The 144,179-nt window shown below is 40.7% G+C and overlaps 1 protein-coding gene across 16 annotated transcripts; it reads right to left on the bottom strand.

Annotated features, from left to right (window-relative positions):
- Positions 1-53,448: 53,448 nt before the first annotated feature.
- On the bottom strand, positions 53,449-143,118 carry EMSY (EMSY transcriptional repressor, BRCA2 interacting). 16 transcript variants are annotated; one of them, XM_081062546.1, is made up of 22 exons: positions 143,004-143,118; positions 141,264-141,372; positions 135,316-135,415; positions 133,796-133,870; positions 132,588-132,629; positions 128,978-129,153; positions 127,212-127,364; positions 125,031-125,290; positions 116,631-116,907; positions 106,811-107,065; positions 89,197-89,346; positions 86,475-86,645; positions 80,664-80,800; positions 78,053-78,226; positions 76,220-76,418; positions 68,560-68,724; positions 66,695-66,850; positions 65,729-65,770; positions 63,315-63,466; positions 60,867-61,430; positions 59,401-59,901; positions 53,449-55,471 (listed from the first exon to the last, which is right to left on the bottom strand). In XM_081062546.1, exons 2-22 carry the CDS (start codon positions 141,331-141,333, stop codon positions 55,277-55,279), a joined length of 4,014 nt encoding a protein of 1,337 aa, XP_080918672.1. In that variant the 5' UTR covers positions 141,334-141,372; positions 143,004-143,118; the 3' UTR covers positions 53,449-55,276. The 16 variants fall into 16 exon arrangements, with proteins under 16 accessions (XP_080918672.1, XP_080918681.1, XP_080918680.1 ...); XM_081062555.1 differs by having other exon boundaries at positions 127,212-127,361; XM_081062554.1 differs by lacking the exon at positions 143,004-143,118 and adding an exon at positions 142,584-142,599.
- Between the last annotated feature and the right edge of the window lie 1,061 nt (positions 143,119-144,179).

Below are 144,179 nucleotides of genomic sequence, written 5' to 3'. Positions count from 1 at the left end.
CACATTTTATTTATCCATTCATCAGTTAATGGACACTTGGGTTGTGTTCACTTTTTTAGCTAGTATAAATAATGCTACTATGAACATTCATGTACAAATTTTTGTGTGGACATATGTTTTCTTTTCTCTTGCATGTATTCCTAGGATTGGAATTGCTAGATCATACAGTAACTCTATGGTTCACCTTTTAAGGAACTACCAGACTATTTTGCACAGAAGCTGCATCATTTTTTCACTGCAACTAGTAGTGTTTTAGGGTTCCAGTTTCTCCACATCCTTATCAGTGCTTTTTATTGTCCGTCTTTTTTTATATCCATTGTGTAGTGAGTGTGAAGTGGTATCTCACTGCGGCTTTGTGTTGCGTTTCTCTGATGGTTAAAATGTCAGAGCACCTTTTCATGGGCTAGTTGGCCATTTGTATATCTTCCCTGGACAAATGCCTATCCAGATCCTTTGCCCATTGTTTTTAATTGGGTTATTTGTTTTTTTATTATTGATTTGTAAGAATTCTTTACATATTCTAGATACAAGTCCTTTATTAAATATATGATTTGAACATTTTTTTTCCAATTTTTCATTGTATTCTTTGAAACATTAAAGGTTTTCATTTTCATGATATCTATTGTTTCTAATTTTCTTTTTGTTACTCATGCTTTTGGTGTCATTTCCAAGAAATCATTGCTTAATCCAAGGTCAAAAAGATTTACAACTCTGTTTTCTTCTAAGAGTTTTATAGCTTTACCTTTTACATGGAGGTCTTTGATCCGTTTTGAGTTCATTTTTGTATATGGTGTGAGGTAGAGGATTAACTTCATCCTCTTGCATCCTTCCGTCCCAGCACCATTTGTTGAAAAGACTGTTCTTTTTCTCATGGTGTGGCCTTGGCACCATTGTCAAAAACTGACAGCTTGTAAATGTCATCCTTCCATCTGAAGTCATGCATCACTTCCTCAGGGAAGCCTTTGCTAACACCCCTCCCTACCCAACCTCAGCTTAGCCAGGTTCCCCTGTGCGCGCGCACACACACACACAGCAACAACGTAGATTATAAAGTATATTTATCTGCATGATGTAGTGGTCATGAACACACATTCTGCAGCCAGATAGCTGAGGTACAAAGCTTAGCTCTCCCACTTCCTAGCTGCCTCGTATATTGTTTCACTTCTCTGTATCTCAATTTCCTCATCTCTAAATAAGGGACTTACTCATAGAGAGTTGATAATATGTGAAAGTACATGGCAGGTGGTAATAAGGCTGAATGCAGGGGCTCTTATCAATCAGTGTCCTCTCCTTAGACTTTCACCTCCATGACGACAGGAATCCTGTGTATTTTGACTTCCGTAGCGTCCTCATGAGCAGCACCAAGCCTGGCACCGGGAGGGCATTCAGTACTTGCTTTTGCTGAATCAATTCATGAATGAAGGCATGCGTGCATGAATGAATGAGCCTGGCAGACGGGGTGCTAATCCCACCCTCACACCGTCTGGCTGTGTGACCTCTCCAGAACTCTAAAACCAGGTCATTGGATATATGAGTGGTTTATTCCCTTTCTCTATCTGGATACAGAGCTCCCTTCCCTTGAAATAAGAGGAACCCAAGAGGCATGACAGATAGAGGGAGCTGCTGTGAGAAAAGCCTGGGTGGGGCCCAGAGCCCCCCAAGGTCCCCAGAGCCTGCTGGACAGATGCAGTGTTAAAATCACCATCTGGGATGGGATCCTACATGCTCCCCGTGGCTCCAAACAGCCCATGATTCAGAGGCAGCTGACGTCTGAGGCTCTTAATTCAGCCCAAATGCTGGAGGTCTGTGTCTTGTGGCGTGGGGGAGGGGGAAGAGCACATTCCAAAGGGGAAAGCTCTTTTTTCCTTCTACCCATGGGAGGAACAAGATGCACCCTGAAGTTGCACAACTACAGACGAGCACGTCCTTGTTCTCATGCCCTCCGTTCCTCTCTCCTCAGCTTCCTGACCCAGATCTAGAATGACCTGGCCTCCTGGGTCAAGAGTCCTCCTGTCTGCCCCTCCACCCTGATCTTAGATACAGCTCACTTCCAAGGAGGCCCACTCTGCTCCTGCCCCAGTCACCTCCACACCCTCATTTCACCCGGGAGATAATCCCTCAGAGGCTTAGAGAGATGGGTGACAGCAAATAAGTGGCCAAGTAAAGATTCGAACCCCAGGCTCTTGACTTCAAGTTCAGACTCTCTCTTCAATAGCTGTCTCCAATAATGGGACACCACCGTCCCTGTGACCACAGTGGTAGGACCAGACCAGGAGGGGTGCACCAGGCCACAGGGACAGGCCCAGACCAGCAGGTGCTGGGGGTCAGCCAAGCTCTGTGGCCTTTGGAAGGAAGGAAAGCCCGGAGTGAGGACCCCCCAGGCAGGTCCCCTGGCAAGAGACCTAATCCTTCCGCTTCCACCAGGCAGAGGGCCCTTTCTACAGTGGGCAGTGCTGCCCTGGGAAAGGAGGGTAGAGGAGGTCCTCGTTTGGCAGGTTATGAACATGAACTTCGGGGCCATGCACATCTGTTGGGGTTACCATAAACCTCTGGGAGCCTCAGTGTCCTCAGGGTAAGAACAATAGTACCCACATAGCTAGGTTGTTGTGAGGATGGCAGGAGGCAAAGACCAGAAGCCTCTTAGCCTGGCTTGAACATAACTATTATCAGTGCCCTCTGTGCTGGGGACGCTCTCAGCTGGGCCACGTAGGAGTTGCGGAGCGTCCCTGTGAGGAGGCAAATTAGGCTCATAAAGGAGACGACTGACTTCATAAATCTCCCCATCTTTGAGTTCGTTCAGAATGTTTTGTTCTAGGAACTATATTTCTACCAGAAAAAGAGGTTTATAATGCTAGTAGTTTAAAGGAAAGAACTTGAGAGTCACTGGTTAGTTAGAGAGTCGCCTTGGGTTAATTTTTCACTATTTTAAGCTCAGATTTCCTTCAGGACATTACCTTTATTTGTCTAGTAAAGACAAGTAGAGTGTAGACATGGGACTGTGGGAGGGTGGGCTGGGGTGGGAGGGGGAAGTGCAGGGACCGCTGTGTCACCTTGTTTAGAATCCTAGCTCGGTAAATTATCCAAGGCAAGTTACTCAACCTTTCTGAGCCTCGGTTTCCTCATTTGTAAAATGGAGGAAGGTGAACAGCTGCAGGTGAAAGGCCAAGCCCTTGCTTCAGCTGTATGTGCTAAGTTAGGGCTCCTATTTGGGGCCTTTAAGGTGCTGAGGAAAGGGTCCCTTCCAGGCAGGGGAACCTGGGAGCACTTCCTAGAGGCAGTGGCTGGCCCCAGAAGTACAGAGAAGGCATTCCAGGTAAAGGGAACAGCTTGACCAAGAGTGTGGCAGCGGGAAACCACAGGGTCCACGAGATGGTTGCAATAGAGACAGTGAGGCTTCCTAGAGGGCAAAGCAGGAAGAAGGTGGGAATGGGGAAGAGGATGCTGTGGGTAGCTCAGGTGACCTGCTCTGAGTCATCTATAGAGACGGGCTTCTAACTGGGGCCTGTCTGCCTTTCCTGTGCTTTGGCTGCTTTTGGGAAGGGCTCCTGGATTTATTCTCAGAGCTCCCAAGGGATGGGGAAGGCCGAGTGATTCAGGTCTGCTGTGTGTTGACACAGCTTCCTGATCCACACGCTAAGAGGCAGGTTCCGGGAGGGCGTGGCCTCCCCTTCCCTCCTCCAGCCCCTCGACCCCCAGGAGGGTCAAGGGAAGTAAGGTCCGACCCACGCCTGAATTATTCATCCAACAGCCAAAAAAAGCCAACAGGAGACACCCACGTTAATAATAAAAATAACAATTCCTTAAATGTGATCAGAAGCATGGGAAGTAATTGCCAAGGCATGCCTCCCTGTGAGGTCACTCTCATCACCCTCCTTACACAGATGAGAAAACTGAGACTCAGGGAGGGAAGTGGCTCCACTGAGGCCACTCATTCAGATCCTGTGCCCCTGTGTGTGGGTGGGGGCATTTGTGTATGCCTTGTGAGGGGTGGGGGAGTGGGCACAGCAATAAAAGGACCACTGCCTGAGGACCTTAATCCAGTGAGTTACCTAGTCTTGGGAGGGATGAGAGGGGGGTGGGGACGGGACCCAGGGCCCTTCATTGCTTTTAGCGCAGGCGCCACCGCAGAAGCAACAAATTGGAACAGCATGCACAGTAATGTGGAAGTGAGACCCGGATGGCTTGGGCAAAGCTTCACGTGGATGGAGTGGGGCTTTGTAAGGGCCAGATAAGGAGGTGGGCTCTAAGGGAGAGATGGGGACAATCTCTTGGACAATCTGCTGACATACCATGGGGAGACTAAGGCCCAGGAAAAGGGGGATTGTCTCTCCGAGGCTATACTAGCATATTCCAGCCCAGTCTGAAGCGAGTTGTCTGTCCCCTGGGGCTCTGAAGCAGTCCCCACATGGAGTCCTAAAATATGGGCACCCCACTCACATCACTGGCATAAACACAGCAACCTCCCAAGGGGAACTGCTTTGAGGGGTGAGGCATATTTGATGGGGTGCCTCCTAACTATTCTGGTGAGACCTCTGATATCCCATCTCATGTGGGATATCATGGGGCCCTTCCTCCCCCAACCAACGGTAGGGCCTGATTTGCTTGCTATCAGAGTCCAGTTTGTTAATGGACAGTAAATTGATTTTTGAACCCTGATCCCTGCTGGACCCAGCTGTTCTTCCCCTGACCTGGCAGCCAAGGCCAGGCCAGACAATGGTCAGTCCTTGGACCGCTCCCAGGCATGTCCAGATTTGGCCCGCCAGGCCTTCCAGGGCCAGAGGGAACCTTCCTGAGTGGCTCTGACTAACAGGCCTCTGACTCTGTGTAGCTTCACAACAGAGCCTGTTGCCAGGGCGACCTCCAGACCCGGTGGTCTGAGACCTAAGGCTTCCAACCCCACCCCGCAACCCCCACTGGCTGCTGACAGGAGCATTTACTGAGCAGCCCTCCCTGCTTCAGGGGGGCTGTGGGGGAGAATAAGGCCATATCTGGGCCTTTGGGGCTACTCAGCCTGGAGGAGACCAGAGAGGAAGTAGAGTCCTTGGCTTCTCTCTCTCCCTGGGTCCTGGTCTCTTGATTTCTCCAGCAGGGAGCCCACATGGCCACCTCATCACATGGACCAGGGTCCCGGGCAGCAGCATGGATGCCTCCTGAGCTCTCTCAGACCCCTCATCCCATCGATCACCATAGCCTGCTCTTTCTGTCTCTCCAAAACCTCTGGCTTTCTCCCCTGAGCTGTCCCCCAGGTCCAGTTCAGGTTCCCTCCTGAACCTGGTCTTTGTCACAGCCCAGCCTCCCTTCTAGAAACTTCAGGACTCCAATTTTGAAAGTGGCGTCAAATGGATCCAGTCCTTTCCTCCGGAATCCCTCCTTAACTTCCCCGTCACTCTCAGCCATGAATGAATCTCACCTTCCCACCAGTGAAAGCAAAGTTCATGCCATCTAACCAAAATATGACTTTATTTATTTATATATAAATTACATACATTTGCCATCATACAAATATTTTGGATAAGTTATAAAATATATTTTAAAAGTAGAAACTAAAAAAAAAATGAAAGAATAAATAAATAATATTATTTTTAAACTTTTGTTTTCATTTTATTTGATGATCTAAAAAAGTTTCTTGCTCCGACTGAATATATTATTACTAAAAATTGTGATTAAGTATATCTCATTTTTAAGTAAAACCTTGGTTTAGTGGTGTGGTACATTTATTTGAGAATCTGGTAACTAAATTCCATTTATCTTTTCCCTTGATTTAATGCCTGTTTTCCTCAGGAGACCTGGGATATGGAACATACAGCCTACCATGTGTGTGGGGTGAGGGCACTGATGTCAGTCTATTTATTAAATATAAGTAGAGCTTAATTTTTTCTTCCTTTTAAAAAGACAAGTAAAAATAAATATAAATTAAAGTTCTAGAATGTTCTTTCTACATGAACAAATCCCCTTGTGTACTCCATTTTGGACACTTCTGGAATTACACAGGGTCCTGGGCCATGTTCACAGACCCTCAGGATCTGTTCTCGTCACCCTCGCACCTTGGCTCCCACATAAAACTGGATCCAAGATTCCTGAGTATATCACACCTTTTTGTGTCTTTTTAATACAAGTCTTTCTGCTTGATATGCCCATCCCCTATGGACTGGTTCAAAAATCTATTCTTTCTTCAAACGCCAACCCTAAGCCACCCCTCCATAAAGTCTGTTCTGATTCTTTGGGCAGCGTCATTTATTCAGCTATTCAACACCTATTTCTTCATCATCCGCTATACGCCAGGCACTGATCTGGCTGCCGGGAACACAGCAGTGAACCAAACAGACAAGTCTCCTTCCCTCTGGAAGCTCGCATCCTAGTGGGATAGACGTTGATGTTTTAGAGTCAGTCCTTATTCCATTTATCCACAAGGTGGTTGGCCATTTACACATTTGTCTCCCCAGGAAAGCATATGCTCCTATTAGAGTAGGGTCTCTGAGCCTGAGCTCCAAGCACCAGTTCAAGCCCAGAAGAGGAGCCCGATGGATAATGGAATTAAAAGAATACTAATACAGGGGGTAACCCATGCCATGATGCCAGCCGTGGGCGAGGAGCTGACACCAAATCCAGACTGACATGCTCCGAGTGCCTGAGTCCACCGCAGGCTGGCTCAGTACTCAGAGCTCCGTTCTCGAGAACCTCATCCCTGCTCCTATGAGAAGGAACTGGACAGCCCCCTGCGGCAGGCAGGAACCACTTCCACCTCCGAGTGTCCCTATATTTAGCCATCTGCTGTGACCCTGCAGCCCTCTCTTCTCCACTGCAGGAGGGAATTGCTCAGGCAGCTTTGATGGCATGTTTTCCCAGGCCCTGCTCCTGCTTCCCAGACCCTCAGCCTCCCTGCAGGAGGTAGGGCCCAAGACCAGGGCCCTGTCCACTGGCAGGTTCCGCATTCTAAAATAGCATCAGCACTTGGCAAGTAGAGCCGGCCACCTGTAGGGACAGTGCTGGGGGTGGGGTGGAAGCTCGGGAGTGAGAGGCGGGTTGGCCTGGACAGAAACCCCCCAGGTAGCACACTCTGTGTTCTCTGATCCCTCCCAAGCAGGAAGTCCTTGGCCCCTGACTCTTCCACTATACACGGTCTAACTGCTGATTGACAAACATGGCCTCGAACCTCAGCTCCCACGACCCCCCCCCCACACACACACACACATACAGTCTGGACACAAGTTACTTGGTTCCACATGGGTCCCACATGAGCTTCCAACCTCTGAAACTTGGCTTAACGGGGCCTCCCCTATGGCACCCACCCCCAAGGAATGCCTTTATTATCTGTTGAAATTCAGTCATTATATAAAGAGTCTGGCCCTCAGTTTTCCTGCCCATGAAATGGAGAAGTTGTGTTACCTGATCTGGATGTCCCCCGTCTGCGTTCTGAGCCTATGATTCACCATCTGGGACAATAAGGTCATTTTGGTAGAAAGAACTCCCTCTGACCCTCAAGCTACTAGAGGTGTGGTCTCCTCCTCTCCGACCAACTTTCCCCACAAAGCCAGTCTCCCTGAGGCAGGTGTGGTCTCCTGAGGGGGTTCTCTGGCTGTGGCCAGAGGGCACTGTGGCCAGGCTGGCTTCCAAACCAGCGAGGCAGCCTCCCATGCGAAGAGGCCTCCCTCTCACCATCCATCTGGTTCAGGTTTCTCTGTTTTGTCTCAGCTGGAGCACTCAGCCCACAAGTCTTGTCAACTGGAATGAAACCTCCCATCCACAGCATTTCCATGTTGTTGATTTCAGCAGGGCAAAGGCCCAGGGGTTTTATACAGACCAGTGGGATCTCAGCAGGATGATAGGGAATCCCAGCAGAGGTGCTGTGGAACTTGGAGAGGGCACCAGTTCTCAATGAGATCCCAACGAGGCAATAAAGATCCCAAAGGACACGTCAGTCTCGCCAGGCCTAAATTCTAATGAGTTCTCAGGTACGCACTCTCTCCTTTTAGTTGAAACCGCAGGCAGCTTCCAGGAAGTTCACCATTTAAAGAGAACTGTAAGAGGCCGTCTAAACCAGACTCTATGTTCCTTCAGGGCAAAGGTAGTAACTATTTAGTGGTAATTTATTCAATAAATGTCTACTGTATGCAAAGCAGTATACTGAGCACTGGGGTACAACAGGGAGTAAAAGTGATACAGTTCCTGCCCTCATGGAACTGACATTCTAGGGGAGGGAAGTGGACAAATAAATATATAATGTTCCAGGTAGTCATAGAAGCTATTAAGGAAAATAAAGTGAGGCAAAAGGACAACAAGGAAACTGAAATGAGGTCTATTTTAAGCAGGCCTGCCTGCAAGGCCTCTCTCTCTGGAGGTTGACATTGGAGTCGAGATCTGGAGGAAGTGAAAGAGGGAGCTATGGGACTATCTGAAGGAGGAATGTTCCACACATAGGAAACAGCTAGTGCAAAGGCCCTGAGCGAGGATTGTGCCAGGAGTGATACAGGAACAGCGAGAAAGTCAGTGAGGCTGCAGCAGGGTGAGGAAGGGAGAGAGGGAAGAGATAAAGTAAGGGGGTGTCAGGGGCTAGGGAACAGACTATGCTGAGCAGTGTCTTTTAGTTTTGTGGATTTCAATCCACAGTAAGAAATAAATTTTATATTGCAATTCAGTACAAACATACATATACAAAAATAAAACCAAAATAAACATTTAAAGATACATACCTTTACTATATGTGTACACATTCACATATTTTATTTTATTCTATGTAATCTAAAAAAATAAAGCTGGTCATGATCCTTAAATTGATTTTCTGACCTATTAAAACATCGTGGCCCCCAGTCTGTAAAACACTGATCATTATAACGAGTGAGCTGGGAGCCATTGGACAGGTTTGTACAGAGGAGTGATGTGATCCATTTGCTTTTTTGTTACCTTTTTTTTTACATTAACATACAATTTACATACCGTAAAATACACCCTTTCTAGTCTACAATTCTGTATACTAGAATGAGTTTTGACACGTGTAAAACGTGTATAAACATCATGTTTTGCTTTTGAAAGGGCTCAAGCAGGTTGCTGAGTCGAGATACCCTGGAGGGGACAAGAGTGGCCTCAGGGGAGGCCAGCTAGAGGCTGTTGAAATAGCCCAGGTGAGAGATGGTGGTGGCCCAGAGAGGGGGTCTTGGCTCAGACCAAAGTGTATTTCTGAAGGCTGAGCGGATGGGACTTGCTGCTGTTTGAATGTGGCATGTGAGAGAAAGAGGGGACTCAAGCATGACTGCGAGATTTCTGGCCTGAACAACGGGAAGTGGGAGACAGAGAAAGGTTTGGGAAGAGAATCACCCGTTCTGGTTCTGACAAGCTAAGTGTGAAAGTCAAGATGATAAGAGTGGGAATAGCGCCCCAGGAGAGGCCCAGCCTGGACGTGGGAGTGTTTGGTATCTGGAGACACTGAAAACCATGGGTCTGCCTGAGATGGCCAGTGAGTTGGTGCATGGAAAGAGCCCTGGAGCAAGGCCATATTAGAGGGATGGACGGTAATGGTTGGTCAGTTCTCAGCAGGAGACGGAGCAGAAGTTGCCAGTGATGTGGGCAGAGGCGCAGGAGCCAGTGAGGGAAATGCCTCCATATCCAGGAGGGAGAGACCGGCTGACTAAGCTAAACACAATGAGGGCAGAAGTGAGCAGCCGGAGGTTGGCGTGAGCTGCCTTGAGCTGCTGTGTGCTGCCATGAGTGGCCGGTGGCCAGCATGAGTGGCCGGCAACCATCATGAGCGGCCAGCAGCCGGCGACAGCTGCCATGAGCTGCTGTGAGTGGCAGACGGAAGACCGGCGACCGACTGCTTCAGCTGGAGGGAAACACAAGGCTCCTAATCCCAGCATGGGCCAGGGAGCTGTGTCCTACACAACTAGACTGAGAAACAGCGGCTGGAACCGGAGTGGGGTGGGGGAGGTGAAAGAAGGGGGAAAAAAAATGAGGGCAGAAAATTGTAGCTAGTGTGGACCTATATAGTTGACACTGGGGGACATGGTAGGATTCCGAACAGGGAGTGGCTTGAGCTGAGCTGTGCGTTAGGAAAATTAATAGTTATTATTTATCATTATATTATTTATTATCATCAATTAAATCCTTGCTGTGGCCACACCCCGTGCTAGTGCTTTATACATATTAACTCATGAATCTTCCTGTCAACCGTTGTGACAGGTACTACTATTTCTGATTTACAGGCAAAGACACTGAGAGGTTCAGTGACTTGCCCAAGGTCACACAGCCAGGAAGAGGTGGCGCTAGACCTAGGACTCAGACAGTCTGGCTCCAGAGTAAGAATTCACTTGGGGGAGCAGAGTTTGCATTCAGACTCAGGTTTTTGGTCTATCGCCCACATGCTGGTGACTTTGAGAAGGTCTCTAACAGGGTCTGATTTCTGGCTTGTGAAATTGCAGGCAGGACCCTTGATTTCCAGTGATCCTGCTTCTCTGCCTTTGGCTGTTCTTGGTGTCCATACCCTGGGCACCTGGCACCACCCCCTGTACCTCCCAGCTTGGCGGCCAGAACAGCCCAAAAGGCTCCTGGGTAGGGTTTGGTAACACAGGACTGTGGGTCTTTGCTTTTTGGCTGGCTGAGCCTCCTCTGGGCACCGGCTTCCTTTCCCAAAGTGGTTAGTTTCTTGAGGAATCTGTCGCCATCTGGTCCCCATGTGCTGCCTGTGGGTCTGTCTGAGGCACTGAAGAACTCCATTCCAAGCCCAGAGTAATTGCTACCAGAGGTGGGAAAGACTGGGGTGGGAGGAGAGGGGAAGGGGTAGGGTACGGCCCAGAGCAGCCAGCAGGGCTGAGGGCGTGTCAGACAAAGGCAGAGAGGGAGTCAGAGACAGAAGGTGACAGAGCCAGAGGGAGACCTGAGACAGAGCAGAGCAAGACAGAGCAGGCAGATGTGATGGCACGAGGCAGTCAGATGAGTGACACCAACAGAGAGCAAGACAGGGAGAAAAGGGCATTGAGAGATGGACCCTCAGAGAGGGGCAGAGACAACTGGGGAGACTTAGCAAAGGAAGGAGAGACAGCCAGTGAGAAAAAGAGAAGGACAAAGGAGGTTAGAAGGGGAGGAGACAGAGAGCCTCAAAAGGCGAAAGAACGAAGCTGAGAAAATGTCAGGACAGTGGGAGCTGGCGAGACTGGCAGACCGTGGGAAGTCTCAGAGCAGCCGGAGCCCCCAAGCCCATTGCGCACCCACTGAAGCCAGTCCTGGGGCAGCCATGGCCCCACCAGGAGAGGTCAGCTCTTGCCCACTGACCTGTCAGAGCCCAGGATACCCAAGGACACCCTCCCTCTTGGAACCAGAGGTCTTAGAGCTCCTGGTCCCCTCTTTCCCAAGGCCCTGTTCTCCAAATCACCTTCCCACTGGCTTTAGGAAACCATTTCTCTGACAGTGGTCTTGGGGGGTGGCAAGAGCCCTGGACCATGAGCTTTGGTCTGGTCCCTGCCTCTATTCACCTCACAACCTCATGCAGCTTTCCTCCTGTCCCTGCACCTCAGTTTCTTCTTCTGTGGAAAGAACTGGTCTTGCCCATCCAGCTCTGCATTCTGAGCCAGCAGCAAGACTGGGCTACATAAGCGATGGACTGCTCACAGCACAGCCTCTGCTGTCACCCACTAGGTCACTCATTCACTTACTCTCATTCACTCATCTTCTCCGTCAGTCCCTCTCCTTTTTCCCTCATCTTTTCCTTCCCTCCTTCCTCCCTCCCTCCCTCCCTCCCTCCCTCCCTCTCTCCCTCCCTCCCTCCTTCCCTCCTTTCCTTCCTCCCTTCCTTCCTCCCTCCATCCCTTCCTTTCCCTCTCTTTCTTCCCTATTCAATGAGTGGTTTGTCTTCTGTGCCAACCTTGAGTTGGGCACTGATGCCTCAGAGATGGATCCTATGGGGTCCTTGGGTCTGTTGAGCTCAGCCTAGGATGAGGCACAAGGTGTGGGACCAGTAAAGACAGATCAGACTCCAGGCATAAATGTCCCCGCCCCAGGCCAGCTGGCCCCAGCTCACGTCACTCGGCCCAACTCCCATGTCTGCACAGCCTGCGTTGGGCAGTTCAGCTCTGGACACTGACCCTAAGAGACATAGAGGCTAACACTGGCATAATCACACGTTTCCCATGTTAGACGTAGGGATGGCCAGAGAGCCCAGAGAGGATCAGGGACTTGCCCAAGGCAACACAAGCAATCATAGCCTGACTCACTTTCTACTAGGCCTTGGTCCGTCCTAGCGGACTGGAGGCTGTACGAATCCTATTCTTGGGGTGAGGGCAGCTTGAGCCAGACTTTTGTCAGGCCAGGGAAAGTCTAGTGAAGGCTAGTCAGAGTGAGGTCACTGATGGGATCCACGTGTTCGGGTCTTATCTCCCCTTCAGCCCTCCCCACCCAGCCCCAGGAGGCCAGGGAGGTAAGCAGGGAGAGGACTGTGGTGTGTCCATCCAGGCAGCATGCCCAGAGGTGATGAACGCTGAGGCTGAGGCTGAGAAAAAGTAGAGAAAGTGGCTCCTACCCTGGCCACCTTATTTCTGCTGTTGAGGGAGGTGCAGGAGGGGGGAAACTCTGGAAGGATCAAGCCTCAGGCTGGCGTGGTACCAACTTGATGCAGCTGCATGGCCTCTAGCAAGCCTAGACTCATGTCCCACACTGAGTCCTTCAGACTTGCTTAGCCAGCCCCACACTCTATACACGAATTCCTGGCAGTAAGTCTCTGCATGCACATCCCCTGTGGCTCTGCTTCTCTGAGGGGGACCTGACTGATGCACCATCCACGTGGGGATCATGTGTGCATATGCCACTTGTTACACACCATTCCTTCCAAAACACTTTTCCATGTTGGCTGCAGAATGTTCTATCTTGTGGATGCATTACAATTTACTAGGCCAATCCCCTCTTGCTGGATATTCAGGTTACTTCTAAATATCCACTATTACATATATACTTTTGAAACTGTCATGAGCGTCATCACAGAGTTGGAAAGTTTTTCCAGGAGCCCTCTCCAGCTGTGGGGCTGAGGTCGACCCAGTGGACACTCTGGCCTCAGCACCGCAGCTTCAGCTTGTTTCTCTCCTCCTCTCACTCTATCCAAGAGCTTCCTCCACTACCAAAGGAGCTTGTGCAGCCTGTGCAGGGAAGTGACAGAGATCCCAGATTCCCAGGGGCAAACCTCAGTCACCAGGGTGGAAGCTGGACAAATACGCCAGCCTCCAGCTCCCCAGTTTGAAAAACCTGGTGTATGTTCCATTTGCCAGCTCATAGGGTACCTAGTGGGCTTGAGCCCAGGTGCCCACAGTGGTGACCTGTTCATCAAAACACTCTTTCTTGGGTTCTCTCCCTCCCTGTCTTGCTTCTCCATCCTCACTGTGTTTCCTGTGTCACTTCCTGAATGAACTACCTTCACTGGAGTCGTTGGCTCAGGGTCTGCTTTGGGGAACACACTTTAGGACAGGCGTTGTATACACTTTCTTTCAAAGGCTCAATACCACCAATGGGAAAGGGGCCGTATTAGCTCAGTTCTTCTCAAACTCTCTTAAGTCCACTTACTCAGAGACTGTTCTCAGACTTCACGATGCAGTGTGATAGAGAGAGCACAGGCTTTGGAGAAAGGCAGCTCCTGTCGTTTCACCTCATCAGCCTCGATTTCTTCATCTGAATATGGGCCAGCTGAGCTGTCTGTTGGGCTACATAGAGCCCAAGTTCTAAAGGGAGCTACAGTCCTACCACCTCCTTCCCATCTTGGGGCCCTGCCCGCTGCCTCCTCTCCGTGACTGGCTGAGTAAAGCTATGGCCAAAAGCCACATCCTTAACTCTTTCCTGTTCTTTAACAACTATAAACCAGGCGTTGTGCTGGGGATCATCCATTGATGATGCCATTTATTCCCCAACAAGTCTATGAGGCAGGTATAGTGATTATGCCCGTTTTATAAATGAGGAAACTGAAGTGTAGGAAGAGGTAACTCGCCTGTGTGGCTGGTGTGAGGCAGAACCTGGTGTCGCGATCAGATCTCTCTGGTTTTTAAAAACATGCTCTTGAGCATCACATGGGCTTTCCTCCTCCCCGCAGAATGCTCCCAGAGAAGAGGGGATTCCTTAGAGCTGACTCAGTGCCTGGAGCAAGGAAAAGCCACATCCCTGGGGTCTGCGGGAAGGGAGAAAGCGACGCCGGGAGGTTCTCACACAGCTTTGAGGTTCTAACCAGATGAGCAGCTGGGGTTGGAGAAAGCAACTGCAGCGTCGTTGGCTACACTGTCCTGGGGACACAGGTCTCCCCGTTGGCTGGGACAGCTTCCTGGGAGGCTCCAGGACTCTGGGGAATTGGGGAGAAGTGAGTGAGGCCACCCGAGTGGGTTCCGGAAACCAGGGGCTGTCTGGAGAGTAGACACTCTTTAGTGGCTGAGGTTGAGTGGAATGCAGTGGGAATTCCCAAGCTGCTTTTCCTGGGAACCACCAGGAAGATGCCCTGGAAATGGCCTTTCCGAAGAGTTCCAGAGCAGCCTTATCCAATGGGAGCCACATATGTCATTAAATTTCTCCGGTAGCCACATTATGAAAGTAAAAAGAAACAGGTGAACTTGATTTTAATCATATATTTCATTTAACCTAATATATCAGCAATGTTACCATTTCAACATGTAGTTAATATTTTTAAATTATGGATATATTTTACATTCTCTTTGTATTAAGTCTTTGAAATCCAGTGTGTGTTTTATACTTACAGCACTTCTCAATTCAGAGAAGCCACCATTTCCAATGCTTGATAGCTACCTGTGGCTCGTGGCCACTGAATCGGAAAGCAGGGTTGTGGAGGCCCAGAGTTGACCTGAAGATGCTGGCTTTCCAAGTAGGAGTGACGAAGGGGAACCACAGTGCCAGGTGCCATCCAGGCTGCGCAGCCAGAGACGACAATGGGCTCTAGTTACTGGTCCTATATCATGCAATCCCCTCAACAACCCTAAACAGTAAGTATTATTACTTCTGGTAAGTTAGACGAGGAATCCCACTCAGAGAAGTCAAGCGACTCATACAGGGTCACACAACAGGATGGGAGTTTAGTCACCCCCCAGCACTGAGGGGATATTGCAGCCCACCCCATCCCAGGGGCACAGATGAACAAAGCGGACATTCCACCCCAGGATCACTAAAGTCACTGACCTGGCTCACCAAGAGAGGGACAGTCACGTACAGGGACAGTCCATGTACCCTTCCTTCATGTGGAAGTGAGGAAACCAGGAAGTGAATAGGCAACGAAAGCTTTTTTCTCCTTAATCTTGTCAAAGGCTGGTATGGGTGGTGCCAGGTGGGCCCACCTAGGATGCAAGTTTTCTCCTCCCTTCCCCCTTTCCTATGTGCGTGTGTGCACACACACTCACACACATACACACACACACAGAGCAGAGCAGAGGGTGCCATGTAACCTGAATAGGGGACTAAGTCAGCAGCTCCATTCAGCAGATGGAGAAACTAAGGCACACGGGGAGAGAAAAAGTGCATCGACCATCACCCAACCTCAGATACATCGTTTCTGTGTCCTGAGTATCCACTCTGCTTCAAGCCCTGTGCCAGCACCCAGTGCGGTCATCAGCGAGAGACTGCCCTTCCACTCCCGTCCGCCCAGGAGCTGTGCTACTGCGGCCTGGAGTGTCTCAGAGACATGAGAATAGGAAGACTTGGTCAATGTTTCAGTTCGGAGAACATGTCTCAGTCTACTTTCCGCTCCCACCAAACCTGCAACATCCCTGGAAAGTCCATGAAAACGCTACGATCCCAGAGATCAGTCAATCCCACCCCATTTTGTGATTCAGCTGGGGGAAGAAAGCTCCCTGCTGCACAGTGCGTCCCCTAGAGGCAAGGGGTGCCTGGGCCAGAGCCTCCTGCAGAAGACAACAGGAAGAGAGGCCCGTGGAGGAACCGAGGATGGGAGAAAGTATCTTGTGAGGACTGGGTTAGCCCTGGTCACTCTGGCCCCTTCCAGGGCCATAGCAACTGCCTTCTAGCTGGTTCACATCAACACGTACGGCATCAATACATGGAGCTTCCCACCCTGCTTTCCCCTTACCTCAGTCCGTCCCTGTGTACACACCATTCAGAGCAATGCCTTTCACATCCATTGGCTCAGCCAAGATTATCTAAGAGTTTAGCCGTGCCCAGGGATTTGTGCCCATTACACAGATGTGAAGACCAAGACCCAGAAAGGGACGGGACTTGGTTCCCTGACTGCTGCAGGGTGTTGGTCCTGGGAGTCTGCCCACAGCCTTGTGTTGGCTCTCACTGGACAAGCCATGAAAGCCCCACCCACCCAGGAAGGGTGTTGCATTTGTTAGGCACAGAAGAGAAGGTGGATTTGCAGAGCTCAGGGCCCCAGCATGGGCTCTAAAGTTGGAGCCAGCAGTGGTGGTGGACAGTGTCTGCACAGTAATTAGCATGGCGCTGGTTCCACCATTACCAGAAACAGCCCTCTTCCCCAAGCTGGCGCGCTGTCCCCAAGCTGAGAGGGAGCTGAGTCAGTGACTTCAGCACTTGTGGAGGGAGCACCTCCAGCTCCAGCGTCGAATGGGGTGAGGGGCAGGGGTGGGCGGAGATCTAGTTGGTGTCCAGGTTTCTGGTTTGAGCGCTGAGTGTGGACGGTGGTACCATTTGTGGGATGGATATCCAGCGGTGGAGCACATGATGGGGTAGGCTGAGCTCTGGTTGGGCAGGATGAGCCCTGGGGAGATGCACTGTAAGGAGCATGAGCTGGGGAGGATCTGGGAGGCATCTCTTTGGAGGGGGCTGCAGCTTGGGTGGGTGCAATGGTCCTGGGAGTGTCACCTTCGTGGTGAGCCTTCCCCAACCACCCAGTTCAAACCCTACCCCTCTACACTTCCTATGCCCCTTCCCTGCCTCATTGTTCCCCGTGGCACTTAGACCATGCAATATGCTATTAACCTATTTCACTTATCTTGCTTATTGTCTGTACCCCATGGGTGAGGTGTCTATTGTTTGTTTTTCTGCTGGGCTATGTGCTTAGAACAATGCCTTCCTTGAGGATGGGTGGCTGAACACCCGGAAGAGCAGAGGGCTCAGGATTGGGGGTGCGGGGGTGCCATGCGGGGTCTCTGCTCCCGCTCCCCACATAAGAATGCAGGACATGGTGAGGCCAAAAAGGAACACCTACGGAGCCATAAGTAGGGGAGTCATACCACTATAGTCTCGCTGGCGGCATCCGCCTCTCTGCAATCCGCTCTTGCTAGCCCCCATTCTCTTCTGCTAGCGTAGCCACAGCCGTTATATTAGTGGCCAGTGGCTTAAGGGTTACAGCTGATGGCCAACTAGCCACAGCTAATGGTCATCTGATCACATTTGATGGCCATTTACTACCCGAGCCAGCACCTTTCTATGTGAGGCCGAGAGCCTAGAAACTGTTTTTTGGGGCTTTGTCCCCACACTCCACCCCTACAGGGTCTCGCCTCACAATCTACGCGACAAGTGTCTTCCACGAGGGTCCCTGTGCGAGGAACCTGGAGGTGAATGCAATATCCTGGACACAGCCAGGCTCTCTGAGCACAGCCAGGGTTTCTCAGGGCACCACCAGTACTTCTGGGCACAGCCAGACTTCCTGGGCTTCTTAGGGTACCACCTGTCTCCCCGGGCACAGCCAGGGCTCTCAGGGCACTGCCACTCTCTCTGGACACAGCCAGACTTCCTGGACACAGCCAGGGTTCACAGGGCACTGCCACTCTCTCTGGGCACAGCCAGACTTCCTGGACTCAGCCAGAGCTTTCAGGGCACTGCCACTCTCTCTGGGCACAGCCAGACTTCCTGGGCTCAGCCAGAGCTTTCAGGGCACTGCCACTCTCTCTGGGCACAGCCAGACTTCCTGGACACAGCCAGGGCCTCTCCGGGCACTGCCATTCTCTTTCTGGACCTCTCGGGGTACCGTGCTGGAATAACAGCGGCTCACATCTAGGTGCTTACATATTATCAATGGCGGCCAGTCAAGACACAAAAGCAAACATTCGCCAGTCCCACTACATGGTGGTATGTTCCCAAACAGTCAAGCGTCCATTAAATTAGGGATGTAAGGCAATTTCTCATAGTCCATAGTCATTCACCAGGGCTGTCCTGGGGGTGAGGGATGACCTTGACCTCACCCTCATCTCCCAAGGAGGACTCAGCAAGCGTTTTCTCCTGGGACTAAAAGTCCTGCATCCGGGCTGCCTCAGCAAGCAGTTCCCAGCCCACAGGGCAGCAACAACCTCCGCTTTCTCCAGCCTCTGCTGGTTGGGGAACCGTCCACGTCTTCCCACCCCTCCACGGGGATCGAGCTCTCTGGCAGCTGCTCCTCCTGGTCTTCCTCAGACTGAGCTTTCATACGCACAAACTGCTCCGCTGCCCTTCGGAAAGCTTTGGCCAGCACCGTATCGTGCCGACTACACCATGTGTCGTGCGGAGCGGCCTGCAGGGGACCCTGCTCGCTGCGCCATTTGTCATGCGGGGTGTCCGGCGGGGTCTCAGCTCCTGCTCCCCACATAAGAACGCAGGACACGGTGAGGCCAAAAAGGAACACCCACGGAGCCATAGGCAGGGGAATCATATCACTATATTCTCACCAGCGGCATCCACCTCTCTGCAATCCACTCTTGCTAGCCCCCATTCTTTCTGCTAGCGTAGCCACAGCCGTTATATTAGTGGCCAGTGGCTTATGGGTTACAGCTGACGGCCAACTAGCCACAGCTGATGGCCATCTGATCACAGTTGATGGCCATTTACTACCCGAGCCAGCACCTTTCTATATGAGGCCGAGAGCCTAGAAACTGTTTTTTGGGGCTTTGTCCCACATTCCACCCCTACAGGGTCTCGCCTCACAATCTACGCGACAAGTGTCTTCCGCGAGGGTCCCTGTGCGAGGAACCTGGAGGTGAATGCAATATCCTGGACACAGCCAGGCTCTCTGAGCACAGTCAGGGTTTCTCAGGGCACCACCAGTGCTTCTGGGCACAGCCAGGATTTCTCAGGGCACCACTCTAGTACTTCTGGGCACAGCCAGACTTCCTGGGCTTCTTAGGGTACCACCTGTCTCCCCGGGCACAGCCAGGGCCTCTCAGGGCACTGCCACTCTCTCTGGACACAGCCAGACTTCCTGGACACAGCCAGGGCTCTCAGGGCACTGCCACTCTCTCTGGACACAGCCAGACTTCCTGGACACAGCCAGGGCCTCTCAGGGCACTGCCACTCTCTCTCTGGGCCTCTCGGGGTACCGTGCTGGAACAACAGCGGCTCACATCTAGGTGCTTACATATTATCAATGGCGGCCAGTCAAGACGCAAAAGCAAACATTCGCCAGTCCCACTACATGGTGGTATGTTCCCAAACAGTCAAGCGTCCATTAAATCAGGGATAGAAGGCAATTCCCCATAGTCCATAGTCATTCACCAGGGCTGTCCTGGGGGTGAGGGATGACCTTGACCTCACCCTCATCTCCCACGGAGGACTCAGCAAGCGTTTCCTCCTGGGACTAAAAGTCCTGCATCCGGGCTGCCTCAGCAAGCAGTTCCCAGCCCACAGGGCGGCAACAACTTCCTCTTTCTCCGGCCTCTGCTGGTTGGGGAACCATCCACGTCTTCCCACCCCTCCACGGGGATCGAGCTCTCGGGCGGCTGCTCCTCCTGGTCTTCCTCACACTGAGCTTTCATACGCACAAACTGCTCCGCTGCCCTTCGGAAAACTTTGGCCAGCACCGTATCCTGCCAACTTCGCCATGTGTCGTGCGGGGGACCCTGCTCGCTGCGCCATGTGTCGTGCAGGGCGTCCGGCGGGGTCTCAGCTCCCGCTCCCCACATAAGAACGCAGGACATGGTGAGGCCAAAAAGGAACACCCACGGAGCCATAGGCAGGGGACTCATATCACTATATTCTCACCAGCGGCATCCACCTCACTGCAATCCGCTCTTGCTAGGCCCCATTCTTTCTGCTAGCGTAGCCACAGCCGTTATATTAGTGGCCAGTGGCTTACGGGTTACAGCTGACGGCCAACTAGCCACAGCTGATGGCCATCTACTACCCGAGCCAGCACCTTTCCACGTGAGGCCGAGAGCCTGGAAGCTGCTTTCTGGGACTCTGTCCCCACAGGTGGGTATCAGCATTTAAGAGGTGGCAGAGAAATAAACACCAGTCAATGAAGTCCACCATGCTCAGGCAACCTCAGGAAAGTCACTTCGTAATCTTGGTTTTGTTCACCTGTAAAAAGGAGATAGATTTATTGAGTAGGATTGTTGTAACAAAGTACCAAAAACTGAGTGGCTTAAACAACAGAAATTTATTTTCCTCCAGGAGGCCAGGAGACCAAGATCAAGGGCTGGCTTCCTTCTGAAGGCTTTGAGGGAGAATCTGTTCCATTCCTCTCCCTTAGTTTCTGGTGGTTTGCTGGTAATCTTTGGCGTTCCTTGGCATGTAGAAACATCATCTTAATCTCTGCCTCCATCTTCACATGGTATTTCCCTGTGCAAGTGTATATCCAAAATTCCCTTTTACATAAGGACACTAGTCATACTGGATTAGGGCCCACCCTAATGACTTCATTTTACCTTGACTACCTCCGTAAAATCTGGACTTCATAAGAATTTGGGGCGGGGACAAGGGGGACAAAAGCATCTCATAACATGAGATAATATAAAACTAGTTTGGTGGGAATTTTGAGGATCAATGCAAATTTCTGTCCAGCCTTTGCACCCCTCCCCCACCAGGACCATTAGGACCAAAGCACAGCTCACTTAGCTGGACCTGGCTGCACACGGAATCCTACAAGGAGCGTCCATAAAATGCTGAATGCTGATGCCTGGGCCCCACCCAGACATTCTGGTTTAATTGGTTTGGGGTGGAGCCCTGGCTCGGGGATTTTTTATAAGCTCCCAGGCGACTCAGCTGCGCAGACGGGGATGAGAGCCTGTGTACTACATCTGTGGATACGCAGACTCACTGCCTCATCAGCAAACCCACACGTGGTTGGCACAGCTGCCCAGGCCGTCCTCAAATCCAGGCTGGTCAGGGTGGGGCCCCATGGGGGTAAACAATGGAACAAAGAGGCTTTGTCCCCAGCTCCACACCCCGGGGTGGAGCCTGTGTACCTGGGCTGTACCTGAGCAGGAGGACATTCCCAGGCTGTGGCTGTGGGAGGAGTGGGGATTACAAAGTTACCACCTTCCTGGGGATTGCATCCAAGAAGTCCCTGCCTGAAGGCCTGTGACAGGGAAAGGGAGGGAGCCTTCTGGCCAAGCCTGGAGGAGGTCAGAGAACAAGCTGGGGAAAGGGAAGGAGGGGAGGATAGGTACCCGGACAGGTAGAAAGACTGGTGAGACAGTGGAGTGGAATGTGGCAGCCTCTGATGTCACACGTGCAGGCATTCAAATCCCGACCTTGCCACCTGCCAGCAGTGTGATCTTCAGCAAGCGGAGAGCTTTATTAAGTCTCAGCTGTAAAGTGGGAATTGTAGATATAATACCTAAATCGTGTGTGTGTGTGTGTATGTGTGTGTGTGTGTGTGTGTGTGTGTGTGTGTGTGTGTGGTGATGGCGGTGGTATTGTGAGAATAAATATCCAAACTGGCCCAAACAGTCCCTTTACCTCAGTTTCAATCCCATCCTCCATCCATGAATTGAGTCACTCTTGCTCCGCACCTCCCACCCTTGCTGGGGGCGTGGTCCTGGGGTCCCACTGTCCACCCCATACAGAGTAGGCCACTTGCAGTTTCACACCTATCTCCACCCCATGAGACCAAGGATCTGGAGGGAGGGGCCTGGGTCTTGCCCTTCTGTGCCCGGACCCAAGGTTTATGCACAACCACCAGGAGGTCCCTTCTGAGAACAGTAGCTCCGTGGAGATAAGCATCTCTACAGGTTCTCAAGAAATGCCTCACAGCCCTGAGCAGCAGTTCGGGCTGTTTGTGCAATGCTGCACCTGAAATATGTTTGCACCTGAAAGGTGCTGGAAAGTGTTTGGCTGAGGGATGGACTGACAGAGTGCAGCATTTCCCAGCGGGGTCCACCCCGCCCGTGGGACATTCACAAGAGACCAAGCGTTTGCCGAGCAGCTGCACTCTGCTCTTTACGTGCACCCCCTTATTTGCTCCTCACACTAGCCTTATGGGGATGGGGTGGCTGCTGTGATTCACACCAGCTTTGCAGATGAGGAGACAGCTTAAAGGAGAAGGCGCAGCTTGTCCACACAGCAGGCCACTCCCCACCCCACCCCTCTGCAAGGCAGAAGGCACCAGAATCTCATCTCGTCCTTGTAGGACCAGCGTAGTACCACCACAGGTACCTGGCTCTGGCCTCCCACCAGACCAGTAGCCCCTGGAACCGGGTCCCCCACAGCCAGCCCAGCATGAGGCCTGGCACAGACTAGGGCTCATTCAGTACACGAGTGAATGAATGAATGAATGAATGAATGAATGAATGGCAGAAAGCCAGGACCCCCGTCCTTGAGGGACTGGTGAACAAGCAGACAAAATGTTCAGGGAGCAGAGGTTCTTGGGAAACACGGCTTGTGTTGGGAAACACACAGGCAACTGCTCACTCAGCCTCCTGGCCTAGGGGAGGTGAGGACTGAGGTTGATAAGCAAGGAGAAGGGGCCTTGGGCACTGCAAGAGAAAGTGCCCCCTGGTGCACACCCTCTTTGTACAAGCAGGAAGCTGAGGCCAGGAGGGGCAGGGACGTGGCCAAGGTCACACCGCTGGTTCACAGCAGAGCAGGTTTAGGGGCCGGGTCTCCCATCTTCTCTCCTCCAAACCTCACCGCTAAGGTTGTGCCATAATTATAGCTATCATTACATACAATCTTGTTCTTTAGGAAGTGTCCTTGAGGGGTTGACCTGTGTCAACGCGGGGACAATACCACATACTCTGGAGTGCACTCCACTTGGCCCGGGACACAAAAATGAACTGAACAGGAATGAATAAGATGTTCAAAACTGCAGCTGCATGTGGCCAGGGCAGGGAGGACCGGCCCCAGGGCCACGATTGAGAAAGGAAGTGAGGGCTGTGATGAGGCCCCAACCTCAGTGCACACCCAGGGGCATGAAGTAGGGTTCCTGCACACCTGGACCTGAGCCCAACTCTGCAATTTCCCTGTGGCAGGTCCTTCCTCTCTGAGCCCCAGTTGCCTCGGGGTGAGACAAGCTGTACCTTAGGCTTGTGAGGGTTTTCTTCATGCACACACATTGCCCAGCTCAAAACTGAATCTTTCCTCCCACTTCTGCCCCTCACCCTAACCTAATCCTCTTGAGCTCCTGCCCCTCCACCTGGGCCCTGTCTTAGCTTCAAGGCCCCCTTGGGGAGAGGAGGACAGGAAAGCCACGCTCCAGGGCTGACGGTGGGTCCTGGCTGGAGCCCCACATGAGTGCCAGGAGCTTTGCTACACACCTTTCCTGACGTGCATTTGTTCCACCTCTCTGAGGTGGGGCTTGTTAACATCCATGCAACAGGAAAGGTAAGTGGGGCTCAGAGAGCAACCTCCACAGTGCGTCAGGGCTGCCTGACTCCGAAACCATGACCTTCCCACTCCACCACCTGTTTGGGTTGCCTGCAGTGGACCCCAGCCCCCAAGGGCCATTGCCTTCCAGCCTCCCACCACACTCCATTCCAGGAACTGGACTCAGCACTGCCCCTGGGCCTGCTGTCCCTGTGTCACCTGCACAAGCTTTCCAGGGCCCTGCTGTCCTGTTATGGCAATTCTATAGCCACCATCACACCTGCAGGTGCCTCACTTCACCTGGACACCACTAGTAACTGGGTGCTACTGGGTCCTCTGCCCCCTACTCTGATGAGTAAGCCTCAAGGCAGGAGGGACCTTGTCCATCTTTGTCATGCTGTATCCCCAGGGCATGGCAGATACTCCGGGCTCTATGTATGTTTGAGTGAAGAAAGAATGAACGACCCGGTAAAACAGCCCTTGAACCGAGAGCCAACACTATCTGTGCAGGACCGTGCCACCTCCAGGGCAATGACCAGGTGTGCAACAGGGTTCCGCACGTGGGGAGAAAGTGGGGGCCTGCAGCAGGTTCAGAGGAAGGGGCAGAAGGCAGAGGCTTCTGGAAACCACAACCAGGGAGGATGGTTGGGGGAGGTGGAATAACAGGGTGTTTTCCTGGAGAAGACTCCAGAGGCGGCTGCTCATTCATTCATTCATTCATTCATTCAACAAGTTTCCTGAGCAGTCTTTCCACCCCACACTGTGCTAGATGCTAGAGAAGAATCCACGCGACCCCTGCCCTGGAGAACTCCCAGGGAATGGGAGACACAGCTGGGCCAGACAAGAACCCTCCTACACTGCTGTGAACTGCACGGGAGCCCAGACCAAGACAGCTGCCTGGGGGCACAGGGATGCCCTTACCTCCGCCTGAGCAACCAGGTGGCTCGTGACAGCACCACAGAGATGGGGAACATGAGGAACACCCAGAAGAACATAAACGAGCCAAGAGAGGGTCTGTGTCGGACATGTGGGGTTTCAGGTGCTGGTCACACATCCAAGGGGACTTTTGAGAGGACCAGAGAGATGGGTCAGGCAATCCACAGAGGTGTCCAGGCTGGGGACAGAGCCTTGGAGACGGTCAGGACAGAAGTGGTTCTGTTACCACCTCAAAGCACGTGAGGGGAGAAGAGTTGACAACCCTGACCGAGAGGAAGCCCTCCCCAGGGAGCCCAGGCCACTTCCTCCCTCTGCTTGGAGCCTGGTGGTGGATAATAACTGGCCTCAAGACTTCAGGCAGTGGGGCCTTCCTGCTCAGCATTGCAGCCTACGAAGGAAATAACTTTATTGGCTACTGGATGAAAAACAGGAAACGAATGCTGTGACTCGGGCACCGGACGAGTTTCACTCACATCTAGTTTCTAGGAAACAGTTATGTGGCCTCAGACTAGGTTGGGGTTTTCTCAGCCAAGTCTTTCTGGAAACGCCATGCTTTTCTCAGGAAAAACCATGTCCCGTTGCCCCCCATCTCCACCCCCCCAGACTAAGGGGTAATAATGAGAACAGTCCCCATTTCCCTACCCTGCCCCCAATCCCCAGCAGGCATCTAAGAGACCTGCGGTTAACAATAGCTGATTCCCTGAGCACCTACTATGTGCTATAGGTAGAAATAAATTAAATACATCTGTAATTATAATAACAAGATGAAGATGATTGAAGTAAAAAATTTTAGCTCTAAGAACTAAAGTTGAAAAGTCAAAGGATGGAACAGATCAATATTAACCAAAAGAAATCTGGGCAGCCAGAGATTAATATCAGACAAAACAGACTGGAAAACAGAAGCATTACTAGACATAAAGTGAGCCATTACAAAATGATTAAAGATTCAATCAACCAGGAAAATATAAAACTTTAATTCATACACACACAACATAATATATATAATATGTATATACAGAACATGCCAAAAAATTGTATACACATTTTAAGAAAGGAAAAAACTGTATTAAAATTGTAATACTCAGTATATACCGATAACACACGATTAGTACCAGTCATGTGTATATATTTTTGGGCACCATGTATATATACATATATATATACACACACACACACACACACACACATATATATATATATATATATGTTATAATGGGAGACCTATCAGGATTTGATAGATCATGTTAAAAAAAAAAAGCCATCAGTAAGACTTTAGTGCCCTAATGAGTTCATATAAAACCCTGCATCCAATAACGAGAGAATAAACCAAATATAAAGTGTGTATGGACCATCTTTGCACACTGATAATACACTGGGCTATAAACCCAGTATCAGCAAATTCCAAAGAGTCAGTTTCATAACACACCATGTTCTCTGACCACAGGGATCAACATTAGACAAATCTACAAATGAATTGCTCTTTATTAACAGATTAAAGGGGAAAATTAGAATTATTTCAACACATACATAGAAAACATTTATAAAATTCAACATCCATTCATAGTTAAAAATAAAATTAGCAAATTAGTAATATAAATAAACTTTTTAAACCTCATAGCTACAAAACAAAATAAAAAAACATACAGAAATCATCTTACTAAATTCTGAAACGTTAAAATATTCCTTTTAAAAACAGAAATAAGATAAGGATGCCTACTATTGCTATTTTATTTCTACATTGCTCTAGAAGCTTCAGAAAACACAATTAAGACAAAAGAGAAAATTACAAGGATTGAAAAGGAAGAAACAAAACTCTGTATTGATCTGTGTTATGATTTAATATGATTGTCTACACAGACAAGCAAAATTATCTACAGTCAAATTATTAGACTTCATAAGAGAGTTTTGCAATTTGTCTGATGGAAAATCAATATACAAAAAAGCCGACTGCTCTCCTATATATCACCATTTTTCTATTTTTTCAGTTAGAAAATGCGCTTTTAAAAGGATACGATTTGTACCAGTAATAAAAATATGCATGCAATATATTTGAATAAATCTAACAAAAGATGTACAAAATCATTACTCAAACTTCACTGAAAGACATTAGAGGAGACGTAAACGAACAGAGAAGTACACTGCGTTCATCGTCAGGAAGGCTCTCTGTCTTGAAGATGTCAGTTCTCTCCAAATTGATCTATAGATTCAATGCAATCCCGCACAAAATTCTCAATGATCTTATTCATTGGGAAAAAACTCAGTTTGGGTTTGTTTCTCCTATTTGCTCATGATTAGATTCATATGGAAGAAAAGGTCCAAGGCAGGCTCCCACTGACCAAAGTTGGGCTCATATGAACATCAATAACAATAATGACAAATAGACTGAAAAATGCATAAAAATAAGTTCATAATAATATTTTTTAAAACTCTAACCGATCACCTCTGGAGGATGCTAGAAAACTAACTCATGGTTATACAAACTGGTAAGTAAAGGAAGAGACTCAAACATTAATCCTTTCTACTTAAACTGTACCTCAAGGAAATGAACCAGTGTAGTTGATAAAAGGGAAGTTTTTGTTTTTGAATAAAGGAATTCTAGCTAATAAACAAAAATAGAATAATAGAGTTAGAATAGCACCATTTTACATTTCCTTAGAGAATGCCTGATTACAGGATAGGGACAGGAAAAGTACAAGATGCACCTGGAACATCTTGTTATGCCAGAGAATAAGGAAGTAGTCAAAGAATGATGGAGAGTTTTCAAAAGGATACAGGAGCCAGCTGGAAGGGACTCCCACTGGCAAAACTAGGGGCAATTTGAACATGACAATAAATAATGATAGTAACAGATTACAACACATTGAATAAAACACAAAACCATCAGCTCATACTGACAGAAACAAATGAATAAATAGAAAGTTTGATGAGGAATGGGATATTTGCCTAGTTTCAAAGCATCTATTAAAATCACAAAGGAGAAAAGAGTAACTTCACCGTGAAGACTGGCAGACTTCACCTTAATCATCATCAGTAATGGGACTGATCAAAATTGCACGCCACCTAAAGGTGCAATGAGAAAAACGGGGTCACTTCTGTGATATGCCTGCTAAAGTTGCTTAATCGTGAGGAAACGTCGGACAAACTCAAACTAAGGGAGAGCTACCCAATAACTTTCAAAATGTCAAGGTCTTAGTCAGGTAAAAGTTGAGGAACTTTTCCAGACTAAGGGAGACTAAAGAGACATGGCAACTCAATGCAGAGCACGTGTGTGAACTGGATTTTTCAGCTACGAAAGACATTATTGGGGTCCAAGAAGGAAATGCTAGCGATGGCTCCATGTTAACTTCCTGGTTTTGACGGCGGTACTGTACTTATAGAGAAGACAGCCCTTGTTTGTAGGAAACATTACAGATTTTGGCGAGGTGGGGGGTGATAGGAAGTCAGGTCCACAACTCAGTCTCAAAAGGTTTGCGGGAAAGAAACTTTTTCGTAACATGCTTGCAATTGTGTGTGTGTGTGTGTGTGTGTATTTGTGATTGTTTCAAAATTAAACAAAAATAAAACTCAAGAGACACAGTCAAAGGCAATCGCTGGATCTTATTTTGGATCCTTATTCAAGCAAATGTTTTATATATATATATGTGAAAGACAATCAGGGAAATTTAATACATTGCATATTTGATTATACTAGTAGAAAATCATTAATTTTTTTTGAGGCATGAAAGTCTTTATCTTTTGGAGAGTGATAATATAAACCTCAAAGACTTGTTGTGAGGGTCAAATGGGATGATGTTTGTGAAAGAGCCTGGAATGTACCAGGCAAAGAGTTGGCTCTCAGTAAATATCAGTGTTCTCTCCTCCAGTTTCCAACAGCTCCTCAAGGAGAGAAGAAGCCCAACCCCGCTCCTGAGGGGCTTGGAAACCTCTTGAGGGCAGAGTTGTGTCACAGGCTCCTTCACTCCCCCATGGTGGTCCCTGCAGCTGTCCCATTAGAGTCACTATGTCCGAGATGAGCGACCGCAGGGAAAGGGCAGCCTGACACCAAAGCAATCCAGTCACCACTGGGAAAACCGTGGGAGCCTCCTCACTCATATTATAAAGCAGAGTCTTGACACTGAAGAAAGGAACTAAAAGGACAGAAACCGGACTTCCCAGTGGGCGGCCGGGCATGCTCTCGTTCCCTTTCCCCCTCTTTGGAGTCTGGCCCCATTGAGAGTTGGAAATGTTTATTTATTTTTTGGTGGGAAAACAGAGTAGAATAAAATATTTCCTTGAGTCTGGAGAGCTATTTTGAGCCAAGCGAGCCGGGTGATGGTCCTGGTGATGGACGCTGGCTGACCCGGGCTGGGCCCTGGCCTTCCGGCCTCTCCCCCAGACCCCAGCGTCCTGGCAGCAGCACAGCCTATGAGAGTCTGGGTTCCAAACCCAGCCCGATGACTCATCCGGGGTGAACTTGGGGAAGCCTTTGGGGCTCCTGAGACCTTCTCTGCTGAAGGGGACGTTGAGGCCTGTGCCGTCCTCTTCTAGGGATTTTCACAGGGGACTCCGGTTGTGGATGTGTGCATGCTGTAGAGACATTGAAGGTGGAGCAAACAACGGGACTGCCACACAGCCTGTCCAGCTTAAGATCCCAGAGGTGGAAGGGGCCTCCCTGGAGGCTCCTCGGGATCCGCCAGCCTCTGCACATGAAGCAGAGCTCCTTCCGGTCCATCTCCACTTAGTGGCCACACTGTACTTCTGGAGAGCCGATGGGATTTGGCCCCACACTTGCCTAATCCTTTTGCAGTCTCTCACTGCTCCTCGAAAGAGGTCCACCTGAGGTCTGCAGGCTGGGTGCCCTCTCGGTGCCCGCCCCAGCCTCCTCTTTCTTTATGTTCTGAAGCCAGGCTGGCCTCCGTCTGCTCCCTAAACTGCTGACGAGCCACCCAGGAGTTTCACATGCTTCGCCTTATTTCACTCTCACCAAGACCTTCAAGGCAAGTGTTCCTTCCAGGGCCAAGTGCTGGCCGGAAGTGATGTTTGCAAATGTGCCTGCCAGCACAATAGAACCTTAATAAATGTTGGTTTTCTTCCTTCCTTATGGACACACACCCTCTTTTCTTTACAAAACCCCAATGGCATCCACATAAATCTCACTGCAGCAGCTGCTGCTGTTGGGCAGGTGGGGGTGGGGGGAAGGACAGGAAAGCCCCAGGGGGCTCCACACCAGCCTGTGGGCCAGGCCTCTGGGATGGGAGGCTCTTAGGAGCCCTGCTCTCTCCGCTTCCTCAGGGAAGAGGGGGTTCTGTCTCCTACGAAAGGCACCCTCCTACAAGGGTGCTTCTGAGGCAAGTCCAGACTAGAGGAAACTGCAACTTGGGACTTCTCTGTCCTGAAGATGAAGCAGGAGCAGATGGAGGGGAGAGTCCCACACGAGGAGGACGTGCTGCCACGGAGGAGTTCTGGGAACTTCTGGACAGCCCTGGGAATGGGTAGCTGGGATGAGGAGAAGGAGGAATCTCCGAAGGCCAGACCTGTAAGCCCTTAGGGGTCTTCCAGGCCCTTGCTTTTAAAATGTGGCCCAAGGACCAGTGGCATTAGCACATTCTGGAAGCTTGTTAGAAACGCAGACTCTCAAGCCCTGCCCCAGACCTGCTAAATCAGAACCTGCCCTTTAACAGGGTCCCAGTGATTTATGAGCTCAGGAAAGTCTGAGAAATGTTGTTCGAGGAGATGTCAGGAACGGAGGCCCTGAGAGGAGAAGCTCTCTCCTCAGTTTTTCCACACTGAGCCCAGCACTCCTGGCCCCATCCAGGGTCCAAGGATTAGTTCTGCCTTATCCTGGACCCCCACTCAGGAAGCTATCCTCCCTCCCTGGGTGTGTGCGGGACAGAAAGGGATGGAACTGGGGTAGAAGTGCCCTGATTGGGGAGGCAGGGGACCTGCAGTCTGGTCCTGGTTCTGTTACCTGCTGAAGGTGGAAGCTGTGCTCTTGGGGCCTCAGTTTCCCCTGTGGTTCTCTGAGACAGGCTGGAGTAGGCAATATAATCAGGCAGTACAATTAACCACATTCATTTTCTCACAGCTGCCTGGTGAGGCAGGCAGGCCAAGAAATATCATCCCTATTCTACAGATGGGGAAACTGAGGCCTGTTAGGCAGTGGCTCACTCGAGGCTGCCATCCCCAGCTGCCCTGCATTCTTCTGCACAGCCCAGGCGACTCTGAAATGTGCTCCCTCGACCCAGCCTTCCTCATTAATGGTTCTTTGAGCTCCTGTCAGTTATCAGGGGCCCTGGCTCGGCTGACAGCCAGCGTGTCTGCTGCTGATGCATGGATACCCACATTCCTGGGCTGTGACAGGGAGCACACCCGGAACCCAGGCTGGGGGCGCGCGAAGGGGTTCCACTTGGCTGCAACCCCTGGGGCCTAGCTGTCTGGGGAGTGTCAGGAAGCAAAGAACTTTCTCTCCTCATTGTGGACGGGGGCAAGGAGTGTGAGAGGGGCAGGAATGAGCTAAGGGTCAGTGGCTGATCAGGGGAAAGCTATCTGAGCAGCAAGACTGAAAGACCTCAGGCTAGAAATTCAGACCTGGCTGGATCTTTGTCCAAGCTCTGAAATTTCTTAGCTGTGTATGTGGGGATAAGTCATCCGCCACCTCGGACTCTCGGTTTCTTCATCTGTAAAGTACTTAAAACAGCCTGGTACGTACACAATGAGCCTGCAGTGTAACCCTCATGAAGCCAGGGACACTCATGGTTCAGCCTCAGCGTGGCGTTGCATGTAAGAAGTGTACCTAAACAGATAAAACCACAGAATAATCCATTCTTTACTTGATGCTCTTGAAAAGAAAAGTGAATCTAAATAGAGTCAGTGCAATCCTCTCAGAAGCCACTTTTTTTTGGTCCTGTCCCCTGCGATCCTGTGCCTGGTTTGGCCCCGCTCTCCTCAAACACCCTGAAAACTCCAACCGCAAACTACTCAGCTCGTTCTCACCTTCCCTCCTCTCTCCCCTAAACCCCAATTATGTGGATCAGCTTGGCCTCCGTCCAGCGATAGGGAAAGTAAAGGGGGAACTGCAGGGTCCCTCGTAGGATTCCCTTTGTCAGGTGGAGATCCTGTGCAGTGACCTGTGTCCGTGCCAATTCCTACTATTATTTAAAGCTGTGACAGGACAAAAATGATTAAAATATGATTTATTCAAGGGCTTCTCCTAAGCCCCGCCCACTAATACGACTGTCTTTCTCCTTCAGTTTCTTCTCATCCTCACCCTCCACGGTGGGTCTGGCACTGCCAGGTAGAATCTTTTACTTTGGGAATGGGGGATGGGGTTGGAGGGTAAGCAGAGAAAAACCTGGTCAGAGGGCAGTAGGGAGGGGGAAGGATATGGCAAACGAGACTAAGCCTGTACTTTGTTAAGAACACAGGAGGGAGGTTGCACTGCCGCCCAAGATGTAGAAAGCTGGAAAGAGGTGTTGCTCCCATCTTCACAAGAAAAAGCCAGATAACCTACAAAATCAGAATGTCTCCTGAACCCATCAGAGATCTGAGGTTGGAGGACAATTAAGTACCCTGAAACCCCAGGAGGGACAGTACTTCCAAGGAGAGACTGGCTCGCCTGTGACAGAGCCCAGGAGGAAGAGGCACTGCCACCACACAAGCAGATAAGACACAAACAGCTAGACATTTAATCACTGCTAACAGCCAGGTATTGGCTAGCATGACAGTATAGAGCCACAGACTCGGCAGAGTTTCAACATACTTTTAGCCTCCTTTCATGGACCTTACCAGGCATTCACGAGAAAGATTAAAGGAGGGCTGAGAGAGTGTAGGGAGCCACCTTTGGGAGTGCAGGTGTGCAGGAGGGGTCCAGTAACTACATGAGGAAAGGTACACAGTTGTTGTCACCCTGCCAAGACCCTCTCTCATATGGAACAAAACACTTAAGTTACTTGAGCAGAGGCAGCAAACCTTGCTGTCCCCAAGGGCACAGCACAAAATCCCATTGCTGATAAATCTCTATCCAGTAGAGGGCAGGAAACTGTCCCAGGCCTAGAATCCTAAACTAACCCCACTAGAAGTCTCTTACTACTGGAGGAAGGCAGGACATCCCATCCGGTATAAGACTCACCACATGACAGAAGGCAGAGATTGGCTTCCATGGGGAGGAGGGGCAGGAATGCTGAGAAATTCCCAGCTCTGAGGCCCTGGTACACAGTACTTGCTGAAAACGAAGGGTGGAATGCAACAAAAAGAACATTCTCCCTGCACCTACAATGAGCCTCACAAACACTGAGTAACAAAGCAATGTCACTCTACTACTGGGGGAGGAGCCAAAATGTGGACAGTGAGTCCTTTTGTGGTGAAGGAGCGCAGGGCTGGCTGAAGCCAGAGGAGGGATCACTGAGAAAAATCACCCAGCACCCTAGTTCTAATCCTAAGTACAAGGCAATTCTAGAGGAACTTGAAACTTGTGATGCACTAAAGATAACCATCAGTTACAACAAAATCCCAAACCCAGTCAACTCCAAATCAACTAGATCAACTCAATTCCACATACTAATGGTCTAACAGAATAGGAGCTATGCCTTTTTGCAGGTGAAAATTCTATTTGTCTCAGCCTCTACTATTCTACATATGATGTCTGACATTCAACCAAAAATACGAGAGACATCAAAAAAGCAACAAACAAATGACCCATTGCCGGAGAAAAAGCAATCAAACTGGATTCAGAAATGATCCAGATGTTGGAACTATTAGAAGGGGACTATAAAACAACTAAAAGAGATGGTTATAACATCTAGTAGAAAAGGTGGACAACATGAAAAATGGATGGAGTTTCAGAAAAGAGATGAAAACTATAAGACTGAGTGTAATGGAAATCCTAGAAATTAAAATCACAGTACCCGAGATGAAGAATTCCTTCGGTGGCTCATTAGTAGACTGAAAATGGTTGAGGAATGAATCAGTGAAGATAGCCCAATAGAAAATACCCAAACTAAAATACAAAGAAAACAAAAGGGACAAAAACAAACAAATAAAAATGAACAGCGAATTCAAGAGCTATGAGACAATATCGAACAGTCTAACAGAAGTGTAATTGGAGCCCCAGAAAGGAGAGAGAGCAAAAGAGAGGTTGAGAGAGAGAGAGAGAGAGAGAGAGTAGAAATATTAAAGAGATAATGGTTAAGAATTTTCCAAAAATAATAATAATAAAATCTACACATGAATCCACATATTGAAGAAGTTAGGAAACCATCAGGAAGAATAAACATCAAAAAAACAAACAAAAAGACCCTGGATAACTCATATTCAAAACTAAATATAAAGATAAAATTTTGAAGGCCACCAAAAGGGATGAAAAAAACAAACTACTTAGAGGCACAAAGGTAAAAACTACAGACAACTTCTTGTGTGGAACAATGCAATCCAGAAGGCAATTAAGACATACCTTTAAAGTACTGAAAGAGAAAACAACTGTTATCCAGAAGTCTTCCCAGTAAATAAACAATCTTTCAAAAATGAAGGCAAAATAAAGACTTTTACAGACCAACAAAAACTGACACACACTATTTCCAGAAGACCTGAGCTATAAGAAACATTAAAAGGAGTTCAGGCGGAAAGAATATGATACCAGACAAAAATTTAGATATACACAAAGAAATGAGTAGATCTAGGATTTTTATAAAGGAAGATAAGGATAGACTTTTTTTCTTGAATTACCCTAAAAGATAATTGACGAGGTGGCGGGTTAGCTCAGTTGGTTAGAGCGTGGTGCTGGTAGCACCACGGTTGCCGGTTTGATCCCTGCGTGGGCCACTGTGAGCTGCACCCTCCTTGATAATTGACTACAGCAAAAATCATAATAATGGGTTGTGGGGTTTGTAGTTTACATAAAAGCAAAATGTATGACAATAGTACAAAGGACAGTAAGGAGAAACTGAAAGTATACCATTAGGAAGTTTTTACAATTTAGGTGAAGTCACATAATATTATCTGAGGATAGACTGTGACAAATTAAGGGCACATCTTTTAAATCCTAGGTAAACCACTAAAGGTTTAAATTGTAAAAACAGATGTAATAATAAGGCAATAGTGGAGTTAAAATTGAATTTAAAGGACACTCAATCCAAATGAAGGCAGAAAAAGGAAAAGTGAAACAAAGAGAAGATGGGAGAAACAGAAAACAACTAGCAAGGTGATAGATTTAAATTCAACTATATCATTTTATATATGTGTGTGTATATATATACATATATATGTATACACACACACACACACACACACACACACACACACATATATATATACATATATGTATGTATATATATATTTGTGGGGACAGAGCCAGAAATGCAGTTTCCAGGCTCTTGGCCTCACGTGGAAAGGTGCTGACTCAGGTAGTAAGTGGCCATCAACTGTGATTGGATGGCCATCAGCTGTGGCTAGTTGGCCGTCAGCTGTAACCAGTAAGCCACTGGCCACTAATATAGCTGCCATGGCTACGCTAGCAAGGAATGGGGGCTAGCAAGAAGATGGTGGCTGAGCTAGCAAGAGCAGATTGCAGTTAGCATGGTGGATTGCAGCTAGCAAGTGAGGTTGGTTGACTGGCAGAGAAAAGTGGACGGCAGGTTGCAGATAGTGTGGCTCCTGCTTCCTGTCTCTTCAACCTAGCAGCCAGCGAGAATATAGTGATATGACTGCCCTATCTCTGGCTCCGTGGGTGTTCCTTTTTGGCCTCACCATGTTCTTATGCGGGGAGCGGGACCAGAGACCCCGTGTGACACCCTGCATGACAGATATATTACATTAAATGTTGGTGGCCTAAATACACCAATTAAAAGACAGAAATTGTCATATTGCATAGACAACCATATGTTGTCTACAAGAAACCCACTTTAAATGTATAGATATTTACAGGTTAAAAGTAAAACAATGGAAAAGAGTATATCATGAAAGCATTAATCAAAACAAAGATGGAGCGGCCATATTAATATCAGATAAAGTAGATTTCAGGTCAAGGCATCAACTGCATCAACAATTTTCATGAATATCACAACATAATGTTTAGCAAAAGAAGGCAGGTGGTACAAAGAAGTACATACTACATGATTCCATTATTATAAGGTACAACAGTGAGTAAACTATGTTAGAAGTCAAGATAGTGGTTACTTTTTGGCAGAGGATGGTAATGACTAGAAAGGAGCACAGCGGGATTTCAGGGTGCTGATAATCTTAGCTTTCTTGATCTGAGTTCTGCTTACATGTAGGGGTGTAGTTTGTGAAAATTCATTGAGTCATAACATGCTTGCTATGTTCTGTGTCCTGCATTATATTTTACTGCAAGAACAAGGTTTTTCAAAATAAAGATAGCATTAAGATACACAATAACAATAGCATGTAAGTCAGGAGTGGAAGGTACATGTTTTCTAATAATGTCTTTTTGTTATTCAAGAGGAGGGTAAAGAAATTAACTGATTTTGGTAAATTCTGGGTGATCTTTTAATTTCTAAAGAAACCACTGAGAAGATGAAAAGAGAGTGTATGTCTTTCCGATTAGTGCAGGGGAAATAGAATGGTAACAAATAATCGATCCAAATGAAGGTGAGAAAGGGGAGAAAAATAAATTTAAAAAATAGAATAAACAGAAAGCACAAATAAATGATAAATATATACCCAACATATCTGTGTTTCAATGTAGAGTAAATGCGCTAGTTCAAATACAGAGGTTTTCTGTTCATCAAAAGGCATTTTAAAGAATGAAAAGCAGGCCATAAAGGAAAAAACATGAGCAATACATTCCACCAGAAAAGAACTTATACCCAGAATATATAAAGAAATTCTACGAAATGATAAGAAAAAGATAAGAATCAAATAGACAAATGGGCAAAAAACTTGAACAGGCACTTCATAAAGAGAAAAATCATATGGCCAACAAATATATGAAAATAAACTCCACCTTAATAATAATCAGAAAAATAAAAATTAAAAATATGATTACACTCAAAATCATTTGTCATGTGGGAAAAACAAACCCAAACAATTAGCTTCCACTACACAGTCATTAGAATGGCTAAAATCCAAAACTTAACAATACCAAATGCATACAAGGACGTGGAGCAAGCTCACTGGTTGGGAATGCAAAATGGTCCAGCTGCTTCGGAAAACAATTTGGCAGTTTCTAATAAAGTTTAATATAGGAATTGGCTTATGCAATTGTTCTGTTTGAAGAGTTGGAAGAAAGGCCTTCTAAGTAAAAGTCATAGCAAATCCAAAGGTCCTGAGAGATGACTCAGCTTGCTATGTCCAGGAACAGAGAGAAAGCCACCTGTGGTTGAAGCGTGGTAAATGAAGAGAATGGAGAAGTTGAGCTGGCCTTGCATTTCCCTAATGGCTAATGATGTTGAGTATCCTTTCATGTGCTTATTGGCTATCTGTACTGTCTTTGGAAAAATGTTTATCTAGATTATTTGCCCATTTTAAAATTTAGTTATCTTTTTATTGCTGAGTTCTAAGAGCTATTTCTGTATCTCTATATTTCTATATTTTGGATATTATGCCCTTATCAGATAGATGAATTGCAAATATTTTCTCCCATTCTGTGAGTTGTCTTTTCACTTTCTTGCTAGTGTCTTTTGAAGCACACAATTTCTCAATTTTGATGAAGTCCAATTTATCAAATTCTTTCTTTTGTATTGTGTTTTTGCTGTCATATCTCAGAAACCATTGCCTAATCCAAAGTCACAAAGATTTATATCTATGTTTTCAAGAGTTTTATAGTTTTTCTTTTACTTTTATCCATTTTGAGTCAACTTTTGTATATGGTGTGAGGTACAGGTCAAAATTCATTCTTTTTCATGTTGATATCTAGTTGTCCCAGCACCATTTGTTGAAAATAACAATTGATTTTTGTATGTTGGTCTTGTATCCTGCTACCTTGATAAATTCATAAATTAGGTCTAGATTCTTTCTTGTGGTTTCAATTGGATTTTCTACATAGATGGTTATGTCATCTACAAATTAAGACAGTTTCACTTCTTCCTTTTCTATCTGAATGCATTTTATTTCTTTTTCTTGCCTTATTGCACTGACTAGAATCTCCAGCACAATTTTGAACAGAAGTGGCAAGAGCAAACATCCATGACTTGTTCCTGATCTTAGGGGGAAAACATTTAATCTTTCATCATTAAGTATGATGTTAGCTATGAGTTTTTTGTAGATGCCCTTTATCAGGTATAGGAAGTTCCTTTTCATTTGTAGTCTGCTTGGAGCTATCTGCTCGGGAATGCATGTTGAATTTTGTCAATATTTTTTCTGCATCTATTCAGGTAATCATGTTTTTAAAAATATATATATTAATGTGGTTAATTGCATTGATTGGTTTTCATCTGTTAAGCCAACCTTACATTCTTGGGATGATGCTTTCCAAGATCATGATGTAGTATTGTTAGATTTGGTTTGTTAAAATTTTGCTTAGAATATTTGCATCTACATTAATGAGAGATATTAGACTGTAACTTTCTTTTCCTATAATGTTTTTGTCTGGTTTGGGTATCAAAGAAGTGCTGTCTTCATAGAATTAACCAGAAACTATTTCCTTCTCTTCCATTTTCTGCAAGAGTTTGTATAGAATTTGCGTTGTTTCTTTCTCAAAGATTGATAACATTCAGCACTGAATCTATCTTGGCCTGGAGTAATCTGTACAGGAATGCTTTTACTACAAATTCAAGTTCTTTGATAGATACGGAGCTACTCGTATTATTTCTCTTCTTGAGTGAGACATGGTAGTGTTTCAAGTAACTTGTCCAATTCATCTCAGTTGTTGGTTTATTTACATAAATTCATTCATAATATTCTCTTATTATCCTTTTAATATCTTTGGAATCTGTAGTGATGTCAACTCTTTGATTCCTAATATGGGTAGTTGTGTCTTTCCCCCTTTTTCCTAGTTTGACTAGGGATTTATCAATTTTAATGCATTTCAAAGAACTAGCTTTTTCATTTATTTTCTCTATTATTTTTCTGTTTTCTATTTCGCTGATTTCTGCTCTGATCTTTGTTATTTCATTTCTTCTACTTACTTTGGGTTTAATTTGTTCCTTTTTTTTTTCTTCTAGTTTCCTAAAGTGGAAACTTAAGTCATTGATTTGAGACCTTTTTTCTTCTATAATATAGGTTTTTAGTGTCATAAATTTCCCTGAAGCACTGTTTTAGTGGTATCCCACAAATTAATTTTGATATGCTGTTTTTATTTTTATTCAGTTGAAAATACTTTCTATATTTTAATTTATTATTTGATCCTCGGATTATTTAGAAGTGTGCTAGTTTCTAAATATTTAGAGATTTTTAAGAACTGTTTCTGCTATTGATTTCTAATTAAATCCATTGTCATCAGAGAACATACTTTGTATGACTTGAATCCTTTTAAATTAATCAAGAATTATTTTACAGCCCAGAATACGGTCTTTATTGGTAAATATCTCATGTGCACTTGAAAACAATGTGTATTCTGCTGCTGCTGGGTGGAGAGTTTTAAAGCGTCAGTTAGATTTCCTTCTCTTCAGAGCTGTATCCGGGTCGTTGCTTTCCCCGTTGTCTCAGGGGATCGGCCTCGGACTGTGCAAATTCTGGGGATTTTGTTGCTTCTGGTTCAGGCTAATAAAGTTTTCTTTCTTTCTTTTTCTTTTTTTCTAATAGTTTTAACGGGGGAAATTAACTCCCCAGGGCTGCGGGGCTGCCTGGGCCGAGGGCGCCTCTGCCCGGGGAGCGCGGTGGGGAGGGCGCGAGCGGCTGGGGTCCGTTCTGCGAGGACTAAGAGGCGGGGCAGGGGGGCGGGTAGGGGGCCGCGGGGCTGCACCTGGGACGACCGGGTCCGATCGGCTGCATCCCCGATTTTAAATAGCCTCTTTACGACTCGTTTCCGCGGTCTCAAATAATAATAATAATAATAATAATAATAATAATAATAATAATAATAATAATAATAAATATCAGTTAGATCAAGTTGGCTGATAGCATTGTTCAAGTCTTCAATATCTTTACTTACTTTCTGTTTGTTTTAGTAATTAATAAGAAAGAGATGTTCAAGTCTCTGGACAGAATTGTGAATTTGCCTATTTCTCCTTGCAGTTCTATCAGTTTTTCTCTACTGTAGTTTGAAATTTTGTTATTAGGTGTATATGATTTTAGGATTGAAATCCTCTTGATGATTTGACCCCTTTCTCATTAGGAAATTATATTCTTTATCCTTGATATCTTTTGTTCTGAAATCTACTTTGACATCAACGTAGTTAATCCAACTTTCTTTGTTACTGATATCATGGTATAAATTTTTCAATCTATTTATGACTTTATTTTTAAAGTATATTTCTTGCAGGCAGCACATAGTTGGGTCTTGCTTTTATATTTAATTGAATGATCTATACCTTTTAGTTAAGGGTAGATTGTTTACTTTCAATGCGATTGTATGGCTAGGTTTAAATCTATCATCTTGCTATTTGATATATCTCTTCTTTGTTCCCACGTGTGCTCACCTAGCTTCCCTTATTGACAACATCCCACATAACCAAGAATCACTGTCCTTTGTTGCTTGATGCCCAGTGTCTTGAAAACCATTGTTTCATATATTTTGTTTGTAAGAGAAAATCCAGTCCCTGTTATTCCATATTGGCCAGAATCAGAAGGCCATGGCCTGAAGGGTCATATTGAGGTGTGGCAGGTTGGAATGATCTGAGAGAGAGAGGAAGAGGAGGAGGAAGGGCAAAGGGAATAATTGCAGGAGGCAAATCCTTGGGAAGCAGGAAGGATATAATCCAGATCCCTGGTAGAGGGTTACTAAGGAACTGGAATACTTTCTCCATTATGACTAGAGGAAAGTCAGGCATGTGGGTCCAGATGTGAGTAGATTAGTAGAAATAGTGGTTGGGAGAAGTGTCTTGGGTTCCCCTAGCAGGCCCCCCCAGACAGGAGTTGCGTGTAAGTTATTCACTGAAGAGGGGATCCCAGGAAACACTATTACAGGAGTGGGGAAGTAAAACAGGAAGGGGAAAGCAGCAAATAAAGGCAACATTATCAAGCAAGTTACTACTGTGGGTAACTGGGCCTTCATGTGGGGAAAAGACCTGAGTTATCCGAAATAATGAGACAAGAGAGCTAGGCTATTTTCACATCAACTCCCATCCGTTCTTGGTTGATTGAGGGGTGTAAATTTTCCAGCAGTCAGTGCCTGCACAGGACACAGCAGACCAGAGAAAGATGTTAAGCAGATCAAGTGTGGCCAGCCTGCCCCGGAATGGAAAGGTTTATAGGGGCACGAACAGCATCTCAGCAAGTCATCTTAGCATCTCATCTTGCTGCTTGTGGATTCGGTATTTAGTCTATACAATATAAGGTAAGGTCATCACCTAAGGGTGGAGATTCGAGGAGAGAGAAAATGGCATCCTCAATCGGGGTGTCCTAAGTGAGACCCCATGGCCCCCATGTGCTACAGCTGTTGATCAGCCTTTCATTGTAGCACAGGCACACATGTGCCTGCACACGCAACCATCTCCCACAGCATTCTCCCAGCAAGAGTCCACAGGGCTGTGTATGGCACACAGATATGGAGAAGACAATAAGAAACAGTGAAAAGAGCGCGACATGTGGAGCCACGGGCCCTTGCTTTGGCCCCTTTGTGAGCTGTGGGATGTCAAGAATTGATTTTCCAGTCCATAAAATGGTGCTAACTTACCTCCTAGGACGATTGTGTGAATGAAGAGAAACAGGGAATGTGAAACCACTATAAACTTTACAGCACTGTGCACCTGGAGGAATTGTTACTACTAGAGGCCACCTGGCACTTGTAAGATGCCCCAGAGAAAGAGTCGCTAAAGATAAGCTTCCCAATAAAACTGATGCAAGACCACAAGGTAACCCTGGGGAGGTCAACTAAAGACGTGATATTGAAAGTGTGCTCTGTGGCTCAGCGGCATCAGCACCATCCGGGATCTTGTTAAAAATGCAAAATTCAGATCCCAGCTCAGTTGAATTCGAATCTATGGAATCAGAATCTGCATTATAACAAGATCCCCAGGTGGAGCAAATGCACATTGAAGCCGAGGCGCAGCGGTCCTGTCTTGGGCTCAGGGCTCTTCTCCCCCACTGACCCTCTGATTTCTGGGGCAGCTCAGCTGCCTCCACCTTAGATTTCGGGCTCTAGTTGGGATCTGCTCCAGGCAGACACTGAGTCTGAATTACCCCTTCTCTTACTCTTTTACCAAGGCTCTGTAGTCTCATTGCTGAGCTGGAAAATTATTATAACTATATTTGTAATAAGGATTCTGAAGAAATAAGAAACGGTAGAATCATATTCAGAAAAGTATGATAATGCATTTCTGGAATTTACGAACTAAAAGGATTAAAATTAACAACGTCCTGTTGCTTAATTTATTTGAACTGTGGCAATTCGGAAAAGTCGTCAGTACAAATGACTCATTCCCTGAGGGTTTTAAATAAGATTTTAAAATCACCACCCATGGTCTTCCTGCACTTTGAAGTGACAGAACAAATGACAGCAGAGATGGACACTGTCCCCTAAGCCCAGCATGGCTGATATACAAATCTTTCACAATAACATCCTCATCCACAAACAACCCGTGATAAGGATGTTACCTGTGGCATTTGCTTGTGCATTGTAGTTAGTAAGCATTTGTGTGCCTGTGGGCAGATCCCAGGATAGTGGGGGGGGGTTGTACAGTCAATCAACAAACGTGTTGATGTCTCTTCCATAGGAGGTCATGTTCTAAGGACATTAAGATGAATCCAACTCTAAAAGCAAATCTCTCATGGAACAAAAACTGGGAGCCATACAGGAGAAGGCTAAGGAGGAAAAGAGTCTGGGAAAGCATCCCAGGAGGTGACCTTGGAGATGAAGGGTGAGGAGGTTTGGTCAATAATCAGAGGTAAGTATTTTATGAGGAGGGGACAGCCTGCGAAAGTCCTAGAGAAGGCCTGTGAGAGTTCTTCCAGCGGGACAACAATCTAATGCTACGAAAGAAAAACTCAAGATAAGTAGCCCCTTGAAGCTTGTAACAAAACTATGGATAACTCCACCGAACCTGACACAATGCTTTGTTGGCCTCTGGATGTGTACCAGTCTCCAGGTGACCGCCTCCTAGCCACCCCACATCCAAGCCCCGTTTCCTACCTCATCTTTTGGTGCTGTGCCTATTTCATTCTTCCAGCCCCTTGCCCTACTGATCTTTCAGCTTCGGCTCTGAGATTGTGTCTTTTTTCTTTTTTAGGTTTCCACCCACCCAGAAACCTGACCCTTCCTCTCCTCGGCATGGACGGGGGTGCCATAGACAGGGAGTAACACAACAGAAAGCATGAATTAGAAGGAAAGGAGTTGATCTTCGTTTGGGACAATTTGAGCCTGAGGTCCTTGTAGGAAATCCAGCTAGCAATGCCTCACGGCAGTGCGTTTTGGATCAGGGAAGAGATAATGATTGTAGATATGGATTTGAGACACATCATAAAATTATAGCACATGTATCTACCCACCTACCTGCTTCTGCCCCCGCACGTCTTTCTCTCCTGCTGTAATGGATGATGAACGCAGAGCCTCCACAAATCCCATCCCCTCCCACGACTCAAGAACAGTGCACCAGCATTGGCTTCTCTTCTGCGTTAGAAACGTTCTCCTGTCCCATGGATCAATCCCACCAGGAATCCCGTTTCCTTAAATTATGGAAAAGCAAAAATCTCTTCCCCACTTGCCTTTGCAGCAATGCTCCGTATCTCTGCTCCTGGCAGCTCCTCATTGAATTACCTGTATTCTCAGTCTCCAGTTCTCTCCTCACACATTCCTCTAGCTTTTCTCCCACCTCCCCCAGAACTGCTCTTCCCAAGGTCAACAGTGATGGCACATGGCTCACTCCACAGTCCTCATCTTATTTGACTCAGCAGTTTTCTCCATCTGTTTCCAAGACTACCATCTCAATCTCCGCTTCATCTCCCATCCTTCTGGCCACTCCCTCTCCGTCTCTTCTGTAGTTCTGCGTCATCTTCCTGACCCCTATGTGCTGGGCTGCCTAGGGAGCAGCCCTTGGGACTCTCTTCTTTTTTACCTAGCTACGTGACGTCTCCACTCGACATCTCATAGGCACGTTCAATTCAATTTATCCTACACTGAGCCCTGGATAGTCTCTTTTGAAATGAGATCTTCCCACAGTCTTTTCCGCCTCAAGGATTGGCCATTCTACTCTTCCGAGTTGCTCAGGACAAAACCTTGGTGTTGAGAGTGATGTCAGCAACATTGCAGAGTAGGTAGCTCTAAGTTCCCATCGGTCCACACCAAAAACAGCGACAAACAGGCACAGACGCTTAGAGCCAACTTTGTCAGAACTCTGAAAGGTAGTCAAAGGTTTACAGTCACAACCAAATGCTGAATCAAGAAAATGGCAACTTCAAAAGTGTACGATAGTTAATAGGAGCGGTGGAGGTGGGAATGGGAAGTTATTTATAATAGGTACAGAGTTTCAGTTTGGGATGATGAAAAGTATTGAAGACGCACAGTGGTGTTGGTTGTGCAGTATGAATGTACATAATGCCACTGAACTGTACACTTACAAATGGTTAAAACGGTACATTTTATGTTATGTATATTTTGTCACAATTTAAAAAAATGAGACAAAAAAAAAACAACTGTAGGAAACCTTTATGGCATTTTTACTAACCTTTGCCCGACCCTCTCCCTGGCTCGGCAGCAGTCTTGAAACTGTCAGCCCATGTTACCAGTGTGAGGCCCTGGTTCTGGAAACACAGCACTTATTCGCAAATTATTGTGTACATCTGTTCTAACCTGTTTCAGGGCTATCCGAAGAACCAATGCAAAGCACTTGTCTCTGTTTCACATAAATCAGAACTTACCTAGGCTGGAAAAGCAGCAGACATTGCTTGAAAACATGGTAAGGCTGACAACCTGCAGATACCTGAGGCAAAAGATTATGGTTAAGACATAAAATAGACCACCTAAGGCCTGGGAGGAAAATCCGGGGACATAATTTCTTTGGGAAAGTAGAGCATTGAAAAGCACCTGTATATAAGGAGGGATTTAGAAAGCCACACATTTGCTTAGAAAAAAACGGAGAAGTCTTCAAGTTTTCACCTCAGGCTGGTGCCTAGACTCAGTGGAAGTCTGGGTAATGCTGAAGAAGAACCACAGCACAAAGTCAATCTGCAAATACCAGAAGTGTGTTTGCTTATTCATTCGTTTGCTTAGCTTCTAGGGTTCAAGAAAATCTCTGTCAAAACCCTAGTTAAACACATGCTGAGGTAAAGGAATACAACCTCTGGGGAAAAAAGTTAGAAGTCACTAATGAACCACTACAGCCTCGAAAAATCAAAAAATCAAACCAAAACCAACACCCCCAACCTCAGCAAACCCTGAGGGAAAGGGAAAAATCTAATCTCCACATCATAATATTCAAATGTTCACTTTTCAACAATAAATCACAAATATACAAATAAACAGGAAAGCATGGCTCATTCAAAGGAACAAAATTAATTGACTGAAATGGTCTCCAAGAAAACCCAGACACAGGACTTATTATACAAATACTTTAACTCTTAAAGATGCTCAAAGAACTAAAAGATAACATGGATAAAGAACTAAAGGAATAAGGAAAGTGATGTATAAGTGATGTATGAACAAAATGAGAATATCAATAAAGAGAAATTATAGAAAGGAACCAAATGGCAATTCTGGAGATGAAAAGTATAATTACTGAAATAAAAATTTCATGGAAAACAGTATAACAATTTCTTTAAAAATTTTTAAAAAATGGAACTACCATAGGATGCAGCAATCCCACTGCTAGGTATATCCAAAGAAAATGAGATCAGTATCTTGAAGAGATATCTGCACTCCCACGTTCATTGCAGCATTATTCACAGAAGTCAGGATATGGAAACTTGTCTATAAATAAACAAATGGATAAAGTGTAAAACACACACACACACACACACACACACACACACCACACACGGAATATTATTCAGCCTTTAAAAAGAAGGAAACCCTGTCATTTGCAACAACATGGATGAACTTGGAGAACACCATGAGAAGTAAAATAAGATAGACACAGAAAGACAAATACTGCATGACATCATCTATATGTGAAATCTTTAAAAAGTCCAACTCATAGAAGCAGAGAATAGAATAATGCTTGCCAGGGGCTGGGGAAATGGGAAATATTGGTAAATAAAAATTTTAAAAACCTTCACTAGAGGGGTTCAACATAAACTTTGAGCATGCATGTAACAGAATCAGTGATCTTAAAAATAGGACAACTGAAAATTTCCAGTCCGAGGAACAGAAAAAAAAGAGAATGAAGAAAAGTGAACAAAGCCTATATGACCTGTGAGACACCATCAAAAGGATCAATACATTCATTTTGGAAGTTCCAGAAAGAAAAGCAAGAGGAAACAGGGCAGAAAGAATATTTGAAGAAATAATAACTGAAAACGTCCCAAGTTTGATGAAAGACCCAAATCTACATATTCAAGTTCAATGAATTCCAAATAGGATAAACTCAAAGATCTATACTAAGACACATTATAATCAAACTGTCAAGAGACAAAGACAAAGAGAGAATCTGAAAGAAGCATGAGGGCAGAAACTTGTCACAGATAGGACTCCTCAAAAAGATTACGAGCCCATTTCTCACCAGAAACCATGAAGACCAAAAGGCAGTGGGATAATATACTTAAAGTGCTGGGGGGAAAAAAGAAAAACAACGATCAAACAAGAATCTAAAATCTGGCAAAATTGCCCCTCAAAAATGAGGGAGAAATTAAGACATTCCCAGATAAACAAGAGCTCAGGGAGTTAATTATCACTAGATATTTCCTAAAATAAATGCTAAAGGGAGTCCTTTAAGTTGAAATTAAAGGCCATTTGAGTGGCCTTTATGAAGCCATGTGAAGAAATAAAGATCTCCAGTAAAGGGAACTACATGAGCAAATATAAAAGTCAGTATTATTGTATTTTTGGTTTGTAACTCCACTTTTTATTTCCTACCTAATTTAAAAGACAAATGCATAAAATAATTATATGTCTATGTTTTGGATACACAATCTATAAAGATGTAATTTGTGGTGACAACACATAAAGGCAGGACAAAGCTGTACAGGGGCCGAGTTTTACATGCTATTGAAATTAAGTTGATATCAATTCAAACTAGATTGCTATAAATTTAGGATGTTCAGTGTAATCTCCATGGTAACCACAAAGCAAATATTTAAGTATCTAAAAAATGTACACAAACGAAATGAGAAGGGAATCCAACCATTTTACTAAAATCAACTAAACACAAAAGAAGGCTGTAATGGTAAACATGAGGAATTTAAAAAGGGCATAAGACACATGGAAAACAAGTAACAAATAGCATAAGTAAATCCTTCCTTATAGGTAATTACATTAAATGTAAATGGGTTAAACTCTCCAATCAAAAAGCAGATTGGCGGATTGTATTTTTTTTTTTTTTAAATCTTGATCTACTATCCTATTCATGAGACTTTAGATCCAAAGACACAAATAGGTTGCAAGTGAAAAGATGAAAAAATGTATTCCAGGCAAACAGTGACCAAAAGACAGCTGAGGTGACTATATTAATAGGAGACAAAATAGACTTTAAGTCAAAAACTGTTACAAGACACAAAGAAGGACAATAAATAAAGGGGTTGAGTCATTGAGAAGACATAACAATCATATGCACCAAACAGAGTGCCAAAATATCTGAGGCAAATATTAACAGAATTGAAGGGAGAAATAGACAGTACCACAGTAATGGAGACTTGTGGAGACTTCAGCACACAACTTTCAATCATGGATAAAACATCCACAATGGAATGAAGATAGAAATCAGTAACAGAAGGAAAACTGGAAAATTCATAAATATGTGGAAATTAAACAATGCACTCCTAAACAACTAATGATTAAAGAAACTAGAAAATACCTTGAGATAAAAACAAAAAAATCCACAACATAGCAAAATCTATGGAATGCAGCAAAAGCAGTGCTTAAAGGGAAACTTACAGCGGTACCTGCCTACATTAAGAAAGATCTCAAATCAATAGCATAACTTTACACCTTGAGGAACCAGAAGAAAAACTAAACCCAAAGCTAGCAAAAGGAAGAAAATAATAAATAACAGAATGGAGATAAATTAAATAGAGAATAGAACTATAGAGGGTATCGATGAAACCAAAAGTCAGTTCTTGGAAAAGATCAATAAAATTGACAACCCTTTAATTACTGACAAAGAAGAGAGAGAAGACGCAAATAACTAAAATCAGAAATGAAAGTGGGGACAGATTGCTGTCCTTACAGAAATAAAATGATTATAAGAATACTATGAACAATTAGACACCAACAAATCAGATCACCTAGACAAAATGGGCAGATTCCTAGAAATATATACACAAATTACCTAAAAAGACTTAAGAATAAACAGAAAATTTCAATACACCTATAACAAGAAAAGGGATTGAATCGCTAATCAAAAACCTCCCAACAAAGAAAATTCCAGGACCAGATGGCTTTACTGATGAATTCTACCAAACATTTAAAGAATTAACACCAATCGTCTCAAAGTCTTTCAAAAAAGAAAAGAAGTGGGAACACTTCCTAACTCATTCTATGAAGCCAGCATTACCCTGATACGTACCAAAACCAGCTAAAGACATAACAAGAAAATTACCGTATAGGTCAATATCCCTTATGAATATAGATAACAAGCATACTCAACAAAATACTAGTAAATTAAATCCAACAGCATATTAAAAGGATTATATACCATAACCCAGTGGGGTTTATCGTAGGAATGCAAAAATAGTTCAACATAAGAAAATCAATTCATTTACATTCATAGAATGAAAAAATCCACATGATCATCTCAATTGATGCAAACACTCAATTGAGTGTGTGTTTTTAGTAATAAAAACACTCAGAAAATCAGGAATAGCTTCCAGTTCTCTCTCCAACCTTATATTCTACTGCTGTCTTCCTCCCTCTCCATTCACTCTGGTCCTATGTCATTATTCTCCTTACTGTTCTTTGAACATGCCAGATACATCCCAGGGCCTTTGCACTTGCTGCTCCCTCCACCTTGAGCATTCTTCCTACAGATAGCAGCCTGGCTGACTCCCTCACTTCCTTCAGGGTTTTTTTCAAGTCGCGTTCTCAGTGACAACTTCCCTGTCTATCCTGTCTAAAATTTCACACCCATAGACTGGAATTTCATATTCTCCTTCTCTGTATTTCCTCCTTATCATAACTAAGATACTATGTGTTTTTAAATTTATATTTATAGCCCATTTAGAATATAAGCTACATAGGGGGACAGAGTATTGACCCATCCCCCACTATTTTGTTCATGGCTAGAACTGTACCTGGGACATAACTGCTCAGCAAATATACATTCAATGATTTAATTAATAAGTCATATATAGGTGGAGTATAGAGCATAGACTCAGGAAGACTGTGCAGAGTGACAAAGGATGTGGATTGAGCATAGACCCAGGGGAACCGCACCACGCAAGGAAAAAGCAGTTGATCCCACGGAGAACCAAGTAGGATGTTATTGACTCAATATGAGAGTGAATGTTATCAGGATTACTGGTGGTCTCACTAAATTCTAACAAACTTGAATATTAAGCCTTGAGAGTCAATTCAAGGGTGTAAGAGAAAAAGAATGGTGAAAGTGTAGCACCTCTCACTTTAGGCTGAAAGAAATGTTTTAGAATAACTCTCTAGAATATTGAATTTCAAGGACTCACTGAGAGGCACATTGGGAGGGATTGCAAAGGAACCCTCACACTGTGTAATGGAGCACATCTGGAATTCCTATTACGTGTTATACAAGAAATTGGGTAACTTCAGAGACATGTGAATCCTTGCCTAGAGGATCCTTATGCAATGCAAGTAATTTATAGTAGATAACTCATGATAAGTGTTAAGTAAACATGTTTCTCCCTCAAATGTTAGCAGAACCCAGCAGTGGGGATGGGATGAGTCCTCATTGAAGAGATCTGGGCAGTCTTGGTGGAGGACTTCAAGCTGGGCTTAGAGGAATGAGTGAGACTTTCAAATGCAGAGCATAAAATGTGTGTGTGGTGGGGGAGACAGGCAGTAAGTCGGGATAGTGAAATGGATTATGAATCTAGAAATAAAGATTGACGCTTTGGCTAGGACCCTGGTATGCCAGATTCACAGTACAGTATTGGGGAACCACTGAAGATGTTGGAGAAAGGGACAGAAGGAGATAAGACTGGCATCAAAAAAGAAATAAATATTTTTCTGTTCTGATAGACCAACATAACTCCAAGTATTTTGTAAATGTAGTAATTCATTTTGCCAGCTCCAATGCCCGAAAACTTCTCCATTAACGTCTCATTGTTTTTAGAATAAAGACCCAAACGTTTATCACAACCCACAAGACCCACACGTCAGTCTCTACTTTCTGCTCCTGCCACATCGGCTGCCTTTGCTTTCCAAGCTGCTGCCACACTGGCCTACTCCAAATTCCCCTCCCACGTCACTCCTACCACAGGGCTTTTGTACCCACTGTCCACCTGCCTGGACAGCTGTCCCCCGCCTCTTTGCCTAGTTAAGTCTTCCTTCAGATTACAGCCTAAGCATTCCTTCCTGAGGGAAGCCCCCATCTCTATGCTATCGTGGCACCACATATTTCTCCATCACAGCACTTAGCACTGTACATTTAGTTGTGATCTTTGATTAACATATCTGCCTTACTAGGCCGAAGCTCAGTTAGGGTAGGGGCTTTTTCCCCTGGTTGTCAACTATGTCCCCAGCGTCTACACATGGAAAGTACCCAACAACTATTTGTTAGAAGAACGTCAAGCCGCCAGAAAAAACCATTTGCGGGAAGATTGCTTACCTATCAGTCTTTTTTAAAGTGGTAATTAGATAATGTGGCATTATAATTCATTCTATCTTCTGCTGCTTTAAGCCTTTTAGAGCTCACATGACTTGTCAGGATTCAAACCCAGGCTTGTCCGGTTAGAAACAAAACAACAAAAAAAGCAAGCATGTTTTTTTCAGTTACAGTATGCATGTGTGAGCAAGGAAGAGGGAAGAAGGCGGAGCAAGTCTTCTCGCAAGTAAAATCTGATCCTTTCTTCTTTTTCCAATATGTAGGTCATCAAGCCTCACTTACAGGCTTACAAACCTGCAAGCAGAGGCAGCAGACTGTTTTTTCACTGTCCTTTCTTGGAAAGGCCTTGCTTATATGGTGCTTTTTCACTCTACTTCCTCTTACCTGGCATTTGTGACACGTAAGTAAACTCAAAAAACAAACTTGAATTGAGCACCGCTGTGAGAATGCATCTAAGGCTGGTGAAGAGATGCCGTTATAGACCAACACCAAGTTCCTCTGTCCTTCCAAAGGCCAGTCCTGTGTTTGGTGCCGCAAATACACTCCTTTCTAGAAAGCAGCAACTTGTGGCTCAGCAGGATGCCGATTAGCATTTCATCTGTGAGCTCTGGCACATCCTTTATCTCTCAGTTTTCTATCTATACAGTGGGAGTGCAATCAATGCTAGACTTCAAAACTAGTGCACCCAACTCTGTGCCTGGCATTTTACATGCACCCTGTCATCTAGTCTCCGTAATAATCCTGCGAGGTCAGAAATGCTCAGGCTGTATTACCGGGAACGTGCTTGCTCAAGTTCATACAATCAACCTGTTTATTGCCTGGCACTCAAATCCAGTCCACCTAGCTCCTTTGTATGTTGCTTAACATACAACAACATATAACAAAGGTATATGTTTCTTATCCTAGCAGGCTATTGAGAGAGCCACCTCTTAAAGAAATGTATTTAAAAGTGTTTTCAACTCTAAAGTTCTATACAGTTTCAAGAACGTGAAGCAATTTGTTACAGTAGAGAAGAACTAGAACCTGCTTAAGATTTTACGGGTGATGAATTAATTACCAGAGAAGAGCTTACTTTTCTGTTAAGAGTCATATTTTCTGTATTTCAAAAGTTCTCAACTTAAATAATACAACAGAAAATAATTCAACTGAAAAATGGGCAAAGGGTCTGAACAAACATTTCTCCAAAGATATATGAATGGCCAATAAGCAAATGAAAAGATGCTCATCGTTAGCCATCAGGGAAATGTAAATCAGAACCACAATGAGGTACCACTTCACACACTTGGGTGGCTATAATTAAAAAGACAGTATCGAGTGTTGGCAAGGATGTAGAGAAATTGGAACTCTCCTGCTGTTAAGGGTGTAAAGGTGCAGCTGCCGTGGGAAACAGCATGGCAGTTCTTCAAATCATTAAACCGGCGGTACTGAAGGGTAGGTAGAAAGGTAGAAATGAGCAGGAGAGAACTAGCCCCGGTTAGGAGGCCCCTTGCAGCTGCTCCTACTTATCAAGACACATATGTTGTTAGAAAAAGGGGGAAAATGTCAAAAAGGGAGGGAAAACATCCCACTTATCAAAATGTACATCCTGCTTCTCAGGACCATACAATTATAATTTGCCCCTTTTTAATGAATTTCTCAAATAAATTACAGGAAATTGACTGGTTCATGTTTGTACCATGGGAAACAACCTTGAGAACAAGAAGGGAGGACGGGACATGCCAGTAGAAAGAGAGAAAGCTACTACACGAGGAGATGGGGAGACAACTGTACCCACAGAAATAAAAACCCTCACACCATGTAAGGAGGCCATTTCTCTCTCTTGGGTCAGCCCGTGCCAGGTCTCGGTGCACTCGCTTACTAATAAACCTTGCTGTTTCTGTGTAACTCGCTTAATTCTGTCTCTTGACTGAATTCTTTCCTTCAAGAAGACAAGAACTGAGGAAAAACGTCACTAACATCAAGACACAGCAATTGCACTCCTAGATATATACGCCAGAGAACTGAAAACATAGGTAAAACTTGTACACACGTTTTCACAGCAGCATTATTCGTAATAGTCAAAAAGTGGAAACCACCCAAATGTCCATCAATTGATGAATGGATAAATAAAATATGGTATATCCATGTAATGGAATATTACTGAGCCATAAAAAGGAACAGAGCACTGACACGTGCTACAGCATGGATGTACCTTGAAAATATTATGTTAAGTGAAAAGAGTCAGTCACAAAGACCACGTATTGTGTGATTCCATTTATATGACATGTCCAGAACAGGCAAATCCATGGAGACAGAAGGTAGTTTAGTGGTTGCCTAGGGATAGGGTGGTGGTAGTGGGGTTTCAGGGCTGATGGTTGAGGGGTACAGGGTTTCTTTTGGGGGTTATGCAAATGTTCTAAAATCGATCGGAGTGATGCTTGCCCAACTCTGTGCCTGTAATAAAAACACTGAACTGTACCCTTTAAATGGGTAAATTCTATGGCATGCGAATTAATCTCAATAAAGCTAGTTTTTAAAGTTTCTAAGTTCACCACAAACTGCATCTGTAATATGAAGTATTTATCAAAGTTCACCTTAAACCAAATGCATTTTCCTCATCAATGCCTGTAACTGTTGTTAAGAATAATTTTGTAGCATTTGCTTCACGATCTCTGCGTATCTTTCACAGGGATGACTTAAAATTACATTTAATTCATGGACTTAAACATGAAATACTAATGCTAAGACCTCAAGTGAAAGGATACCTGGAGATCCACGTATGGTATCACCATGTACTTAATCAAGAAACCTAAGAGTCACTCTTGTTTCCTCTTTCCTTTAATCCTCACATCCACGTCATCAGCAGGAAGCCCTGTTTGTAAACTCCCTCAGGGTGGGTAGGATTTTCTCTTTATTCACTATAGTATCCCTGGTGCTTAGAACAGTACCTGGCACACAGAAGATGCTTAATTAATATTTGTTGAATAAAAGAATTCATGCTGTCCTTGAAATTAATACCTTTAAGAGAAAAAAATTTAAATCCCTTATTTGATTTGTTAATATACATAAGTACTACTTTTTTTAAATGTAGGCTATGGAAGTTTCATTTGTCATTCCAGTTGCTGAAACATATTAAGGCTAAATTGTCAAAGGGACACAGGTATGCTATGCTGCCAGAATATGTCGAAGTAGAACATAATTATTTTATTCAAGTTTGCTCATTACCTGATCCACAAATATTTAAAAGATTTTATTTCATAAAAACTTACATCTGTAAGTAATGGATTGACCATAACAGAGGGCTTACCCTGCAATACATGGATAGGCTGAAGGGTCCATGGACCCCCGAAATTGTATGGAAAATCTAACATGTGTATCATTTTGAGGAGTTCGTATTGTGATCAGATTTTCAATGAAGTCTATGACCCGAGAGGTTAAAAAATTACATAACTAGAAACAGTCACAAAGTCTTTTAAACATGAATTTGTACAATAAAATAATATCCAACAGCTCCACCTATGGGTGAGCCATCATCGCCTAACAGAAATAATGACAACTACCAGAGATCAGTGCATCTTATGAATGCTTGGGTTTAAATCTTCAGTGTCACTCTAGTGGGAATTTATTAACTATAGTATCCCAGTTTTTTTTCCAGATATAGATGCAAAAATTGGGAGACTGTTGATGAATTCTACTTACAGTACTTCAGCACCAAAAAACTGGGCAGTTATGCTGATATATGTATGTACAGTTCAACATTTGTCAGTCTTAAAATGCTTATTTATAGTGAAATCTATATAAAACCGTTAAAAACTTTTCTATTTACAATTTTTTAAAAATGAAAAGTATAGTTTCCTTTGCCACAACTTGTCAAAACTGACCCTTACCCTCCCACCCTCTTACCCCTCAGTCTATTTGGGACAGTGATCACAAGACCCAAACATATTGCTTAAACAAACTGTCCTAAAAAGGTAGAATGGTTAAAAACATTACATTTAGAAACTGTAAATGAACTTTTTTATACATTTCAAAGGGGTTAAACAAAAGTATGCGAAAGTTTTTTTCAAAGTCTCAGTCCAACATGTATGTGCAATTTCAATGTGAAGATAGTATCATATGAATAATTTGTTTTCCTGAACAGAACTGAACAGTTCCTTTGAGCCAGAAAATGTTTCTTTTTCCTCTGCTTCACAATGAAACATTTTCTCAGAAGTTTTCGTAAGGGGGAGGGTAGGAGGTGAAAAGGTAAGCAATCCTGGTTTATAAGAAATTTGTCAGAAGTAATGTGGCCTGCTTTGAAAAAAGTTTACATTTAAATAAATAGAAGGCAAGTGTGCCACCTAGAGCACAAAATAACAACACAATAAATTAGCATACAATTAGTAAGAATGTACAAGCCACCCAAAAAGCACTTCCCACTGGTTAAGGATCAGATTTCCACCATCCAACAAGGATTCTTCAATGCCAATATTTTTCTAGTGATTTTATAAACTATGAACCGAGCAAATGTAAAAATGTTAAACCCATTCAATACTTCCATGGATTTGCAAAAACATACAAGATTTTTAAAAAACTGTTCCTGACACACTGTTTCAAAATACAAACTATTCACATTCTGCTTTTTCGATGGTGTTTTGCTCAGTAGAAACCAGTTGAGGAGCATTCACAGGAAAAGTCTCTTTCCACTGCAAGACAAACCTTTCCATCAGCCAGGGTCCAACAGAGGAAGAATACTCGGTCTTATGTCACTGTTGATGTGCATCTTTTTTTTCCTTTTTTTCTTTTTCCTGTTTTTTTTATTTTTTTTTTAAAAAAAGTACATTCCCTTGTGAGTTTTATCTTGTTTTAAAATGCTGCTCCCACAGCAATTCTTGTTGAAACACTGCTGTTTCAGGGTCTATAGCCTAAAACAAGCATGGGCAAAGTGCTCTTTTCAGACATCAAAATACAAGGGCTTCCCTGGACACTTGGTAACCAAGTAGGTTTTAAAGTGCACTCCTGTGTCCAAAACACTAGGACCGCTCAGCAGAACTCTGCGAGGGGCTGGGCTCAGTTCCATCCTCTGTGCTACTGTCTACGTCCTGCTCCATTGCTGTCTCATCGTCATCCAACTGCTGACTGGTGAAGTTGTTTAGCTCAAGGAGCCCACTGGGCTCTACTACCACATTGGAGCTGGAGTGACAAGGAATAGCATACTGGGGAATGGCCTGGAAGAGAAGACACGGAACAGAAGCTTTACGGCAAGAAAAGGTAACAGAAGAATTTATTTCCCCAACAACACTAAAGAAGGAAAAAAGGATTCTGACATTTATCAGACAACTACTATATGCCAGGCACTGTGCTAAGTGATTTCACATATGATGTTCTACTAAATCCCCATAATAAGACTATAAGGAAAATGTTCTTCCAGTTTTACAAATGAGGAAACTAAGAGGGTGAGTGATGTAATCAAGGGCATACAGTTGGTCAGGGTTAATGTCAAGATTCAAATTCAAGCACCATAAAACTCAAAGTGATCTTTCCGCTCCTTGATGTCTCCTGACAAAGGAGACTACCAGTGCCTAATTCGAGACAGAATTTGAAGGTCATTTTCATTTGATCAGTAAGCAAATTTCAAATGTAATTCTGCTCATTACTATCAGTAAAATGAACGATTAATTTGCTGATACTATAATAGTATTTTAAGCCCTTTGGTAACCCTTTGGTAGTTCAAGGGGGAATTATCTGATTGGGTAACCTTGTGACAATCTTTGTGGAAAATGGGCATAGAGAGGACAAAACTATCTTTTTAATAATAAAAATAACAGTGGATAAACACATATTATGACCATACTGCCTTGTCATATTCTTTCTCATCTTTATTAGACATCTTTTTAAAAGGACTCAGTTCATGTCATACCTTTCTTAAAACTCTACAATTGTTTCCTATTGTACTTCCTTTAATAAAAACCGAACTCCTCACCATGGCTCCAGCCTTATGCCAAACTCACTTGTACTAGTTCTTCCCCTCTTCCTCCAGATGGCTGGTTTCCTGACATCTGCATTTTAACTCAAACGCTTTCTTAAAGAAAGAAACTTTGCGATGCCTTCTTTCTATGACCATGAAACCAGATTTCTGGGTTGGTCAGTCCCCTACCTCACCCCCCAACTTTTATTACGTTCTTTTACATTTTCTTCATTACATTTATTATCTTTGTTAAATTTTGTTCTCACTCTTAGAATGTAACATGAGAATATGGACCAGAACACATATCTTAACTACCTTTTTCTGTGTTTTGTTTTTTTCTTTATAATTAAAGTTTACTGGGGGACAACTGTTAGTAAAGTTACATAGGTTTCAAGTGTATAATTCTTAACACATCATCTAAATATTGCATTGTGTGTTCACCACCCAGAGTCAGTTCTCTTTCCATCACCATATATTTGATCCCTTTTTGACTCTCTTTATCATTGCTAAAGTCCCAGAGCTTTGAATAGGGCGTGGCACACATCAGATGCTCAATAAAGATTGGCCAAATGAATAACGTACCTTTAACATTAAAATCCTAGAGCAAAGTTGACTATAAACACTTTGCAAATATAACGGACCAAAACAACCCTCTACTGGGGGGGAGATGTGAAATTAATTTTAATGCCATCAAGAAAATATTGTAAGATGCCTAGAAATCGATTCTAGGGTGGTGGTGTTTTTTTGGTTGCCCCCATCCCCATTTTATATAGCTAATCATTGTGAAAAAGTCTCAGTCAGGAGACTAGGATTTTTGTTCAGCTCTGGCTCTGACTCGTGGACCACAGAGCAAGTCACTTCACTTCCTTGAACTTCAGTTTAATCTCGTGTAAAATAAGACAGTTGGAGAAGATATGCTCCCAAGATCCTTGTAGCTCTAAAACTCTATGAATTCCATAAATATAGCCTCCTTCAGGATAGAAAGTATATTCACCTTGTTTACTACTCTAACCTCAGCACCTAGTACAATGCCTGGAACACAGAGGTTAAATAATACATGTGAAATGAATAAATGACCAAATGAATGAACAAATGAATAAAACACACATCTGTCTACAAATAATGATTTTTCATTTAAAGTATTTAATATCAAACATACTGACTTTTTATAGACTATTTCTCAAGTAATCAAAGCACTTCTGTGTATTTCCTTCACTAGTCCCTATAGGTATTTTACTGAATCAGTAAAATCAGTACTGCAGGTCAGAGCTAAGTATAACTAATAAGATCTGAAAATGTTCTAGCAATATATTAATAATGATTATAATTACACGGGCTATCTTTGTTGAGTATTACTCTATATCAGACACTTGACCAGTGGCTTTATATACAGCTTCTCACCTAATCCTCAGAACAACCCTGTGAAGTAAATGTTATTGTTTCCGTTTCATAGATCATGAAACTGAAGTATAAGTTAACTCTGTTCCTCAAAGCCAAAATTCTGGGAAGGAGTACAGGTAAGATTCAAATCTAGGCACTTCTGACTCCAAAAGCTTTGTTTTTAATCACTATGCTGACCTTCCATGACATAGCCATCTAAAATGTGGTAGATGTTTAAAGTTGAGGATTCTGTAGAGAAACTGTTCATTAGCTATTAAGTTTGATACGTGAAACAAACTATATTTTCACTCCTGTTCATAAAGTGCAGAAAATAACTTTCAAATAAGCTATTCAAAATTATTTTCAATTTAGTGAGTATACCAATTAAAACCCCCAGAAGCCAATAAATTTCAGTAAAAATAGTAATAGCTACCATTTATTGGGCAATCACTATGAGCCAGGTACTGTGCTAGGTGCTTCATCTCAATTTTGTGAAATCCTTACATCCATCTCATGTAAAGGTGGCATCTGTTATTCCCATTTTACTGAGGAAACTAAGGCACAGTGAAGTTAAGAAGCCTTGCCACAAGTCACACAATGGCAAAGCCAGGAAGCCATTCCTTTTTCACTATACCATACTTCTTCAGGGGGGAAAAAATCCCTTTGTCAAGGGTTATTTAATTCATTAGCATTTGTTTTTACAGGGAGGAAAAAATTATTTGAATAATTCAATGGCCGGTTCTATTTGCCTTTAAGCATTTGCCCCATATTTAATTGTATTGTATTTCGAATAATATTGGTCAATTTGCATTCTCTCATCGCTTGGCATCATGGGAAAAGGAAAGTTTACCACAGGAACTTCCAAGTCACACAATAGTGAATCTATGGTGAATCCTAGACTATCCATATTTCAGTAATCCAAATTCTCAATTAACTAAAATGTGCTACTCTGATATCTTCTAAGCCATGTTATTAGTTTATCAAAAAGTGACAACTGTCAAGAAAATAACCTGATATCCTGCAAGGAAAAAGGGAAATAAAAACATAACTTTTAAGGGGTAGTCTGGACTAGGTAATTCTTCACTTTTGCTCTAGTATGCATGATGAAAGATGCGTTTTAGGATGACGGGAATGTGAGACATTTTGTTCACTAGCCTGTACTTACCAAGGCAGGACAGTAACCATAACAAAATTTTTAATAATAATGATTAAAATAAAAAGCAAAGCTTTATGGTTAATCCCAAGTTAGATATAAAATTAAATTACTTAGAAATATTCTCTTAAAACGTTTCTCCAGACATTTCAGTTAATTAAGGTTTTATTGTCCTGAAAACCGTAAATTTGGATCAAGATCAAGAACTGTGTTTTTCTAAGGAAAGGGTGCCTGAAGTGTACTTGAAATAGAAGTACAACCCAGTTATATCCCAGCAGTTCTTGAGCAAAGATTGGGGAGGCCAAAGTTTGACCCCAGGAAGTAACTGATCTTCAGGGATGACTTGCGAAATTAACACTGGAAAGTGTGGCTTGGATCTATAAATCACGCTGCCATCGAGGCTCAGGGCCCTTGATTGCCTCTAAGACGTGCTATACAACAACACCCATCAATTTTCTAGGACTCTCTTCCAGAAAATAAATATAAAATTGTGTATTTGTAATAAGTGTCAATAAAATTTGTCAAATGCCATCTCAAAGACGATCTCTATGCCTTTTTCCCACCTTGACTTGACTCTTCCTGTGACATCCCCAAACACACCAAACCCACCACCCACCAAGATGCCCAATATTTCTCATTTTCTTTCCGATTCTTACCTGGATGATAATTTCTGCTGGGCTCTCTTCAGCTTTCTTCTGGCCTACATTCTGAATACGCATGAACTGGCCTGTCGTAGGCACGCCTGGTGCGTCGATTTTTCTTGTCGTTAGGGGAGGGCCAACAGCAGATGGACTTGAACAGGCCTCTCTACACTTCTGTTGCTGGGGAGTAGAATTCGCCATCCCAGCCACCAGCACGTGGGTGGAGGACACTGATCCTGCTTCACCAGTGAGCATACTAGTGGCAAGAGCCTTCTTTGGGGGATCCACTACCATATGCTCTACATTTGTATCAATCTGAGCTTCCATCAAAGACATTTTCAAAATGTCTGACACTGCTGTCTTCTCAGAGGCCTGAATGGGAGATATGCTTGTAACTGGTGATGTCAGCTTAGGTACAGAACTGCCACCAGTTATCTTTGTAACTGTGGGTGGCTGGCGCCCCTCAAAAGTTATCTTTGTAACAGAGGATCCTTGGGTTATAATTGGCTGCTCCACCTGAAAACAAATTGGGGTTGTGTGTGTTACAGCTACATCTCTTTGAGAAAACCTATCCAACACCCCAGACAATATGGCAAAAGGAACATTCGTGCGGTATACTAGGAAGACATTTCGAAGCTTGGGGTTTCGACAAGAGGGCTGGGTGGGAAAGTATATCTATCTGGTTACTTTTAAGGAACCTAGGGAAAGAGGAGGGGTTGCAAGAACCTTTGTTCAGCCAGCCAAGGTTCATGGCAGTCAAGGAAAAAAAGTCACAGCAGCCTTGTTTTCCTTTGGGATTTATATTCCCCACACAGTATACCTTCAACCTGTCTCAAATTATTTTATAATTTTTGACTTCTTAAAATAAAAAGTAGGGTTCTTTTTAAATCTTTTGCTTCAAAATACATTTAATACAAACGTGTTCTATGTATATGTATTTATAATACACACAGGTTACTACAAAGCCACTGATTTTCCCTAACATAATTTTTCTTTTGAATATCCACAGAAAATGCCTCTGCAATCCAGAAGATAAATCTAAAAGATAATTTATTAACTAAATGGTGATGATATAAACTACGAAGGAAGACATTCAATAAAACTACTTAAAAGACTGTAGTTTACTTAGCATTACTGCCACAGAAATAAGAGTTTACAGGCATGGAAATAAATAATTTATATCTAAAAAATAAATTTAAGGATATCGCTTCTATGCACTGTTGATCAATGCTGAAGTGATTTCATTAAAAACTGCCTGGAAAATCAAGTTCTGAGGGCCATGCTTTTTTTCCTCTTCCTATAATAATGCGTGTATTTCTTCCCTAAAGTCAGCCTTCTGATGGGGCAAATTAACACCAGCGTAATGAGGCTTTCAGTTTCCTCTTGCCCGGAGAAAGCACTGCTAATCACAATAGGGTCGTGATGGTCTCATTTTTTCCGTGAACAGAGTTTAATTTTGCATGCTATCAATATTCCGTTACCTGGCTTGCCGGCTGTTTCTCTGACGAGGCTGGGAGCGGCATTTGGCTCTGGGGGGTTTGGGGTTGCACGTAGATTTTTGGTTGGTTCGGAGCCTGCTGCAGTTTAGGGAGCTGCTGCGTGGTTTTCACTGCAAGCACCTGTACTACAGTTTGCGGGGACTGTGCCATTAAGGTAGGAAGCTGCCTGTCTTTGGCCACCATGGGATGCTGTGTGTGCTGTACATCTGGTTTGGGCTGTGCTTGTTCTTGCTGGAGAGGGGTGAGTTTCTGATGCCTGATGGAAAGCTGGGGCATTTGCGGGAGTTTGTGCTGGAGCTGGTCTGCCTGTAGGTGGATGGTCTGCTTCTGTTTAGTCTGGAAGCACTGCAGAGTTTTCACTTGCAGCTGAGTCTGTTCCAGCTGGGGCTGGCTAAGTTTCTGCTGTTTAGCTGACTGTGCCTGAGTCAGGGCAGATCGGTAAAACAGACCTGTCTGAGGGTCTAAAGTGTCCATCTCTTCAACCTCGCCCTCCTCAGTTCCAAGTTCCTCGCTGTGTTTGGTGAAAGCAGTGTGACTGCTTAATGCCTAAGTGAAAAAGGCACAAAGTAAGAATGAAGTAAGGAAAACAGCTACATTGCTACATTTTTCTTAAACTGGAAAAGACTTGGTTACGAGAGTCATGTGAAAATTTTCAGAAGAAAGAGCTTATAAAGACCAAGAAACTTCAGGTTTCTAAATCTAACGGGGGCTTTAGATTAAGATTCTTGTAATTTCAACTCTGCTGGTCTTCTCACTTCTATAAGTAAAGTCCTAGAGGGCCCAGAACTTCCAGGTAAGAGGAATTAGGTTGCTCTGCAAGCACAGTCCAACACAGAAAAAGATGAAAAGGCTCCCTGGCTCAGGACACAGCTCTCTGGCCTGGTCATCACAGGTGTTAACCATCCAAAGAAAGACTCAGCAACCCAGAAGTGAGGCCAAGAAAAGCCGAGGTTCAGAGAAGCCCACTTGGCCGTGTGCATGGCCAGCGCTGCCCAGAAGGTAAGAACTGACGTCTGAGGGACGAGCCCCTCCCAGTCACCCCAGAGGGCCTCTCTGCTCCGAGTGGAGATGGTTCACGTGCTTCACAAAGGTCTGCATCCACACCCTCTGCACTAGCCTCCTCGCCCCTCCGCTCAGGTTCCAGGCCCAACAGACAACAGCTTCCCAGAGACTCGGCTCCCGGGAGGGAAGGAGAGAGGGGAGGGGACAACAGCCCTCCTGTCAGTGGAAAGGGAGACTGCCTGGTATCGGTTATAACAATGTTGGGAGGAGGCCTCGATCTTGAGTGACAGGGTTGGACCCAGCCTGTCTGACCTCTCTGGGTGTCTTGAGAAAGGTCAATGTCAGAACCGGCCAGATGAGGGCCAGGCTGCAGACTGAGATCTGACACCCAGAAAAACCTCTGCCCAACTGGTTTCCCTAGGTGACATGAGAACCACCCCAAGCCCATCCTTCCTGGTGCCTTGTCTCTGTTGCACCTCCACTCTAAACTTTAATACTCTGAGATTCAGTTGAAACCCTTCCCTATCTCACAATGAACTTACACATACAGGTTTTTAATTCAACAATTTCTTCATTGGTTTTTAGGTAGTTTGCCTCCTATTAGAGTCAACTACTAGTAGTTAAGTGATGGTGATTTACATGAATACTAATGATAAGTCATGCTTCAATCTGATATCTATGATATCACTTTGTAATGAAAGCAGGCTGCTCTGGGTTTAAATCCTGGCTCTGTCACGCAGGATAAGTTACTTAACTTATGAGCATGAGTTTCTTCATTTGTAAGAAGGATAGTGCACCCATCTTGCAGGGTCATAGTGAGAATTAAACAAGTTAATGTATTTAAAGCTCAAAGCACAGTATCTGAAACAAAATCACTTATCAATATGCTTCCTTTTCCCCGTTAAACCCTGGTACGAGATTTTCTGTTCTACATTAATTCATTTCCCTTACTATTGAGTCTTTTCCTCCTTAATTGGTTACATATAGTAAAAAAAAAAAGTCAAATATTTATTTACCTACTTATTCTTAATGTTCCCATGAGGATTCATTATAAAGGCAAAAAGTAAAACAAAAAACCCAGCCAACAAACAGCGAACCAAGCCAACTTCTACTTCATTTGAAAACCTTACCTTAGTGATAAATTCTTCTATAACAATAAGCTACACAGAAACAGTGACTAATTCTAATGCCATAGATTCATGTAGATAGCCCCATCCTTTTGAAATGTTAAGAGCTCACAGAGGATCCAAGAACACTAATTACTTTCCTTTGTTAAGACTCTCAATTCGTTTCCTCCACTCACTCCTCACAGATGAAACAACTACACACTCTTTGATTCAGTTATTTCTTCTCTTATGAGATGAAACTGAACCTTATTTCAGGAAAAAGATAGTTACAGAAGGTAGGAAGAAAAAGAAGAGATACAACCTGCTGCATAATGTGAGTGATTGCTCCAGGGGAAGATGCCGGGATGGACTTCACCACCACCGAAGTCTGGGTTGCGGTCTGTGACTGCGCCACGTGCTGCAGCAGGGTCCGCTGGGGCTGGGAAGGCTGCTGGGGCTGGGAGCGATGGCTGACTGAAAATAGAGGAGGTGATGATATTTTCTCCAGAAATCACCACAGCATCTGTAACCAGTAGGCATTTTAAACAAAAGTCTGTGATACTGCACCACAGAGAAAGTGTGGTACTGTGAACTAGGAGGCAGAAGACCAGAGCCTGCCCATCTATGAGCTGTGTGACTCTGAGAAAGTCACTTATCTTCTCTGAGACTCTGTGTCCTCATCTGTAAAATGGGAATAAGAGCTATTATAAGGATGAGATGAGAAATGTATGTGGAAGCACTGTGAAAACTATTACCACAAAAGAGGAACAAACCCCTTAGAGTTACATCCTCCTGTGAGCTGTACTCACTTTCTCCAATGACCTTTATCCCATTAAGGTAACAAAACAATAATCAGTTTCTTGTAATCTGTTCCCAGACTGATATCTTTAAGAATAGTAAGACAATACAAATTCTTTAATCTCTCAGTCCCAGTTCCAAATGCAATACAAAACCCAGAAGCATTCAGTCCTTTATATGAAGTGACACTGTCTCACAGCCTTACAGTTCCTAAAGCTGTAAGAGGTCAAGATGATACCGCAGAAAGAGAACTGGACCAAGAGTCATATCTGAATTCTGTCACACTCTGCTACCAACCAGATAATGTAAATTTGAAGAGGCCACTTAAACTTTACTTAACCTCTAAAACTTATTAGTTTTGTTTTGTTTGATTTTTGTTTTTTAATGGGATAATAATTTGTTTCTACCTAGAAGAGGGTCAAATGAAGTAATGGATTGAAAATGGTCCTTAAATTGTTAAATACTAAAATATAAAGTTAATAAAATAATAGAAAAATAGAGTTCTCTCATTTTCCCAAAGTTAGCTCATCTGACAAATGGTAAGAGTACATACAGATTACAACCACCCCACTTCTTATTCTCTTGCTACAAAGGTCCCATGGAGTAATCTACATCTACATTGATGTCAACTCATCATCTTTCATCAGCCTCAATTTCAGTGATTTACACAGTATAAACATTCACCACTTCTTATTCCACAGAGCTTCAAAAATGCTTATGGTTACTGGGAAACCAACTTTTTGAATCAGAGAGAGAGTAAAAACAAATCTGTAAAATTGGCTAAGGATTTTGAGAATGTCAAAGTCAAAACTCCCTCTACAATCCATGATTCTAATGCTCATATATCTTGATCTACAATTTCAAGTAGTAGAGCTTCCATACTTGGAAAAGTTACTAGTGGGGTATAGAAGGGTAAGATGACCACTACAAAAATCAATGTAAAAGTGCTGTTTATGTGTTATTAAGTACAGAACTTTAAAACTATTGAAATATAAACAAGTGTTGTTTGTTTCTACAACACATTCTGTCTATACTCAGAAATGCAGTTTTTCTATTGTTGCTGTACATGTCTACATGTGATATAAGAGACTATAGATGGCACCATCAACATTCTTTTATAAATATACTGTGGTATCTCACTGTATTTCACATGCGTTATATGTACATTTTAAACGATGAGTTAAAATTTTCCATATGTGCTTAACCAAACTGAAAAAAAGGGAGTTAAGGTTTATATCAAAACAACTATTGAAATCATTCACGATATGACTGAATAGGAGAAAAAAAATATCATACTAATATAAAATTAAGCAAGCAAATTAATGAAATTTTTATTGATGAAGCATCATCAGAAATGAATGACATTTGAAAAATAAAGATAATTTCTGATGAAATTATCAGATCACTTCTGCTGTCCATACTAATCTTCATAATTACATTAATTTTTTTTTATTAAGAAATAATCCTCATTCGAGATACTATAAACCTCTTCCCCAGAGTAATTACCCAGAATGCAGGAAAGTCAGAGAAAACGAGCACCCACTGCAGGATAATACAAGAGGCTGGGGCCAGACAGCTGGCTATGAAGTCAAAGAAAATGCTCCATGTGGCTGAGGCTATGATGGGAGGAGATTATGGGAGGCAGTCACAGAGTGAACATTTGGTAAACAGCTGAAGTGACCTTAACGAAGCCGTATAAACACCATAAAAGAGTAACTTACTTCTTTAAACAACTCTTACTTTTTCCAATGTCAAACTGCTCATTTCTGAGAAAGAATCCCACTATTCTGCAACAAGAAAATTTCTCTCCCTCTTTCACTGAGTGGAGCTTCCCTTTCCTCTACCAGATCAGAGTAGAGCGCATCCATTTAGGTGGTTCCCCCAAAAACAATCATCTTTTACCTTTGGTTACACTACAAATGGATGCACACCACTTACCTAGAAGGGGAAAAGCAATCTCTGTCCCCTCATCAGTGCGTTCTGAAAAGGATAAGTAAGGGAAGAAATCATAGGTCTTTTCATCTAATTATATCCAGTCTATTCCCAGAGGTTAATACTAATTTCCCCAACATACTGCCCTTGGCTTCATGTAGCTTTCTGCTAAGTATCTCAAAAGAAAGACGCTAGATAGATGGCTTTCAATAATCTTTAACTGGATTTTCCCTTTTTGGCAATTTTAACCCATTAGTTTTAGTACCTACTAAAATGATGCCAAAGAATTCCTTTTCTGCTTTGGTATTTACAGCCTTTAAATATCTGTAACTTTATGTTCTCTTTTAATCACTGCTTAAGAATACTTAAGACAGGTGTTATTTACATTATTGCCTCCTAAGTCATTTCTCCTAACCCCTCATTATTCACGTTACTATTCTCTGAATTGGTTCAGATCTCAAGGTAATGAAGTGCCCAAAACAGAAAGCAGTATTCCAGGTGTGGTCTCACGAATGTGAGAGAAAGAATCTATTATCCTTCCTGCTCCGCTTCTCCATACATGCCATCCAAAAATCGCATTAGTGCTTTGCTGCCAGACCACATTTTAAACAAATACCTAATTCGCTTTCCACCAGAACTCCTAAGTATTTACAGGAATTTCAAGTTTTCCATTTTTTCTTCACATTAAAAAAGGGTTGGATTTTATACCTTCTTCCTCCCTTGACCCACTTCCTCTCCCCCAAAACTAAAAATTCAGATGCAGAAAAATATTTATTCTTAGATAAAAGATACTTGATTGATTCTTTCCCCCTACTCATTAAAGGCAGAGTAAATCCCAAGGACAATGTCAATCAGAGCAAACTGGAAAAGAGCTAGAAACATAAGAAATATATTCCCCACCAAACAACCATCCCATATAATCCAGGAAGGTAGCTCTCCTACCGTAATGCTACTTTTTAAGAGGACACCTACCAGTGGTGATGTATTCAGCAACTAGTTCTGACTCTACCACAGCAATTGATGGACTCTCAGGAGAATGTCTCTTTTCCTGGGTCATCTGAATAGGCACTGCCATTTGACTCAAGTCAATAGTGGGTTGTCTTGGTTTAGATTCCAATTTTTCCTTTACTGCATAAAAAAGTCAGGGGAAAAGTCAACTTTTATTACCAAGTACCAAAACAAGTACCAAAACCAGAGCTGTCCATGGGTATAATGAACCCGACTTCTGGGGTGACACAGTGGCAGTGATTAAGGAGACAGTGAGTTGAAAAGAAATAAGCAGACTGCTATGTATGGCTATCGAGTCCACCATTTATGCAACAGTACCCAGCAGCCTAGTACGAAGGACTCATGCAATCAGAGTACAATCCCAGCCTGTTATCACTAGGCCAGGCGACTGGGTCTGTTTCTCTTGTAGACACTCTCTTTAGAACATTTCCTTTACCCTTTTTCAAGGTAGTCCCTGGTATTCTTGAGTTCAATACCTGAAAACAAAGAGTGAATAAGCAGTACGAAGCATGATTTGCTCTCAGGCACATCTACCCAGAATTGTACAACACAGTGATCAGTTAAAAATCTGACATAATTTTAAATAAATATTACAATGTTTTCAGTGACACTTAAAAAATAAAAATTTTTAGTGTTAGGAAAAAATGGCCTCTCTGTTCCTATAAAAATGTCTTATGGAATGGTCTGAAATCAAGAATGGTTTCCATGAATAGATTTACTTTTATATCTTATCATTTTTTTCTACAAAGTCTACTTGTTCAGTTTCCACCCTCTATAAGGCATTAATGGAAATGGCTGAGTATGTCAAAAACAGGGCTCTGAGGAAACGACTAAGGCCAAAAATAATACCAATATACAGAAAGGTTAACCAAAGACTTACATTAAATGCTAGTATTTTTGGGGTAGTGTAGAGTGGATGTTACAACAAACAGTAACCAGTAATTAAGTCCACTGAATGATCATTCAGATTATTCCCACAAAGCATATAATGTCAAAAATCAAAATAATCATTTAAACAAAGAAAGCAAAACAAAACCAAAAGAATACAAAAGTCACCCCACAAGTAGAGAAGACACTGAATAGGAATCAAAAGATGTGGAGTCTCACTCTGCCACTAACCAATTGGGTAACCTCTCTAGATCTCAGTTTACTTATCCATAAAATGAAAGGGTTGGATGAAATCATCGCTAAGGTCCCTTAAGTACTTTGAAACTCTTTGACCCATTATTATAGAAAAGTCAGTATTTATAATACAGGTTTTGCCTAGAGTTCATTGAAGATATTTAGTAACTAGAAATACGGATAGGATCTTGTTAAATGAGGATAGCTTTCCATGGAAGCTCAAGTGATTCATTATATAAAGAAATATGAAGGTAAAATTCAAACAAATCAGAATACTAGCAAGGGCCATTCATGGTGTTTTACGACCATAAAACTGCCCCACTAATATCAAGAATGATGGCGGGAGCCCTTCAATCTGCTACTACGCTGGAGTACAACTGGCAGCTGTGCCGCATCTATCTTTCTGCTTAGAAGTGACAGACCTACTCCTTTCTATGACAAGGGGCAACAGAATTGTCCATTTTAAGCAGAAGACAGAGAAGAGCTCTTTACATTCTCCTTTCTACCGACTATATCTATCCTTCAGTACTCATGTGCATATCTTAATGAACTGACAAGTAAACAGACTGTACCAATGATTATAGACAAGTCCAGAGGGGGGAAGTGTGCTCAAATAATAACAAAGAAAATATAACAGTGGTAGTATTTTAGCACAACCCATCTCTAGAGATAACATGCTTCATTCAGCTGAGCATGTGAATTCATACCTGTTGTCTGTTGCAGTTCTAATAGAGCTTTGATTGTTGAAGTAGCTGATTGTGATTCACTGGATACATCCTGATAAATTATGGTGGGGCTAGTCTCCATTGCAATCTCATGTTCTGACCAATCCTGACGCCGGGAAGCAATTACATGAACTACAGGCTGGGAATCTGTTTTATATTAGTTAAAAAAAAACAAACCCTATAAACAAAGTTTCTCTTAAAAAAAAAAAAAAAAACAACTTGCTTTTTTTTTTAACCTTTGTATTTATTGTAAATTTCATGCTTCATCTCCCCAAGAAGACAATAAGCCCCCTGAAGGCATAATGTCTTTCATGTCTGTATTCAATTATTCATTCATTCATTGATTCAACAGTCTGGGCACCTCTATGCCAGAGTCTGTATTTGGCATTGAAGACATAAAGCAGCTCAAAGATTATCAGAGGATGTTCAAGAAGCACACAATCTGGTTGGGGAGACAGACATGTAAAAAGACAATTACAATTCATTGTGATAATTGCTGTAATAAATAGGTGTGCATTTGTGTAGATGGGTGCATGTTTGTGTAGAGTGAGAACAAAATGCAGTAGAAATCTTTTTTCCCCCCAAAGTTCCTGAAAGTGTGTTCTGTAATACAACCTCAGCATTCAGTCAGTAAGTATCGGATGACCGAATTACTGAAAGGAAATCCTGTCTACTGACAATAAGAATGGATAGATGATCTAGAAGCAGCATGATATATAATAGGGCACGTGTAACATTTGGAGTTCAAAGTCTTAGGTTACAGCTCCAGCTCTATCGATTATTAGCAAGTTGATTCTTTGGGCCTCAGTATTATTTCTAGAGTGGCAATAAAATCACCTCTCTACCTCCCAGAACGTCTGAGGATATAATGTAATGATATATGTAAAAAGAGCTTTGTAACTATGAAAGACAACAGAAATGTTAGTTTTGTTGTGGTGGTGGTGACCTGAAAAAGTCCTCAATTCTAACTTTTTGTTAGTTTCAAAATAAATTACAGCCCTAATTCAAGGTTTATTATATTCATGCTATACAGGTATGCATGTAAACACTAAATGTCTATCAAATCAAGCAACACATTATTTATTGAGTTTTCCATCTACAGAGTAAGCAGGTTGGAGTAGACTAATGTTAAATTTAAACTCCTTTGTCCAACACACCACACAGAAAATTATGTAGGATGTATAAATGCATACTCCCAAGTTTAGATTATAATAAAGGAGACACAAAAAATATACATATAGCTTTGTATTTGCGGGTAAAATCTAATGATTAGAGCAAATAAAATAAATAAATATATATATATATATAAAAAGACTACTTTGAATTGGAATGGTCAGTGAAAGCATCACAGAAGAATGAAAAGAATTCGTGTAGCCCAAAAAACAAGAATAAATATAACATAAGTTCAACCTTCTATAACGATTATATTTTTAAAATCACAAAGTTGTCCAAAAAAGCTGGGACAGGGGAACAACACTTCAAAACAAATAAACGAAAATACCAGTCTTCTCAAAGAAAACAAAATCAATATACAATAGGTCTGGAATTTTTAATTATCATTAACAAACTATACGCTCCCCTGCAAAAACAAAAACAAAAACAAAAACAAAAAAAACCCACACTGAGTAGAATATATGTCACATGAGGGATGTATAATTTCCATTAAACTTTCCCCAAAATCTAGATCAAAGAACACTATCCTGCAACACCAAATGCCATGTGAAGCATATAACAATTTTTCTTTACTCATCTAAGTAGATATATCAAATTTAAACTTAAAAGAACTGATTATATTAGGGAATCATTCTTTTTATATTACCTAAGTTCTCAAATTTAAGAAATCATTGATGATATAAGTACCCCTCGGTTAGGTGAGAGGACCTATAGGCAAAGAATGACTTGGCAACCCAACTCTATATGCATTGAAAATCTAGAGGAAAGCAAGGATTGCATTCATAGAGAGATAAGGTAGAAAGAAACTAGAAAATGAATTTCCACATGGGAGCACCTCTCGGAGACGTCACCATGAACATCATCCTATAGGGACTGGGGAGACTGCTCGCTCTCTTTCTAGCCATACTCAGAAAAACTAGCTGACCATCATAAAGTATTACTGCAACAACCCCAACAACTGGGACCAGAGTGAGTGTGTGAACCTGGATGAGAAAACCATTCCTTGAGTGATTTTCCTCTCTACTTTCGGCTTATGATTAGTCTGGATAAATCTACTGTCTATTAAGTCTGAGGCTAGGGTCAGAGAGCTTGATCTCACAGTACCATTTGATTATGTAGCTTTCATCTTCTAGATTTTTGGGGAAGTTTAATGGAAATTATACATCCCTGGTGTGGCATATATTCTGCCTAGTGTTTCTTTTTTTTTTGGTGTGGGGGTTACAGTTTGTTAATGGTAATTAAAAATTCCAGAGCTATTTTATATTGATTTTGTTTTCTTTGGGAAGGTTGTTGTTTCTTTTTGAATGACTTCTCTATCTCTCTTGAGGATGGTGGTCTGCTGACCCTCAGATATCTTTCCCCCCACGTCATTTAACAAATATTTATACCTTTACTATAAAATGCCTATACCACACTTTCATAGAATCGTGAGACCTTTCAGTTAGAAAAGATCTGAACATTCATTTAACACTATCATCAAGCCTATGCTAAAATCTTCACAACAAATCCCAGCCAGTCTGGGAATTCCAGCACCAAAGAACTCACTACTTTCCAAAACAGTTTCCTTCCACCTCTGAATTGTTAGAAAACAATTTCATATGGAGTGGAAACAGGTCTTCCTGTGACTTTTACCCAGTGGTTCTGGTTTCTGTCTATGTATCCACAAAGACCAATTCTTTTCCCTCTTCCACATCACGGTCCTCAAGATAACTGATGACAGCTCCCGTGTCCCCCAAAATGAACCCAATCCTTCTCTTCTCTTGTCCGTGATAAATGTTCTGCCTCCACCACGCATTCCTCACATAAAAGGATTCTCAGAGGCCTTACCCATCGAAACCCCCTCTTCTAAACTAAACCCAACGTGTCTGCATCCCTCCTATGATGTAATATGCGCCTTCCCTCTGAAGGATTGTCACAACGCCTGAGGTTTGCACAGTATGTAACTGCCTAGATAGCACTGCCAAAAATGTTCCAGAGAACATTAGTTCCTAAAGATGTTCTACAAAAGAAAGGTTCCATGGCCAAAGAGTTGGGGAGCATTTTACATCATATACTCCACACGTCATCTTTCACAATATATATATTAGCACATAATGGCTCTGAAAAGTTCTACAACAAGTATGTTTTGCTTAACCTGGATTAATTCCCCACCCTCACTATGACTACCCAGATCATGAAGCTTCTGGAAAAATCATCCTAAAAACCAGGTGTGGCCTATTTAAAGCAATGTCTTTATAGGATACATTTTCGTATTTGCCTCATGCCTTGTTCCATCTTAAATCCCTACCCTTGGTTTTGTCTCCTTGTTTTCTTCCATTGTACTTCACATAATCTTGTATTCTCTCTAATCCACCTTCAAACTTTTAAGAGTTTTCCACCTACAGAATAAGCAGGTTGGAAACAAACAGAATATAAGAAACTTTTAATATATTTTTATTTTTTAAAATATAGAACCCAATAAAGCTAGCGTATTCCCCAATGAGAAAGAGAAAAAAAAAGCTCCAACTAGGAATGAAAGTTCAGGAGCTGTGGAAGATATATTGTCCAATCTTCAGTAAGTGACCTAGGCAAGTATGGTCTTGACCCATTAGGCCTGGTCTCCTAATTATCCACCAAGATCTAAAAATACTCCACGCATATACCACTCACAAGGTTAGAGGGAACCTCAGAAAGGAAACATTTTGGACTCAGGCAATAAAAATGCGTTTATAAGGCTGAAGCTTAATACTAAGCCACAGATGCTATGGCTGCCATTTTGCTGTGTGTTCATTCAGTGAAACTTTTACTGAGTGCCTACTGAGTGCTAGTCAGCCTCTCTGTAATTATTGGATATACAGAGATGGATATACAGTGATCCTTGCCCTTGAAAAGCTAGTAGCCTTGTGGAAAATAAAACATTACAAACTAACAAACAAACAAGTACAAAATAAAAAGACCAAAGTAATTCTGGAAGCACAGTGTAGAAGGAATGAGGAGCCCTCCAGGGTGATCTGTGGTACAATAAGGTGAAGATGAAGGCCTCTACTCTAGCCTGCGAGGAGACAGTTCAGGAATAAGGAATAGGACAAGGCGTAAACTGCTCCTTCTGGGGGGTGGGAGATGGTGGGGAAAATTTAGAAACTAGAAGTAGAAATCAAGAAATTCCCTTGGCATAAAGACATCTTTATTCCAGGACTTGCGTAAAGGAAGTCAACCGGAGAAAAGATCTGAATTCAAGAAAAGGTGGATTCGTTTTTACAGTAAAATTCCAAATATCAAATATATAAATAATCGACTTTAGAAAATCATCAACGAATGCTGAAACTAGTTGATAAATGTTAGATGAGGAACATGATATTTATATAGTCTCCAAGTATCTCCCCACAAATTAATATTAATCTCGAAGGGAAATATGGTAACTTCAACTTCATAATGCAAAACCAGGGGAAGATAACGCCTTAGCCAAGTGATCAACATTGACATCATCAGTATTGGGACAAACTAACATCATGTGCCTCCTGATGAGATAAAACTAAGGACAAAACATCTGTGGAATTCCTGCTGAATCTAATCATGAAAAAACATCAGACAAAAACAAATTAAAGAATATTCTACAAAGTAACTGACTGACTCTTCCAAAATATCAAGGTTAAGAAACACAAAGAAGGACTGAGGGACTATACCAAGTTAAAGGAAAACGAAGAGCCCATGACAACTAAAGGCAACTTTAATTTCAGAAAGAGAAATTAAAGAGCCCATGACAATTAAAGGCAACTTTAATTTCAGAAAGAGAATCAACAACAAAGCCAATAGGGAAAAATGCAAACTAGTGGTGAATCTAGGTAGAGTATATACAATTCTTTTACTCCTCCTGCTACTTTTTTGTAAGTTTGAAAGTACATTAAAAGAAAATGTTGCTAGAAGGGAGGTGACTAAAAACTACAAAAGCAATATAAAGTAAAAATGGACTGCTATGTAGTGCTTACACTCCGAGTAGTTATGACCCTCACATATTTTGAAAAGCAGGATGATCTTAGATTGACTAAAACCTTTACCCCTTTCTCTTTAAATCATAGCCTATATATATGCAATGCTTGATCCTGAATTGGATTGTAGACTGGGGGAATAAATTATAAAGAACATTATTGGACAGTTGATGACATTTGAATGGATTGTAGATTATACATCTTATTGTTAAATTTCTTAATTTTGATAAATTGCATTTTAGTTATAAAAAGACTAACTTTAAGAAATATAAACCTACAAATCTAAGTATTTAGAGGTGAAGGTCATGATAGCTACAATTTGCTCTCAAATGGTTAAGAAATTTAAAAATGATAAACAAATGGGTGGAGGAGGGGCAGAAAGAGAATCAACAACAAAGCCAATAGGGAAAAATGCAAACTAGTGGTGAATCTAGGTAGAGTATATACAATTCTTTTACTCCTCCTGCTACTTTTTTGTAAGTTTGAAAGTACATTAAAAGAAAATGTTGCTAGAAGGCAGGTGACTAAAAACTACAAAAGCAATATAAAGTAAAAATGGACTGCTATGTAGTGCTTACACTCCGAGTAGTTATGACCCTCACATATTTTGAAAAGCAGGATGATCTTAGATTGACTAAAACCTTTACCCCTTTCTCTTTAAATCATAGCCTATATATATGTATATGTGTGTACACACACACACACACACACACACACACACACGGAACAGCCCCTTGTCTTTGTGATAACTGAGGAGCTACACAAGGATTTGGAGAGAGGGGCAAATGCAGATTCTAAAACTGCCTTTATAGTCAATTATATTCGATATGTCTATTGTGAATTATGAAATGTTTTTATATTATAGAATATTTTTTTAAATACACAATGATAGAGAACAAATAAATACCAATAGATGATGCCATGTATAATAACAGATTGAAGAGCAGAAAACCTTATACTCAATCACTTCCAAAAATAGCCAAACTTTTGTCCCATTTTTGGAATGAAAAGAATGAAAACTGAAGACTCACTAATGAAATGATATGTTTGGGAAGTAATGAATGACTTACGCTCCCTGAGGACAAGAAGACCAATTTCAAAAGATAATCTGAGATTTATATATATATATATATATATATATATATATATATATATATATATATATACTTGTTCATGTTCCCCTCTTAGCACCAACTTCTAAGCTAAATATTTTACATATTTTATAAAATGAGTCACACATTGTTTTTTAAAATCAACATCTTTGTTTACTTTGAATTCATGAGTTTTCAAAGACCATTTCAAATGCTACTTCCTTCACGAAACTTGCTCATCCTCACCTCACTGTAGTGTGAACTTTCAGCCTTTGGCATTTTTTGGTTTGTTATTAATAGAATTCTTACACTGAAGTTGAAATGTATTGTTTGAGGCCCTATTCTAGATGTCAAGCTCCTAGAGGACAAGAACTGTATTTTACTCAACCTTGAAGGGTCTAGCACAAGGCTTGTACATACTATAAACTAATAATTGTCAGACTGAATTAATGGAATTAGTCACCAATTTGAATCATGTTAAGACTAATCTGGGAAGACTCCACTGAAGAATTAAAATAATAAAATGTTCGCACAATATGAAGAATCTGTATTAGAAAAATGGTAAGAAAGCACTTCAGAGAGGATAATGGGGAGGCAGATGGAGAGAATGGAGTGAATGAAGAATGATGATCAAGGGAAGAGAAACAGATTTGTTTAGATGTATCAGAGTGTATAAGCATAGGCATAACATACCACCTGACTATAAGGGTGGTTAAAGTAACTGATAGACATGAGTACTAGATTTGTAGAAGGTTCAAAAATTGTGATCACGAGTTTATTTCAAGAGACTTCCTAGAAGAACGACATAATTAAAACAGCACTGAGGACAAAGAGCTTCCCTACTATGAAGTCTGGCTTCATAGCTCCTTTCTAACAGTTAGGAGAGTCATACAATTATCACCTAAACTGGGACACCTATTGAGAGTGAAAGGAAATGCTATTTAATAATTATGCTAGAACATAAACTAGGACTTCTCCCATGCAAACTGCAATGTATGGTCACCCTACTTACAGCCCATTTATTTATAGCCCATCTCTGGTCACCTTGATTCTTTCTCAATGTTCAGTAACAACCACTTCAAATAGTGTATTTGCTTTTTTGCACACTTCTACTTACCCAAGCAAACAGGAGAACCACAGCTAGAACCAGTTTGATAATACATACCTGTCAAAATTATCATCTAAAGTTTCTCAATTATTTGATGAACATATATCACGCAGGAAAGAATTGCAAGCCTTACCAAAAACAAAACTTCAGCTCACTGGTTGCATATCAAACAAAAGAAAATAAAATCTAAAGAACTGACAAATCAAAGCATACATGTTTGTCTGAAATTCCTAGATGCAAGTATTTTGGAACTAGGGCACTATGTCAACAGTAATTATATAAATCAGAAGTAAAATGGATCTTACCTTGGGAACTTTGGGAGGACTCTGTAGAAGAGGAACTACTATCTGTGTAACTCTGTGGCTCTTCTTTTCCCTCCTGAATAGAAGAATTACCAGCCTCTGCCACCCTGGATGCTTGCTGTAATGTTTCCGTGACCAGCTGCCTTGTTTGTTCACTAACAACTGTAGCTTGAAATGTCACTGGTTTGGGTTTAATAAGAACCTAGAGGAAAAAAAGAAATACACCCAGTTTAAACTTTAGAGCACTATTTAAAATGTTAAACTTCTAGGTCATGAATAATATTTTCCAGACATGGAAAACAGCATTTTGTACATGCTGTGGGCACAGCATTGTACATCAAAGACTAATTCAATCTATGAACAAATTATAGTCAAGAAACGTTATGTTTTAAGTGGCACATGCCACATTGTGACAGCCATGATTCTGACAAGAGCCTTTACCCCCTTTTTTCCTTGCCTGTAATGACGTCAGGAGTCATTTAACTACCTATAGGCTGTATAGTAGAAATGATAGCCACAAGCTAAGGATAGCAGAACAGAAAGCTACAAGGAGCCTAGATTTCCAGTGGAAATTCTGAGCCACAATAACAGCCTAGGATTTCCCCACCTCTGAACATTTATTAACATAATAAATATAAAACCCAATTTAAGTAAGTCACTGTTCTTTAGGTTTCCTTTCATTAGCAACCAAATAAAATTCCTAATTGACATATGCACAAAGTAAACTTACTTGGGACCTAAATCATCTTTGAAGAAATCCCCAGAGGAACAATGATTTAGACAACTATTACAAGCAATATGGAACATGTGGTAGATCAACTCTTGGAAAAAGTGAAAACTACAGACACTAAAACAAGTGAAATGGGAAAAAATTTTCAAACTGAACCATTCCATTTCAAAATTTGGACTCAAGAAGTTAACTTCAATTGGGTGCATGGGATCAAAATGTTAACTCACTATATTTATTTTTCATTTCTCCCGTACATATATAAGATTTTAACCCTTTTCAGACTCTTAAGTCACTGATTTCCAAGAATTCCAGAATGAAAATATAGGTTATACTATGACTTAGATGACGGAGTAAATGAAATTGTTACAGTTGAAACTTAAAAGAAAATTTGGACTTACTTCTCATCATAAAACTTACTTGTTTAGATAGTAAACTATATGGCTATGATCCTGAGGGAATCAATTCTAAAGGCAAATTATTAGTTTATAAGTAAATCACTACCTTTTATAAAAATTCTAGGATGGCATTCCTCAACCAAAGCTAACTGCTTCCTTTGATATTCTCAGACAAGCAGTTAAAGCATTTGCAAAATATACAGCCCAGCAACATAAGAGTAAATCCTGAGTCTCAATTTCCCAGGCAAATTTCCAGAAGTTCCCTTAGTAGTTAAAAAATGAACAGATCTCTGGTTTCTACATTATTTAGGTTTCAAGTAAAGCAAATTTATAACAAAGTGCTTTCGATGGCCATATAGCTCATAAAAAAGTAAATACTTTTCTTTGAGAGATTCTGAATAACCACCTTCTCCCTCAACCATATACTCCTCAAATAATATACACAACTTCAGCAAATTTTATTCCAAGGGGATTCTTTTCTCCAATCTTTGCTCATGATATGACACAAATATTTATATATTAAAAAAAAAAAAGTACTGAAGAATGAAACACGGGTTTTGAAAATAAATGGATAATTATACACATTCAGTCATAACTTTTAACTACCTGACTTTTTAAAGATTAGTGATCTTTTCAAATTTCTACCTTGGAATTTTAGGAATTTAAAATATACCTGAGCCAAGAAAAACCACCATATCTTATATAGCATACCTGTGTTTTCCCTTGCTGCCCATAAACAATTTTTGTTGGGATGATTTTAGCTGCTGGTTGAACTGTGGAACCTATTCCTTTTGGTTGAGTTACAATCATTTTGGTGATGGGTCTTGTAGCAGTGATGATAGCTGGCTTTGCTCCCGTTGGCACTGTCTGAATAGTCTTTTCTCCCTAAAGTGAAGTAAGTGACTATATGAGATTTATATGCATTTAAATGATAAAAACTGTTCTTTCACTGAAAAAAAAATCACAGAAAGATTTTACCAGGATAATGGGAAAAGGACTATAAATTGGGCAACAAAGAACAATGTTTCCAGGTGATCAAAAATCCCAGACTTAGTTGAAATCTTAGAAGTCTTTCTGTCCAAACAAGGTGTTAAGTATTTCCTGATGAGTGAATAAAACAATAAATTACTCACATAAGAATAATTATACTGTCGCGTTCACAGAATACATATATTAAGAGTCAGAAAATTATAGAAGAATATTTACTAAACTGTTAATAATGGTTCTCTCTCTAAGAGTTGGGATTACAGGTTTTGCCCCACCCCCCACATTCATTTTCATTTTCTAATTTATCTGTAATGAACATTTACATAATAGAATTATTGTGCATTATACCAATAGCTAAATGTACACATACAAAATAAACTAAGTTCCCCAAGTATAAAATTATAAGGATAAATAGCAGAATATCTATGTGAAAAAGTATGGGCAAGAGATGAAATCAGCAAAGATATTAACATTCTTTCTGAGGTTATACGGGAAAACACAAAGGAAAAAATTAGAGCATTTCCCATGTTTTATTACTGCTACTAATATCACTTTAGTCTATTAACTAGATACCATAGCTTAAGCCCATTAACTTTTCACCATTTTCTGCATTTTCATCTGGTATTTTATTCTTAAGCACCATTTTCTGGTCATTACTTGAACTAAACTAAATTAAATTCGAATACAGTAATTTTACTAAATTATTAAAATTAAAAAAAATTAAATCCATAAATAAAAAGGAAAGGATCTGAAATGTTTCAGCTTATCAGTTATTCTTAAGTTTTAGTCATCATCATTCAAGTATGTGGCTGTCTAAATTTAGCAGCCAATAAAAATAAAGCACCCAGGTGAGCCGGCAAAAAGGTAATCACCATGAATTCAGAACTAAATATGATTTAAAAAAAATCACAAAATTAACCATCTGCTGTAATTATCTAAGGAAAACATGAAGTGTCTGTCAATTGCGTGATTACTTATTTTAACACAAACACCCCTTTCACAGCAGCGTCTCTGGAAAGAGCTCTAGTTCATTTGCCAAGAGTGCTGGTTTGCAAGTGGGCATGCCTATCTATTAAAATGGCTTGATGGGCCCTGTCCAAGTATAATGACCCATTCAAAGCCAATCAAAACCAACTAGCAGGCTATTTTTTGAAAACGCTCTTCTGATGTGTGTGTACACGTGTGGTAAAGAGGATGGTCTTATAGTCTTTTCTGCTTGTTTTACTATAATTTCCTGTATCAAATTATTGCTATTAGATATATCTAGCAGCTAGGATTTACACGACTTTAGATCTACGTGACCATAGGACCAAGGGCACATGGCATCCCCTCGCATATATCAAGTTCTATGAAAGTACAAACTATAAAGACTATAAAGAGCTCTGAAAATTCTAAATTCTAATCCTTTACTTTTGGCTTACTATGTGAACTCAGGCTAGGAACAATCTGTGTTTTCCCACATGATGAAAAAATCTAATGCTGGGCCCCCTATCAACATTGTAAAGACTGATGCCTAGAAAGCTATGAGAGATCTGCTACAGTGAAGTATAGCACTCTTTTTCCTAGCAAAGTAGGGATATTACCAGCCTCAACAGTTAAGTACCAAGAGTAACAACCAAAACATTTATTGAGGACTTCCTATGTGTCAGGTACTGTTCTAAACACTTTCAAATTAGCTACTAGTCAGTCAACAAACTCACTGGTAGAGATCATCACCCCCAACAAACAAATGAGGAAACTAAGGATAAGAGAAGTTGAGTAAATTAGCCAAGGTCAAACAACTACAATACTAAGACACAAAGCACAGGTTTATCTAACTCCAAACCTCTTAACCTCTTAAAAACTACCTATAAATATAAACAAACAACTATAAATAAATCTATTTGATTTTTTTTTTTTTTTTACTAGCTCAGGGGTAAAAATGAAAACACCAGAGTAACAAATCCCTGTCAATTAATTCAGTCTTAATCCCAAATACTTTTCTTTGCCCAGGCCAGGCCAAATACAAGGCTACTCTCCACTGGCCACATACAGGAATAAAATGATCCTCTCACAGAGGCCCTCCTGTAGTGAAGCCAGTGGAATCCTCCATCGGGATAAAGCTAAGCATCTAAATCATGGTCATAAGCAGCCTAGCTATAAACAACAGGTTTTAGAAATTACTGTGAAAAATGGCATCCGTGGCTGGTGTTTGAACAGTTATTACATCACAGGGGTGGTAAATCGAGCCACTGTGGCCATTACAGGGTTCTGAAGTTGTGAGGCAAATGTTTGCACAGCTGGTCCTTAACGTCCTCAGGAGACCGCAGAGGCCTCAGTTCGAGCTCTTACTTACCCCGGCGTTGAGCAACGTTGTGACGACGTTTTTGCCTGGGAGGCCTTGAATGGTCGCTCCTTTCCCTGTGGTCTTTTGCACAACAATCACATTGGGCTTGGAAGTCATGGGGATGGTAGTGATTTTGGTGGTCGTTCCTTAGAGAAGAGGGAGAAAAGGAGGCCCGAGTTAAGAACTAGTGATACTGAATGACTTGTTTGTGTTGTACACAATTCATGCATGTCATCAATGTCATCCCCAGGTGATGTGAAGGCTGTCATGAGGATGAAAATGAAGGCTGGGAACAGTAAAGTACAAGTTGTCCTAGAATGAGAGAAGATTAAGAACTGGCTCTTAGCAACAGTCATCTTTTGGGAATCTGAGGACCCACCAAACTCAGAACCTGAAAATACCACTATCAGTTTCTCCGTCAATACGCCTCTCCTGACTAATTAACTGAAACAAATCAGAATCTCTATTCCATGATATATATTTCCCCCAACCCAGTGTTTTATCTGTATTACTAGTGTGATGGGAAAATTCTTCAGAAAGATCATAAAAAAGAGGTAGTACTTATCAAAACTCAAATAACATCAGACTCTAGAGAAAATTTATTAAATAATTCACGAATTTTTGTGTGATTAAGACAAAATAAACACTGACTCAGAGATCAAGTCACAGATTAAACATGTGCTTTTATAATCTGCAGCACTTTAAGGAGTGAGGATGAAACTATACATACTATTTATATATATACGTATATAAATTTATATTTCCAACTATTAAGATCTACTTAGTAAATCTATCTCTACTGATTGAAACATAATATTATCTTTCCCTCTCACCCAGATTCTTCCACAATCTGCTTCTCTTCTACCTATGAAACGTATCTATCAAATTTGTACCCTACTATTCTTCTCATTATCCAAGTTGGAAATCCTGGTACAAATCTTTAATTCATGCCTTGTCTTCACTCCAAGTATCCTCCAACAAAATGAAAGCGTCTTTGAGCTCCATACTGTTATCTTTTCATGTCACCGATTCCTCAGTGCTTAGCTCACAGTATATGGCAATTAGTAATGAGTATGTGAATGAACTCAATTTATCACCAACTTGTACCTTCTTTCAAAATGTTATCAATGTCAGCTCAATAGGCAGATCCCCATCTCTTTTGGCTTCTCATTATTTTCTTCCTATTTCAAGTTTCACTATCATGTAAATAGCTCTGATGGTCCTGTCATATCAAATATCAAAAACAAAAAACTAATCCCATCATGTCAAGAACCCAGAATACATGAAATTGGTTAAAAACCTTCCTAATCCCTCGTTTCTGGTTCCAACTTCCCCTTTTGGTTTTCAATATCCTATGTTATCTGGCCCTTAATCTACCAATTTGATCTTTTTTGTTCCTACTCCATGATACACACCATAAACTCTAGTCTAACATGTAAGTTCTTCACTATGGCTTCCTATTACCTACCACACAAAGCCCAAACTCCTCTGCTTAGCTTTCCAGGTTCCGTCAGACTTTAATTTTCAGGATTATCCAATATATACCTCTCCTTCAGTGTGCTGGTTTCCACATTGGTCCTTGAGCACACCAGTCCCAATGCAATTTTTGCGCCTGTAATTTCCTCTGCCTATGAAAACAGGCAAGTCATATTTTTCTTCTATAGGCTTACATATCATTTATCAAATGACTAAGCACAGAAGAGGTACTCGTTAAAAACATGATTGATTAATGTATTCTCAAGATGAAAAATTAAATAAAATTTTATTCTTTTCTACTGGAAAACCCTAGCACTCCTTAATAGAGATTTAGAAATAAGATTGTAGTAAGAATAAGAATATTGTAGATTTAGAAATAAGATTGTACTAAGAATAAGAATATATATAAGAATTTTTGACAATCTTATTACAATATCTTTATAATATACTTGCCATCATCTAATGTCTCATCAGTCTAAGGTAACACACTTAGGTTACATAAAAAAGCACTTTTATCCATGCACCAGCTTCTCAAATGTTTTTTTCCTTTATCTGTGGTCTCTGAATAGGCTGTTAAGAGCTATAAAAACCAAGCTACCTATTATTCACTTACATCAACTTTAGCTCTTAATTAACTCCAATCCCTCATGTGTGATTGGTTATGATGCCTCCTTTGACAATACAGCCTTACCAAATTTTGGCTAATAAAAATCTTTTTAGAAAGTAAGCATTAAAAACTACCTCCAGGAAATGTAAACCAACCTTTAACTCTACACAAAACTTGCTTAACAAGTGATTTATGTCTATAAAAATGTCTCTAATCCTTTCCATTACAGAGGTGTGTCAATTTATGAGACTGCTGCAAACCAAGTTCACCAGCTTCATAAATGGGGCGGGAGGGAGGGGATGTCAGAAAACAGAAGAAAAAGGCATAGCATAAGACAAAGCAAGTACAGCATTACATTAAAATAGAATACAACTTATGACTAGAATTATCAAATTATAAAAGTCTAAAAATCCAGTGAGCATGTTTCTGTATCTCAGGTTATACCTATGTATACCTAGGTTATACCTATACCTATGTTATACTGAAGATAGAAGTAGTACGCATTTTTTAAAAAGGTCTTCCCCCATGCTTTCATAGTGTGTTCCAACACAATGTATACAAGTTAGCATTCTTTACAACAGAGAATGCACCTCATGTACATCCCTATGTATCACAGCATCCAGTCCAACATCTGGCTCATAACATCAGCGAGCCCACCTATATACAGTCTTTACTTACAAAGAAAGAGTAAAGGTACAATGGGTGCAAATAACTGTGAATCACATTAGGATCATGGGCTATGACAGTCACGCATTCCAGACATTCCTTTAAAAACAAGATACCTATAAAAGTTTGAGACTCAGGGTAGGTAAAGAACACTAATTTACTGGCCCAGATTTTACTATTCACAGATTTTTAAGTCACCCTGACAATCTTGGTCTTTAGGGTAATGTTTTATGTTGTTTTGCTCAAAGAATAAGCAAATGAATGAATGAATTAAAAAGAATTTAAAACACTTGGTCTTTGCCTGGACATTGTACTAAAGATGAAGAGAATCAAAATCAAGTATTGCCACAGTGAAAGGTTCCCATAATGTCCTCAGAGTCAAGATAATGAGTTCACCTCTGAAGGACCAAATCTTCTGCATAAAATATGCACGATTCTTTAACCAACCCTCAACAACACTCACAAAAAACCTTAATCTGATAGTTCTATGTATACACATGTGAGTAAATATTTGACTCTATAAGATACGAGTTAAATAACTGCAAAAATAGTCATGCCTTCCATTTAATTGCTTATTCCAATAAAAAGAAAAACTCGACCTTTTAGAATGTACTTTAGAAGCATGAACTTGCCTTCTAGGATATTATACAAAGGAATTAAGAACTTTACATAATAATTTACATACACAGATGTTCATCACAGAATTATTGATAATGACCAAAAAATTTGTAAGCAACCTAAAACATTTAACAATAAGAAAATGGCTAAATTATGGTGCATCATATTAGAGAACATTGTGTAGCCATTAAGCAGGGGTCGGGGGAGTGTCAAAATACATTTAATGGAATGGAAAAATAATTTTATATGAAAAGATTAAAACTTTTTAATGATATTAGATCTCAATTAGATCTGATGTTAGATCTCAATTAGATCTTTTTAATGATATTAGATCTCAATTTAAAAAACATATATGTATATGTATATTAGACACACACACACACAAACACATTTATACAAGAAAATGAATAGAGAAAGGAATGAACAGAAATATATACACTTAAATTTTAACACATTTCTCTGGATGGTGAAAATTATTAAGTTTTTAATTTTCTTTGTACTGTTCTATATTTTCCAAATTCCCCACAATGAAAGGGGAAGTATCATTTTTTTAAAAAGCTTTCTATTCTTACAGCTAGATGTTTGAGTGTATTTTAAGAAAAGCATACTTTTTTTGTTGGGGAACAGGGGTGGCGTGGAGTTGGGGTGGGTACAGACTCTAGAATCCAGCATCTGCTCATGGATGAAAGCACAAAACTGTCTAAATTCATCCAATCAGGCTTATCAGTTTACTGTAAATAAACAACCTGGGATTGAAAACTACTAATAAACTAAACCATAATCTTAATATCATGGACAACAAGAATATTATGAAATAAAAGAACTGTCTTTATAAAGAATAGTGATACATAACATAAGGATCAGTTTAGAGCAGTCAGAAATGAGAGAAATTCTTTAAAAGTGTCAAACAGTGAAGCAAGTAGATAAAATGAGCTCTATGCAATGAATAGAGTTGTTTCAACTATGTGCCAAGTATATCCTATAGTGCTGGAAAAACTTACGAACTATTCTCATGTATACCATACACTTAAAATAGCAATTAAGTTGCTTTATATTTAAATACAAAGGTGAATAAAATGTATACATAATAAAAGATATGTTATATGTGACCACCTCTTTGCTTCTAGGAAAATGTGCTTGCTTGTATTGTTCTAACCCAGTACAAAGTAGCTAAATCATAAATAAGGTCAGCAAATAGAGGCTTCATAACATCTGGACATTCCTTCAAGTTATACGGTACCATGAATTCATATATAAGAGAAACGCTTACAGTCATAAAAGGCTACATACCAGTGAAGAGCACGACCACTTTTTGAGAAATGTTTGAGTATGTACACTATACTATTTAAAGATACTGTCAGGTAATAAATTATAATTTGAGTTTTAATTGTGTTATTTAAAATACCCTCTTAAAATCTGGAGTATGATGATTCTTTCCCTACTGGTTTCACCCTCCTTCATTTGGCAAACGCTGGATTTTCTCACTTACACTTAAAAGTAGAGCCAAAATTAACAGCTTTAAATATAGTACTTTATGCCAATACCATGCCCTGCTTTGCTTTTTTTTCACTCCCTGAGTTATCAGCAACATCTTATTACTGCCGGGAACTTCAATCCCTTCACTTTAAAATGTTAGAACAACTCACCTGGGGCATACAAAATACGGTTAGTCTACAAAAATGGTAGACAAAGTCCACAAGGCTTGTTTGATCAGAGATTATTTACATCATTTTAATTAAAAAATAATAATCGATGAAAATGAATGCCATGTTAACATTCCACTTCATGACCCACAACCCAAATACTTCAAGAATTAACAAGCCAATAAAAACCAGGTAAGGTTCCAAAATACCAATAAATTAGCCTTCACTATCTGAGTAAAATATTTTTAAAAAGTAAAAAGTCAATATAAATGGTGAAAAGTAAATAAAGATGTTTAAATATTTTTATTTTTAATGAGCTAAAGTGACATTAGTAATTCAAATTATGAGATATGGTCCCTCAAAGACATTTAAATAAATACTAGCCCTTCTATTATCCAGCTTGTGTGGTCTCAGACAGGTCAATTTCATCTCTAAAACCTTAAATCTCTCTGTATCTGTAAAGTGGGTATGATAACTATCTCAGAGTTATGAGGTCTGAATGGATTAACAAACAGGAGGATGCTTTATATTAATAAATGAAAAATCTCTACAAATGTAAACGATAATCTTTCCATTCTAATTAAAAGCAACATTTATGTTCTTTCGATTTTAAAACTATCAAAAGCTTAATATGTGAAAATTTAATGCTAAAACTAAAAAAAACTATACTTCGTCACTAAACATCAGACTAAAATCAGCTTTAGATTTCTAAGCCGAAAACTGAGATCAAACAGAATTCTTCAACAGTTGAAATAGGCTTTTTCCTCTTACTAGTCACCTATACCTTTTACATATTTCAGATATACCTACCAGAAACTATATTACTGCTAATTATCTTGCCCCCCAAGGTAGCTAATGATTTGGGTACTACTGTAATGATGCTACCACTGGTAGTTTTCACATAGGTTGCAGCTCCAGGGGTTGCAGCCATCCGACCTATAGATGGGCTCACTGTCGGCCGGGTATAAGTTGCCTGTGTGCCTAAAAAAGGGAAAAGGCAAAAGAAAAACTTGTCATTACTTATAGAAGAATGATAATTTATACAGTTTAACTATTTATACAGTTTAACATATAGTCTAACTATATAATTCAATGTAATCTACACTGCTTTAACTTGACAATGGAATTTCAAGGTGTCAAGACATTAACAATTTACAGCCAGTTTTCAATGCACATAGCAAGAATTATAACCAAATCAATTTGAATGAATTTTACATAAAAATATTGTGATGTATTATATCAAATTACTAACCCCAAGAAAAAGTATAACTAACTCTGTTCCCTTCTTCTACTACTCTTTTTCCACTAGTTTTATCCAAAAGAAAAGCATTTTAGCTATTTCTGTTATAGATTTTAAGGTCTCTGCATATGCTGTCTCAGTGCCAAAAACAATGTCAGCACTCAGCAAATAAGGCATTTTTTACCTAACATTTTATAAACTTTTACTGTTTTGTACTCTGCTACTCTGTAAATACATTTCCATCTTTTAAAGAGTTATTCCATCATTTTAGTAGAGATTAAAGTTGAAGCTGCCAAGAATATTTCTTTTTAGCCTAAAAAATTCATTATTTACATATTTCCTCAATTTCAACTGACTTGTTAGGATATTTTTCTTCATGTCTCTCAAAGGATTTCTCCACTACTGCTAGGACTTTTTTCTTTTCCAAAACAGGAATTAAAAACTAACCAGATGAGCCTTTTACAGTTTCTTATAAATCCGGTAACTCAGAAATACCATTCCTAAACTAAGAATTCTTAGTCTTGGAGAGAATGAAGATGGCTAAGATAACACCTCCTTCAACTAAAACAATTTTTTTCATTACCAGATTCAGAAGTCACTGTGATAACCAATTTCAACAACCCTCACCCCCCAAAAATGCTTTTAGCAAGTTATTCACCATTTAAAAATATAATCCCTATCTTTTTTAAAAAAGGAAGAACATTGAGTAGAATGAGTTTAAATTGGTTGCAAACATACATCTTGAATAAGAAGAAAACATCTAGTGCAATGTAAGTATGCTATGTAAATATATAATTTGAATCAGTTGAATTATAATTGCAAAAAATTTCAACTTAACGCTTGTTTTTTAAAAAAGAAGCACTTATTCTAATATAGATACATAAGCATAGACACACTATTATTTTTCACTACCTTTAAGGAAATCATATATACATAACACTACTATCTTTGTACCAAATGGAGAAAAGTTTTGGGGGAAGTATGATAGATTTAATACAAGAATAACAGTGTTTTTAAAATACAAGCCTTGCATAGAGACGGAAAGTAGAATGGTGGTGGCCAAAGACTGGGGAAGGGAGGGGTGGGTACGGGAACAGAGAGTTACTGGTTACTGAATACAGAGATTCAGTTTGGAAAGATAGAGCTCTGGAGCTAGATGATAGTTATGACTGCAAACTAATGTTAATGTACTTAACGCCAGTCAACTATACGTTTACAAATGGTACATTTCATGTTATGTATATTCTACCACAATTTTTTTTTTAAAAAACAGTACTGGGTTTTGATTCAAACAGATCTGGGTTCAAATCCCAGTTCTGCCTTTTATTGACTATATGAACTTGGGCAAGTTGCTCAATGTCTCTGTTTTATAGCTGAAAATGGAGATACTAAAGCCTAAAGGAGACTAAGCACAATGTTTGTACAGACTTTTACCTACTGGCCAATAGATGATAGCTTATAAACTTCAGACAGGTATCATTTTACACTATTTAAATTCTACCCTCCACATACTGACCCTCCTCAAAAAGTTTGGTAAGAGTTACACAAATTTAAAATAATAGTAATGGCTAATTCTAATATTAATAATGACAGCCACTGAGCACTCTGCTGAGGAGTTTACATACTTCATTTCAATTAATACTTACAATAACCTTTGGTCCAGGAATTATTATCCCATTTAAATAGACAAGGGGAAATACTTAGAGGGATTAAGTAACTATTCAAGGTGACAAAGGGTGGTACTATTTAAAATGTCCTACACTGTCACTTCCTTGGGCATAGCCTGGTTGCTCTCATATCAGGCAAAATGCTATCCTGTGCTTCCCTCAGTCTGAGCAATGCTTACTACACTGCAATGTAATACAGACTCCCAGGATCATCAAAATGAGATCCTGGTGGGCTGGGACTGTGTTTTCATTCACTCAACAAATCCTGACTAAACACTTGCTTACAGACCAGCTCTGCATATGAGTATATATGGTGAATAAAACAGACACAGTCCCTTATGCTTACAGGAGCTTATGGTCTAATAAGGTGAAAAACATTAAACAAATCAACAAACAAGTAGCTAAGTAATTAGAAATTGCAGCTATAAAGGAAAAGAACAGAGGGACCGTACAACAGTAAGAGAAAGCTATTTTCAGTTGGGCAGAAGAGGGAAGTCAAGAAAGGCCTCTTTGAAGAATTGTCTCATTAACCTCTATCTTCCCAGTGTCAGGCACGTTACTGATACAGAGAAATTACTCAATGAATATATGATGAATGAATGTACTGATGCTCAAGAAAACTTACCAGTAGGTGTGGTAACCAGCTTAGTTGTCATAATTGCACCATTACTGCTAACCACCATAATAGGGGAATTGCTACTGGTGGGCAGAGTGGCTGTCACTGGTTTGGGTAAGATTTTACTTGGTTGAACTTGTTGTGTGATGATTTTAACACCTTTGAAAGAAGAAAGATAAAAATCAGTACAAATCATTTTTAAAACCAGGTGCCCTATACCAACCCAAGAGGACAGTAGTTACATTTACTCAGTCTTACTTAAAGAGAAACTTTCTTCCTGTGGATGAAACTCTTTAAACTTTTATTTCTCAAATTCCTATCTTTCCTAATTTCTCTTACTCAAGAATACAATCAAACATTATAGAAGCTCTTAAATTCTTAAAGAAAACCAATTTCTTTTTCTTTTGTCTATGAGCATGCCTTACAAGAGCTTTCAAACCAAATTAGCCACGACCTGAACTTTTACAGACAATCTATTCCATTTAAATGCGTGGGATAAAAGAATTAGGATAAGACGACAATAACAAATATTAATGTAGCTTTTATATATTCCCAATTACACCATTATTTCTCTAACCACTTAAACTCTAAAGGCTGTTGAAAACCATAAGGAGCCAAGAACATTTTCTTTTTGAACCTTTATTTTTAAATTGACTTCTTTTAAAAGTACTTTTAATAGCTCACTTTGTCAAATACAAAATAAAGGATACACTATTATTGCACCTACAAAAATATGCATGTGGACAAGAATTTGAAGGCAATATGTAAAAATAAAATAAAAATGTTATAGTGGTAAGGTTATTTTTTTACATTTTTCAAAATTTTTATTTAAATGTTATAATTGTTATACTGACTTTCCAAATGTACAACGTCCATTTAAAGGAAATATTTCATGCTAACTACAAATTTAAGCACTAATAATTTACTGAGGAAGAAAATTTGGTAACACTTTTTCCCCATTAACTTCACTGAAATAATTCATGGGATAGAATGTACTCCATAGAAAACAAAAAATTTTATTACTTTTTTAGATGGTGATTAGGTTGAGATGTTAGGAAGCAAACAAATCTATTTATTTAGTAGCCTTAAGTAATTTCAAATTTCTTGTAGCCAACAAAAAAACTAATATGATGACATCTAGGCATAACTTGGCAAATTACCTAATCTCTATGACTCAGCATCCAAAAAAATAAAGAGACTACTAGCACATACCTTCTAGGGCTATTGTGAAGATTAAATAAATCAAAATTGTAAAGCACCTAGCACATAGCAAAAATTCAATCAATAAAGTATTATTATTTTAGAAATAAAGTAATTCTGACTAATAAATCATAAACAGTGAAGCTCTAAGAGGAAAAATTATTTCCAGTATTATCTCATTAATGAATTACAATAATGCTTAAGGCACATAAAAAGAAGTCCCCAAAGAAATAACCACAGACAGTGAAAAACTTATGAGAATCATAAGAAACTACTTTGCTTACTCCTACAAATAAAATTTGGATCAAATAGATAATATTCTAGAAAAACATTACCAAAACGGATCTCGGAAAAGAGATATCTAAATAGACAAATTTCCTTAAAACAAATTTTATTAGTTTCAGGTGTACAAAATAATGTAATAGTTAGACATTTACACCCCTCACAAAGTGTTAACCCCCCCAATCTACTACCCCTCTGACATCGCATATAGCTGTTACAACACCATTGACTCTAGTCCCTATGCTGCACTCCACATCCTGTGACTATATATATATATATTAAATTATAGTTTGGTATTATTCAGTATTATTCAGCTTCAGGTGTACATTGCAGTGGTTGGGCATCAATAGCAAGATATGAAAACAAATTTTTAAGAGCTCCCCCTTTCTTCAAAGAACAGCAGGCCCAGATAGTTTCACATGACAATTCTACAGTCCTTTAAGATAATTCCAATGTACTTAAAACCATCCCTCTTAAAAGTTCTCATCACACACACACACGCAAAATGCGTACCTGTGTAGTGATAGATGTTAAGTAATGTTAACTAAACCTGTATCAAATCATTATGTTGTATACTTAAAACTAACAGTTATATGTCAATTATATCTCAATTAAAAACAAATAAAAACTACTTCAGGGATCAATTTCTGACAAGACAGCATGAAGAGATCTGCCAACCTGCTAGCTAACACAATGAAACTGGTAAAAGTAATACAATCAATGAAAAGCTCTAGAAATGGACCCAAGGACCAATGAATAAACACCTATTCAAGAAAATTCAGAAAAATTCAATAAGAGGGGCAAGATCTGTAGTATCTCAACCAAGGCTGGTTCCTCCTCTCCCTGTCCTCGACCCATTACAAACAAGGTCAAGACTGCTCTCCAGACCTGCTTCAGTCAAGAACACAGGGTTTCCTCTTCCTCTAGCTTCCAGTTGTAGGGTTTTCAACTGCACTTGAAGCAACAGGACTTCAGCTTATTTTGTCCTGCCCCCAGGTACCTATGGCTAGGGTTAAATCCTGGGCAAGTGCAGTCAAGAAGTGGGTGCTCCTTTCTTCTGTTCAGCACCCAATTCATGGAACAAAGGCTCACCCTTGGTCTTGGTGCCACTGGGAATACTGGGGTCCTGATCACCAAGGCCATGGCTTGTGAGGCGGTGGCTCCACCACTAGGAGAAGTAAGCCGAGAAGATCTCAGGCTGCTGTCCATCCTTCTACTTGCCTTCATTCACTCAGTGCTTAGCTTCTAGAGCAGGGATGTCATTCAGAGAAATATGCTCCTGACCCAATCCCCTGAGCTCCAGAACTGCCTGAAGGTAAAAATAAGTCATAAAACAGATAACTCCTAATCTCTTCCCAAAGGAACTGACTTCATTTGCAACAGAGCATGATGGAGAAATTCAATTCAAGTCTAAGGGTGTTCTCAAGAACAGTGGAAGATGTGATAAAAGAAAGGAGATTCATGGATTTACTGAAGACACAGTCTCAACTACAGGCCACGTAGTTTGCAGGAAAAAAACTGAGGAATAAGGAAGCTGCGAAGAATCCTTCTGTGGTCAGAACAAATATCAAAAATAGACCTCTGAAACTATTTCTTCAAAGAAGCCACAATTTAGGTTAGTTTGTTCTGAGCAACTTATGCTCCATGGCCTTGCTGAAATCAAGAGAGCAATCAGTTAGTAGAGTTTAACAGCTGAGTGTGATCATGGAAAAAAAGGAAGAGAGCAATACCGATACCACCGTCTCAGAATAACTGTGGGCATCCCCAGAGCTGTACCTCCTTGAGGAATAACACCAGAGGCTTAATCTCACTAAAATAATTGATCTTGTCACAAAACATATAACCAAGCAAATAAAACAACAAATGGGGGGAACCAGTACCCAGTTATATGTACTACATAAAATATCAATATAAACATCTAAAATGTCTAGTTTCCAACAAAAATTATTAGGAAGCATACAGAGAAACCGGAAAATATAACCCATTCACTAGGAAAAAAGCAGGTAACAGAAACTGCCTATATGCAAATGACCAGATATCAGATTTAACAACAACAACAAAAATACTTCAATATAGCCATTGTAATATGTTTACAAAACTAAAGAAATCATGATTATAGAAGTAAAAGAGGGTATAATGACAAAGTGGCATCAAATAGAGAATATTAATAAAGTGATAGAAATTACAAAAAACAAATGAAAAACCTGCATTTGAAGAGTACAATAACTGAAATAAAAAATTCACTAGAGACGCTCAAGAATAGATTTGAATGGGCAGAAGAAATAATTAACAACTTTGAAAATAGATAAGAGATTATGCAAGTTGAAGAATAGAGAGAAAAAGAATGAAGAAAAATGAACACAGCCTCAGAGAAATGTGAAACACCATTAAGTGCACCAATATAGATATATAATGGAACTACCAAAAAGAGAGTAAAGAGAAAATGAAATAATGCCTGAAAAAGTCCCAAATTTATTCAAAAAGCAGTAACTTACACATGCAGGAAGCTCAATAAACTCCAAATAGGATAAATAAATCCAAAGAGATCCACAAACAGACACATCATCCTAAAAATGCTGAAAGTCAAAGACAAAGAAAAAACCTCGAAAGTAGCAAGAGAAAAACAACTTACCACTTACAAGAGAACTTCATTAAAGTTAACAATGACTTCTCAGCAAAAACAATGCAGGCTAGCAGGCAGTAGGATAATGCATTCAAAGTTCTCAAAGGAAAAAAACCTGTCAATCAAGAATCCAATATCTAGCAAAGTCTTTACTAGATAAAAACAGAATCTACTGGTAGCAGACAGCCTTACAACAGACACTAAAGGAAGTTCTATGACTAGAAGAAACAGAAAACAAAACAATGATGTCCACTCTTGCCAGTAGTATTCAACATTGTACTAGAGGTTCTAGTCAGGGAAGTTAGGCAAAAAAAAGAAATACAAGGCACCCAGACTGTAACAGAAAAAACTATCTCTATTTGCAGATGACATCATCTTTCATATTAAAAAATCCTAAGGAATTTACTAGAAACTACTGTAACTAAAAAATGACTTCAACAAAATTGCAGGATACAAAATCAACATGCAAAAATCAGTTGCATTTCTACACATCAGTAAAGGACAATCCAAAAAAATGAAATTAACAATTTCACTTACAATAGCTTCAAAAAATAAAATACTTAAGAAGTACAAAATTTATACTCTGAAAACTCTTAGCACAAGTGAATAACCATATGCAAAAGGATAAAGTGAGATTCTTACCTCACACCATAACGAAATTAACTCAAAATGGATCAAAGACCTAAATCTAAATAAATGGAAAAACATCCCATGGTCATGGATTAGAAGATTAAACATTGTTAAGATGCTACTACTCCTCAACTGTTCTACAGATTCAATGCAATCCCTATCAGAATCTCAACTGATTTCTTTGTAGAACTGACAAGTTGATTACAAAATCCATATGGAACTGCAAGGTACCCTGAATGGCCAAAATAATATTTTAAAAAAGAAAAACAAAATAGGAGTACTCATACCTCCTGATTTCAAGGCTTACTATAAACCAATGGTAATCAAAACAGTATGGTGCTGGCACGCAAAAAGACATATAAATTAATGGGATATAATTGAGAACCTGGAAATAAACCCATATACGTGGTCAACTGATTTTCAACAAAGGTTTCAAAACCATTTGGTGGGGGGATATTCTTTTCAACAAATGGTATTGGCACAAGTGAATAACCATGTGTAAAAGGATAAAGTGAGATCCTTACCTCACACCATAATGAAATTAACTCAACATGGATCAAAGACCTAAATTTAAAAGGTAAAACTATCAAACGCTTAGAAAAACACAGGGATAAATCTTTATGAGATTTGGCAAAAGATTCTTAAATATGACACTGAAAGAATGAGTAACAAAAGAAAAAATGAATTGAACATCAAGATTAAAAACTTTTGTACTTCAAGGGGTATCATCAAGAAAATGGAAAAAAAAACAAGAACATGAAAAGACAACCCAAAGAATAGGAGAAGGTATTTGCAAATTATATATCTGATAAGGGCTTGATATCCAAAATATGTATATTAAAAAAGATTTGTATAACTCAAAATACAGAAAACCCAATTAAAAAGTGGGTAAAAGATGTAAATACACATTTCTCCAAGGAAGATATATAAAGGTACAATAAGCACATGAAAAGATGTTCAACGTCATTAGCATCAGAGAAATACAAATCAAAAACAAATGAAATACCACATCACACGAACTAGGATAGATAGAATTTTTTTTAAAAATCAGAAAATACAAATGTTAGCAAGGATGTAGAGAAATTGCAACCCTCCTACACTGCTGGGGGGAATGTAGAACAGTGCAGACACTTTGAAAAACAGTCTAGCACTTTCTCAAACAATTGAGAAACAATTGTGAACAATTGTGAAACATTGAGAAAAAATGTGAGCAATTGTTTCTCAAACAATTAAACATAATTACCATACAACTCAATAATGCCACTCCAAGGTATATACATAAGAGCAATGAACACCCAAAAACTCACACATGAATGTTTCCGCAGAATTACTCGTAATAGCCAACAAGTAGAAAAAATACAAATGTACATCAATGGACAAATGGATAAACAAAATGTGAAATATGATTTGGCCATATACAGAAATGAAGTACTAATACATGCCACAACATGGATGAACCTAGAAAACATTGTTAAGTGAAAGAAGCCAGTCACAAAGCACAACATATTATATTATTCCATTCATATGAAAATCCAGAATATAGAAATATAGAGACAGAAAGTAGATTAGTGGTTGCTTAGGGCTGGAGAGATTGTCATTGGGAATAGTGAAATGATAGCTAAAGGGAACAGGATTTCTTTTTGAAGTGATGAAATGTTCTAAAATCGACTATGGTGACGGCTGCACGTATCTGTGAACATACCAAATACAACTGAATTAAACACTTTAAATGAGTTAATTAAATGGTACGTGAATTATACCTCAATAAAACTGTTTTGTTGTTTTTTTTTAATCCAGAGCATTTTAAAAATGGAAAACTTTACAATTCTTTCTTGGAAGCACACTTAACAGTGAAAGTAAAGCTTCACATGGGGCGGCTGGATGGTTGGTTATAGTGTGAGCTCTGAACAGGGTTGCCAGCTCGATTCCCACATGGGCCAGTGAGCTGCGCCCTCCACAACTAGATTGAAGACATGGAGCTGCTGCTGAGCTTCCGGAGGGGTGGCTGGATGGCTTAGTTGGTTAGAGCGTGAGCTCTTAACAAAAAGGTTGCCGGTTCACCCAATTCCCGCAGGGGATGCTGGGCTGCGCTCCCTGCAACTAAAGATTGAAAACGGCAACTGGACTTGGAGCTGAGCTGTGCCCTCCACAACTAGATTGAAGGACAACGACTTGGAACTGATGGGTCCTGGAGAAACACACTGTTCCCCAATAAAAATTTATAAAAAAGAAAAAAAGAAAGTAAAGCCTCACAAAGACTGTACACATAAAGAAAACTACAGACCAATTTCCCTATGACTATCAACACACTATATTATCCATACCTCATACTACTGTAAGGGTGACCGTATACTTTTCAAGATTTAACAATGGCGGTATACATTTCAAGATTTAACAACTAGTTTATTTTTTCCTTTTTATTATTTTCTTTGTTTCCTTCTCCTCCTCCCTGATTCAACTGTTCTGTTTTTCCTAAGATTACACGTATACCTTGCTAATCTTGTTAATCACCAGAACAATGACTTGAAAGAAACAATTTCAGCCCTTAGACCTCTGGACACCAATAACCATGCTGCAACTCCTTGCAATTTTCCACCAGATGACAGCATGATCCCCCTCTATGACTAGGTCTGAGATAACATTATCTCGAAGCAAACCAGATCCCCAGGAGGCGTTTTTCTGGACTGTCAGCACCCAGGAATCGCCTAACTACCCCTTTCTTTTGTTCTGCTTCTTCTTAAGCACCTATAAAACCTTCTGGCATTCTACGAAGGGGGAAGATGGCCTTTGAGACAGGAGTCCGTCATCTTCCCAAAATGCCATCATTTTGAATAATCCTCCTTTTCTTTCCATGGTCTCTCAATCATCAGCTCACCAGTGGCAAGCAGCCGTTTGGTAACACTAAGATAAATTTCAAAGGATTTAAATGTGAAAAATGTGAACTGTGACTAAAAATCTAGAAGCATTAAAGACCACACTGATAAAATCAACTATACAAAACAAAAAAAGATTTGCACAGCAGAAGTCCCCATACATGAAGTCAACAGACAGAAAAACTGGGAAGAAAATCTCTGTAAATCCTGAAACACGCAAGTGCTAATTATCCTGATATACAATGAATTCATAGAAATTGATCAGAAAAAAGACCACAGTAGGAAAATGGAAAATGAATACAGATAATACACAAAAAATGAAATACAAAGAGTTGCTCAAACCCACTCTCAATAAATGAAAATAAAACAACACTGAGATAATGCCCTCCCCTAACAGATTGGAAAAATCCAATCGTTTAATAATATATTGGTGGCAACAGCACACTGTGAGGCAACTGGGACTCATGTACATTACTGGTTAGAGTATAAATTGAAAATCTCTACAGAAGATTATCTGGCAATACGCGTCAGAATTTTAAATTATTTTATCTTTGCCACTCCTGGGATTCAGTCTCCTGGGAATCACACTCATGGAATTTATCCTACACATATACTTATACACGTACAAAATGATTATGTACAATCTTGTTTATTGCAGTTATGTTTGGAAAAATCCCACAAGATTGGAAATAACCTTACAAGGGAATAGTTAAATAAATTATAGTATGTCCAATATAGAATGCAGGGGCAATTTAATTTTATGTACTGACTGCATTAGAAAGATCTCCAAGCAACATTGTTAAGGAAGGGGGAAAAAAGCAACACGCACGTGTTACATTCTATATCTGTGTAAAAAGTAAAGGATACAAATTTAAATTTAAATTTTTGTATATACAGATTCTAAAAATACATAAGAAACAAATACTTTTTTTAATGATGAGAGAGAACTGGACAGATAGAGAACAAGTTATGCTGTGTAACTTATACTTTTCAGTTTTTGATAAGTATATTCTCTATTCAAAAATAAATGATTCACAAAGTCACCAAAACAGACCTCAGAAACTGGAATACAGCAGTATTATATGCTAACCAACATTAGACACACTGCAATCTCCCTTCCTTATTATAAAAGATAATTATTTCAAATATACAGTAATATGTGGTAAAAAAAAATCAAAACTGCATAACTTACACATACATATTAAAATACCATGAGCAAACACTAAGAAAACAGAACAAAATAAAACTCAAATTGTTCCAGTAAAACCACAGGAAAGTGTCATGGGGGAGACCCTGCTCCCTACGCCATGTGTCGTGCGGGGGGGTCTGCGGGGTCTCAGCTCCTGTTACCCACATAAGAATGCAGGACATGGTGAGGCCAAAAAGGAACACCCACGGAGCCACAGATAGGGGAGTCATACCACTATAGTCTCGCTGGAGGCTGGGCGAGACACACGCAGTAGTAGCCACACGATCCGCAGTCCACCATTCACTTCTCTGCCTGCCAATCAACCAATCAATCAACGCAGCCCCACAGTTACATCAGTAGCCAACTGGCTAACCGGTTACAGCCGACGGTCAGCCAATCACAGCCGACGGCCATTCACCACCTGAGCCAGCACTTCACCATGCGAGGCCCAGAGCCTGGAAACTGCTCTCCGGGACTCTGTCCCCACACTCCACCCTTCCAGGGTCCCGCCTCACAATCTACGCGACAAGCGTTTTCCGCGAGGGTCCCTGTGCCATATTAGCCTACAGGCACCTACAGATGGAAAGAAACAGTAGTTTTCGGAACCAACAATGGCAAATCCCTTCCATCTGGGAGGATACATGCTAGCTTTTTGTCCAGGGAAAGGAGGGTCGCTGCCACTGGCACCTTTCCCGGTTTGTGGTACCAGACCTTTATGGCAGTGCTTGGAGTCCCTTGCATAGTTTCAACATGTAACAGAACAGGGGACCCCATAATAGGCCATAGTGAGAGCACACAGGTTCCCCGCAAAATCATCCCGATATCGGGACCTCCGTATACTATAGTCACTTGCCATTCAGCCACCACCCCTGGCGTCACTTGCAAATCATGAGTCAAACCAGCCCCCCATGGGGCTATCAGGCCCAACCAGCGACAGTGGGGGCTTTTGACCTGCCAGGGCCAAGTCCATTGCTGTCATTCCCCTGCTTTCAAGCATGTGGGTGCTGGCAGCAAAATGTTTCCATTTCTGCCGTAGCCTGGCTTTAACAGAGTCTCACTGGTGGTAACTTGTAATTCAATGATTGAATGGGAGCGGCCGTTTGATGTAGCAGAGCTTCTACTGGTGTGGGCCCTCCCTTCCGTGGTCTCTCATTCAGTACTCTCAGGACGTCCCATAGACGCGAGACCCAGTCACGCATCGTGGGAGGGTGTTTTGACACCCGGAGGCCTTGCTTCAAAAGGCCATCATAGCGTTCAATCATGTCAGCTGCTTGTGGGTTATAAGGGGTATGAAACAACTATTGCACGTCCATCCTGGCAGCCCAGTGCTGCACCTCTTGCCCCGTAAAATGGGTACCCCTGTCACTTTCAATGACTTGGGGGCGCCCATAAAGGGCGCACAGCCGTGTAAGAGCAACGACTGTATGCTGCTGAATCGCAGCGGGACACGGCCAAGCAAACATCAACCCCGTAGCAGTGTCCACTGCTGTAAACGCGTATGTCACATTGCGGGCCTTAGGCAGGGGTCCAATGTAATCCACTTGCCAGTGAGTGAGGGGCACCCTCCTTCGCGTAATCTGCTTTGTCTCCCAGGGGAGCCTCCGTCTTTGGGGGCTGTCCTGGGCACAGACGGCACAATCATAGCAGGCATCTGCTATCTCCTGCCATTTCAAAGGCAGACCCCAGCGTCTGCTCACCTGCCACATGGTTCGGCTTCCAGCGTGCTGCAATTTCCTGTGCAGCCAATGGGCCACATCAGTGGCAGGAGCCTGTTCTAACCATTGGACCCGTGCTAGGGCACCTGCTTCGTCGTTACCTGGGGACACTAAGGGGGAGCGACCTGTGACATGCATTAGGGTCACCTCCTTTCTCTGCCCTAGGTCCCAGAGGTCCTGCCACATGGCTTGACTCCACAGTGGACAGTGTCCTACCAACCAGTTTTGGTGTTTCCACGTAGGGGGCCACAACGTTAGGCCCCGGAACACCGCCCAGCTGTCAGTACAAATAACTAGGCGCCCGGGCTCGTGGCTGATTACCATCCACACAGCCCATAGCTCAGCCCACTGGCTACTCTGGCCTGTCCCAGTATCAAACCAAATGGTGTCTGTTTTGGGCTGCACACCAATAGCCGTCCAAACAGCTGCAGCCCCTCGGCTAGAACCATCAGTAAACCAGGCATCCTCAGGTACTGGGGACAGTCCTTCTTTATAGGGCAAGGGCTCCAAGTCCTCCCCTCTAGGCAGAGCGCTTGGCTCAGCCTGGGCTGCAAGCTCCACAGGCCCAGGACCTGTTGTAGCTCTGTGCTCAAAGGGCTTGAACTAAGCGTGCTACGTTGCTCCAAGTAGGCACCCCACTTGGCGAGGGTGGTGATCTGTGCCACCCCTGTTTTGCGTCCCTGGGTCCATGTACGGACCCACCCCTGGACGGGATAGGTTGTTCGAACCAACACCCGTGCCGTTCCTGTGATGGCTTCTGTGGCCACTAGGGCTGCGTACACAGCAGCCAGCTGATTCTCTATTAGAGAGTAGCGGACCTCCGCTCCTTTCCATAATTGGGCTCAAAATCCCACTGGCAACCGGAGACGCTCCTGCCGTTGCCAGAGGCCCCATCCGTACCCCTCTTGGGTTATGTGAACATCAAGTTCAAACGGGCGGCCGGGGTCCACTACTTACAAAACCTGTGCCGGCTGCACTGCCCATTTTGTGGCAACGAAGTCTTGTTCTATAGCCTCTGTCAAATCCCATGAGGCCCCCTTTTTTATCATGTTATACAAGGGCCTTGCCATTTGTGCTCAATGGGTTACAAATGCCTGTCAATATCCTAGCAGACCCAAATACGCCTGCAGTTGGGAGACCTTGGTCGGCCGGGGAAAGGCTTGTATTTTGTCAATAATCTCCTCAGGTATGACCTTTGTCTTACCCAATCACACAACACCCAAAAACTTGACGGATAAGCCAGGGCCTTAAACCTTTTCGTCATTCACCACCCAGCCATGTGACTTTATGTGACGGAGATGACAGGGAGCTGCTTGCTCTAAATCTGAAAGAGGATAAGATGTTAGCAAAATATCATCAACATAATGAAACAACGCCACAGAGGACGGGCGATCCCACTGTGCCAAATCCTGGGCCACGAGCCCATGGCAGATACTGGGGCTGTGCAAGTATTCTTGCGGAAGGACTTGAAAAGTCCACTGCCGCCCATCCCAAGTAAAAGCAAACTGCTCTCGACACGCGGCTGCAATGTCAATGGAGAAAAAAGCATTGGCCCAAAAAAAAATGGAGAAAAAAGCATATTGGCCATGACATAGTGATATGTCTCCAGGCGGACAGACGATCCGTCATCGTGTATTGAAGGCACTGCAGTGTGCAACGGTGGTGTCACCTTATTTAACTCCCTATAGTCCACAGTCATTAGCCAGGTCCTATCTGGCTTCTTGACAGGCCATACTGGGGAGTTAAAGGAACTGTACGTTGGCCTCACAATACGTGCCTTCTCCAATTCCAATATTGTGCGACCAATTTCCTCCTGCCCTCCTGGCAGGCGGTACTGTCGCACTATAACCACGCACCAGAGCTGTGGCAACACTTGGGGAGGGTGGTGAGCATGCCCCCGTGTCACCGCTTTCACCACCCGGATCTGGAGAAGGAACTCTCCTACCGACATCTGTAAGCTGAGGCCATGTAGCACGTCCACCCCTAGGATATACTCCAGAACGGGGGAGACATAAAGCTTGTAGGTACAAGGGGGAAGCTTTCCTATACCCAGTGGTAAGGAAACAGCTTTCACAGTCTTTCCCCCGTAGCCATCAATGCAGATTGCTGGTCCAGGGAACAGTTCGGGGTCCCCATAAACAAGACTGCAGTCTGCGCCAGTGTCAACTAGGGCCAAAACCCTCTGCACATTAGAAGGGGACCGATGTATGGACAGTTCCACGTGGGGCCTCCGGTCCCTGCTCGTCACCTCTGACCGGGTACCTTGGCCCCTAATCAAGCTGAAAGGAGTCGGCCTCAAGCGGCCGCATGAAGTCCTGGAGGGACACGGGTCGTGCTTTCCCAGACTTCTCCTTTAGGCTTCTCCGGAATTGCTGTTCTGGACGCCACTGTTTCCAAAAGTTCCAACAACAGTGCATTGGGTTGTTGGTCTATTTTCTCCCGATCAACCCTTGCTGCCACGAGATCACGCCACATCTGCATGCGTGTTACTCTCTGAGGCCCACGACCTTGCCCCCTTACTTTTGATTTGGGTTTCCAGGTCTCAACTGTTCGGACCCCCTGTCTTAACTTCCTTTGCCTCCAGCTTTCAATATCCCCCAGGGTGGCCATGGCAGTTGTAACTTCATGGATCTGTCTCCCCACATAGGGCGTAAGAATGGCAACCAAGGATCCAAAAGCACTCACAGGTGCAGTATTCAAAACCAGATCTCTCAAGCTGGCTGTAAAAAGCTCGTCATCCAGCCCCTGCATATTAGGGTTGAAAATAGCATGTCTCCTACCCATTTCATGGATGATTTGCGTAAGTTCCGTATATGACTGCCATTGACTCACAGTGTCTGGCAGTTCACTAGCCTGTCCCCATACTGTGCATACCACAGCAGTGAGCCACTCCATTAGAGAGTGGTTGCCCTGGTCGTGGGCCAACCTATGGCAGTTCTGTAACCTCTGTCGCAGGGATGGATGCACTGTCACAAAGGCTAGCTTTTCCATCTCGCCTGGGGAGCAGAGAATGTTGTCTGCTCCCTCATCCCATAAATGTAGCAGCCAAGCCGAGACTGGCTCTCCAGGGCGCTGTCGGCACTGCCCCCCCAGCTCCTGTAACTCAGTGGGAGTGTAAGGCGTGTAGGTTGTGAACTCAGTCACAGCTGGGTTGCCTGCAGCAATGCCCCCGGGGCTCAAAGGTTGCTCACATTTTACCCTTTGCTTCGAGATTGCCCCAGCTTGGGGGTTGGGAGCTACATGGTCTCCACTTGCTTCCTCCGCCTCTGCCTCAGAGTCTCCACTGTAGGGCCCCTCTTCTAACAGACGAACCCGAGCTTCCAGCGCCTCCAACCAGGACGCCTGGTCCGGCACCTGGGCCATTTCATTAAGTGCACTTTCCGTGTTGAGACTCAAGGCCGTGAGGAACATCCAGCCCCCGCGGCCGGCTGTAGCCTTCTCCTCCTCCGGCAACTGCTCAGCCAGAGCCTGCAGGGCCCTCTCCACGCTGGCCGGAGAGCTGTCCATGTCCTCCCACCCCTCCTTGGGGTCCAACTCCTGAGAACAGTGGCCACCGAACACCGCACACTATGGGGGCCACACATCCTCCTGCCCAGAGTCAGTCTCCATTCCTACCTGGTCGGAATCCTGCTCGCCGGGCCTGGTGTCTGAGTGGGTGGAGGCCTCCATGAAAGATGTCCACAACTCCAGGAGCCCATGGCAGCAGCAGATTACCAAAAGGAAGATGACATTTGCTCTGGCCAACAAGGCGGCGTGCCATCGAGACGTTTGAGTCTCTCAGGCAGACTGCGCCTCCCGTTCCCGGTGTTGCTGCTCCCGGGCCTCCCAAAGCTGAGCTTTCACATGCACAAACTGCTCCACTATCTTTCGGTAGGTTGTGGCTGGAACCATACCCTGCTCACTGCGCCATTTGTCATGCAGGAGACCCTGCTTGCTGTGCCATGTGTCGTGCAGGGTGGCCTGCGGGGTCTCAGCTCCTGTTACCCACATAAGAATGCAGGACATGGTGAGGCCAAAAAGGAACACCCACGGAGCCATAGATAGGGGAGTCATACCACTATAGTCTCGCTGGAGGCTGGGCGAGACACACGCAGTAGTAGCCACACGATCTGCAGTCCACCATTCACTTCTCTGCCTGCCAACCAACCAACCAATCAACGCAGCCCCGCAGTTACATCAGTAGCCAACTGGCTAACCGGTTACAGCCGACGGTCAGCCAATCACAGCTGATGGTCATTCACTATCCGAGCCAGCACCTCCCAATGCGAGGCCGAGAGCCTGGAAACTGCTCTCCGGGACTCTGTCCCCACAAAAGCAAGAAACTTTCTAGTATATTCCACCCCTGCTGCTCCAAAGAGATAATTAAAAGTCCATTTTCAGAACAAGACAAGGACGCCCACTCTCACCACTTATTCAACATAGTACTGGGAGTCTTAACTAGAGCAATTAGGCAAGAAAAAAAGGCATCCAAATCAGAGAGGAAGAAATAAAATTGTCTATTTGTAGATGACACGATATTATAAATAGAAAACCCTAAAGACTCCACCAAAAAACTGTCAGAATAGACAAATTCAGTAAAATTGTAGGATACAAAAGCAATATTCAAAAATCAGCTGTTTCTATACACTAATAATGAACTATCAGACTGAGAAATTTAGAAAACAATCCCATTTATAACTGTATAAAAAAAATCTATGAATAAATTTAACCAAGGAGATGAAGGATCTGTATACTAAAATCTGTAAGACAGTGATAAAAGAAAATGATGACAAATAAATGGAAAGACATTCCGTGTTCATAGATTGGAAGGATCACCATTGTTAAAATGTCCACAGTACCCAAAGCAATTAACAGATTCAACGCAATTCCTATCAAAATTCCATGGCACTCTTCATAAAAAAAATAGAACAATCCTATAATCTGTATGGAATTACAAAAGACCCCAAATAGCCAAAGCAATCTTGAGAAAGAAGAACAAAGCCAGAGGAATCACACTTCCTGATTTCAAACTATGTTACAAAGCTGCAGTAATCAAAACAGGATGGTACTGGCATAAAGACAGACACATTATATCAATGGAACGGAACAGACATCCCAGAAATAAACCCATGCAGACATGGTCAATTAATTTACTATAGAAGAGCCAGGAATATACAATGGGAAAATGATATAGTCTTTTCAATAAACGGTGTTGAAAAACTGGACAGCTACATACAAACAAATGAAATTAGGCCACTATCTTACACCATACAAAAGTCACCTCAAAATGGATTAAAGACCTGAACATAAGACCTGAAACCATGAAACTCCTAGGAGAAAACGTATATCCGGTAAGGGGTTAATATTCAAAATATAAAAAGAACTCATGCAACTTAACAACAAAAAAACCAAACAACCTGATTAAAAAATGGGCAGAGGATCTGAACAGACATTTTTCCAAAGAAGACATACTAATGACCAATAGGTACATGAAAAGGTGCTCAACATCACTAATCAGGGAAATGCAAATCAAAACTACAATGAGGTATTTATTACCTCACACCTATTAGAATGACTATTATAAAAAAGACAAGAAATAACAAGTGTTGGCAAGGACATGGGGGAAAGGGGACCCTTGTGCACTGCTGGTGGGAATGTAAACTGGTACAGCCTGTATGAAAAACAGTATGGAGGTCAAAAAATTAAAAGGGGAACTACCATATAATCCAACAATTCCACCTCTGGGTATTTATCAGAAGGAAATGAAGACTATCTTGAAAAGATATCTGCATCTCCAGGCTCATTGCACCATTATTTGCAACAGCCAAGACATGGAAACAACTTAAGTGTCATCAATGGATAAAAGGAAAAAGCAAATGTAGTGTATAGATACAATGGAATATTATTCAGCCATGAGAAAGAAGGAATTCTTGCCATTTACAACAACTTGGATGGACTTTGAAGACATTATGCTAAGTGAAGTAAGTCAGAGAAACAAATACTGTATGATCTACATGTGTGTGTGTGTGTGTGTGTGTGTGTGTAGAATCTAAACAAACAAACTAATAAAGGAAAAGAGAGCTGGGGTGTTGGCTGAAATGGATGAAGGTGATCAAAAGGTACAAATTGCCAATTATAAGATTAAATGAGTCCTGGGGATGTAATGTACAGCATGGTGACTATAGTTAACAATACTCTATTGTATATTTGAAAGTTATCAAGAGAATAGATCTTAAACGTTCTCATCACAAGAAAAAAAGTTTGTAACTATGTATGGTGATGGATATTAACTCAATTTATTATAGTAATCATTTTGCAATATAAATATATATCAAATCATTATGTTGTGTACCTAAAACTAACACAATGTTATGTTAATTATATCTCAGAAAAATAAATTCAATGTACTCATCAAAAAACAAAACAAACTGAAAATGTCAGCATCCTCCCAAATTCCCATTCTACCACTAAAAAAAGTCCAAATTCATTAGGGGAAACAAAATCCATTTTCTTTCCTTAAAGACATTAAGTATGCTAGGAGGCTTTTTAGTTTCCTTGTATCTCCTGCCTTTCTATTTAATGCTTTTATGATTTGATAACTTACAGTAGTTGACTCCTACCTCTGAGTACCCATGGTGGAGATGCTTTCAATACACAGCTAATTTGTTATTCCACAAAGCACAAACTTCTTCATTGTACACAATGTCCTATAATCTTACCACCTCTGCTCATGACAATTTTATGCCGTATTCATAAATACGAACTGCCCTCTAACACAAGACTCCCAAGACTAATTTTTCCACTGCCCACTTCCCATAACCCCAATGGGCCCCAGAGTATAATTCTAAAACCTAGGTTTGTTTCCTCAGCCTTTATCTCTCCTGAGAATTCATTGGGAAAAAAAAAAAAACTCTTCCTGCTGTGAAGCTGCTTTTTATCCCTTTTCTATCCCCAAACTCCAGTTCTCTCTATGTAAGTATTCTCAACAGAAGGTGCTCAAAATACATCTTGGAACTTAAAAATCTGGTTCTTGAGGAAACTGTATATGGAAGTAAATCCACATATAAGCAGTTCTTCAAAGAACTGGTGACTGGAGAAGGGTTACCATATCTTGTAAACATTTCCCAGTTACCTGACTCCTGTTTGATTTGAATAGTAGGCTTGATACCAGGTGGCAAAGGAGACTGCTGAGGCTGTTGCTGATGAGATACTGGAGAAGGCTGGGCCACCTGTTGCTGAGTCTGTGGCTGCACTTGATGTAACTGCTGCTTAGGAGACTGTTGATGCTGTTTAGGAAACTGTGCAAGAATCTGAGTTGGGGTACCCACTAAGCTTTTGGGGGAAGGAAGTCTGGTTGATGCTATTTTGATTGCTGATGTAGATACACCTGTAGATGAATAAGGAAAAAGAAAATTTAATACTAAAGCATAATTAAAGTTACTTCTGGTTACTGTAGTAGGTAATACTTTTGGTTATCGTAGTAGATAATACAGACTAGGTTAAATCAATAAAAGCAATGATTCATTAAGCACCTAGTGAGTGTCAGATATAACATGTGATATTTTATATATTTGATACTTCGTTCCCAAACTCTGCAAGGCAGGCATCATTGCTGTCATACTCAAAAAAACTGATTTTCCCTTAATGAAGAGTTAGAATGAAAGAAACAAAGTATCAGGCAAGATAGCCTCACACATATCTCTCAATAGATTTTCTGTCAGAAAATACAGGTTCTCAATGTAATATAAGAACAAAGCAATGTACGTTTTGAATTTTATTTGTAATACATTTTTTCAAATATTACTTTTCAGATTCTAGTGAGACAATTTAAACATGGCATAAGTAGCTTTCTCATTCCAATAATCTATTAATTAAAGTCATTTCTTAAAAACTTTGAGTCAGTAAATAATCATATGAAAAGTTACAAGTGGGCATACTCAATGTATCCACAGCAAAACAATTCTGATGATATAAGGTTTTAAGACATTTCTATTCTTGCAATACTAATATTAGCAAGAATGCATGTATAGGTAAGAAATACCAATAACTTCCACTATAGATCTATGTGTTTAGAGAAATTTTTCCCTCTCCCAGATTTGTCATCAATAATCTTGTAATTCATCAACAACATAATAGGACTATTATCTGTAAACAAATTAATATTCCTAACAGAAAGAACCTGAAATATAATTCACTCACTCAGCATACCAACTTTTTGAGCACCGATGAAACAAAGAAAGTGATAAATTAATAGCCTAATTATTAAGTATAAGCTATTTCCTACCTTCTTCCACCACACCCTCATCATGACAATTACATTGCATTACAGACAAATCTTTAAATAATGTCATATTCTTGAGTAAAATGTTTCCGGACAATGATAAAGATGGAGAAGAAACCTTGAGAAGTCACTCTGACTCTCTGGGTCTCAGCTTCCCATTATGTTGATTGAGTTTACCTAACCCGGAAAGTCTAAGGGTTGCTATGTGGATCACGTAAGATCACAGATAAATACTTTAAAAGTAGACGAAGTGTAGTCACATTTTTGTCTACAAAATGAAGGACTTACTTACATTACTTACACATGCTCCTACATCAGCCACCCTCATCCTTCCCTGAATATTAGTATTTTGGGGACATATGTCTGTTACACTGCTTAGTTGCTCTGAATTATCTCTGGAGCCCCTTTTGGCAACATTTCATGACTCAATGAGCATAAAGTATTATACAAATGAAAGGTATTATTTTTAAGGCTTTAACCTTTATATTACATTCATAATGAACTCTTGTATTAATCGAGGTAAACTGTATACACGAGTAAGTCCTTAACTAAACTCTGTTCTCCATATATGTCCTTTTGTATAGGAAAAGTATCTGATGCAAAAACAGTAAGGGTGACTTAGAATCAGAAAATTGTGTTCAAATCATGCCTTCAATACATAAACACGTAATTGTTATATTATCTGATTAATGTACTTCATCTCTATGAATATTTATTCATTCAATAAAAACTTACTGAGCAGATTCTATATGCTAGATCCTTGGGAAACTATTTTCTATCCATGAAAACAGTCCCTACCTTCAGGAAGGTTAGAGAAGACAATCAACTGGTCACGCATATCTATCATTAGAAACTGTAATAAATGCTATCTTTGTTTTAACAAGTAAAAGGTCCTCTTCCTCTTCTAAACAATTCAGCAATAAAGCCATCAGGTAGCGCAAAGCAAAATGGACAAATAGGCGGCTAAAGAGAAGACTGACTAAGCATGGAGTGTCAGAGCCCACTGCAGAGAATGGCCTACCGTGGGAGTCAGGGTCCAAGTGAGATGAGGAAGGTGTCCACATGGGGAGCTCAGGGGACAGCATGACTGTACTGTTGGAGCCCAAGTAGGATAAAGAGGGGTGCCATGAGTACGAGCCACCTAGCAAAAGGTCTCAAAGCTTAGGCAGTATGTCCATGGAAAGGGGTAGCTACGTAGGTATGATAGTCCAAAGTGGATGAAGAAGACTTCCCAGTGGGAGGCACAGGTGTCAGAGCTGAGCAGGGTGAAATAGGCAGCCATGCAAAAGGGTGACATCGGAACTCAGGTGGGGTGAGATAGTGGTCAGTCAGAGCCAGGGTGGAGTGAGGAAGGCATCTGCAAGGAGGTGGGACAACGATAAGAGTGACGACGACGACGACAGAGCGCTTACGTACTGGCAGACTGATGAAATCAGGGAGCATATGAAAAGATAATGGAAGCTAGGTTTTTCACTATCAAAAAAGAGAAAGGAACAACTGGAATTAACAAGTAGTGTTTTTAATTGAAATTAGATGCATCAGTATGACCCCATAGTTTTCAACATGCAGAATATATATATAAATATGTGGGGGGGGTGTATAAATGTACATACAGGCATGTGCACATGCACACAAACACTAGCAAAAAACACATCTAGCACCCAGACTGGCTCCTAATTATCACTTTCCACTGACCCCAGGGCTAGAGTAGGAAAAATACACCTTGGTAAATATAAAAGGCTTTTTCCCCCTCTTTTGTAATTTCTTTAAAAGAAAATTCACTACTTAAAGCAAAAATAATAATCATGCAAGGTGGGGTTTATACATACACAGAATTAAAATGAGTAACTACAGCACAAGGATGAGAGAGGAAATAGAAGTGAACTATTCTAAGATAACACAATATGGGAAGTGGTATAGTACTTGATGAAAAACTGTTACAAATCCAAAAGGTATATTGCAAGCTCTAGAGCTGAGTTCTTAACCAAGGGTAATTTTTCCAACCCCCCCCCCCCATATTTGGCCATCACTAGTGATACTTTTTTATTTTCACAACAAGGGATGTACTACTAGTATCTAGCAGGTAGAGGCTGAGAATGCTGCTAAACATTGTATAAACATTGTAATAAAGAACTTTCTGTTCCAAAATGTCAGTTGAGAACCCTATTCTAGAGCAACTATTAAAAAAAAAAAAGCATAGCCAATAAGCCAATGGAAGAGATAAAATGGAATCTTAAAAAAAACATCAATACATTCAAAAGACAAAAAAAGAGGGAAAAGGAAACAAAGAACAGAGAGAACAAATAAAAGACAATTATCAATGTGGTAAACTTATATTCAACTATATTGATATTTACATTAAATGTAAATGGACTAAATCCTTCAATTAAAAGGCAAAGGTGGTCATACTGGATAAAAAAAGCAAGACCTAACTATACAATGTTCATAAGAGATGCACTTTAAATACAAAGGCACAGATGGGTTAAAAGTAATGAAAAACACTAATCATAAAGACACATACCATGCAAACACTAATCATAAGAAAACTAGAATTGCTACCTTAATATCAGAAAACAAGGAGGATTACCAGAGAAGAGCAATATTTTATAATGAAAAGGAGGTCAATCCATCAAGAAAATGTAACAATCCTAAATGTTCATACACCTAATAACAGAGTCCAAAATATTGGAGACATAAAGTGACAGAGTTAACGGGAGAGATGCACAAAGTCACAATTATGCTATAGGTTTTACACTCTTCTCTCAGTAATTGACAGAACAAGTAGACAAAAAAAGGATAAGGATAATTTGAACAATTCTATCAACCAATTTAATCTCATTGTAATGCATAAGCCCAAATGAAAAGTCAATTGTTCTAAAACCATTTATTAAATAATCTAATGCAGTATACACTCTTGGTTGCCTGCCTAATTTTCTTTCCCCTCTGCTCTTCCTCCTTTCTAATTGAAGCCTGTTTTCCCTTCCCCAGAGGATCCACCTTTCTGGGCACTGGCATGTACTTTAGGGCAATTCCTAATTGATCTAAGCTAGTCATGGTGGCCCCATTCCTTTTGCCAGGAACTAGTTTAGGCTAGGGTCTATGACACACTTGTGGCCAACAAGATGTGAGGGGAATATCCTTCTGTGGACTTTTGGGAAAGATTTTCTCTTTCATTAAACGAACCCAAAGCAGGGAACAACTTCTTCTTGTGCCCATTGTCATATCTGGACATAATACATGGAATTGCTGCACTCACCTTGCAACCATAATAGGAGTTATCTGGGACAAAAGGTGATACACCAAAGAAAGCAGAGAAGAAAGTAAAACTAAACTCCTCAATGGTTCCAATGACAAACTAGGTAACTTAACAGGAACCTCTCTGCTTCTGGACTTCAGGTTTTGTGAGATGATTCCTTATTGTTAAAAGTCAATCAATCACTCAGTTAATGCAGATTTATACAAGGTCATTCAATAACTTAATCCAATTTTGCAATTCAATTTAGATATTAACAATCCAGGGGTTCTGTAACAATTTATTAAACATTTGAATGCCCAAAAAAATATATGCTGCTGTGAATACCAGTGAAGCAAACATAATAGTCCGTATTTGAAGGAATTATATTGTTCAGGTTACATTGGTAATTTTGAATAAATATGAAACACTTAAGAGTTTTAACATGAGCCCTAGGGGAAGAATAAAACTCAAAAAACATCAAACAACAGGTAAATATAGGGGAAAGAAAATACATAAGAATATTACCTGTGTTTTGTCTTGTGCTCGTAGAAATTGAAGAAAAAAATCAGGTATTAAACAACTGACTGGTTAAATGGTATGCTATTCAAAACTTTAATCCTAGATATTATACACCTTCCTCTTCTTGTAAACAGGAAGAACAAGGACTTAATAGTGCAACACATACTAGCAAAATATTCCATCATGATGTAGTTCAGGGAGCTAAACAATGTCACTTAGCAAACTCTACCAAAACACCCCAACCTTTTAATTTGGTAATCCTACTCCTGAGAGCCTATTCTAAGAAAATAGAGGGCTCCATTAAAATTCACAAAGAGTTCCCTAGAGTTAATTCTATAATATCAAAACCTGGAAATACTCTAAATATCCAACATTAAGGGAATAATGTAATAAATTATGCAATAGTAACAGTACCCGGATTACAGAAAAATAGAATGATATGAATGAAGCAATGTTACATGAAGTATGACACCAAATATTTCATTCATTCAGATTTTTTAAATTCCAAATTAATAAAAAAAAAATGTTATTCACATGGGTAAAAGGCAATAATATATAAAATGAAAATTGCTATTGTCATAGAGTGGTGCGATTACTGGTGGGGTTTTGTCTTCTATTGTTTTCTAAGATTACTTTTTCCACTAATACTTCTAGGTTGTAAAAAAGTTGGATGCTAAATGAGGATGACATTTGAATTGATAGGGCTGGGGGATTTCTAAAGGACAGGATTTCATGAAACAGGAATGAGTATCAGGAATTGCATTCAGAGCCAGCCTAAAGAAAATAACCACAGCAAAGAGAACAGTATTATTAATGGAACGCAATGTAATTGGAAGCAACATGTTACTTATGTTGAAGTGAGGTCAAGAAGGGAGAACAAAATGTCAGCAGAAGATGTCACAGCAGAGGCATACTTTTTTTTTTACTGTGCTTTGCTTTACTGTGCTTTGGAGATATTGTGTTTTTTGCAATTGACTGTTTATGGCAACCCTGGGTTGAACAAGTTTATCGGCACCATTTTTCCAACAGCATTTCCTCATTTCGTGTCTCTATGTCACATTTTGGTAATTCTCGCAACATTTCAAACCTTTTCATTATTATTACATTTATGATGGTGATCTGTGATCGGTGATCTTTGATGTTACTACAGTCATCTGCCAACTACCGATATGGAGAAGTTCTGAGAAATGTGTCCTTAGGTGATTTCGTTGTTGCACAATCATAAAGTGTACTTACACAAACCTAGACGGTATACCCTGCTACACACCTAGGCTATATCGTATAGCCTATTGCTCCTAGACTACAAGCAAATGTGGCATCTTACTGCACAAAACAAGATGAGATTATATGAAACACAAGGGAAAATGGTGCAATCAAGCGACACAAGATGTATTAGGCTACTGTTGCTGTAAGGCAGCATACTGTTTTTACAGCAAACATTTTTATAAGCAGAAAGAGCACACGCTAAAATAACAATAAAAATATATTAAATATAGGCATGCCTGTTTTACTGTGCTCCACTTTATTTTGCTTCACTTTATTGAGCTTCACAGATGTTGGATTTTTGCAAATTGAAGAGATGACCCACCCCTTCCACCAGCAAAAAGATTCTCACTCGCGTTATTGCGATACTTGCTTTATTGCAGTGGTCGGGAACCAAACCCGCAATATCTCTACAGTATGCCTGGACATAAACCAGTAACATAGTCATTTCATTCCTACAGTACTATATACTGAACATAGTTATGCGTGCTATACTTTTATACAACTGGCAGCATAGGTTTATTTACACCAGCATCACCACAAACACCTGAGCAATGCCTTACACTGCAATGCATGATGCCCTTGTGAGATGGCAACAATGTCACAAGGCAATAGGCAATTTTCAGTTCCACTATCATCTTATGTGACCACCATTGTACATGTGGTTTACCATTGACATTATTATGTACCTAGTGCCTGACTGTACTGTAATTGTTTTGGGGTGCCACAAACCGTGCTCATATAAGACAATGAACTTAGTTCATAAATACTGTGTGTGTTCTGACTGCTCCACTGACCCACCATTCCCTGTCTCTCTCCTTGTCCTCCTGCTCCCTATTCTCTGAGACAATATTGAAATTAGGACAATTAGTAACAATGGCTTCTAAGAAATTAGGTCAATTAATAACAATGGTCTCTAAGTGTTCAAGAAAGGAAGAGTAGCACGACTCTCACTTTAAATCAAAAGTCAGAAGTGATTAAGCTTAGTGAGGAAGGCATGTCCAAAGCTGAGACAGACCAAAAGCTAAGCCTCCTGCGCCAGTTAGCCAAGTTGTGAATGCAAAGGAAAAGTTCTTGAAGGAAATCAAAAGTGCTATGCCATGACACGCAAACTATATGAAAGCAAAACAGCCTTGATGGAGATATGGAGAAAGTTTTAGTGGTCTGGATAGAAGATCAAACCAGCCAAACATTCCCTTAGGACAAAGCATGATCCAGAGCAAGGCCGTAACTCTCTTCAATTCTATGAAGGGTGAGAGTGGTTAGAAAACTAGAAGAAAAGCTGGAAGCCAGTAGAGGTTGGTTCTTGAAGTTTAAGGAAAGAAGCTGTCTCCATAACATACAAGTGCAAGGTAAAGCAGCAAGTGCTGGTGTACAAGCTGCAGCAAGTTATCCAGAAGATCGAGCTGAGATAATTAATGAAGGTGGCTACACTAAACAGATTTTCCATGTGGACAAAGCAGCTTTATATTGGAGGAAGATGCTATCTAGGACTTTCATAGCTAGAGAGAAGTCAATGCCTGGCTTCAAAGATTCAAAGGCGACCGGGTCTTATATTAATTTTTGCTCCAAAAGACGCATTTAGAGCTGATTGTCCGGCTAGGTCTTATTTTCGGGGAAACATGGTACTAAGACTCTTCCCCCTCTACCACCAGCTGCCCCTACAAGAATAACCAGAGATAGATACATCAGCTCTAAAACAGCCTGTCTTTAATCCCCAACAGAAGCAAACACTGAATGTACTTGTCCCCAGGCACCCACATAGGAGCTGATATAGTAGCTCTGCAGTCTGTATATTACCACCATATTCCATTAACATTTACCTTTTTTTAGAAGATATCTTAATTTCTTAGCGGTAATATCTAAATTAAATATCCCAAACAGAAACTGACAATAATCAGTTTCCTTGAGTATCTATAGATACTTGTACATCTCTCATCCTCTATCAAATTTCAGTGAATTTACGAGAAATCTCTGAGATGTCTTGTCCAGCTCCCCTCTAACTACTTATGGCTCAAAGAGATACAGGATACTAACAAGCAAAGGAGAAAATACCTAAGTTATAAATTCCCAAGAGATTCAGAGGGTACCTGGAGAAAACTAAGTAAGAATGAAAAACAGAAGCATGGACTATTCACAGAAGCATGGCCTATTCATTTTGCCTAAAGATATTTCAACAGTAACCAAGAGGAATACTCCTCCTATTTCAAATAATAACATCTTCCTTAGGAGAACAGTAATCTTTCTAATTGAGTAAAACTTTAGCAAGCTGTGGATGAGTACTGGAAGAGAAAAACAACTGTCAATGGATGATAATTTTGATATAGGGATCAATCAGATGAGGAGACAGATATCCTTTTGTTATCACCTTCAAATTTTGAAATGGTAAATCTATATTATGTTTGCATCCAGCATTTTAAACAGACTTCCTATATATGCAAATTATTTCTAATTTTAATAATATTATATTATAGTTTACTGCTGAGCAAACAAAAAAGTTGGAAAGGTTTAAAAAATTCCTTAAGGTACCAAATTACAGAAAATGTCAAACCTGCTATTACCCGTTACTGATTGAGATATTAAATGGGTATTAGAGCCAGAAAATAATGACAGATGCTCACAATCCACCATTCCGGCTGTGGAGAAGGAATAGTGACCACATCGCATCTATGTGACCTCTTCCTTGCTAACAGTTGTATAGAACACACTAAACAGGACTAAAGCAATTATGAAAAACACTGTTTTCCTAGTCGAGTGCTTGCACTCACTACCAGCTCATAAACTAGGATATTCCCAAATTCCAGTCTATCTTAAGCTATATATTGTTCAAGTAGAATTCGATGAAAACTAATATGAAGTACTGTTCTATATTGCTTCTAAACTCCCTTTGATAGACTACAAACATGAGTATGAAATCTGTGTAATAAATACTTCCCTCTGATCCCCATCTTAAAACTTACCAACACTGCAAAAAGAAAATTTCTGACCTAAGGGAGAAGTACAGAGATACAGAAGAGAGCTAACCTGATTTAAGCTAACAGGAAAATGACATTTCCACATGTGCTTTCCTCTGCTGTAAAGGAGAAATTGTCCTTCAATTTAACCTCAGTTCCTCTCAATACCTTCTACCATCCACTGATACAGAAAAATTTATGAGACAGAAGAAAGAGCAAATGGCATGTCCTTGAAATCACCTTTTTCCCTCTACTTATCATTGGGTAACTTACTCTGAAGAGGTTGTGTACATGATATCTCTTCTGAAGAACGTATAGTAAAATAATTTCGAATTTCTCATGGAAAAAAAAAATTCCACTATAACAAAGCTATTTGTAACGCCTTTGAAATGTGTTGTGACAAGATTTAACCTACATTCTGTGAATATTAACTACCTTTTGAAAAAAAGGCAGTTACTATGCCTTTGAAAAAAATTAATCTATGGATTTGAAAAAAATAATCTTATAGTAAGCATATTAATTTCAGAATCCTGAGTGACCCACTGCTTGACATTCTCAAACTAGGGGAGGGAGAGTGGTAATCTCTGATGGAACAGGAGGGACCTTCTCACCCAAAGCAGAAAAACACCCCCCCTCCCCCGTTTTCTTCAAAATTCCTGTATACCACAGGGACAGAATTACACGGCGCATCACCACTCACCTTGTGCTACTGTTGACATGACCACAGACGGTGTGGAAGATACCACAGCTGTTACTGCAACTGTACTAGGGACAGGCGATGGCGTAGCACTGCTGCTGCCACTGCTGCCACTGCTGCCCAGCGCGGACTGTGAAGCAGTGATCACCACCGGGGATTTCTGGGTTGTGGAAGCGATGACTGATGTTGGTACCAGCTTAGTGACGGCTGCATAGTTATGGGATTTGGAGAGAATGTTGGGCACGAAGGTTGAACTTGGTGATGTGGTCACTATAATAACCTAAGAAAGCAAAAATAAGTTATTTTCATATATCTATTATATTACTAATGTATCTAGACTTGCAGTTAGTTACATACAGTTCAAAACTAGCTTATGAAAGATGAAGAAACAATTCAACAAAAAGAAATTTACACCTAAAAATATTAAAAGAAAAAAATTTATGAACCAAATATTTTAAAAGACAACATTCAATGCTATGCAAAGTAAAGTGAGGTAAGCATTTCAATACACTGCTTAGGGAATATAAAGCGGAACAATCTTTCTACAAAGTAATTTAGATAGTCATTCATTTATAAATATTTGTTGAGCATCTACTATGTGCCAGGCATGGTTCTAGATGCTGGGGACAGTGGAATGCACAAAACAGACAAAGTTTGTACTTTCACGGAACTGCATTCTAGTAGGGGGAGAGAAACAATTAACAAAGAAAAAGTAAACATAGGTCATGTTGGAAGAGACAATAAAAAAGGTGGGAAATAAAGGATAATGGGATTTTTTAAATAAAGTATTCAATGAAGATTTCTCTGAGAAGGTGACATTTGAACAGAAACTAGAAGTAACCAAGGGGTGTGAACCATGTTGCTACCTAGAGGAAGAACATTCAGTGACACAGGGAGCAGTAAATACAAGGGCCCTGAGGCAAAAGCAAGCTTGGTATGTTCAAGAAACATCAAGGACCTAACATACAAATTGAATTTATAAGATAGAGAGTAGTAGGGGCAGATTCAGGCAGTAATGTAGGACTAGCTGATGTAAGATCAGGTGGATAGTATATACCCTTGATGTGATATGATAAAAAAGGCACTTTCCCTCTGTGGTCTTCCTTCTGACAATCCATAACCCTAGCCTAATCATGAGAAAAATACTAGACAAATTCCAGTTGGGGGACATCCTACGAAATATTTGACCAGTACTCCTCAAAACTGTCAAGGTCATCAAACACAAGGAAAGTCTGAGAAACTTGCACAGCCAAGAGGAGCCTAAGAAGACATGACAAATAAATGTAATGTGGTATCCTGGAACAGAAAAATGATAATAGATTAAAAATTAAAAGAAATCTGAATAAACCATGGACTTTAGTTAATATAAATGCATCAATATTGGTTCATTAATTTTTACAAATATCCCATACTAATGTAAAATGTTAAGAATGGAAACAATGCAAGGTATGTAAGAACTTTCTGTACTATCTTCTCAAGTTTTCTCTAAATCTAAAACAGTTCAAAAAATAAAGTTTTTTTTTTAAAAAAAAACATCTGCTAGGTGAAAAGTACAGTAGGGCAGAGACAGTAGAACAGGGAGACAAATTAAGAGGCTCTTGCAATAAAGCAGAGATGATGGTAAGCAAAGTGTTCGTGGTAGAAGTGCTGAAAAAGTTAGCAGATTCTAAATTTATTTAAAGATAAAACCAACAGGAGTTGCTGATAGATTGATACAGAGAATATAGGGATAAAAGACAGGAAAGAGACTTCAAGTTTAGCTAGTATGGCCAGAAAACAGTAAATGACATTGGGACAAAGCAGTTCAAACCAAGAGAACAGGATAGATCAAAGGTCCTAAGGTGGGAATTACTTTGATGTACTTAAAAGCAGAAAGCAAGCCAGTGTAGCAAAAGCATATAGGGCAAGGAGGGGTTGGGAAAGTAAGCAGAGGCCAGACCAAATTTGTTGTAAGCCAGAGTAAAGAATTTAGATTTTATACTAAGTATAATGGGAAGCCATGGGATGACTTTAAGTTGGGAAACAACAAAATTTGGGTTTTATTTTATAAGATCATTCAAGCTGTTATTTAGTAAGAGGTAAGAGTAGAAGCAGTGAAACTAGTCAAGAAGCTATTATTGCAGTAGACCAGGCAATGATAAGAAAAGGAGAAGTAATCAGATTCGGATAATTTGGGGAGGTAGAGTCAATAGGACTTGGTGTATGGAAACGGCAGGCTTAAGGAAAAGAACCAAGATTAGCTCCGAGAGCTAATATGCATGGGTTTATTTACATCTCCCAATAATCCCATGACACAGATACTATTATTATCCCTACTTTACAGTTGAAAACACAAAAATCATTTACAAATCTGTAATATCACAGTTTTATTTTGGGTGAGTATAATGTGGTGTAATGATACCCCAAAACAGAGCACAGTGTCTTTTTCCTCTTTCACCAAAATTACTTGTACCAAGGACAGAAAACTGTGAAAAATCGAAAGAATTTAAGGGAGAAATTCTTTTCCATTTTTATATCAGTCCTCAAGAAGGCCTGAAGTTAAATTAGTCAGTCAAAATTTACTGAGTATGTCTTTACTCAGTCCTTACATCTCAAAGAAGCTTTGGCTATATCATTATTATACATTTTTAGTGTTACAGATACTTAAAGACATAAGTACACATCCATTACTTTAAGAAGTTTGTTAATTATTTGAGGAGTCAAGAGAGATATACAAGTCTTGACCAGCAAGCACCTATATAGAGTTGACCAGCATATTTCTACATAAATTTGATCAGCAAATACCTGTATAGCATTTATTACAAAACACCCATCAGCCATCACATAAACTGAAAAGAAGTAGACCAATATGGTAAAAAGACCAGAAGCTTAAGAGTCTGAAGAACCTAAGCTTAATCCTGCCTCTGCTACTGACAAATGGCAGATCCCTGGACATGTTCAAATCTCTAGGCTCCAGCTTTCATCTATAAAATAGGGATAACAATATCTATCTTGCAAATCATTATAAGGATTAAACGAGATAATGATGTGAAGCATCTAACATAGTGCGAGGCACATAGCAGGTGATCAATATTTGGCAGTCAACAAATGGTACTTATTAGTATTAATTGTTTATTATTACTACTTAATAAATGTTAAAAGGATAGCAGTAAAGATGTTATAGATGAAATCGATCTGGAAGTATATAGTTTAATGTACTCCATTTTTGTTTCATTAAAAAATTTTAGATACCTTTTCCCAAAATTCAGATACCCCTGAGAACGCAAAGAACTCATCACTACTACCATAGCCAAACCAATTGGAGTAGTGAGGGCAATTAGGCCACACAGTTGCCAAGTCCGAGTTAGGTAGCAGCTTCCTGGAGCACAGCATTTCTGAGGACTCTTAAGGCACAGATGAGGCTTCGCCAAGGCTTGGCAAGGAAGTATGCGAATTAATTAGCAATGTCTGTCATGGGCAAGGGAAGGGGAAGCCTGCACACTTGTATCAAATATTTGCAATTTCAGAACTAGAAATTAGTAGGCTTCTAACATTAAGACAACAAAATCTAGTGTCTTTAAGAGGATGTTTTAGTTATAGATACAAATTATAAAACATATTTTGAGATGTCAGTCTGCAAGTTAACTGCTGATCTGAAAAGGGGTTATCCAAATTTAGAGATCCACCTTGAAGAAAATTTACTTGCTTTTTAAAGTTACTTATTAAAGTTACTTATTAAATAAAGGGATTTTGAAACCAAGTGAACCAAACAGTGTTTATTCAGGCCATAATTCAAATTACTGACCTTCTAGCACTCACAAAAACTCCTTAAGAGTGCTGGGACTTGCACCCTAAGGATAAAATGAAAAATATCAATCAAGCACATGAAAGCATAAAGCCATATTCTGTTGCTTTGTTTATATAAGTGCTATAACCGATGTTACACTTAAAATGAAGGCACCACATTAACACGGGTGTAAATGTGTCTACCCTGAAAATACAGGACCTATTTAAATTTGAATCAAGTCCACAAATTCATAAATAATTATATTTAATGTAAAAGTCAGTTTACCTAAAATAATTCCTAAGTTGACTTACGAAGGATTTGTGAGAAATACAAGGTGAATGCAATAATGTCAACAGCCTTACAGCGATTTCAAAAAAATCCAACTACCCAGCAAACCAGCAAAAGGAAAACAAAAATCAAATAAAAATCCCAAAGAGTATCTATTAGTCATATCCACGCTCAGCTTGTCCAAGAAATAACAAAACTAATAGCACTGCGTACACATGAATTAAAAGAGTACAGTTTTGCATCTGGAACATAAGCAGATACTCAATAAATATTTGTGGAATGAATGAGTCTTATTTTTAATAGAATTTATTTTAAATGTTTATTTCTTAAACACAGTAGCACAAATCTAAGGATCTGAGCCTGAAATCTTATGGAATGGCTCGTACATGACTTTGGAGATATGCCCTCTTAATAAGTATCACAAGTGTGACAACCTCAACTATTCATTCTCGATTGACAATTCAGAAGGGGAAAAAAAACAAAAATAAAGATGTGGTAAAGTCTGTAAATTTTTTTTAAAAGTTCACCAGTTTCACTCATTAGGTGAACCCCCACCTAATCCAAGTATTTTTATAAAGGTCTACCAAAGAAGATTGGAAAGTTAATAATGTTAGGTGACATTTACTATGAACTCATCATATGCACTAAATCAAAGCACCTTCCATGAATCAACTCATTTAATTATCCTGATAACTCTAGGAAATAAGTACTATTATTAACTTTGTTTTATAAGGAAATTTAGGCTCAAGAAAGATGGTATTAGAGCCAGTATTAGAACCAGATCTATTCATTCATTTACTCATTCGACAAATACTAATTAGTACCTGCTACAGGCCGGACATTGTTCTAAAACACTAGGGAATACAGATGAATAAGGTAAAGTCTCTACCCTCAACAACTTTTACTCTATGGGAGAAATAGGACATAGACAAATATGTAACATAATGTCACCTAGTTGTAAGTATAACAAAAATAAAACAGTGAAGGAATAGAAAGACATGGATGGGAGATGGATGCTCTTTTAATTGTAACTTTGCTACACTGTTTCTCAAGCACCAAATTAAAAGAGTAGATGAGGTGGGGAAGAGGGAAGAATTACTGATAAAATAAGATCCAGCAAAGAAGGCAGTAAAAAAAGTTACAATATGTTGACTTAAAAACTCACAGAGTACAGCAGATTGATGCCACCTAATATAGGGAGGGATAGCCCAGAAAGCAATAACTATATTATAATATTATATGAAAAGTGATATTCACAAAAATTACTTTGGAGTCATCAAACACAAATGCAAAACTTATGTTCAGTATAATACTTAAGCAGTCATCAAAACTAGTCAATTTCTATATATTAAGGGGTAAGTTTCAGTTAATTGATTAATTCGCTTATTTGGAACAGCTCATTTGCAATAGTGCAAATAAATAACACACTGCTTTTCATAAAATACTTGCAAGGAATGGGAGCTAACATTTTCTTAATACATATGTTATGTTACACTTTAAAATACCCAATTTCATTTAATCCTCACAATAACCTTATAAGATTGGCATTATTCTCAACTCATGGATGGGTAAACAGATTTAGAAAGATTAATGTATCTCAGACTGGAAGAGTTGCGTTCCCAACTCAGTCCTCTTTAACTATAAAAATTCTTGCTTGATTTTAACACTACACCATAATGCCTCATCCTAAGATTGAAAATAAAATTATATTCCACAGATCAGCTCATTATCACTTGTAGTTTATTAATAAGAAAATATTTTTTAAAATATTTTTCAAATATCCAGGAATCTCAAGGAGGTTCATTAAATGAAAGTTATCATGGATCTAAAGATTCAAAGGTGGGGAAGGACACACATTTAACACAAAAATTTACCTCCACACCTTCCCCCAAGCCCCTCTAAAACAGTATGAAGGGATTTTTTTTAAAGGGAAGAGACGCATAAACTTGTATGGACAAAATGGAAAGAAAACAACAGCTATAAAGTTTTGGAAACTGGAAAACAGACAAGTAGTAACCAATCAAACATACCCAAGAGAGTGGAAACCTAAGACAGCAAAAAGAACAAAAACAAGACCACTTGCATCAGAGAACCCCAGAAAGACACAGGAATCGAGAGAATTAAATAATTTTGAAGTGGGGGTAAAAGTGGCACTAGAGAGAAGAAAATTAATTGAAATTCTGTTTAAGCAGCATTTCAATCCCCAGGTATCCTCCCACATCCTAAAGACTACACGTAAATCTGAGGGAATCTGATGACACCAGGGTAAGTGGGCTGGGTGATGTGCTGAAAACAGAGAGGTAAAGTCAAGTCTAGATACTGACTGGTGAGATTATCCAGCCCTCTCCCTCCATTTACTCTCAAAATACTCACATTACTACTCTAGGTAGGAGATTGGAAGATTCTTCTCTGAGGAATCTGACCAGTCCATGAAAAAGCCCTAATGAGAGTGACAGCTTGGTGGAGGGAAAGGGTCATTGGGTGCTTCTCAACAAAACAGCCCAGCTAGTTCAACCTAGAATGAAAGTCACCAGCCAACATGCCCCACCCTACACATAGAGTTTCCTGTCAGCTTTTTAGTGCTCACTTTCATATATAAATACATAGCCAGCATTTAATGAAATTCTGAAATGAGAGATCAAAACAAACATAAAAGGAACTTACAGCTAAAACAGAAAACTTGAAAGAAGAAAATAAAAACAAATTATCCTGAATTATCGATAAGAGAAAATAAAAACAAATTATCCTGAATTATAGATAAGAGAAAATATTATGAAAGAGCAGAATGCTATTTTTTTTAAAAAGAAACTTCCAGAGAACAAAAATGAATTACTAGAAATTTAAAGTATAAAGGAAAAATGAAAAAATTTCATATAAGTAGCAAAGGATAAAGTTGAAGGATAATAATAGTTATAAAGCATTTAACAGTGTGCTAGCTCTATTCTAACATTTTTACATTTATTATCTCATTTATTTACACCCCAAAACCATAAAAAAATAGATATTTTTTTCCTATTTTATAAATGAGAGAACTTAGATCTAGAGCTTAGTTTTCCCACAGTCACATAGCTAACAAGTGGCAAAAACTGGGATTCGAATTCAGGAAGTCTTATTCCAAAACCCAGGCTTTTAACCCCTATACTACAGTAGAAAGAAAAAGCAAACAAATGGAAAATGGGAGTGAGAAAGCACTAAAAAAAAAAAATTAAAGGATCAATATAGGCAGTTCAACATCCTGAATACTAGGTGATCCAAAAAGAGAGAACAGAGAAAAATCAAAGAAATTAAGAAATTTCCCAGAATTGAAGGACATGAGTGTCTAGAATGAAAGAGGCCACTGAGAATGCAATCCAATAGATAATAAGGACCCATACCAAGGAAAATTACCTTGAAATTTCACAACTCTGAAAGTTACTGAGTTTTCAGAAAGAAAAAGGATCTGAAATTAGAATGGCATTGGGCTTCTCAAAAGCAATACTGAAAGCCATAGACAATAGAGTAATATCTTCAAAATTCTCAAGGAAAATGACCTCCATCCTAGGATACTTCCCCTAGCTAAACCATCAAGAAAGTGGTAGGGTAGAATAAGGAAATCTTCAATCCACCATGCAAGGTCTCAAAAATGTACTTTCCGTCTACCTATACAAGAACCTACTAGAGGATATGCTCCAGGAAATGAGTAAACAAACCAAGAAAGAGGACAATCAGAATGTGGAAGATCAGAAGGGAGACCCCAGAAATGCAACAAGTCTAGGGTGCCACCGGCAACCAGACAGATTAGCGTGGGAAGTCCGAGGGTTCTAATAACATGAAACTGACAGCATGCTGATGATTCGAACATACTGAGACAACAGTTTAGGAATAAAGCGATGAAAGCATACAAAGAATAAAAAAAGAAGACAACAATTATTCACTTAATCATATCCTTTCTTCTTCTATGAAACACCTAACTCTGACAACTTTGTTCCTCTGGCCAAGTGAAAACTGAGTTCCTAAAGGTAAAGTTACCTTATTTCCTATTACAGGTTAAAAAAATCTTTTACATTCTAATTTTTGTCCAAATGGCATCACAATAAAACAGAACGAAGGTCTTAGAAGTAAGGGATCTGCCAGCTATGGCATATTAGGCAAGGCAAGTCATTTGGCATCTCTGAGCCTCATCTACAAAAAGTGAAATACTAAAACCTCTTCCAAAGCTTTATGTGCACACTTAAAGCAAGAGATGTGAACATTCCCAGCAAAATGCCAAGCACATAGTACGCGCTCAGTGCATGTGTGTGAAATCTGCACCATACTGACTGAAAGAGATGGAAGCCGCCACTGGCAGGCAGACTCCCTCCAGCACATACCTTCTGTGTTGTCGTGTTTGTCGTCTGCGTGGATGGTTTGGTGAAGGTTATTTTCACAGGAGACATGTGGGGTGGTAAGGAGTTGGCAATGCTCTGCATTATATTGCTCATCTTGGGACTGCCACTCACAGGCACGGTGATGGTCTTGGAGACCGGAACCACGGCCTTTGGAACCTCCTTTAGGACAACAGGGGACGAGCTGGACGAGTTCGTTCGCCTTCGTTTCCTGGGCTTTTCATCTTCATCTGAACAGCTAACACCTGAAAGGCAATGACAATATTGCTATATTTATACCAAGCTGACACTGTATTTTCTACTTTATTTTAAAATCTTTGTGCCATTAAGTCATCCTTCAGCTCTCCCTTTGCCTTAGGCCCAATCAGACAGTAAGTCCTATCAACCCTCCCTCAGAGAAGCTGTCTCTTAACGCCTTCCCTCCTTTCACTCTATGGCGGACGTCAGGCCTTCTTATCTCCTGCCTGTATTTTAGGAGCAAGCTCCTAAAAGGGGTCCATGCTTTTAATCTCTCCACTTCTTTTCCTCTCCATACTACTACCAAGTATAAAATCTCACATCTAATCATGCCAATGCCTTGCTTCAACTTCTTTAGTAAGTAATTTTTATCTCCCTATAAGATGAGGCACAAAATCATTACTATATCATTCGAAGTCCCGTATCTTTCCAAAAACGCAACACCCTGTTCCACCCAGGCACACTGAAGTGCTCACCAGGCCCCAAGCCACCTTACCACAGTCTACGCACATGAAGTCTACATACTATTGTTCTTTGGGGAATGAATACCAGCTACCATCAATGATCCTGCAATCATCATCCCGCAAGCCATCTCCTCAGTGAATTCGCATCTCCTCTAAGCTTGCAAGCACTAAGTACGGTCTCTTCTGTATCACTTACCCCAGGGCCATGTGGCTGTCAGTCTTAATCCCTCATTATTAAGGGGCTCCGAGAGGGCAATGAGTAACACTTATTGGTTACTTCCCTGATATAGTCCTTGCACATGTAAAGCTAGCAGAATGAATTATATCCCAAACTAATGTTGCCTGTGTGACTTCTGAGAATAAAGCAATAAACTTCCTGTTAGTTCAAACATGTTATGTGAAATGATTTCTTCATGTTTGGGATTCACTTTCAAGGTTTCAAAAAATGATTAAAAAATAGATCTCTACAGTTATTTTAAAAAACCACTTTGGCTAAATCCACAAAAATCAGATATAAATTTAATTAACAGTCCCAAATTCTTAGTTTTTTTCTTTATGCACTAAAGCCTCAACTGTTTTTGTAGACTTTCTTTAAAAATCGAGTGAGAAACAAAAACCTCACAACATACATAGAAAATCTCTACAGAGAAGACATAAAAAAAAAGTATATGGCATGACTCATGGAACTGGTAAAAAAAAAAAAAAAAAAAAAAAAATATATATATATATATATATAACTCCCTACATGTTCAATTTTTAGACTCTAATTTAAACAAGGTTGACAATGACCTAAAATCATTCCTCTCTAAAACAGCAAACTCCACCTCTAAAAGTTACAAAGAAATCAAGTTTATAACTATATTGAGAAAAAATGAAAATCAAATATTAATGATCTCCAGTTGATATCAAAATCAGAAAATACTAACATAATAGACATGAAAAATAAAAAATGAACTTGCTATCAAACTGTTTCACAGAGTAGAATCAAGGGGTTAAAAACTGCAAATAAACTTCTAAAAATTACAGTCAACTAGACATATAAAAAATGGACTCTCTGGAATGCTTCACTGAATCTAACAGATGTTACATAAGTAATTTTTAAAAAACACTACAAAGATCACAATTATAGGAGCAAACACCAAATAAATCATGAGTATATTCCTTTAGTGTTTGCTCACATTTCTATTCCATGACAATCAAAACAAGTAAATACGTGAAGGATAGCACTGTGCAAGGTAGACTCCCCAGAGAACAAAAAAAAAAAATTTCTCAACCCCCAGAACTAATTAAAAAGCGATATATATCTAGTCACATGTAAAGAAAGGAATTCTTTAGAAACTTCAAAAATGACCCACTGCTAATGGCCAGTAAACTAACGATTTAACCCAGGAAGGCAGACCTAATCAGAGCCTACGCTGCAGTATTTTGCCAAGATGGCCCTAATGACACTGAGAAGATCACTTACTTTTGACATAAACAGTACTTCCACTTGGCAAGACAACTACATTGGAGGCAGGACTGGCAGGTCTTGGAGACTTAACCGTTGCTATGCTGCCACTTGGAACGGGGGTAGAGGTTGGGGTTGACGTGGTACTTGTGTAGGAATAGCAAACCACTACTGAAGGAACGATAAAAAAGTTTGCTGTTAACTTTCACCAAAACTGTCCACGCATACAGAAAACTTATTTTTTACTGTAGGCCAATTTTAACATTTTCATGTGATCAGAAGTTCGAGGCCAGTACTAGGTATTAGGTCCACACGTTAAAAGCCATTCATAACCTTTCCTGAAAGTCATCACTTTACTGGGTTTTCCCCAAGTCGTTAACAGCTATCTGCAGGTGACACTGCCAATGGAGAAGAGCGCAGTTACAAAGAAATCAAGTCTAAAACTGGACTGAGAAAAATGAAAATCATTGTTTATTCACAGCAGGAGTTAAACAGGCAGGCGTTTAGTACTTGTATTCCCTTTTAATACTATTAATAATAGCGGTACCAATGATGGGGTGATGGATAATTTTTCCCTAACCAACTTGGCTACTAAAGGGGAACCAAGGCAAGGTTTCTTTATTATAAACCAACTCAGTTGGGTCACCTGCCATCCAAGCAGTACAACAAAAACTCAACTAAAGTAATGACAACATCATATTTCAATTTCTTGAATAGCAACAACAAGCAAGAACAGCTCATAGGCACCATTTACTGAGTACCATGTACAAAACTAAATTATTTTCAAGTGTTACCACTAATTGTCACAAAACCACACTCTCATTTTAAAGATGAGGAACCTGAGGTTCACAGAAGCTAAACAACTTGCTTGAGGTTCCACAGCTAGGAAATGGCAAACTAGGATTCAAACATAGATTTCACTGTTGAAAATCTTATATTTTTCTCCACTTTACCAAAGAGTTGGTGGAGAGAAAAGGTAAAGTGGGAAGCAAAGAAAGATACCGCTCATAAAACGAATGAAAGAAACTCAATGGAAGCCAAGTTTGCTCACTAATAACTGTCTCTTTCTGAATATAGCTTTTTTCAGCCTAAGAGAGCCTGGCATGATGAAAAGTGTATCTCACTCTGCTCCACAGCTCATTGCTAGTTAAGAAAAGACAATTCCCTAAAGTAATCTGACAACTTAATACATTATTTTCTGGGTCATTTTTATACGACACCAAAGTAAGCTACTAAAATCAATCCAAATATGCACTCTCAAATTTAATATTACTCTTTGGTGACCTCAAGAGAATTCAAAGATTTTTAAAGCATTTGTCAATTACTAGAATAAATAACAGTAAGAATGCCTTCTCCATCTGTCAGGTAATCCCTAATGGATTCAGCACATTGACTGGAACAGAGAAGCAGCATATACCATTGATTCCAGAGACAAAAACAGAGCTTGATATTCTAAGTTCAGGATCTTTCCCCAGCAGCTAAATGCCTTCTATCATCTTATTTATCTTCCATGTCACCCATTAAGGCCTTGAATTCACTCCTAACAAAATACACTGATATCAAAAATTCATTCCAAGAAGGCTTTTTGCAATTTTGTGATTCATATAATTCACACTTTGAACAAAAGGGAGATTTCATTTTGGCTGAGATGAAAAACTTTGCAGTTTTTAGTTTCAGAATAAGACTGGCTCACTGTGTTTTGCAACTTTTACACGCTGGGTAAAAACAGATGATTGAAGAATCTGAGAGAAGTCATCTCTAGATACAAACATTTTTCTACTCACCTTCCTTGCTTCCTGTCTCTGCAGGCACCGGAAGAGATGAATTGTGCTGGATAGCTGCATTGGCAACAGCGTTAGCTGTTACAGTGAAGGCAGTTTGAGGAACCAGCCGCGGCATCAGCGGTACCAATCGACGGCCTTCAATGGACCATTCTGAAGAGCTATTAGGTCCAGACATACTGAACAAAAAAGAAAATGCTGCTACAAGGGTTCTCAATCACTAAAAATGAATCAAATATGTTTTCTCAAACAAATATAACTTTTTAAATTGTAAAAAGTACCCTGAGTGAATAGGTTTATTTTAAGCAAGATCAAAATTATGAATGATAATCAGAATTCAAGGAATTTCACACACACTTGTGTTCTTATGTATTTTATTCTATAATCTGAATGGATCTGGTAATGAATATAACTGAAACTATGAAAAATTTTCCTATGTCTTCTAAATAAATACTGACAGTATTTTCATTAATTTAAATCCAGTAGTGCTAATGAAAACCAGTATTTGTACTAACTTTTAAAACTTAATTTTGTAATTAAACTAGAAAGGTAAAAAGCACAAATAATTTTAAAAATCAGATTTTCATTAATAATTAAGGATGGAATTCAGTGAACCTTTGCAAAATTATCTAACTGCCTGCATGGCCAGAGGTTCTAAGGCTTTCAAACAAGGGAAACTGAGGCAGTAAACGAGGGAGACTTGAGGGATAGAAGATATATATCACCGCACATGTCACTGGGGATGTGTTATATTATTATGCTTCCTGGAAAAAAACAGACTAGATCTGAGGACACTGGAGGAAGCCTGCCACTACTTTAATTTTATTTATTTATACCACTCTTCACTCTAAGCATTTGAGGCTATTGAACACTATTCCTACTCAGATACTATTCCCAGTTTCTCTACTCTAAACTTCTTGAGCAAATTTTACCCCAAGAATCCAAACAGAGATTGCAATATGAAAAAATAACTGTCACTTCTCCTGACGCAGCACCACAAAAGGTAGTTGTGTCACTTCTCCTGACTAATGATTAAGGTTGAGGTTTAAAATTCACGAAGAATCGAATCGATCAACCTCTTCATTAAATCAGAAATATTTCTGTACCGTTTTCAAAACCTAAGATTCCACAACTCAACCTAAAGTTTAGGACTCTGCATGTCCATCGATTCCTCATGTTTAGAGTACACAAAAGCCCTTGTTAGTGGATAGTGGAGTAATGAGAATGATGATGAGGACGGTGGTAATGATGATAGTTAACATCAATTAATCATTTTCCGTATGCCAGGCATTGTTCTAAACATTTTACGTGTATTAATTCATGTAATTCTCTCAACGCTCCTATGAAATTGGTAACATTATCTTCATTTTACAGATGGGGAAATTGAATCACTGAGGTTTAAATAATTTGCCTAAGGTAATACAGCTACTAAATGTCTCCTTCAACAAGCAAACATGCTACATTTTTTGCCACATTATAAACAGAGAGCATAAAATTTTTCAAACGTGTTTTATGTCTGACTTTCGCCTTTGATTTATACTAATCGGGCACTGTTATTTAACTACTACCAACTGTCACTGAAAGGAACAAATAAATTACTTTACAATTTGAGAAGGATCTACATTCAGTTCAGAAAGGAATTTCTAAGGGTTGATGAATCCAATTGGGTAACTGTGGGAAATCTGCCAATTCCCTCATGGTAGCAGAGTCCTACCTAAAACAAGAGAAAGAGGAGTTCCCCAATAACCCTCACAGATTTTTTTTATCACATAATCTCCAAGTTGATGCTAGTTTTGAAACGGAATGGTATAAACAAGAGACAGAAAACAGCTACAGTTCATTGTCAAAGGGAAAAATTCTAAAAGCTATTCAGCATTTTCTTGGCTTACTCCTATTCTACTATCATTTTATTAGAATATCACTAGTAAATTTGCTTCATGAGTTTATCATACAAATAAAATGATGCCTACACTTACCTGGTGCATTGTTTAAATGGTGGCAGAAATTATAAAAGATTAATAATTTGAAACACATGAATATATGCTATTGAAAAGAGAGAATTTGCAGTGCAAAAGACACAACTGCAACTCTCAGAAAGATCTATAAATCTTCCAAATTTCTACTCACGCAAACATGCTCAAACTTTTTTTAAGTGATTGAAAAATTAAACATCATGTTAGAATTAGATCAAAAATTCCTATTTGCTTAGTAATGAAGATGTAAATACGCATTAGTTACACAAAACATCTAAACTCTTAACAGATTTTTATAAATATCTTACTCCAGGGCTTCTCTGGCATACCTGAGTTATACTAACATGACAAGGGAGGGGGGAAACCTTGTTCCAGCCCCTTTTCTAAGAACTCTAACATGACACCAATGAAACTACCTTGGTTGGCCCCTCACAAACTTTGGTGTGCAGGGCACTAGCAAGAAATCCTCATCCTCACATACAAACTCACACAGTAACCAGTTACTGTTTGTTTGGCTGATGAAGAAGGGGTTAAGAGAACAGTAATTCCAGATAGCCACTTTCCTCTAGAGACAACGCTGGCAAGAGTGGCCCAATTAAAAGCCCTGAAGCCCCTTGACATTCCAGGCTTTAATACTATAATATTCTGCCATGTTTCAAAACTGAATTAGAGTACCAAATTTAATAAATGGTCTGGTGCCGAATAATAAACACGCATTATGCTTGAAGTCACAAGCAAGGTTTTGCTTTGATCCCAGACACCCTACTCCTTTTGTTTCTACCTTCTTTGTACTCAATCTTCTTGGCTTTCTATTCACCTTTCAACCACATTCCTTCTGGCCTAAGCTGCTGTTTTGAGTGGGGGAGGGAAGTGTGAGGAGAAAGGGAATGCAGTCAGTTCAGACGCATTCCTCCTTGGTTGGAGTTGCTTTTTTCAGACTCTTGACTATGAAACCCTCCTATAGATATTCTTTGAAACTAAGTTCTGTTGCTACCTCTGAGGGAAAGAGGGCAGAGGAGATGGAGAGAATGAGGGATCTAAGCCTTCTTCATCTAAGCCATTCCCACTCACTGATCCCTAGGCTCAACAAGTAAATGTGACATCTGGTCAAACTAAAATCACAGTATAAAATATTAAAACAGGAGTATGAAAACACCTAAGAAGTTTAAAATTATACACTAAACTCTTTCCAAAAAATTAAATTCATGTATTAAAGAAATCAGAAAGAGGGGGGAAAAAAGGAATCACAGGCAGATAAAAGTCAACTCTCAATTATCCATGCTAATAGAGGAGGGAAAGGGAGAGGTCAAACAGGTTAAAGAAACCCACATATTATCTAAAAATACTTTGGCAAATACTTGAAAATTCTTCCACCAAGCCTTTTCCAGGACAACTAACAAGTAGTACAATGACTAATTAAAATTTTCACCTCCTCTCCCTTCCCACCCTCTGACTAGAAGTACTTCCAAGCAGCAAAACAACCAGAGTGGGCAGTATTAGGTGGGGGAGGAAGGGAAAGAAGGAAAAGTAAGGGGCACGGTTAATCTGTAAATGGAATATGTGCCCCTGAATAATTGAGAGCTTCAATTTTGAAATAAATACGAGAAAAAGCCTGAAATAATAATAACCTATGTGCATACCTGTAACTTGGTCTTTCACCCAAATATAAGGATAAATTCATTCTTTAAAGGGGAAAAAAGGAAAAAGGAGACTAAATAAATGTTATTATTTTTAGAGCATCCCAATTTAAAAGTTTACAGTAAATTAAAGAAGGAACACAATATTTGGATGTTTCAACCATTTTGGTCTGACAACTAAATACTTAATGTCTCTAATGGAAAATTTCCAAATTTCTACAATACATACGTACCTACCACTGAAAAAGTCTCAAAATTCAAATAGCTAAACTTTCAAACTATGCAGTTTAAAAAGGTAGTACCCCATTTTACAGGTTAAGTAAAATGAGGAACAGTGAAGCAGAACACAAAGCTAATGGATCTTCAGGGTCAATACAAATACTGTCATTTATTTTAAATGCACTATTTATCACATTATGAAAATATGTTGAGTTTTTTCCTTTATTTTATTTCACATTAAAACATAAAAATAAACAAATGAATTATACTATATCTTATGAAATGTTCCTATCATCTTGCATTAACATTTGTAGGATAATTTCTGTTCCTCTATTCTTCATGAGGCACTGTCTCCATACATCCTATAATGCTTGGCTTGTTCCCTGCCCTTAGCTCTCCACCTCCCTCCACCCCATCTGTCAAATAGTTATAATGATCTGAAAACAATTTGATAAAACTCCTTTATTAGTTTATTTTGTTGGCTTTTTAAAGTAAATTAAGATATACTGTATTCATGTTTCTTAAAAGCAGAACATGTATTTTATAATCCTTTTTGTGAATCTCAAAACACATGAAATACTAGAGTTGGTTATCAAAAAATTTATAATGCCTATTTATAAAGCAATATACACATCAAATACCATTACAAAGAACCTCTAAGGAGCTATCAAATTTGGGGAGCACACTATGTTGTTATTGAACTTTGCTTCAAGTAATTGAATCATCTCATCTGCTAAACTGTGATGGCCTTTAGTTATATAGAGATTACATTGTAACGGGATTTGACCTGAGTACTTAGAGCTTGCCTAACCAAAGGCAAAAACATAACCAACTGAATAAACAATTAACACCATTATGGTCAGGATCCCTGAGTACAGAGATATTACTATTAAGATAAAAGACTCAGGAATCGGCTACACAATAGGAAGACTGTTTCAAAACTATGTTATACTACGTCATAAAAATCAGGGGTGGTATGACTAATGGCTTACTTATGTGCAATTGTTGTTAACCGTTCATCGTTTACTGCTCTCCGAACTTCAGCACGGTGGCGTTCTGTTGAGATGCTATGAAAAAAAATAGCCATTATAGAACTCTGCCAAGCAGGCAGCTCTTTTCTATATTTTATTAATGTTTAAGTCAACATTTTGCTAGGGGGAGGGAGGACAGGATTGATTTGTGAAAAGATATAGATGGGGCCTAACATATATCTTCAAATGCTTGATTTAATTAGTCATAGAAAAGGATTCATACTGATCCTATGTAACTGCAGAGAGAATAAGCGGCAAATTAGAAATCACAGGAAGACAAGTCATTAGCTCCAAAACTCAGAAATGTCAGACCATGTTCAAGATTAGCAAAGGTTCCTGTTATCTAAATATGCAAAAACCCACTGAATGACCCCTAATCGTTACTGAGAAAAGGATTTTGGCACTCAGGAGAAAGTCTTCTAAAGTCCTTTCTAACGCTTAATAGTTTATAATTTTATGTTCAAAGATTATAACAAAAAAATAAAAGTGGCAAGATAGCTATATGCAATGAAACTTAACACCAGGATATTATTACTTTATTACTTCACACTTCATCTGTGTGTCTTCTACAGTGTATCATGTTACCACTATGGTAAAAATGTGCTTATGTTGATCCTGATTAAATATATATAAAGTTAATATTAACTGAAAAAAAGGCTACACCCATTCCATCCATAAGTACTCAATAAAATAAATACCACACGTCAAATTGTAATCTTTACTGCTGCTTAAGCTAAATTTAAATCATGAACTAAAATAAAATTTAAGGGGCTAGAACGCAGAATTTATGAAGCAGTATAAACAACACACAAAAAATATAAATCATTAAATATGAAGACAATAAGACTGAGGATTTGTCTTAATAATATCCCTATATTAATGTTAATCAAATATAAGAAAACCTTCTTCCCTATTTATACTTAAAAAAGAATAAAACAAAATGATTTTAAATGTAGAAAGGAAATTTTACTTACAACATTTTCTGAGAAAGCTCAAGATGTTAGAATGGATCAATCAAAGTATCACAGAACCCCTTTCACGATAATTTTTTAGTGGATTCAAGTGCCACTCTAGTGAGAAGCTGAAGGGATAAACTATCCTTAAGGCAATGACTATATAATAACCACCCATTTCTACATCTTCCGATTACCTCCTTCTTCTCCCCCAAAAAATGTCACTGGGCCACTCTAGATCTTCCTATCTAGTTGCTGCCAGCTCTTTCTTCTTTCACCCATGTCAAAAATAACTCCCTTTCCCAGGTGGCCCAAGCCTAAAATAACCTGCCTTAAACCCTTTCTGATTATATTACAGAATAAATGGTAAAATACATAATTTTCTGTAACAAAGCACACAACTCAGATGGGATCTTTAAGCACCAACAAATTGAATAGCTGTCTTCAACTTGAGTGTGAAAAGTATATCTAAACCTCTCAAAATGAAATGTCTAGAGTCATGTCTCATAAACTTTTATGATAATTTACCTAAGAACTTTTGAGAGTTCTCCAAGAAGATCTTTCTTTTCCTTGGTGAGATCCCCCTGTGCCCGAAGTGCACTGATAACTCCAGCATATGCCTCCAATTCTAGAAGAAGAAAATTATTTTATCAAGAAAGGCCTTCAATATTTTAATACTGTGGCTATATATAGTGAAACTTCAGGGCAAGAAACCTAAAAATCACTATACAAATATTTTTTTAAATTCCTCTCAAAAATTTTATCTAACAACAGATTAAAATATGTCTTTTAAAATTTTATATCATTTTCTGTTTATTGCCTCAAGAAGTCATATATGTAAAATGTATAGTAGAAAAATCTAACAATAAATATTTTGTCTCACATATTATCACTGAAGAACATTTAACTCAAATGCTACCAACAACTGGAAACAGGCTTTAAGTGATATAATAAGGCTGATAAAAGGAGTTGTTCGCATTACTGAAAGGTACCTTCCCTAACCAATCCTTGACATAATTCCTTAGGCCAGTTTAAGAATTCAAACTATATTCCACCTCCCTCCTAGGTAGTTGCGAGTACTAAATACTGTGCAACTGAGAAACCACTGAAACAAGAATGAAATGACCAGATTCTGATTCTAGCACTGCCACTTACTAGTTGTGTGAGCTTGGGCAAGTCCTTTCTCATCTCTGAGCCTCAGTTTCTCTGGAAGAGACTTTGAAGGTACCTTCCATATCTAAGATCCTCTGCATCTATAAAAACCACCATCAAAATGACCAAGGCAGATTAGGGAACATGCATTGTTCTTACAGCATCCAGGACTTAAAATACTGAACCCTAATGCCAGAGAGTTTCATTTCAGTCTTTCCATAGCAACAACCATTATGAAATGAAACTGGTGATACCTAGTACTGTTTAAAATATAAAACCAAAAAGTCGTCAACGGCTCCCAATGAACTATGCCTGATTCACAGTGTACTTCTTATGTACTACCTTTGTATATATACCATTTCCCCGAAAATAAGACCTAGCCGGACCATCAGCTCTAATGCGTCTTTTGGAGGAAAAATTAATATAAGACCGGGTCTTATAGTAAAGTAAGACTCAGTCTTATATTATATAAGACCCGTTATGTAAGACCCGGTCTTATATTATAATAAAATAAGACCGGGTCTCATATTAATTTTTCCTCCAAAAGATGCATTAGAACTGATTGTCCGGTAGGTCTTATTTTTCGGGGAAACATGGTAGTCCCCTTCTACACTGACTCTGGGCTTGGCACGTGACTTGCTTTGGCGCATGAAACATCAGCATACATGATATAAACAGATAAGCACTTGTACACAGGGCCTTGCTCTCTTGAAACCCTGAAATCACCAAACTGTGAAAAAGCTCAGGATGAAAGGCCACATGAAACAGAGGCCCAGCCATCTCAGCTGAGTCCAGTCAACCGACTAAGCTACCAGCTGAATAGACACATGAGAGAGCTCAGGCAAGACCAGCAACATAGATGGAATCATGAGAAATAATAAAACAGTTGTTGTTTTAAACCATTAACACTGTGAGACAGGTGTACCTGAGTGAAAAAAAAAAAAATGGGAAATAAGTGTCCAGACTCTAGTTATCTTCTCACTCGATTCAAATTGCTACCAGTATTTGCTACTTGCCAATGTCTGACATACAACAGACCGTCCAGTTAGCCAAATAATGAAGTCAAGGATACCTGCACCCTAGGTACTACATCAATAATAAACTAGTAGCCTCATTCATATTATTCACAGTTCTGTCCAAAAAAAAAGCTTTATATAGAAAAGTGAGCTGACTATATTAAATAGAAACGTCTAGTCCAACTGAATTATCCCAGATGTAAACATCCTGTATGTCTAATCTGTGCTGGATGCTATAATATGTACATGCTTCACGGGGGTCTCTCTGGAAGGACAAAGCTCTGCTGCTCCTAGTACTGAAGGAAATACCATATTTTGCCGTGTATAATGAGCTCTCGTGTATAATACGCACCCACGTTTTTGGCCCAAACTTTCAGGAAAAATAAAATCTTTCATTTTAATTTTTTTAATTCATATTTTTATTTGTTTACATTTAGGTACTCGTTTTTTGTATTATAAAAGAATTTTAGCACTTATTTTTAAATATATTATGGTATAAGAAATGTTATGTAACAAATAATTACAAAACAAGAACAGATACAAGGTACAAGAAATTTTATGTATTGGTAACAAATTTACAATATTGACACATCATAGAAGGTCAAGAATTCTTCATCATTGCAAGTTTGTCGTAAGTTCAAGAAAACCGATTATTATATTCCAGGGTACTATTTTGCATACGGATATTGTTATTGATTTCTAGAGTTACACTTTTAACTCATACGCATAAATAAAAGAATTAAAAACATTTACATAGATACAGAATTAGTACTACCCATGTATAATGCACATCCTTATTTTCCCCTCACAAATTTAGGCAAAAAAAGTGTGCATTATACACAGCAAAATACGGTACTTAGTTCCAGGAAATAATATCTGAGCTACTTATCATGACCCAAAATAGAGTTCAAAAAAGCGCTGGAGATAACCAACTAACAAATCACTATACTCTAAATGTTTATGCCCCATTTATGAAGTATTTTAGTCCTATTGAGTCCTGTTATGAAGGCAAGCATACCTGAATCCTAAGTTGATACTAAACGGTATGCTAAATCCTGCCCTCAAGGAGTGAACTCTAGAATAAAGCTACAGTGAAACAAGTCATCAGGCAATTATGAGACAGTGTACAATATAGCGGTAAAGGTACAGAGGAAAAACACATCTAGTCTGGAAGCATAAGCTTTAATCAAAACGAGAACTCTGCTCCAGGCAGGAAAGGAAACAAAAGGCAAGTGTGCAAAAAGGAATAGAAACTACAAGAGCAGACAGTATTTCATACAGACATCAAACTTCCAGTACCAGTCAGTAACTATGCTGAGAGTTTACACTAGAGGAAGTAACAATATGCCTGTCCTTGGACAGTCACTAATTCAAACCAAATATTACTTGAACATCACTTACTACGAGGTACCATGGAGAATATTTATATGAACAAAACGAAGCCCCTATCCTCAAGGGGATTCAAATCCAACAAGGATGCATGTAAGGGAATAGCATAGGATAAAAATACCAGACTACGAAAAGCCTCTAATTCCAGCCTAAAAAAGTTTGTATTTGATAGGGCTCAGTAATTTACTGAAGGTGGAAGGAACGGCAGAAAGAAAGGAATGAGGTTTTGTAGGTTGCAAGATATTTAGGAGAATGTCAGTATCATAAAAAGAAATGGAGAGGTCAGAGAGAGGAAGTGAGTGGAGGAAAAAGAAAAAGATCACTTTTAGCCTTTGGAATTTACAGTGATCAAGACACTATTTTAAAAAAAACTAAAGTGAAATTAACTAACAAAATGCAACAAAGATTTTTGACATTTCAAGTCCCACTTCAAGTCTGACTAAAAAGTCATGCACAAAAGAGGTGGCAATCTCAACACAAAACTGGGACTCAGAACAGTTACCATAGCTACACAATCCAAGGCACTTCCTCCCCTTCTCCAAAAATTCACTCATTGTAAATAACCTTTAATAGATTCCCAACCTCCTTCACATTTGATTTCCATTGTGATGAGTATCCTCAAATCCTGACAAATATTAATTCCTGATATTATTTTGGTGCCATTCTATTACTGTTAATTCTAATGACACATAAGGTATACTGAAATAATCACAAACACCACAAAAAAACAAAAGACTTACCAAACCCTTCTTAATAAAGCCCTCAACCTATTCCATTTAAATAAATCAGCTATTCAATTATACTACAGTCCATAAAGCCCCACGTCAGAGTCATAGCTCAGGACCAATCATAAAAAAATACGGTAGGAGAGAGGCAGGATAAAATGAAGCATTTAACTACCACCGGTATGTTCAGTATATCATAAAGAAATTCTCTCTTCCAGTTTCTTTACAGTTAAGTAAAATCTAAATGTTTAGCATCTTATCACACAATGATTTATAACTATTTTTAAAAGGACAAAGCTAATTCTTAAAATATTTTAAGCTAATTCTTAAATATAGTACCTTCTCTAAACATCGAACCTAGAGCTAATGTTTGAAGGCAATTCAAAGGTTTCATTGTTATGATAATGAGCCAATGGGTGAGGAGGAAGTCTTTCTGCAAATCACTATCAAGGATCACCTCCCAAAGTGAAGGGTCACTGAAGATGACATTACCCTGTAGGAAGGCTGTTTTCTTTTGTATAGCAGCAGCTCTCCAGCACCATTACCCACACAGCTCTGACTAAAATTAACGATAAATTTGGCCCTCAAGTTTACCATTTTTATACTAACATAATCTCTTGCTTCAAGGCCCCCAAAGCCCAGAAACCTTAATTTATCTACTGAAGTTGTGATCTGTTCCTCCTTAATTATTTCAGCTGTGAAATAAATAGAAGCCCAGCTTTATAGTTGGTAGCTAGCACGTTATAGCAATTGCATGTAAGTGTGTAGAAAACCATCCCCAAATTCGTACTAAAAGTTTGGATAGAAGGTTAAAGGGGAAAAAAAAGATACGGGAATAATTGACAAAAAAAGAAAAATCTCTCTAGTTGTGGTAAAATACAATGCTAAGAAGTAGTTTAAAATAGAGAAATTCTCATTGTAGCCTGATGGGAAATAAAAACGGCAAAGGTTATTAGCAAACAGGACTGGAGCAGCTATGATCAAATTTATACAAAGGAAATCCCAACAAACATTTCCTTTGAAGATTCATCAGGGAAAAAAAAAAAATGTCTGAAAGCAACTGCTTTAAAACACTATACACTGAGATATCAGGCACTGTGATAGGCCCTTTTTATATACAGTTAATTCACATAACAAACTTATGAGGCAGATATTGTTATCCTTCCTTTACAAAAGTGATGACAGATTTAGGGAGACTGAATAACTTGTCCTTGATCACGTGGGTCATTAGTAACAGAACCAAGAACCCAGGTCTATTTGAATTCAAGGCCTACACTTTCCCCTTCAAAATCATAGATACAATGATTCATATCCACTGCCAAAACATTTAATGTTCTTTTCAAACTATTTTTTCATTTACTGAGCACCTACTATGTGCTAACCTGAGATTACAGTGATAAATAAGACAAGATCCTTCTTGGACCTTACAGTCTAAGGCAGCATTTCTCAACCAAGGAGCCTCATCTGAACCACAGAATACAGAAAATGATTTGAGTAACTCAATTTTCCCAAGGATGGTCCATAACCAATATCATTCTATGTGCATGAGAAGTTAGTTCATTACATAAAACAGACGCCTTAGTATCAAGGCCTTAATTCTCTCCCTAAATGCTAAATAAGAAAGGCTGTTCCAAAGGAAAAGAAACACAAAATAATTCATTACAAGCGGAAAGGGTGTTTGATTACTGATAGTCAAATATAATTTGGGAAAATCAGCATAGCTTACATTAACATAGAATTCAAAAGCAATATGTAATTCATACATACATTCATGAAGGTTAAAAGTTTGCTTAAGTGAGACAAGAATCATGTTTCCTGGGTTGAAATCCTGACTCCATGCCTTACTATCAGCATTACCTTGGGTTCTAAGCTTCAGTTTTGTCATCTATAAAATGGGGACAAAAAGAAGAAAAATACCTACCTTTTCAGTTCGAGTGACGATTAAACGAAATATTGAATGTAAAGAACTCAGGATAGCCCAGATCCCTCAAGAACTCTTAGTTGCTATGATTACTATTATAATTCAGGCACCTACTATATTCAAAGCACTATGCCAGGCACTGGGGAAATAACAATGAGTAAGGTGGGAACTATACCTCTAAAGAATTTCTAATGAATGCAAACAGCCGTGGTCCAAATAGACAGAGAAAAGTATCACAGAGAGGCATCAAACCGTAAAAAATGAAAATCATACCCAATTTTCGAAGAATTCTTTTGCATTCATCCCTGCTGAGATCCAAAAGGGTTGGCCACACAACAGGCATGGCTGCTTCTTTTTGGTAGCCCCAAAGAGCTTGTCTTCCCTACCGAAACGAAAAACAAAAAGTCGCATTACCAAAGTGCATTCGAAAGGCCACTCACCTGGAGATGCACTCTCCGAGAAGTCAAACCAGTAAGACTATCTCACCACCCTATTTCACCCCGCTTTCCGACTTCTCACCAGGGAAGGACTCAACACCCAGTTGGGAGCTTACCACTGCAGGCGACGCCAGTGGAGGAAGCACAGCCACCTCCAGATTCTCCTTCCAGCTTTCCCCTGACCGACCGAGTGGTCCTGGGGACATTGGCCTAGCTGAGCATATGTTTTGCACGTCTGTAAAACACGGGTGCTACCACCCAGCTTGTCCTAAGGGCTAAAGACCAGTGTGTGTGAAGTTCTTCCAGTCGCCGGCACGGCGTGTAACAGACGGGCGCTACCTCCTGCAGCATCTTGGGCGAGTCTGCTTCGTCACTCGGGGGTTACACGAGACGCAATACGGGGAGCTGCTAGCACGACGCGTGGGTTAATGGAACTTAAGGGAACTTGCTCGAGTCTGAACAATTTAAGAGGCCTCTACGCCCTGGAGTCTTGCCACAACCACGGACCCAAAGCCTGGATGTCAGGAACTCGGCAACGGGCATTCCCCGACGCAGAGACTAAAAAGACAAAAGCCGCGGGCGCTCGCACGGTGCCCGCTTAGCCCCCAGCAGAGCGGCTGTAAACATTTGCGAAGTGAAAGGCTGGGGAGAGGGAAATGAATGAAGGAAGCGGTGCGTGAGCGGACGAGGGGACGCGCGACCGCCCCGGTGCAGAGCCAGGCGCAGGACCGTAACGACCGCGGCGTCCCGTCCCCGGCGCCGGGGCGGCGGGCCCCCAGCCGCACGCCCGGGGGGACCCCCCCCTTCCCACAGTCCCCCCAGCTGAGCGCCAGCCCCGAGCCAGGAGCACGGCCCGCGCGCCCGGCCGGCAGGGTGACATAAAGACAAGGGGCGGGGAGGCGGGCGAGCGGCAGAGCCCCAGGAACCCGCTCCCTCCGCGCGCCAGGCCCCGCCTCCCGACCGGAGCCCGGAGGCGGCCGGCGTCGCAGCATCCCGAAGCGTCCCCGCCAGCGGACCCCACCGCGGGGCCACCGCGCCCGGGACAACCCGGGCGGCAGGGGCCGCAGCCCGATCCGGGAGCCGGGCTCCCGTCGGACCCTCGGCCCGCTCAGGTGTCAAGAAGGCGAGCCCGCCCCGCCCCTTCCCCAGCACGCACCCTCGCAGCACCGCAGCAGCAGGCGGCCCACCGTCCTCCCCGCGGCCGCCCCGCGCCAGCCCCCGTGGCAAGCCCACGACCCGAGCCCTGCGCGACCAGTAACTGGAGTCAGGGGCCCCGGGCAGCGGCAGCGCCTCACTCCCTCCTCTGCCGACAGGACCACGGGGAGCGGGTAGGCGCGCGGACAGCCAGGCAGGTGACTGCGGCTCCCCGGAGGCTCCCGCAACTGGACCCCGAGAGCCCACCACGGGGCCTGCCAGAGTCCCCCTCAGCACACCTCGGGAGCCCAACGATCCCGTTAGGAGACAACGGAGGATGGGGCTGGGCGCCCCAAGCCGGGCTCCGAATGCTCGGCCCGGCGCTCCTCCAGCCTGGTTAACCTGCCAGCTCTTCCCAGGACCCTGTCTGAGAGTCACCCACCTGCCCGGCCTTTCGTGGCTCATCTAAAAGGCTCCTCCGCCAAGACTAGGGGACACCAGGAATTGGGTTTGTTTGCGGTGCCTCAGAAGGGGCAAGATGGCGACAGGTATCAGGGCGCAGGCGCAGCTGCGCGCTGCCAGTCGGGAGATGTAGTTCGCCTTTCCCGCCTTTCGGAGATCGGACAGCAGAAGGCCTCCATTCTCCTTGTGCCTCTTTTCCTCCGCGTTTTGAAAGGAAACGGGAGACATCGCGTGGGGTGCTGGGAGTTGTGGTCGGAACCCAAACTCTCTTCTTTCACTCTAGGTCGGCTGTCGTACGCGCAAGGAAGACTGGGATTGTAGTTTCCTTGGCTTCTCATACCCTCCTCTCAGGCTTCGCGCGCCTCGCCTCCAGCTGCCGTCTCCCAGCCAATCGGCTGCGCTCTCTGTTACGTGTGGCGTCCTACGTAGTGGCCAAAATGGCGTCGGTAGCTGGATCCGAAGCTTTGCGGCGGCCTTTATGCAAGGCGAGATTAGGGAAGGTAGGAAAGCAGCTTCGTCCCTGAAGTGACGTGGAGAATTCGGATCGGATTTCCCAGAGTCATGGGAGCAGTTATCCGCGGTTTCCAATGCTCCAAACTCAACTCGAGGAGAGAGTTTGCGCAACGAGAACCGACATAGTGGACATCGCAGTTGCCTTTATCCGGTCTGGAGGTTGCGGGGTTGCAGAGAAGGGGAACCTGAGTGTCCCCGACTCCGGGTTTCTCCACGTGTGAAGTGGGCATAATAGTGATATCTCGTGCTAGATCTGTCAAAGGCAGGAAGGAGAAGGGATTTGTTTGAGGCCCTACGACGTGGTACGTTCAGCCTTCAGCCCTTGTACTGAATCACAGGACAATTGTGTGGAGGAAGTATCATCGCCCCTGTTTTACGGACGAGAAAAGGGGCGCAATAACTAGTTCCTTGCGGCCGTGAAAGCGAAGCCAGTGCCTGGTATTCTTGAAGATTCAAATTTTGTGATTGTCCTCCCTCTTAAACGTTGTACTTTTAGAAAGTCGGATCTGGTAAAAATGCGCGTGTCAGAAGTGGTTTTTTAAACATGCTTTCTTGAAAAAGTGGGGTTGTTATTACCCTTTGGGGACGTTGTGAGGCCCGACGTAGGAAAAAATTATTTGTAAATTGTAGACCACCGCAAAAA

This window comes from Rhinolophus hipposideros, assembly GCF_964194185.1.
Source record: "Rhinolophus hipposideros genome assembly, chromosome: 10".
Lineage (NCBI taxonomy): Eukaryota > Metazoa > Chordata > Mammalia > Chiroptera > Rhinolophidae > Rhinolophus > Rhinolophus hipposideros.
This window is presented reverse-complemented; position numbering and strand designations above follow the sequence as displayed.

Excerpts from the sequence above, each read along its gene's own strand:
- EMSY (XM_081062546.1), bottom strand. The coding sequence starts at position 141,333 with ATGCCTGTTGTGTGGCCAACCCTTTTGGATCTCAGCAGGGATGAATGC. Across the intron at positions 89,347-106,810 it reads TCAAATCAAACAGGAGTCAG|GTGTTAAAATCATCACACAA; the intron begins GTAACTGGGAAA and ends CTTCTTTCAAAG. Across the intron at positions 68,725-76,219 it reads GTCCTCCCAAAGTTCCCAAG|ATTCCCAGCCTGTAGTTCAT; the intron begins GTAAGATCCATT and ends AATATAAAACAG.